At 37.0% G+C, this 144179-nt stretch overlaps 1 protein-coding gene across 2 annotated transcripts; it reads right to left on the bottom strand.

The window, feature by feature from the left end:
- Positions 1-18699: 18699 nt before the first annotated feature.
- GLRA3 (glycine receptor alpha 3) lies at positions 18700-106863 on the bottom strand (the record flags this gene model as incomplete). 2 transcript variants are annotated; one of them, XM_081999286.1, is made up of 9 exons in its annotated part: positions 18700-18969; positions 27614-27760; positions 29593-29807; positions 42221-42358; positions 55271-55353; positions 58249-58472; positions 79528-79595; positions 85960-86087; positions 106745-106863. In XM_081999286.1, 9 exons carry the CDS (start codon positions 106861-106863, stop codon positions 18700-18702), a joined length of 1392 nt encoding a protein of 463 aa, XP_081855412.1. The 2 variants fall into 2 exon arrangements, with proteins under 2 accessions (XP_081855412.1, XP_081855413.1); XM_081999287.1 differs by lacking the exon at positions 106745-106863 and having other exon boundaries at positions 27608-27760; positions 85960-86038.
- Between the last annotated feature and the right edge of the window lie 37316 nt (positions 106864-144179).

Genomic DNA, 144179 nt, shown 5'->3' on the forward strand with positions numbered 1-144179 from the left:
GAAATCCCATTCTGCCACAGGCAATCACATTATGTTCCATAAAAAGAGTTCTCTTTTTGAAGGCTTTTAACCCTATTGTTTTAATTGGAATTCTATTCCGAATCTTGAATGCTCTGTAGGTTAGAACTCTTTCTTCTGCAAGAAGAAAGCCTATAATACTGATGGCTAATTTTATTCTTCCTTTTTCTGACATCTTTCTTAGCTCTTTTTTTGTTCTTGGTGTTTATCCCTCTTCAGGATTATATGGATATGCTCAGTTTCCAGAGATCAGGCAAATATCCTTGCTATTTCTATTACCAGATTAAAAAAATAAAGCTCTTTGAGCCTTCTCATGTGAAAGACAAATTTCATATTATTCTTGTAATCCAAGCAGTCCTCCTCTGGATCTGTTTTAGGTTTTTTAACATATGCATTCAGAACACTCCCAGGACTGTTGAATGGGACCTATGCCTAATAAAAGTGTATCTGCTGACGTTCCCTGGGATTCCTTTTGCCTTTTTCTCACCTGCAACACATGACAGTTTACTATTATTCTATAATTATTTTTATGTCCTTCTTCTTGGGCATTTACAGCTGATCAGCTTCCAGTTTATGGCAGAATTTTAAGACTTTCTGTGTTATATTATTGAATGGAAATCAGTTCCTCCCTCCTTCAGTAAACAAGATCATGGAGAAGTTTATAGAAACTGTTTTATATATTTCCAAACAGCTGTGTTTAGAAGTTGTGAAACAGAATTTTAAGCCACACACTAATGGAGAGTTACAGAAGTTGTTGTGATAGACCACGTGTACTGGTAATGCTGATCTGGCGTTGCCTTGTGCTTCTAAAGTAGTCAAGGGATTGACTGTGCAGTTGCTGTTAAATGTAGCTTAATCAACTGCATCTACTCTTGAAAAGAATTTTTGCTACCAGGAATATGTACACATATGATTTGATAATGGATCTGGCAGGACAGGAGCCCAGAACCACCCAGGGAATTTCCATGTTTAGTGTAACATGTTTTATTGAGGCTTCACCCTTATATGGGAAATTCAGCCAGTTATGCCTTTTTCTCTTTTCACTGTCTCCTTTTATGTATGGTTTTAAAAAAAAAAATCAAAACAACTTTACATTTACATTTTAACTTTACATTTCTGTGAAGTTACAATTAATTTCCAAGTAGTTATTTTGTTTCTCATCCTCAGAGAGGTTTCCTCAGAGCAACACCCTCACTGTTGGTTGGCTAAAGAATTTCTGCCAGACTTGCCCCTGGTCACAAGAAGCCCTTCTTCTCTACTATCTTGTATTTTTGTAGTCATTTCCACCTTTGCAAGCATGTAAAAGAGAAAAGCCAAAATAACCTCTTGGATAAGGTATAAGTAAATACAATAATGCCAGACCCCTTCAGGAAAAAAAAAAAAAAGGACAAAAGTAAAAAGACAGAGGAGTGCTTTCTACTATGGTTCGTAATGTATCTGCATTCCTTTTTCAACAGAACAAGTCTCTTTCTGCACTGCAGGTATAGCATTACTGAAATAGTATGCTGTCACATAATTCAATATATCTAGTAAACCATGAGAGTCATGAAGCATGAACGACAGTACAAGACAAGAACCTTATTAGTAAAATAAATTCAGGTGAAGAGAACAAATGACTTTACTTGAAACCTTGAAATTCTCAAAATATTATTCATTGCTAGTTACTGTACTTCCCAGAGGGTACACAACCTGGTATTCTGTCTCTCACTTAGCAATCAGAGATCCAACTGATATGGAAGAGGGAAGTAAAAGGACAACTCACTGACACCAATTAATAGTTAATGTCTTTTCTTTAGCAAGTGCTTAAGAGAATATATATCCCACAGCATGGTTCAGTCAACCTGAGCCAGCTAATATCACATCAGCCTCCAACTTACACCAAAGAGCTTGATTTTGATAAATGAAATACTTCACTGCCCTCCCTCTCATATTTTACACAGCTAATAACTATATGAGGTAAAAGACAGTGAGAATCAGGTCTATTATCTTCTTTGTGTCTTTAATGATTTAAGAGGAATCCTTAGCATTGGGTTAATAATATTTTTCAGATGTTTGAAATTACATTAAAGGAAGCACTTGGATTTGCTGACACTTCAGGATTTTGGAAGACCATCTAGGTCTATTTTTCCCATGTGCTCTCTGAAATAACTGGCAATCCCATTTAATAATTCTTTACATGCTGAGAAGTTTGGCAAGTTCAGAGAAAAAGGTCACATTAAAAGTAAGTATTGATTCTGACCATATTGTCCTTAGCAACAGGAAGGTGGGAAAAGGGGTGTGCTCTTAGAAGTATTGTAAACCCAGCTGTAAGGATATTCAATTTTTGTGCCATATCTTACTACATTTTAGATTACTACAATTATACAAAACCTCAAAAAATTCAACTACATCTTCTTCAACAGCAGTGAAAAATAACTTTAAACACAGCTGTCCATAGCAGTACTACAGCGTTCCTGAATCCACCTCCTGCAAAGGCTTTTCTTCTCACCAGATTCAGTTGTCTTTCCATAAATGACACTACCTTTTGGGGATAGCATCAATATAAGTGTTGGAACTATGGTTAAAGAATGCTAGAAATTTATATTTTCTTTCCTTACTAGCTAATGGCTTGAAACTCATTTAAAGGAAATGTTAAGGGTCTGCAGTAAGGAAATGCAAAATGTCTTTGGAATAAACCAGTGCTATGCAGTGACATATGACATTTAAAAAAGCTGTGCTTGACTTATTCTCCACCCTCCCCAGATAAAGCTTCAGGGAGATAGGAACCACTTTGATCAACAAAAGGGTGGGGAGATAGATGCTGGGCAATGTAGGCTGCAAGACCGGTTTATATTCTGATCATCAACACCCCCAAAGGAATGAAAGCTATCCCAAAAATCTGTAATACCTTTATTGCCAGTTTGCAGTAGGTCGTACCACTTGAGTTAATTAGGTTCATTTGTAGTGAGTTCTCCTGGAGGCTGGGTCTACATATTCACATGAAGGTGGGCTAGAACATCTCAGTTGCTTACTGGAAATGGGTGTTTTCTGTTCTTTCCCTTATGAGATGTGATGATGCCAAAGTTATGAGATGTGATGATGCCAATGTTACCTTTATCCAGTGATGGCAAGTTTCCTAGCATTCTGAAACCCTAACATTCCATTTCTTTATATGAATATCTCTCATGATTACTAGTCAGAAATAGTTATAATTTTTATAGATTGTCACTGAAGTCTTTTATTGGGGCAGTAAATTCTCTCTTCCTGTTAAGTGCTTGTAAGGTAACAAACTGCTAAATGAATGCTGATCATCTAGCCTCTGTAAGAGAGCAAATTTCCCTGAGTTTGCTAACTGTGGCCTCAGAAATGCATAAAATAACCTTAAGCAGTGCCATATTCTTAGGAGAAATGCCTGATACAATGATAGCTTAACTTTTACTGGGGAACTGCCTCCAACAGAAGTTATCCAAAGGTATGAATGGGTAAAAAAACTTACATTGAGAATTGTCGGTGTAAATCAATTTGATATTAAAAGGTTTCAAAATATTTATGCCAATAGAGGAAAATCTAATGTATAAATAACTTGTTTATCATTTAATGTTTGGAAGGCATTCTTCAGGAACTGTTTTTATTTCTTTATTAGTTGTAATATTAATAACCAGAGATGCAAAGCTGTAAGTTTAGCTGTTGAGCCAGCAAAAAGTCAAAGGACATGTTCAGAGAAAGTTGCATATGCTTTGAGCAACACAATGTTGCTCTCAGTTTTTGTATAATGTCAGTTGCAATGGTACTGTTTCCACAAGTCTGTTAGTTTGGTTTTACCTTGACCTTGAGCTGTCATTCCTGAGAAATTACATAATTGATTTGGCAGTAACAGAACATAGAAACTAACAATTATTTCACAGGAGTAATTATTTTCCTTAATAACTTTTTTTTATCTGCTTACTCAGTATTTCTCATGTAGTCCGCAAAAGTTATTGGTCATAAAAAATAAACCAAGATAGTTCACTTAAAACAAATCTCTAACTTTTATTTGAAATTCTTGAATATTGCAATTATTTTCAAAATTTGTAATAGAGTAATTATTTATTTGTTTATATGTATATATTATATATATACTTATATATATAATATATATTATATATTATTATATTTATTTGTTTCTTTGGACTCTGACCCTTCATTTGCACTCTGACCCTCTGTGTCTCACTTAAAATCAAGTGTTTTTTGCATAAGTCCCTTGCTTTAACACTAAAACATAAATGTATCTGTGCTTTAATCAGCAATTGCAGATTTTTTTTTCTTTTTTTCTTTTTTTTTTTCCCCTCTAAAATTACGTTATCATGTAGCTGATGATGAAATACTTTGGGGAATTATACCTAAAGTTTCCATTCAACAACAAAAAGTCCTCTTCTCTAGGCACTGGTTGTAAGCTGAAAATATTCTAACAGCTTTCTAACAGTGACAGAATCCTGCATCCTCCATGACAAATTAATTTGTCCCTGTGAGTGTACATGTGTGAAAAGGGAAGGATGGAAAAATCTGTTTTTCATTTTTCTGAAAGCAAGAAATAACATCAAATGAATATTTACTCAAAATCTTCATGCTTTCTTCCTTAAAAGCTCTGTTATTACAACCTATGAATAATATGTAGCTTGGCTGTGACAGGGATACTTTATCATTACTGAGTGATGGGGACAGCTCTACCAACACAGTCTTAAAACATTTTGAAAGGTCTTGTGAAGTTGGGAAAGGAATTTTTAAACGGGGCCTCTTTTTCCTTGGAAAAGGTTCAAATTACATTGTTTTCATGTAACTTCACGCTAGAAGCGAGCAAAATGTTTTGCTCAATAAGCAAAACAAAAGGCTAACTAGTATTTCTGCACAAAAGAGAATCCGTGGATTAGTATGGATCATGTGCTGAACACGAACCAACAGAGGCACACTGCTCTGAAAAGGAAAACATATAAACAGTACTCTAGATCCAAAACATGCAAAGTAATCCCTTTGCTCTGCACAGCGATAGTAGGGCTTCAGTTAGAATACTTTGTTCAGTTCTGTGTTTTGCTCTCCACCATAGGCAGAGGACTGCCTGAAAAGTACATATGGGAGAGCAGAAACAGTGATTTCAAGTCTGGAAACCATGATCTGTGAGGAAAGAATAAGTGAATTGGAATCTTTTGTCTTAAAGAAGAGAAGACTTAAGGAATATAGCATGGAGAAGGGATGTGGTAAATAAGCTATTAGCAAGGAGAAAGGGAATAATGTGTTTTCCTTGTGTCTTCTCCTTAGTCTTAAATAGCAAAAAGAAGGAGTTATATTACATATTTTAAAAAAAAGTCTAGAAGTAAGAAAAGTGAAGTCATGGAATAAAGCCTTGGGGAACTATGAAGCTGAAATTATTTAAGTTGTTTAAAAACAGGTTTTACAAGTGTCTGTCCAGAAATACATAGTTGATTCTGTCTTGAAGTGGAAGTCCATATTACCCCTGTGATTCTATGTTTACTTAAAATGCAGATTTCAGGCACAGTGAATGAAAATATGAATTTGCATCAGATAAATGGTATTAGACTTTTTTTTTAAACTGAAACATTTAGTAAGGAACATTTTAGATGTAGAATGTAAAAATAATAATAAGTTGAATTTTAATTTAGAGTTTTTCTCAATTTAATTAAAAATATATTATTTTTGTTTCCAATGAAACTGTTCATTTGATATAAAACTGAATTTTAACTTGATTAAAAATAAACAACTATCAGGGTGAGCTTTTGTTCAAATTTTGTTTTGCACAGCTATAGGCAGACCAATTATTCAAACAGATCTATTTCACACTCTCCACACGTTCTTTAGTTAACTAGGCAACTAAGCCAGCTAGTGTCTGTATGTGTGTGTGACGAGCAGGATGAGCTTTATAAAATTTTATTGTGAGAGAGTGGTCAGAGGATTTGGGTTATCACAGTATTGTTGTATGTTACAGCAGTGTTCTACGCCTTTGCCTGTGCAGTGCAGCCTGGCTCATTGTAGACCTACTATTTATTGTTCATGTCACTGTATTCCTGCTTCCTCCTGCTGGTTCTTTTTCCAGAATGTCAGGCAGAATTTTGTGTATGGCCAGTCCACTCCAGTAGTTGTGGGAAGAACCCTCCATCAGCTTGATAAGGTTATTCCCTCTTGTCAGCAAAGCATGTGGGGGACTTGGGTTTCTGGGAAGGAACATTTGACAGAGCGCTGAGCTGGGGTAGAAAATCAATACCCCATGGAATGGGAAGAAAGAAGGAGGTCTCAGTTCTGTCTTGTACTGAAGGCTACTCAGATTGTGAAAGTCCTGCAAGAGATAGGTCTTAGCCTGACAGAGGAGGTCAAGGAGTGGATGGCTACTGTGAGAAAGACAGACTCCTACTTTCAGCTTCCCAAAATAGTTCTGTCCTTTTGTCCTCTGAAATAAGGTTGTAACTATTGATATCGTGGCAAGCCTTGTGAAGAATGAGTCTGTACCTACCATCACTAGTATGCAGCTAATATGCAAGAGTCATGAATTCATGGAGGGAAGGTAAACAATGAGGGCAAGACTTGAAGCCACTTGATATGTTTGTTTAGTATGTAAATTCTGGAGGTGGCCCTGAGTCTAACAAATAGCAATAAAGTTATTTTTGAGATGGGAATAGGCTCAAGTTACCCTCTCTTACGCTTCTACAGTTCCAGTTATTTCATGGGAGTCACCCTGGAGAGACAGGAAAGATAATTTGGTTCTTTCTCTTTTGTGGCTAACTGACATCTGTAATACACACTGAAGTTTCATAGAACTAATGTCATGGGTGTTATATGAAGAGATTCAGTTCATAGCTTTTTGATTATTCTGTAAATAATACTAATCATTACATCTTAGATTGTTCTTCTCCACAAGTGAGATGTGAATCTTATTACATGATTTCAGAATCAAGTTAATTACATGTTCTTGTTGAATAAACACTTTTGTTTGTTTTGATTCTGCTGCCTTCAGAGCTACATAGATGCAGCCATGGAGTCTGACTAGTTGGATTAGGTTTCAAATTAACTGCTCACGAATAATTAACTGCTCATGAATAATTACCTTCTATGGACTTATTTGTATGGACAAAAGGACTGGAAATGCATCTATATATTTTTCTACCCATTTTCCCTTCTGTTTCAACTGATCTCCGAAGAGAAGCACAGCAAGAGTCTGCCTTATTTCCACATCCATCTATGGAGTGGTAAATCTGCCAAATTCCTCTTTTTTCCAGACAAGATAATCTTAGGAATAGTATAGTAATGCAGTTAAATGGCTGGAATTCTCATACGTATCAAGTAGAAACAGACTATAGAAGAGCTGATGAAAAAGGAGGTCTTCAAGGTTTTGCATTTTTTTCCAGAAAAGTGCAACAACACCCAAGAGTGATTATTCTTCAAGTAAAATATGGGTAAAATCTGCTTAATCACTTCTGCAAGTATTTTTCTATGAGCTCTGGAGAGATCTGATCAAAGATAAATTCCTATCAGGACAGAAACTCCAGGGAGAAAGATTATGTGTTTGGACTTAGAGCAGTGCTAAAGACTGCTCTATTCCTTGGTGTGTCTGTTTGGAGGAGACATCCAGATTCTGAAGGAGTCCACTTCCTTCCACAAGGGATTTAATAAAGATTTCTTTTAATGAAGATCAATCTCCAAGGATCCATGAAAAGGCAAGCGCTTTTGTCCTCCACTGGATTTAAAATTTTGATAGAGAAAATTTCAATTCAGACCTTCAAGTGGAAATGGAACAAAAATAATAAACCATTGGGAATACTTATAGAGCCTCTCTAAAAGAAGTTAAATAAAAAGTGATCTTTTTTTTGATCTCAATTCAAGTAAGTTGCCTAAAACTAGGGGATTTAAGTGTTTCTTCCTTGTTCTGACTTCTATGCTAACTATTTACTGTCTGGATATAAACAGCACAAACAAAAATATATAGTCTGTTTCCATAGGCTTTTATCCTGAGAATTTTGAAAGGAGGATAAAAGAAGGGTTAAAAAGTTGAATGAAAGGTGTTTTTTTTTTTTAGTTTGTTTGGATGTTGCATGATTACAATCTTACCATCTATGAGACTATTTTCCATGTTTATTTTACTATTTAAAATATTAGAATGTAATTGAAACTATTGAATTTACACATGTATGAGTCAAGTAAGTCTTAAAAATCCTCTCCCAGACACTGCTGAGGTGAGTAGAAGTATTTCCGTTTCAGAGAGAGCAAGACTGGATTGCAGCAAAATTGAGAGGCAAGATGGCAAGCATATTTTACAGATGTTCAAGTTTGATTTAAATGTTCAAGTTCAGTTTATGTTCTGCTGCACTTTATGAAGAGAATATTTTTTTAAATAGCCAATTAACTTGCAGGCACACAATAATTAAACATTGGAGAGGACTTATAATTTGCTTAAGTCCTTGAGCTCAGAACATTTGTTTAAGGTCCGAAGCAAACTGAATTTTTTCAGAATGATTATGTCAAAGGTGGTGATTCAATTTCCTTTGGAAAAGTAATAATTAAAGTTCCAGCTGCAATGAGATATATAACGAATGTCTTTTGTAAGCAGGTAGGCCAGTCTGATCCAATTTCCTTAGACATTTTTCCATTGAATTCAGACCCATAGGCCAGGACCATTGGGAACTACCCAAGCAGGCTTGACAGCAAATACTTGTTCAAACCAGATTCACAGAAACTTTAGACACTAAAACTGTATCAGGCATAGTAAATTCAGAAAATTGCAACATCAGAATGAACTCTGTCATTTGCTGATCTTAAACTATTAACTGGACAATTTGGAAAACTGATTATATCTTTTGTCATGGGAGACATATAGGTTAAGATGGACAAGATGCATAGTGTGTAACATTCGTAAGGTTTTTAGTATCCTCCATGATTTTCCCACTCAGAGGTGGCATTAGGAGGTTTTTCTCCCAGGAAGGCTGCTCAGATTGATGTTAAATAGAGGGGAGCAGGGGTACCAAGCCAGTTCAATACACTTAACTCTATGTCAAATGGTGGTGTTGAAATGTACCACCTCTCAAATCAAGGCAGAATTCTCAAGGTGTCATAAAGGAATACAATAATTAATGCAGGAGTGAAATTAGCTCAGGTCAGTATGCAAGGAGCTCTCGGAAAGGGGCCGTCTTACACCTTGAGGACTTTACCTGAACACTGAAGTCTTTGTGCCACAACCAGTAGCCCTGGTGGGACTTGAATCAATGCTATCTTGCAGTGCAACTATTGAGCAAAGTCCTCCAAGAATGTCCTAGTCTCCCAGATGGATCAGATTTGCTGTGAGATACAAAAGCATTGGGAAGAAAAGACAGAGAAAGGTTGAGAGAGGAATGACATATTACCTTTTCCCTGTTCCCTCACCTAGAAGCTGCTTTGGTACTGCTTCAAAACTCTTCACAAAATTACTTGGTCTCAGATACTTGCAATAACAAAATTCAAGGTTTTTTTTCGGCACGTAGAAACCTTAAGTAAATCTGAGGCTCCTGAAAAGTGGATAGGACACTTCTGAAAGTGCTTTTGAATTTATTTTTTCAAAACTAGAGGGAGGAGGGGAGACCTTATTGGTCTTGACAACTACCTGAAAGGGGGTTGTGGCGAGGTGGGTGTTGGTCTCTTCTCCCAAGTAACTAGCGATAGGATGAGAGGAAATGGCCTCAAGTTGCACCAGGGAAGGTTTAGACTAGATATTAGGAAAAATTTCTTTACGGAGAGAGTGGTCAAACATTGGAACAGGCTGCCCAGGGAGGTGGTGGAGTCAGCATCACTGGAAGTGTTCAAAAAACATGTGGACATGGCACTTCAGGACATGGTTTAGTGGGCATGGTGGTGTTGGGTTGATGGTTGGACTTGATGATCTTAAGAGTCTTTTCCAACCTTAATGATTCTGTGAACTGTGTGTTGGTATAAAATTGTTTCTGTGTTACCTCTGACCACATTTGTATAAAATTGCAATGTTTCCTCTTGAACTGGGATATGCTCTTCTTGTTTTATTTTTACCGAGCTTCTTTTATTGGCAATGCAGTTAAATATAAAACTGTTGGTTTTTACATCAAAGTAATTCAGTTGAATCATCATTCAGGAGAGCCTGCAAAGCCTGGGGAAAAAGCAATACAACAAACATAATACTGATTGATTTTTAAGTTGTAAATACTGCTATGAACCTTAACTGTATAATTCTTTTACATTTGGCAGACAATTTATTAACCATTATTAGATTCAAAGTTTATATTCTTCATCGTGGTCCCATTTAACTACATCTACATCATGAAGGGGAACGTATGTTGTACTCTCTTGAGAAATTAAGGGCAAAGACTAAATGGATATTAGTGCTACACTGTAGTATCTATTCTACTCTGCAACTATTCTGTAGTTTCTATCTATAATAGTATCCTTAGTATCATTCCAGATTAAAGTTCAGGGTGCTCTTACTGTTGTTTCCATATTTGTTCAGGGAATGTGTAACGGGGTGAAGTCTGCTAGGAAAGTGAGAGGGTGGTGACACAAGGTATCACATGGTAAACTGTTACAGATTTACATTGTTTACATTGCTGCAGTGTATGTGCTCATCTCATCGTAGTTATGAGATAATATGAAGTTATATATTCCTAAGTGAAAGCTATATCTGCCTCCTTCTTTGCATTTATTACAGCATAACAGTCTGTTATTAATAAGTGGAATAGCTGTCGTGTGTAACTGATAAGTGATGTATTTGTACCTGTAGCTATGCTCTGACAGCATCCTTAATATGAGAAATCTGCTCCAAAGACCATATAACTTTAGCAAGTTTGGGGGCAGAGTGTAAATGATTGCTTTCCTCTTTGATTTTTTAAAGACTGCTTTAAAAAGTGGTTAGCCATTCATTTTCTGTTGAACAAAACCGTATCTGTAGCAGTAAGTAGTTGACAATCAACAGATAGTTAAAAAAAGTAAATTGTTGGTTTCTGTTTTAAAATGCCATTTTTATTTAATAAAATATTCAAATACACAAACCTTTAAGTTTTCATATGTGTATTTAGACATAAACCTTTGGGGTTTGTCCTTAATAAATTAACAAACATCTCAGCTATTTTTGATTCTAAGAGAGCATTGTCTCAAAATATTTGCATCACTTTCAAAATGAAGTGTGATTTGTAGTATGGATAGCAGTTATAAATTTCTTTCTCCAAAATGAATGTCAGTGCTTGGAGCTTCTACATGAAGAATGCATTTTGCTAAAGTTTATCTCCTTGAGCAAAATGCAAACATCCATGACATCCTTCAATTCGTATGAGAGGGAGCCATCTTGTGGTGTAATTTACACTTTCCTGAGAAATGACGATGCTATTGCTACAATGAAGCCAGAAATGGATGGGGAGGGAAACCTGTTTGCATATGATGCAATCAAGTATAGTTGCAATTTGTAAGAATTTCCAATATCCTCTCACTTTAAATAAGTTCAGACAAATTCTTATAAACCAAGCTACAGTATGATGTGCTTTTAAAAGCAACTGTTTGAATACCATCTGTACATACTGAACAAGCCTAATGAGAATAACTCTGTATAGTGCTAACATGCTGGTTTTCAAGGCAGGTCGGATGTGTTATTTGGCTTGTTAAGAGAGGAATTAAAACATGACGTAAGTGGGTTTCAGGCTGAGCTCATTACCTCAGTAGAGGTTTTAAATGCAGATTACTTAAATAGAGGCTAACATTACAAGAAAAGTTTTTTCAGTATTGTGAGGGAAAGTGCAAGGACCTGCACCTGGAGAGCAACGACCCTGTGCACCAGTGTATGCTGGGGGACAACCAGCTGGAAAGCAAGTGTGAAGGAAAGAACCTGAGGGTCCCGTGGGCACCAGGTTAAACATGAGCCGACAATGTGCCCTTGCAGCAAAGCAGACTAATGGTATCCTTGGCTGCATTAAGTGTTGCCAGCAGGTTGAGGGAGGTGATCCTTCCCCTCTACTCAGCACTGGTAGCACCATACCTGGACTACTGTGTTCAATTCTGTGGGAACTCCTCAATTTGTGTAAAAAATTGGATGGAGGGTCTAAAGAAGATGGAGCCAGGCTCTTTTCAGTGGTTCCCGTGACAGGACAAGAGGCAATGGGCACAAACTGAAACACAGGAGGTTCCCTCTGAATATCAGGAAACAGTTTTTTACTCTCAGGGTGACTAAGCACTGGCACAGGTTGTCCACAGTGGCTGTGGAACTTCCATCCTTGGAGATATTCAAAAGCCAACTGAACATGGTCCTGGCCAACTGGCTCTAGATGGCTTTGCTTGAGCAGGGGGGTTGGACAAGATGGCCTCCAGAGGTCCCTGCCAGCATCGACCATTCTGTGACTATGAAGTAAATGTTGAAATATCTAATTTTTATCAATGACAAAATATTATATATAATTTATATATATTTGTTTATTAAAGGTTTGGAAGTATATTATTCGAAATTTTAAAAAGTTTATTTTATTTGCAATATGCAATTTTCCCTGTAATTCTAGTTTTGTGACTTTGGTGGATTGTTTTCCAGGGTTTTAAATTCATGTGCTTGTGTCTCATTTAGAAAAAAAGTTCTCAGATCCTGCTAGTGTATAGAAAGTAGGATACTAGAAATAAAATCCACTGCATGGACCACATGGAATTAAATCTTTATTTCATTAGACAAAGAAAATTGGGTAGCTGTATATGCAAACATGAAAAAGAGGATATTTGATATCTGTTTTTCCAGAATTCCCTGTTGAAAGGGCTGCACAGTTTATGCAACAGAACCACATACCGACCTCTTTAAGATCTGTTGTTTCTTCTTTCTATGACTTTTGGGTTACATTACCTGGCTGTTACTTTCTTCTTTAATTGCTTATTGCACACCTGGTACTGTATATTTGCAGTTTTCATGCTCTGGGAACTGTGCACTTCAGCATGAAAACATTTGCTACTGCAGTAGTTTCATGATACTGTTGCTTGTGAACATACCTGAACAAGGCCAGAGGTACCACCTATGCTTAGCTCTTGGGAAGACAAGATGGTTTAGATCTGCTGGAGCAACAGCTGTCATAATAGCGGGGGTCTGATCACGCAGTTCTGCGGGGTCCATGAAGGCATGCCTAGGATTTCTGCTCAAATTCCACTGGTGCTCTTTTTTTATTTGGCTGTTCTTTTGAGAATTTCCATTTCATAAAGCTCCAAGCCATATGCTGCTGAACGGCATTATTAGCAACAGATAATGGAAATACTTCATGAGCGAGTATGGCAAAGTTCTTGTATTGGTACCCCATCAACATGAAAAGCAAGTTGAAAGGAGTGAACTGATGTTGCTATTTGTCATATGGGGTCAGGGAGCTCAAAACATCTGAGCTGAGACTGCTAAAGATTTGACATGTGGCTGTTACTGAGATGACCATTCTGGATGCTCTTTATAAGCGTATTAACACTACTGTAATCAGATTAGCAGAACTCAGACTGTTCTTAAAGGGCTACTTATGTCTTAAGTTCAGTTTTCTTGAAATTATTTTTTTATTAAGGAGTACTTCAGAGGGCCCACAGATCTATAAAGTTTCCATAAGGTTATTTTACTACAAGTGAAATTCTTTGCCTTTTTGATAATAAGATCAGCAGGACTATTTTGGAGTGGTTGTACTTATTTCAATGGGCATTTATCAAGATATCTTTCCCTGAGTTTTCAGGATGAGCTTTTTTTAGAACTGGAGCCCATCCTGTGCCTGTCCTCTGGAGAGATCTCTTTCTGTCCACTTGCTGTAAAGGAAGCCTTGGAAGATCAAACTTCTAATTCAGTGCCTGCCATCCCCCATCATCCTCCCTGAAAACACCTCCTTTTATAATTCATTAATGCAGTTGAAGTATTTTGAAGCTTAATCTGAATAATATAACAACTTAAGGCACTCTATTCCTTCTCCCTCAGGTTTTCACTCCTGAAATATTTAATGGTAATGCACCTTAACTACTGCTGAGGGTTTCATCCTTTTTTCCAATGGTGTTGGTAGTCCCTCCTGTGACTTTAAACCCATTGCCTAAAATACCATAAAAATAATTGCACTGTTTCTGAAAAAAATTAAGTTTATTTTTTTGAACAAAATATCTACAATGACATGGGTGACACCATAAATTTCACATATTTTAACACTTCTCTCTGCAGAGAATGTCAGTTTAAGTGCAATAGGATACTGTAATACAATAAAAAGGAATTTAATCAAATCCATGCACAACATATTTATAGAGTTTTACCAAAAAAGAAGTACTTTGAAATGAAATTGCCATCAGACAGAATTCACATGAGAATATTTTGAAAACTCACAGACAGTTTATTAACACACTATCATATTATTTTTTTTCTTTTTTCTTGCTGTAGGCTTTAAAAAGCCAGGATCACTAACACACAGGATACTGTTTATTATGCGGAACCTTTATGTCAAAAGCTTATGGCACAATTTCTTTTTATACAGCTCACAATTACACATTCATGGAACATCAGTAGCTACTTTAGTCCATTTCATCTGTTAGGATCACTCAGTCATACATTAAAATACAAACATAAGAAATGTTTCTTGCATATTTCACAAAGATGAAAGTGAAGAAGTGCAGTAATATTCAAGAATGTCAAGAATACAGGATAAGCCAACATTTTTCTGGCTTTTAACCCACTGCTGTTAGCAATCTAACCTGCTTCCACAAGCCTTCCAAACTGATAGTATTTCAGTAACTACTACAGGTGACGTGTGCTGCCTGAAGGCACCTTTTCCATAACCACTCCAAAATGGAACACCCATTTTATTATTAACAAGTAGTTTGGTTTGTGATTTATATTTTTCTTCTTAGTTGTCTCAAAAAGGAAAAAAACCTGTGATGATCTGATATTGTTCTCATCTAAATAACCATATGATTGTATAGTAAGATGTGGATAAAGTTATTTTACTACATCACAGGGGTACTGTAAGAATTAATAGCTCATTCAGAAGTTTCACAGTTTAAGGCCAAATTCTGCTCTGTTGGATTACATTAATTCTTATGATAGCTCAAATGAGAGCAGAAGCTGCACATAAAGTATATCTATCTCTTGTAACCAACCATCTCATCTTGGGCTGGGAATTGTATAAATAAATTAATTTCTATCTAATAGAAAATTATTGCTAAAAATAATACTCTTTTAAGGTTGAGGAAGACACTTTATCTTTCCCTACTGTTAAAAATATAAGGTTTTGTACAATTTATTATATTCTTTTTTTATCTACATTATCAATCTACAGTTCTGTAATGGGTTATAGTACAAAATGGAAGCAACACCTTACTCCTTAAATGTAAAATGCACATCTAAATCACCTAAATATAAGTCTTGCCAGTCAGTAAACAGAATCCTCTCTCCCACATCACAAAGGTTTCTTTGTAAAGCAGCCTATAAAAAGGTTTTGGAACAAACTCTAATAAAGAGAATCCAAGGAAAACCAATATATGATTGACCTGAAAAAATAATTAAATCCCATGTCCTTCCTGAATTCCACTAACCTGCTTAAATAATAGTGCTGGCTGTCAAAGCTGCTTTAAAGTAGAATGTGCTTTATTTTGGTGTTAAAGTAGCTAAATTCTAAATAGTAAAACACTAGTATCCCTTCTTCCCTTTCTCCTTCAAGCCTCCTCTCGTTTACCAGCATTACAGAGAAAAAAACCAGCCCTCTAACAATGCAAGCCCATTTTGTTGATATTTGAATATAGTTTAAAAAATGCATTAAAGTATTCAGAATTTAAGCAGGAGTTTGGTACTGTGGTAGTTGAGTATATCTACTGCACCTCTAAGGGACCTTTCTTATCTTCTCTCAAGGTCCTGAAGTTTTGGGCCTTACAAGGGTTGACATGGATTTGGCCACATAACTCTCTCTCATGCAGGAAGACAGACATACACGTGAGAGGTTCCAGGCACTGCTTTGGGCTTTCTCTCTCCCTGCGGTTTCTCGTATGCTATGTACAGCTCATGCTTTTCATCCTGTACCTGCCTGCTCTGCTTCTCTTTCCGTTAAGAAAGCGAATGGTGTGGAAATCGATTCTCTGCCTGCACAGATAGAAACTACTGTCCCAAGAGAATATATACTTTACAGCAGTGGACAGAAATTGTTTCATTTATACATACATTTATGTATGTAATTTTTCCTTAGATTAGCTGTAATTTTTCCTTAGATTAGCATACTCTAGTCAAAGAGAAGTGTGGCACAAATATTACCGCTCCTCACTGAGGTAATAGGTTCATATATGAATGACAGATCTTGTACTTCTTGCCTAACCTTTTACATTCCTTTTGACTCCCTGTTACTTTTTGCTAGTGTTGTAATCCAATCTCTTTCATCACTTTCAAGATTTTCTGTCTGATTTCTCTGTTTGAGAGCATAGATCTTTCTGCCTTAAAGAGTGAAGAAAGAAATCAGGGCTAAATTTGTTTAGCACGGCGTTACTCAAATTTGTTAATGTTGTCAAAACAAGGTAGTGCTACATGTGCAACAGACTATTGAAAGATTGGGAAAGAGGCAATGTGAACCAGGTACTCAAGTGTTATAAACTAGAATAACTAGGAGTTATTCTGATCTGACCATCATGTTTTTTATGCACTTACCTCTTCAATTAAGAATTCTTTATTGAATGTAATTCAGCTATTTTAGAAGGAAAGAAGATGGATGAACCCAAAAGATAACGTAATATTTTATGATTGCCTCTTGATTATGGATCCAGTACTTCAAACAGTCCTTAAGCAAAATGCTGTTGACTTTGCTGATAGCAGGAGCAAGTTAACATCCTTTTTCATAAGATACAGCTAATGATAAGTTTAAGAGATGAATATATCCCAACTCAAATGTCAGCCATTAGTTCATGATTCCCCATCACACAGATGAGCACCTTTGTAAATGAACAAGATTTTTTGGAACATGCATGTAAAGAAATCAACAAAGCCAAGACACAACCTCAGCAAAGAATAATTGTTTAAAGTTAATTGAATTAATTTCAGATCATAAATGAAGCAAAACTATAAAAAAAAATTACTGTTTTAACATAAAGGAGGATTATAAAGCTTCTTTCTGACACAGCTGAACAAAATATGAGAGCTACTATTTTAGAATCTCTCTGACTAGTTCTTGGAGGAAAACAACAACAAACCCAACCAAACCTAAGGTTGGGATGTTATAATCTTCAATGCAGAGTTACATTGTTTCTGCCACTTCATATGCACCATGCTTTTGGCAGTGCACCAGATGTTTGCCTCCAGCTGATTTTGCTTTTGTATACATATTCTGAGCAAAAACAAACAAAAAATTTAAAACATGTTCAAAATAAAAATATTTTGCAATAAGAAACAGCCTGAGCTACTGGACTTAAAGTATCTAGTAATTCTAAATGTCAGATTTCCATATCTTAGCATGTTTTGGTTGTTCAATAGATAAGATTGGCAAAAGTAAACACTCTTGCCTACAAGCTATGCCATAAATGTGATCAATTCTGTTACAATTCAAAGAAGCAACTAATACAACTTATTTAATCTTAAACAGGGAAAATTTCTCCAAGAGTTTTAACAGTTGTTCTCCTCTCTATTAATGTGAAGTACAATAAATGTAAAAGACCATCCAGATCCTTTTTCATGTTTTAGAAGTTGCATGTTTTTCCAAAGTTGTGAAGTGCTTCTTAATATGCTACAAAAAATGAGATGGAAAACTTGATATATTCATAACATAAACTTCCTGTATTTATGTAACATGTAGGAGGTAAATGTGCATAAACGCAGCTGTACTCATCCTCCAAATGTTTCAATGAAACTGTTGACTATTTGCTTTTAGTTTTGGTCCAAGATCCTATTTCATTGAATCAAAATGAAACATTACAAAATTTTTATGTCATTTGTATGAGTTTTATCAATTGAGAAAAAACCCCCTTCAAAAATATAAAAAGGATTAAAAAATATTATAAGTTTCAATTATCAAAGTATAGGTAATTAAAAAAAAAATCTGGCAGGAATCAATACTTTACAAATTTTAATATATTTCCCATGTGATAGGCAGACTATTAAGCTATAGATAACTTGTGCTCTCTGAGATTATGTCAACATACACCTTCCAGGGGAATGGTAAGATGAAGTATATCGAATAAATTATATAACCTAAATGTGTCAAATGTGCTCATTGCAAAACCATAGGTACTGTCCTTAAGACAAGAAAAAGTCCTTAAAACTCTAGTTTCAAATCAGTAATTTGTCATTATCTTGTAAAATTGAAATAAAGGCTACAAATACTAATCTATTCTGTAACACTGTGGGATTTACCTAGGGTGTTCTGGATCCATTTTTTAAATTAAAAATACACCAGAATTAAAAAAAAAAAAATAAGGAACATCAGAGTACTGTACAATTATACCACTGTATAAATACTTGGCAGTAAAGCTTCAGTAGAGAGTGATTTACAATGAAAAAGTTATTAATACTTAGTTTGATACAGAAAGTTTGCAATAGCAGATGTATCTTCTCTGGGTGTCATTCTTCCATTCCACTGTGACTGGACATTGCAGGCCATGCAGAATCTTTTTTTTTGCCCCCTCAATGCTTTTAACTGTCCCAATCACTCCTCCGATGTGCATTTCTAACAGAAAGCCTCCCGTTGAACATGGCAGCCAGATCTGTATGTACTGCAAGCCTTAATCTTGTTATTGATGAATGTCCTCATGCCTGATGATTTTGTAAATTACCCAGTAAAAAATATTGAAAATCAGAAAGGCTAATGGGAAACAAGCTCTGGATATTGTGTCTATCTTCTTTGCCCGGTCAATGAATACCTTTCTCATCTCATCAGGGCTTTTTGGTGCAGCTTGAACAGGATTATTTGGCCCCTTTTGTGTCACTCCATCTTTTGCTTGCAGACATGGGCCCATTCCATATGCTGTAAAGCTAAACTGACTTTCTCTTACGTCATCATCCTGTTAAAAAGAAAAGAAAAGAAAAAAAGAAAGAAGAAAAGCAAGAAGTTTTTTTATTTACGGAAATCTTACCAGCTGCTAAATAGCAAGTACGCACCATTTCCTCAGTGACTTCTTTAATCCACAGTTTATCTTAACTGATTGAAATTTCAGCCCTATCAGTGTCTGTCAAAAATATCGCACCACCTTTAACAAGCACAGGATTTCCCTATTTGTTATAGATTCTGTAATCTTTTTGGAGAAAAGAGAAAGCTTAGTTTTGATTTTCCCCATTTACAGTAAGTATCTGCAGTCTCAACTGGGCAAACTTCACACTGGTCTTTTAGACAACAGCCATTAACTCTGTACATTGCTTAACAAAATGGGATCCTGGCTTCTAAAGATACTCATCATACAAGCACTAGTGATATTCCCATTAATTGTATCACTGAGAATTCTGCCTATTTGGTCAATGTATACCTAGCTAAGCTTACCTGTAAGCCTTATTTCTGCTGTTCTCTGTGAATACATCAGATAAAGAGAATAGTATGTAAAGTGTCTTAGTTTAAAATGAATGGAAGATGAAGGCCAGATTTTTCTTCTGACTTATTCTATCAGTTCAGGGGAAAACTGGCAAAGACGTTCTGAATTCAGGGAGCTATAAGAGAAAGTGGTTTTTAATCACATGCCACAGAAACAAAAGTAGATGGTCTGAAAGTATAAATATTTTCACAGCATGCATTTCAATAATGTGGCTTCTGTCTGGAGACACATTTTGTACATCTCTTTAACTGGTTATGGGTATTCTCAAGTAATGAAGGAGGTACAAATGCAGGCAAATAAATGATATATAGACTGTGAAGCCAGGGCCAAATTTGGTTCTGAAATATATTCAGGTGTATTCCTTCACTATGTGTGCTACTCAAGGATAGTCATGTGATTTTGATGGCATTCACAATTGTTTTAATACTGATTTTAAATTAGGGATTTCTTATTTTTTGTGTCTAATTTAGCCTAGTTGCTTTTGGATTTTAGACTTTTATGAACTATGACAAAGTATTATCTGTATGTTATTTCTTAAATAAGTATTTTGGAAAAGAATTTCCGTAAGTATTAAAAAAAAAATCGAGCAGCAGTCAATTTTCCTTTTGTGAGAGAATTTTTGATATTTTAAAGCTTTTCCTAGCTTAAATTAAAACAAAAGTGTAAAACATTTATTTACCAAAGCAAGTAAAATAATTAGTGTTTCAGTTCAGTGATTCTGAAGTATTTTTGTTTTATTTAAACCTCTTATTTTATACATATAAAATTTCTCAATGAACACAGCTTAAATACAAACTTCCAAATTTTTCATTTTGAAAATGCCTGTGACATTTGGAAAATCTGAAATTGTTTTGGAATGGAGAATTAATTCTTAACATATTTGAAGTTTTGATTAAGTAGTACTTGATAGAAGAACCATTGTTAACTACTTTGTTTAAAAAAATTCCAGTGATGTTAATTATCAAGATTAGTTGAGTAAGTTAAAAGAATGTGGATCAATTACTAAGTTTGAAGTGGCAATCAGCACGAGCATCTAGCAGAGCTGTAGTTATCACTCAACTGCAATACTTTTTCATATATGTAAATTGAATAAACTGATAGACTAATACAGTTCACTGAAACTGCTACACTTCAAATCTGTATTAGAATGCTCCTATGAAAACAAAAAAATAAAGAAAAATTAACATGAAAGAAAAGAAGGAAAAATCACTGGCTGACTTCAATATGGAAATGAATAACAGAAATACAAAATGATAGGATCATTATTTGATGACGTGATAAAACACAGATCTAATTACTTACAATAGTGTTCCTCTCCCATCATAAAAGACTGGAAAATAACATCTTTATAGTAGTTGTATTCCAGAAGAGTTGTAGTGACGTATTCCCGTTAACAGAAGTTACAAATACATGGGCTGAGAATTTACACTAAACTTGCCATTTAAACACCTTCGTACATACAATTCAGGGTTTAAATCTTTTCATGCTTCTACAGCAAATAATATTTATGATTGCACGGGCTCTAAAAGATAATTAATTCTTCTGAGCAGTAGCTTTCAGTTGGGTATGTTTTCAAGATGAGGCACTATGTACTAAGACTTTACTGTCTCTGTTCTACGCTTACTGACTTGAATGATCACCTAGAATGATTTTAAAGGCCAGGTCTCTGCTTATTTTTTTGCATGCAGACATCTTGAATTTAGTCTGTGAACAGCCTGCTTGGAAATGCTCCCTGTTGTTGAGGAAGTGATGTGAAGGTCCTTCTAGGATCTAACATTTCTGCCCAGTGTCTGTTGGATGGTGTCTCCATGAGGGCAGGCAGGATGGTTGGAGTCTGCCAAGTCAGACCAAAGTGTTAGGGCTAATGGATATGCAGGAGAGGACATTTTTGGAGTATTGTACCATGCCAGGTACCACCATACTTTTTTTTCTGGGGTACCAGCTGGAATATCCAAAATGGTGTTCTGCAAGTTTTCCGGCAGGTTCATAATGCAGAAAAATCATTAATTTGTCCTCAGGTTCATATCTGAGGGTGCTTATGCACAGAAGGAAAGATGCAGTTACTATTATTATTGATATTAACTTTTGAGTGCTTTTTTGAAAACATTCTTATAAAATGTCAGTGACACCCCATTTGTTTTTATCAGTTGACTTGGCTACAGTACCTCGTTTTGATTACAAATATTTCTCATGATGCATGTGTCAGAGCCCACAGCTGTTGAAATCATCTAATGGACGTACCCTGTATGTTCCAGTTGAGAATCTGGATAGTGAATCTTCCTCAAAAAGGCCTGTATTTTGGTTGAAAATTAAAAAAAAAGATATAATAAGGAAGGTGGTTTTTTTGTCTTTTATGTATTTGTTTAGTTATCATCACTAAAGAAAATAAAATGAATGATTTCTGATTGATTTTTTATAAAGCTTTAAAATCTTACTATGAACGAACTTTAATAAAGATTCAATATGAATCCTTTTTTCAGACATCCGGCTTTGGAATTAACAATTGATAGTTATCCTGCATACAGCTACATATAAATATTTTATCATCCCTGTTACTGTAATTAAAGATAGGAAATAAATTTAGATAATAAGATTTATGTAGAAAGTTGCAATTCTTTGGAGGCCTGAAGGAAATAATTTCAATTAGTTTATTTTTGTGTCATCATTGTTCTACAAAATACTTAGCTATAAGATATTAGAAAGCTGTCACTTTCTGTGGCTCTGTGATTATGCTGTTTTCTGTCCCTGTATTTAATAATATATTTCTCTTGAGGAATCATGTGCATAAGGACTGAAAATATCTCAATAGCTTTTTGACTTCATGTTGTGGTAACACCTTAAAGACAATTTGAAACCTCGGCTTTGATAACTGAACAGTATATTTTTTTTACTGTTAATTTTTGAGAAGAAAAATGTTATTGAATTGTTTTGCACTATAAAGAGCTTGGTTTTAAATGCTGGTCTGGTAGCAACTGATTTCTCCTTGAACTGATGTCACCATTCCTTTGAAGCAGAAAGTAAAATTTTAAGACTATGTTTTAATCCAGATTTAAACAGATCAAAATGGATTACGAAATTAACAAGACAGGTACCTTTCTTAACAGTTCACGTCATCACATACAGGTATCAATGGAGGTATATGGAGTTCACAGGGGAAGACATTATTTCAGACAAAGGACAGGGCCTCTGTTAATGATTGGATATCACATTATGACAAATGGGACATCTTCTTCATAGTTTACCCTTAAATTTGTACTGTAGATTTGAGGCAAAGTCCCGTCTATAGGTCCTGCACATCTCAAGCCATTGCTATGCTGCAATGATTCACTGATTTCATTTCCATCAAGAACTCCCTCAAAACACTTTCATCAAAACGGATGGGTTGACCAAAAAGAAAACAAAAGAAAAGAAGTGTGATTACCATTAAAGACAACCTAGCTTGCATGTCTATTTTCCTCACTAAAGATACGGTGATCTTTAGATTTTTGAAAATAGAATTAAAAGATTTACTATTCCTGAAGACTAAGTATATTAAAAGCTAATCTCAAATCAAAATGTTATTCAGTATATGTACACAGTTAATGTTTTGCCCCGTACAGTGTAAACACAACTAAGAAAAATCACTGATCATAGGTATGTTTCAGTATCCCTGTATGTACTTCTAATTCTACCATTTTTTTCCTTTTGTCTTTCAAAAACAAAAGAAGTGTAACTGTAAATGTATAATTAATATTAATTCATACTGCAGGAATGTTTCCATCACAGTAGTAATATAATATTTGTGAAATACCTGTGTTCATTCTCCAGTTTTCTTTCTCTGGCAGAGGCAAAGCACTATGGATCATATGCTGACTATCAAAAGAAGTCTCAAATTGGGAACCAAAATTCCCCTGTCCTCAGGATTCATTATGCCATTTGTGTAATCACAAAGAAATAAGACTCTTTGTGAAAAATCTCCTATACCTATTGTGATGTCTGCTGGAAAACAGCAATGAGTGAGTTGCATATTATGTTGCAATAACAGTTTTTATTTATAAATGCATTTACAACACAATCCTAGACACTTCAAAATTTTTGCTAATTCTGTGCAAATTGGAATGGGCCTCTGAAAAGGAATTTGCCTTTCAGTTATTTGGAATCATTGACTGAGGTCCATACTTACAACCATAAAAACGGTAGCCAGAGGGTGCAGCTATACCTAAGAATTGCCTTTGATGCTGCTGTTACTGTTGTCTGGGAAAGGAGATTGCAAATGATGGTGTAAGAAAGTATCGGTGACTGTAGATGGAAAAAGCATAAGGAAAATGGCAAGTATAGATGGGCTTTGCATGCCAGAATGTCTTGATACAGCTCTGTACATAATTACATTTTGTATAACTGTATAAATTTCCATAAAACTCAGCAGCTTCTATTTAGTTTGCTACACTTGTTTACTGCAGGGGTTTTATTTGAGTTCAATGATACACTTTCTAAGAGAGAGGTTTCAGTTCTCCTGTGTTTTTAATCAGCATTGAGAAGGAATAACCCATAGTTTTGATTAAATTTACGAAAGACTCCAACCTGGGAAAACCTGCAAATTTTTTTGAGTATGTGTTTAGAGTTAAAATTGAATTCAATGATCTGGACGAAGAGTCTAAAAAATACAGGAGAGTTGGTAGGTACAAATACAAGGTACCACATTTATCCAGCAATAATCAACTTCACAAACATAAGATGGAAAGTGAATGGCTCTGCAGTAGTTCTGGGAAAAGACCTGGGAGTTATGGAAGATCACAAGCTTGATATGGGTCAGTATCATGCTGCTGTTAAAAAGGCAGATGGCAAGCTAGTTTGGATAAACAACTGCATAACTTGCATGACGTGATCCTTCAGCTGCTTTCAACTGTTACTGGCTAGCCATCATGTTGCAAACACAGTTTTGAGGAATTGTATAGACTTATTAGGAGAATTTCCAGGGAAAGAGAATGAGAACAAGCCAAAAAAAGACTGTACCAATGGGGAATATTTAAAGAAAAGAAGACTAAATGGAAATGTGCAAATGGCTACAAAAAGGAATGAAGTAGTCCGTTTTCTGTACCCTTTCTTGAAAAACCATGAGAGGTCAAAAAAGGCACGAGTAAAAAAGTTTCTAAACCGTTGGAATAGATTGCAGGGGAGCTTGTGGAATTTTTATGACTGGGATGAATTAGGTATAACTGATCCTGAATTAGGTCAGGAAAATTGATTAATTGACATCCCAAGAGCATTCCAGCACTGAAATTTAATCATTTGACCATTGCTGGGGTTACTTGGTAAAAGTAAATATTTCTTGCAATAAGCATGTCTTTTTAATTACAAAGAAAATAGACTTTGGAAATTCTTCAGCTGCCCTACTGCAATTGAATATTAATCATATATGTTCTCTTCTGTCAAGACATACCTGAAATGAAACATTTCCAAACTCATCTATTTTTGGACTTTTGCGACACAGTCGAATCACTAGGAATTTTGCTGTACCTTTGCAGATAAAATGTCAGTGACAAAAATTTCTGTATTCAGTGGTTGAAATTCACCTGATAGAAAAACCTAATCCACGTAAAATGTCCCAAGATGGTAAGCAGATAGGATGAAAGGGTCTAATAAGTTATCCTAACTGCTCTATTTCTCTGATCTCTTTGGACATAAATACTGAATGAAATAACAGTTTTCACTTTGAAAAGAAAAAGGATTTAATGTTCAAGTATGCCCCTAAAGTTTATTTTAAATGCAGCCTTTATAACCTAACTTCTTTTCATGTCTTTTGAACTTGTGGTCAAATGAACATTTCTTTATACATAGTAGTTTCAAAAGTCAATACAATCTAATTTGAGAGCCAGTGGCTGTTTGACCTAGTCCAAAGGTAGAACAAACACATACAAAACTTTTTAATCATGAGCTCTAGTAACTGATTTTGAAAAAGACAAAAGAGGAAGGAAACACAAGTTACTTTGTTTTATGATCCTAAACATACCCCTGAATATAGTCAATACCCTCACCTGAGTATGTTATGAAGAAAAGCGTTGAAATGCATGTCTTCATCCTTCAGAATCTAAAGGGAGTAGTTGATAATTTACTATAGACCCCACAGTCTTTAAGTCTAATCCTCTAATTTTATGAGAACCTAGCAGGCAACTTACCTGAAGCTAGAAGACAGTCTAATGAAGTGTAAAATTAGAATAATTAGACTTTTAAATGTGAATTCAAAAATACCATGATGTCAAGCACTGATTCAGCAAAACACTTAAGTCAATGAGACTATTCATGTGCTTATTTTTTTTGTTAAGTGGTCTTCTAGAAGTGCTTTGTATGTTGTGGACCCTTCCTCACATACCTCTAAGGTAAAATTTGATTGATTATGATTGCTGAAGAAGTGTCTTTGGTGAGCTTGAAGTATTGCTAAGGGGGGCTAGAAAGAGATCTGGTTTGATTCTGAGGCAGAAAGGTAATATTACCTGCCAGTTTCTAACCCTGTGGTTATAATAATTGATGTGTGAAGGAAAGTGAAAAGATACCACTGAAGTTGAATATGGTAAATTTGCCTGAGATCCGGAAGACACTGTAATACATGGTGAAAAAAAGAATGGACTAGAAGTATAGTCACATAATATATCACTCACCACAGCTGTTTATTTGATACATGATGCAGTTGTTGTGGCTCACCTGCCCCGTCTGGTAATCCATCTCTGCCCATTCTATTTCCCCCATTCCAAACTTTTAAGCAGCTTTCAGAGAGCTGCCATATTTAAAAAAAAAGCACACCCTATCACAAAAATGTGGCTTTCCTCCTGTGTGTCTCAGAAAGTGTTTTTTTCTGCTACTGTCAACAAAAAGGAAAAAGCACATTTTTCACAGGGACAAATGTTGAAAGCAGATGCATGCAGTGTGAATCACCCTCTGGGCTACAGTACCTGAGTTTCTCCCTGCATCTGAAGAAGTCTGGGACTCGACACCCAGGAACAGACAAATATATGAAAATGTCATTTTCATTTGACTGTCCAGCCTGCCTTTTAACATGGATTCTTGCTAGTAGAGACTGTTTAGGTAGGCTTTGCAACATTGCAGATTTTCAATATCTACTAAATAAAAGGGAAACAACCTGTAAAATATCTTCTCCTTACGATGTAAGCAGTAAATTTGAAGTCAGTCTTCAGGAATGAAAGACGGCTGAACTGAGTCATATTGCTATGGACAGACTTTCATCCACAGTAATATTCTAGATAGTGACTGAAAGTCAGTGGAAAGGCTCTGCATGCCATCAGTAGTGGGTACTAAGTTAATGAGTAGGTGGAGAAATATTTACTCTTTGAAAAATCAGAAGTAGGTGTTACATATTGTTGTAAGAAATTTTGTTTATTGCTTTATTTAACTGCAGACTTTAGAATTCAAACCTGTAGCCTTAGCTGTTGGACTTGATGATCTTAGAGGTCTTTTCCAACCTTAATGATTCTATGCATCTATGGTTCTGTTTGACTTTGAACATTGGTAGTGACTTATTTTACTGTATTTTAGATAGCTTCAGCTATAAAACAAATATTAATGACCATTGATATATTCAAATTTCTTACTAATCATATGAACAATTGACATTAAACCAACCTGATAGAAGGAAAAGAAAAAGCTTCTCAGCCTTTTAAAGTAAAATATTTGTTCCACCAATAACATTAATTGAAAAAGTATTTTTTATATTAAAACATATTTACATGAAACACAGCTGTTAAGGCTTTGAACTGAATTCTAGAATGAAATTGAGAAATATTATTTGTTGAATCTCAATGCAGTACAAACTGCTGCAAGTACCAGTAACATTCATCCACTGAAGTACAAGACACTTCTAACAGAGTGAAATTCATTCTTGTGCAGATGGCTCCCACATGGCACATGCCTCATTTAAATCCCTCTTAATCCCTCTTTCGAGAATTCAAATTGGATTTATGCAGTACATAGTCCTTGTAGTGACCCTCTGCCTATAGTGAATTCCATTCTGTGCTGCCATTTTATTTATAGTGCCACTTTACACTGCAGTATGTTTACCAAATTAATCCTATATCCTGGCATAAATCAATCTCAGACTCTCTTTGAAAGTTGTGAATACTGTTACTTTTACCTTGTTCTTCTTCCTCTTGCGACGGAGTCGCAGAAGTTCTTTATGCTGCCTTGACACAAAGTTTACAGCTGCGTACTCCAGAAGTGCAGAAAATACAAAGAGCAGACACACAGCCATCCAGATGTCAATCGCTTTGACATATGACACCTATTGAGAGAATAGAGCAGAAGACAAAAAATGTTAAAAACACAGACGTGAAGTTTAGTATTTCGTGTCAGGAGGAAGTGCATTAATATCTCCACATCCCAATGCTACTTTTATCAAACAAAACTTAACATAAAAGCAAGATAATAAAAGGGACAACAATTCAATCTATAAGCATTAAATATTATTTTAAGAATGTAGTCTTTCACAAAATGTGTTTAGTGTTTACATCATTAACAGTTCCTCATAGTGTACTGTGTATTTTATCACAAATCAACTAATCCACAAGAAGCACATGGTCTTTCATTTGTCCCACTGAGATCTGTGGATGATACTAAGGAACCAGAGGATAGCTTATAGTGGGACCAGTGGGAACTCCTGTACTGTAATGGATCTGATTTAAAGTTCCTGTAATAGAATCTGGTAGAAGAGCTATAGATAGAGAACTCTGATCAAAGTTCATTCTCTGCTAATGTAGGCATGGTAAATCAAAGGTTCAGATTAGTCCTGTAATTTTGACACAGTGGAAGTACTGAAAATCAATTACAGAGTAGATGGACTAACTGCAGTCCTTTATTGCCACGCTCAGCTGCAGGACATAATCTAAGCTAGGAAAGTAGGGCCTGTTCCCTCTGTGTGCAGATTTACAAGAACTTTTTCATATAAGCAAACATAGCTAGCTTCAGGCCTCAAAAATGTGGCAAAAAATATCTGTAACTCTCTTTAGTTACCTCTTACATTCTTGCTTTTCTGAGTTTTTATAGCATCCCATTTTCTTATCTGTTGATGTTACATTTGGATGCATTCAGATCCATATATTTGAGGTGCAAAGTACCCTCTGTTAGGGTACTTTACTTAGAAAAAAATGTAATTAGCTAACTTAAAAATACCATGTTAAAACTAATACAGAAGTGGACTTTTTGTATTTTTATTGTATACATTTTATTTCTATTAACTGCAATGACACGTAAAGATGGTCAAGGAACCCTTAAAATGAAAAATCAAATCTTTAAAGCAATGACAAGTCAGAAAACTTAAATAGTTAATCATAGATATATACTTCAACTATTTACATTGTGCAATGAACCATTCTTTATACAGTTGTTTGGAGCTATTTAGCTTCCTATTTTTCTACATTTTAATGTAATCAAGTTGCACCAGGGGAGGTTTAGACTTGATATTAGAAAAATTTCTTTACTGAGAGGGTGATCAAACACTGGAATAGGCTGCCCAGGGCGGTGGTGGAGTCACCATCACTGGAAGTGTTCAAAAAATGTGTAGACGTGGCACTTCAGGACGTGGTTTAGGGGACACGGTGATGTTGGGTTGATGGTTGGACCTGATGATCTTAAAGATCTTTTCCAGCCTTAACGATTCTCTGATTCTGTAAATGTGTTTGTAACTAGTGAGTTAATTCATAATGTAGGCAGGTTTTGGGAAAGGAATATCATTGAGAACAGGTTGGAATCCATGACCTTTAGAAATTCAGTCATATCTGCTAGGATGTCATCAGATACCGGGATCTGGAAAAGGATGAGCTAGTCAATTGCTAAGCAGAATTTATGTAGTACTGAATAACATTGCTTTTGTCACTAGCTGAGGTTTATGGAATTTAGTAGATGTGTGGTTGACAAAATAGTTGAGACAAGAGAGAAATAGAATATATTTGATTGGTGACTCAAAAAAACCCTAAACCTTTCCAAGTTACTTATCTCCTTTAGAAGATGCTTAAATGCTAATAATTTAAACACATAAGATTGACTGAAGATGTTTATTTGTCACATGGCATTATGACTTTGTACTAATGCAATACAAACAAAGGAAATTCTGCCTACCTTTGGAAGAGATGCTCGTGAACCTGAGCTTTGTGTTGTCATGGTCAGCACAGTTGTTATGCCTAAAGCCACTCTGGCTGGAGCCGCATCCATATTGATCCAAAATGACACCCAGGAGAGAATGACTATCAAGAGACTTGGTATGTACATCTGGATGAGATAGTAACCCATCTGTCTCTCAAGGTGAAATCGGACTTCAATACATGTAAACTTTCCTTTTTATAACAAAGAAGAAACATTCAATAGAAATAGCATGTTCTTTCCCGTCAACATTTAGAACACCCTCTGAAGAATTCACACACTGTCAAATATATTTGTTATCTAATGAAAGATGAATGTTTTGATTTCTCTTCAGTGATTTTTAATATGTACAGTCCCCATTATAATAGGAGTATGTACTGTAAAGAAAGCAGACAGAAAACCTGAAAATTTAAGAATTTGATAAGCTCTGGAACTCTTCTTTTCTTAAAAAAAAAAAGAGATGACCAAAACACAAATCATTACGACATAGGAAAGTTCCTCTGTGTGATCACATCTGTTATCCCACTTATTGTTCAGAAGTGTTGCTCTATGCAAATAAAAGGCTTGCTCTCCCATTGTATAAAATCTCCTTTATCTTTCGGTTCAATTTTAAGCATAAATTGATTTTTTTTTAAATCCAATGAATTTGGGAAAAATATAGTAAGATCAGTGTGGGTTATCAATAGGAGATTCTGCTGAATCTCTCCCTTTATCCCCATTCATACTGTTCCAAGTCAAAAGTACAATGACCGAGATTCAAACAGAAATGAAGGATTTGAGATTAGGCAACTTCAGGAAGCTGATTAAATGGCCTAATTTTTCTAGATACTGAACATCAAGCAACTTCTACTAGTTTAACCAAACCAGAACAAAAAAATCTGTTGTTTCCTCATAGAAATGCCATAAACCCTTTTTTCCCCTTATCCAGATTGTTTTTATTACCCTGTAAACTCTAGATTATTTCACAGATCTTGATCTGGTCACATTAGATTTTCTAATTCTTATCAATGCTCATATTAGTCACGTATGAATGGTGCTGAAGGCAATGCTGTTACTATAAATAGTGTATATGTGAAATAGTTTCTCACAGCAAGAAATACATGGATTTATTCCTTATTTGAATGAACTTATTTCCTAATTCTAAATTGAACATGGAAAGCTATGGAGTTATTTATTTCTTAAATGGTATGATGTTTTTTGGTTATGTTTTCCAGCAGTTTTTGATAGATATTTTTCTAATCCATTTTTATTTGCCAAAATGCTGTTTTATAGTAGATCATTTCACATTAATAGTGCTTTAATATTTATCATATTAACAAAATTTATGTAATGGACTTATTTATGATCTTATTCTATACTAATTTAATATGTTGCGTATTATGCTGGGACAATACTGTTAGGCATACAGAAATGAGTTTCAGATAAAGTCAAACTATAATGTTTTTATTTTAGGCATATTAAGTGCTTGGAAATATATTCTGAACTTCATTATTTTCATAATAGTTCTCTTAGCAGGCTGTTAGGTCTTTCTATGATATTGTAGTAAATGTGATTGTATGAAATTTTTATTTTATTGAGAAACTAAAAAAAAAACATATAGAGAAAGACAGTAGTTATGATGTTCAGTTTTAAAAGGACAGGATATAACTCATGAGTTTTATATCTGCTGGCTCAGTTATTGGTTCCATTCCTAATCGCTGGTGTTTTCTGAATTCTGTCTGCACTCCTGAAATCTGTGTCCCAAATCCTGGCTCAACCATCTGCTGCCCCAGCTTCAAAACTGATTTCTGCTTCAATCAAGGAATTAAGTCCTCGTTAACAAAGTGAATGGGAATTTTGGTATTTACTTCAGAAAAGGCCAGGATTTTCCCCCATGTTTCTCTTTCAGGATCTTCAAAATGATATTGACAGGATACATTCTTTTACTTTGCAGTTCAGCACACCCCACATAACTGGAAGTTCTGCTCTGACTATCCTTCAGTCAGAGAATCACATTCTTACTTCAAGATGGTCCTTACCCCGAGGATGTCTTTTTTGTGACATTTGTTCTGTTAATTCAGCAGCCTTGGAAAGCAGTAGTCCCTCTCTCATACATCACAATAAATCATGGTGGCAAGGAGTGACAGAAACGTCAAATCTAGGTCTCTTGCAAAGCCATTTTATTTGTCATTACCTCAGCAAGAATGAGAGTTCAATATGCAACATTTTCTTCCTATATGGTCCTACGTTCTTCCTTCAAACAAATTAGGATGAAAACCTAAGGGGCATCAGAATGGGTAATATATGCATAACAAGATTGTCAATTAACATTGGCTATTGCTTGTACATTGTTTTTTTCTCCAAAGAAAGGTGGGATAAGAGATCTGAGTCTCTTTCCTGAGTACTCAAGTGGGCTTGAATTATTACAGAGATCTCAGCACAAAAATACCATGGTCCTAAACAAGGAGCAATAAATAATATATTAGCTCTGATGTGGGTTATTTTTATGTAGTTGCAAGTTTGCCAGGTTTGTTTGAACTAAGAAGAAAGAGAGGAATAGCTGTGGACAACAGAACCCTAATAAAATGAAAGAGATTCTGAATGAAAGGAGTGCAAATGGAATATATGGTAACCACGGAAAAGAGATGGGATTATGGAGAGGCCAGAACTAGGACTGAGTGATGTGTCAGAGGAATTATACTGAAGGATTTTTTTGCTTTGTTTTGTATTTTTGTAAACATCATTGGCCAAAGTAAAAAAACCAACAAAACAAAAAACGAACACCAAAAACATGAAAAAAAGAAAGTGAAGTGTTGTCCCAAAGTGGAAAAAGATCTTCGCTTAACTCCACAGAATGTGTGACTTGGACTCCTGCCTTCATCTTAGGCCCATTAAGTTTATGGACATGCCAGTCATACGTCCACTGCTTCCCAGTCAAGACCATCTGCTCTGTTCCAGTGTAGCACTGAAAAATTAACTTAATACGTGGTAGTTCCCCAGGGAGAGTGGTGCCTCAAAGGTAGACAATTCTCTCTTACTCCTCTGCTGACTATTGGCTTTCTTACCAGTGGAAGACAGCAGAGGAGGAAGACAGCAGGTGGAAGTCAGTCTCAGTACTGCAGTTGCAGCAGTTGCTGTTCTGAGTGTGGAAGGGTCAATGTTAGTTTTTGCCCTTCCTGACTGAGATCAGAACCACCTGCTTAAACTTGGCTAATGAAGCAGAATGGTAAAAAAACCCATTTGCACCAGCAGATGTGATCTTCAGCCAGGAGGCAGCCAGCAGAGGCTGTGCTGTTCTTTCCCAGCTGAAGCCAGCAATCCAGCTGTTGGCCTCCTTTCTCTTCCATTTCAAATTCAAAGCCAGGTTAGCTGTGGTTTGATCTATTTGACTGGATGCTTGAATGGATCAGAAGAACCACACCCCTGAAGTCATCTCAGCTACGGAAGGAGACAGACAAGCAGCTAAGAGCATTGCTCTAATAATTCATTTGCAGTACCTAAAAGGTAAACTCTCGTTCATTCTGATATGCACTGTGAATGTCACGGAGAGTGGTTAGGAGGAGTAAATGAAACCTTTGTGGTATTGTGGTTTTGCTGAGGCTGAATAACAAATTAAGGCATGATGTTAGTTTCAGATCAGAGCTAAATATGAAGTGAATGTACTGGTACATATGCACATGATGGTGCATTTTTCTCTCTTACACATGTTCTTTGGTAACAATGTCAGATTTGCTGGGCTGACATGATTTCCTTGCAATATCCACACTGAAACTAATATTGTAGTGGAAAAATGTATATTCCAGTCAGCCTATATGATTTTTCTTTCCCCCAGAAAGTATAAGTGGCTTTTCTTGGGAGTCAGTTTCTAGGTCACATATTCTATTTTTGGTTGTTGCTGCTATGGCCAACTGTGAGTTGCTCAAAAAGAGCAATTTTCTACCTTAGCACACCTTCACACTGCACAGCCTCCTTGGACCATGGCAGGTCCTGTTTAAGCAGTGAGTTATGCAGGCAGCAGTATGCCTATGCGATTAAAAGGCACTGCTAGCACTGTGGGATGTACAGGGGAAATCAAGCGTAAGTAGTAGCTTTCAGGCTATAAGGGGTCCTTCTTTTCAGTTTCATCTGCCTCAAACTTCTCCCGAGGCAGTAGTTGGTAGAACTTAAATATATTTGTCCCCTTTTAGCAACCCTTAAGATATCCCTTGGGGGAAGCTCTTCTTACTGTACCCTTACAATGTCATGGTCATGTTTGCAATTCCCAGGAAGGCTGAGTAGCTGTTTCTGAAGCTACATAGGAAGTTTTTGTAATGGCATTTCACCTTAGGAAACTGAGCCTAGGAAATAGTGTGCCTGAGAAAGAATTAAGGTAAGAATAATAATTATTAAATCCCTATGAAATTAAAAATTACTACACAAAATATAAAATGAATAAGTATAAACAAAAAAAGGGAACTAAACATGCAGAGATTCAACTGTTAATCCATGCAAAATGGAGAGATATCTGCTGAAGGTGCTAGTTTAGATACTAGGAAGTCATAGTCTGGTTTTCCTTATAAGAAAAAACATTTATAACATAAATATCTGATATACTGTGAAATATTTTATGGATGTAGAGAGGTCTGTGGCCTAAAGATTATACAGCTTAATGAAATTACATTGAACTATTTACTTTACAATAAGAATTTTATACTTGCTGAATAGAGAATGGCTCAAAGCTTAGCAAAATAGAACTAAACTAAGTTAAGCAAATCTGAATAAATCTTTATGCAGCCCTGCAGAGTATGAGTCTGGGAAACAGCCATTTTATATTCTGATCTGAACACACCTGTCAATATGGATGTAGACTACACAATTCTGTTTTTACCAGTGACTGATGACCAACAAACAGCCAGCCCAAGGGCCAGAATATTGCTAGCTATGGAGATTTGCTAACAGAGGCCTGGGGCAGTTGAACTGTGGTGACAGTCCTCTCCTCTAGCACTGCATTTTCCTGCTTGAAAAACAGCTAGAGACACAGGTTTAACATGAGATTAAGTACTGAGAGACAGCAGGAAAGGAGAAAAAGAGCGAGACTTCTTCAGTGGCTAGGATATTGCCAGCCTAAATGGCTGACTTAGATTTAGATCCCTTAATATAATATAGAGCTTCTACCCTTTGTCTGTCTTCTGGAAATCCCTTTCTTAAGCAGTTCGCTTCCTCTACTCCCCATAAAGATCCTAAGCATTCAAACTCAATCTGAGCTTGAAAGTTGTGTTAGACAGAGTGTTTACTTCAAGGTGCTATTCTGAACCTCAGCAGTGTTTACCGTTTTCAGACTTGTAAAAATCACAGCTCCACATTTTATGTGGAAAAGATAACAAATTGCAAAAGCTGGCTGACAGACTTTTCTCTAGAGAGAGAAAAAATAAAGACACTTCTGTCTTCTAAAAGCAAAAGTTAAAGACTCATCTTCTAAGATAAAACAATAGGTGGATTCAAGAAACAGGGAGATGGGAGAAAGGCACAGAAAAAGCAGTACAGATGACTGTGGTGAACATATTCACACCAATTGCCTAATTAATATTTGCTATTTCATAAGTGTCACTGAAAACATTAATTAAAGTAGATAGACAAAAAGCTAGTTTTATTGAGATATCTAGATAAAATTGTGTTTTGTCTAGATAAGCTAGATAAAATCATAGTTACCCACTGTTAGTGTGAGAGTCTGGGTATACAGTTTTTGTACCATAGTCTTTGCACAGAAGTTGCTCTGCAGAGCAATTTTGTAGACAGGGAACCTGAAAGGACTTTATATGGGTAAAGTAGAATGTCTAGATAATGTTTATTTAAAAAAAAAAGAAAATCTTAGGGGAAAAAAACCTCATACCCTGCAAGATCTAGCTGGGCCTCTATTTCTAGCTTCAAAGGAAAACCAGTACAAATTAAATTGCATTTCTTATGTACTGTGTTCGTAGTCCTAGAAGGAGGATCAAAACAAATGGTAGCCGAGTAACTGCAATTCTTAAGAAGCTGTTTGACTGAAGAATCCGAGTTTGTATGGATTGATTCAACGTGGCTACTGCACTTTATGACTTCCACTGTTTTCTAATGGTTGATACCTTGGAGTCCCAGGTTCTCACTAAATAGTTGCCATTGCAATGCTTTGAATATTCTTATCTACTCTCTGTACTTTTATATGGAGGAAAAAAGGGCCATTGTTTACTCAAAACAAATGTCTCTCACAGGACAACACACACTGACAATAATTTGTGAGAGACTTTTAGATTGCTGTTCAGCTGCACCTTAATATGATCTAACTGCAGGACATCATAGACTGCTCTTTTGCTGTATTTTTCCAGTCCTTCCTTAACGCTGGTTCTGGCACTCATCTCATCCTGAGTTGGGACACTTCAGTGTGCTAGGTAGTAGAAAGCTAGTCCTTTATGTATGTGTGTGTTACAGCCCCATATAGATGAAGTTTTGATCAGTACTGTCCTGAAATGAAATTGTTCATAATGTAATTAATCAAGGCTTTTTTTTAAAGCACCCTGCATATGTAAACCTTAAAGTTTTAGGTTATCCAGTACACAGGACGGAATCACCCTGGCAAGGGTTGCTATTGTCTTTAATGAGAGTGAGGGTATTGGCTCCAAGTGTCCTCAGGCAAACTGGGCTAATGAAAAAAAAAACAACCCAAAAGAGAAAACTTTTTAATGTTAAAGATATTAACATAGAAAGAAAGCTTCTGAGGACAATTTTATGTTCTAACTGAAATAACTGTTAGGCTGAAAACAAGACATAGTCTTAGAATGAAATAAAACTGTACTGCCATAAGAGGGATGACGCAGACCACCAGCACTTTCCTTCTGCCTTTTGTTATGTGCTTTTTTCTGCTCTGCATCTGCTAAAATAAGACCACAATTAACCTCTCTTGGTGACAAAGTACAATAAGTTATGTATCATACTGCAATCATAATGGCCGATGATTTTCACAGAGATCATGAAGAAGGAGAATGAAATATATAAAATTACTTGTCCATGAGGCAGTATTGCTCCTTTTACTTTCTCTCCTGTTTGAGTCATTATCAGAATCATCACTAGGCAAGCAGTCAAGCTGAGTTTACTTTGTTCAGCAGAAAGACTTCCTTTTGATTCCTCCTAGAACGTTACACCATCATTTGAGAGGCATTCTGCTTATTACTGAAATACAGTTAAATACTTCCTGTCCTTTTGATTCTCATTATAAAATTTTTTAAATAAACAAGACTGCATAAATTATGTGTGTGTGCAAAGCTGGTTATTTCAAGAGACTGTGTCTATAAAATTGATTATATATAAGTAAAGTTAGCTGAAATTATTTTCATACTTCTCTAAGAAGGAGACAGGGTAATTAAAAAACATTTGGTAAGTGCTATCTTCAGCCAGTTTTTGCAATTTGCACTGAAATATAAATTGTAATTTCAGTATATTTTGCTGATAAAAACTGCTTATAAAAGTCCTTGCCTTTTCCTCATCGTAAAACATTCAAGCTGTATCTATGATCATGCAACCTGACTATAAATCATGATCTTTGAGTGTCTGGCATGTAGAACCAGGTGAGTTCTCAAAGATATGGCTGATATCTATGTATCTAAAGCCAAGATTCACAAAATGACTGTAGGAATGTACTACCATTCAGTTTTTCTTTCAAGTCACTGTCTGTGGATATCAGTGGTATATTGGGGGATATCAGTGCTGGTGCTGTCACCTGCCATTGACTACATAAGTTCTTGGTCAGGAAGGAACGGACTTTACATAGCTTGTTTGGGAAAAAATACTAGGGCAGGCAGTAAACTTAACATTGGTTTAAGAGTGATAATGACTGCCGTAAAAGAAAGTTGCAAATAAATGTGGAAAAGAACAACTAATTGCTTTCCAGCTTCATGAATTTGCACTTGCAATTCCCATCTCTCTCAGAATGGAGGACCAAGCTGCCATTCAGAGGGACCTCTGTAAGCTGGAGGAACAGAGCCACTGCAACATCACGACAGACAGCAAAGACAAACGTGCAGTTCTGCACTGAGGATGGGGTAACCCCATGCACTGGTACAGTCTGGGGATGGACTGGGTAGGTAGCAGTTCTGAAGGAAAGGCCTGAGAGCCTGGCAGATATTGAGTTGAACAGAAGTCACCAGGACAGATATCAAGTTGTAATGTGAAAGGCTAATCATGTGCCGCACTGCGTTAGCAGGGGCAGAGAGGGGAGAGGTAGAAACTAAGGAGAATCTGATAGCAACGTAAATAGCAAGGACATCTAAAAGTAATGTCTCTACTTCCAGGACAGCTGATGAATTTTTATTCAATTAATCTTTAAGGTAGAATGTTTACATTTTGGTAAATGCAGGAGTCACTATTGAGGTCTATTCTGCAGAGAAAAATTCCCAGTTGGAGTCAGGCAGTACTGTTTTCTGTGACTAGGGATGGTCATGTCCTCAGCCTGTCATAGACTCTGCTTTTCAAAATGTTTATAATTTCTCCTTTTTTCATTAAAGTAATGGACAGCTTCAGAGATTTCATGCCCACAGAATACCTCCTGGATAGAAAATACAATATTTCTTTTCTGAGATGTGGCCTATGAAAAAACCCTGAGGGGTTAAAAATCCATGGCTTAAAAATCACTGCTATAGTCTCAAAAAGAGTGGTTTAGGTGTTTGCCAAAACAAGTAGGGCTCTGAGGTCTTCTCAGCAGAGTAAAACATCAAAGATATGTCTCCTTTAACTGCTCTCATGTTCGCAGCAAAATGGCCAAATATAAGGCATTGTCAGTTGAAGACAGGACCTAGAAAGGGCACAATCTACAGGTTGTTAAGCAACTTGTTTAACCTTAAGGGGGAACCAAAGGGATCATGAGAAAAGACTGTGTTTGTGATGTATGTGTTAGGAGGTAGAAAGGGGAAGATAGAGTTAAGGAAGTGGGCTGTTCATCGAGATTGCAGATTTAAGGATACAGTGTTATCAAGAATGATCACATACAGAACCCATCAGTTCTGGTGGTGAGTGTAGCAACCATAGCTCCACTGTTCCCAGGACCACCACATCCAATACTTTAAGCCAAAACCCATCAATAGACATAAGACAGTTCTGAGCAGCATCATTCAAGTGCAGTTGTAGTGCTTTATCCATGGTGCAGGAGTAAAACCAAGATTCAGAGTATTTCTGTTTGTGCCTCTTAGCCAATGCTACTATGTATAAATCCATGCTATCATATATTTGGCTTTTTGCAGCTGTGATTGAAATCACCTGTGATTGAAATTAAAATTGGGTGTTGCATAAAAACCCAGGGGAGCAATGCATGTGACATAGGAAGTGAATGACGTGGTAAAGCAAGACCATCCTTGTAATGTGAATGGTTCGCCTGTGATTTTTCTGGCTGTTATGTTAATTCACTTCCCAAATTTGTCATTGCGGATATGCCAGTGGATGCTGAAGCATGAAAATGATTAGAAATGTTGCTGCGTCACTTCAGAACACAAGACTTGATGAGCCATTATGCTGTACTGTGGCTGAAACTGTTATGTCCCTATATTTAGAAGCAGTTTGTTTTTCAAGCTGTGGTTAGTGATCCATTTTCAATTGGGCATGAAACACTGATGAGACATGCACTGGTGAGTTTCCACATAGTGTCCTGAAGCTTCATGTTAATTTGTTTCACAAGGGAGACTTTTGGGGTTTTTTTTCTGTCTTATGGGATGTCTCAGAAGAGCTTTCCGTCCTCTGTTGTGACTAAATTTAAATTGAAAACTCTTCTTTGGTCGCTTATTGCATACCAGCTACAGTTGTTTAGCAATCTTTTAAGAATTCATTTTATCTGATCTGTCATAGGCCAGAGAATTATGTTTTATTTCTTCTTTTGAAAATATTTTTTTTTGTTTCTTGTGGAGTATCCCAAAGAGGTATCTGTCTACAGTATCTCATTGCAGGAACCTTGAGAAAGGACTTTACTGGTCACATATCCAAGTGACATAATGGAGGAAAAGAAACTTAGTTGTTTTTGTCTTTTAATATAGTGTTTAGGGTTTTTTAGCATAAATGCTGTAGTTAATAATACTGGTTGTAACAAAGAAATGAAAGGCACTCACACCCTCCTAGAAACCAAACCAACCCTCTCTAATTTGATTAAATTAACTTCATACTGAAGACTTGAATAAAAAAATAAATACTCTGGAGAAAATAATGTTATCTTGAAGAGGAGAATGTCACCATAAACATAGTCGTGCATGAGTAAGACTATCTTTTCATTCTGGTTTGCCTTGCCACAGTTCTTCCAGATTTGCACCTGTGATTTTGGTGCTGTAAGTCAGAGCAGGCCACTCTGCTGCTTCTTCTGGTGAGGACATACCTTTCTGCCTGCAACATTACATTTTTTTCCCCTTGCCCATCTTAGTCAGGTCCCACAGCTTTGCAATTGTCTTCTCATTTGCTGAACTCCTTTAAAGTCTGAAGCATATGGTGGGTACCTGCACCCAGGCTTCCAAGTTTTCTGTATTAGTAAATGGCTTGACTTTTTATGGACAAATTAAATGGCCCCATTATATTTGAAGTAGAGGCAGAAACTTCAGCTATCTTTTCAGGGTTGTGGACTGCACTCACATTTTAGAGCACCTATTTGGCAACAGAAATACAGTTTGACCAAAGCAATACAGAAACATAACAGACTTATGGTTGGCCATGCTGTCCTCTAATTATGACGGTAAACCCTTTCTCCCACCTAAACGTGACAGCAGTTCACAAGGATAAGTGCACTTGTCTTGCAGGCACATTTTGAGAGTCATAAGACATCACATGCAGTTAACAACATCGATTCCTCCCCCTTCTCAGCTCAGTTTAGGGCCACAGTGAAAGAGACAGTAGATATAAGTTGATCCCATGTACCTAGCATGTTTTCCTACATCTGCTTAGAAGAAAATCAATACCAACTTAAATAGGCTTGAAACATAGGGTATGAAGAAAAGAGTAGTAGCTCAAAAATACTGAAAAACTGAAGTTGCATTCAAATTCAAAAGGTTTAAACTATGATGATTTTTATGAAAGCTCTCAAACAAAAGAGTAAAATTATGATTCATCTTTGGATGAGATGTTTGGAGAGATATTTGGAAGTCACCAGAAATTCTGACATTTTAAAACAGGTTTCATTCAATATCAGATTAAGTACCACAGTAATGTTTTATTTCCTCAGTTAGAGATTTTTGATGCATCTTTCTTTCCAAATGAACTTTGGATAAATGAAAGTACTTTCTACCATGAATTCTCATTTGTTAATATCACTGTACAGGATATAAGAAGTACAGTTACAGGCATCTGTTAAAATGGCACAGAAGCAGGAGAGTCCTAAAAAGGAAGAAGAGGTTGCCTATATATCTCAAAGGAGACAGAGGAAAATAACAAAATTTTCTTGTTTGTGGTAGGGATTATGGTAAAAAGGAATAACATTAATTTCATTATTATGATTAACAAAGGGATGTTTGAGTAAAAAAATTACCTTTCTACATGATATGTATCTCCATTTATGGAAGGTTTTTAAGGATTATCCAGATATTAGTATTGGTACAGTAAAAGTGCATGTTATATATTTCCAATTTATTTTGAGAAACACTTCAAAATGTCTCTATCAATATCTCCCCACTCTAAATGGAAATTTTAGAGAAGCTTTCCCTCCCTCAGGGCACCATGGCAGCTGTGATAAAACTCAGTGTTGAAAAACGTTCTTCCTTAATTTTGATTGTAACAGGACATTCTTTACGAATGTCACCTATTGAATTTTATCCATTCTGCCATTTCAGCAGAATCCACATAATCAATTCTAAACTTAGATTTCAAGATACATTTAATCTATTAACAATCATTTTGCAGAGCAGAAATGAAGAGAGGTATAGAATAGAAAGAGAGAGTTCTGGCTTTTTCCTCCCATGAGAAGATGGAAGCTATGCATTCTTAGCCTTTGCTACATGTTTTTTTGAGCATTATTATGCTTGTGATTGTCCAGTTATTGAGATAATCTTTTACAATTAAAAATAAAACAACTATATTAGTAACATTAAAATCCCCCTTTTTCAAATAATCCCAGGGATGATGAGCTAAACATCGTAGTTCTGGAAAGGCTTCAACTCAGAAAGGCCACGTCTAGTTTGGACACCTGGCCATTGTACAATAAGGATGCTTTCAGCTTGTTTGCATTGCCCCCTTGCTGTATGAACTGGGGCAGGGGTAGATGGCTAGGCAACCCTGTGTCCCTTCTCCGGACTGATCCAGGCTGTGCTTAGTCCACAGCATATAGATCTTTGGATTTTAGCAGTGTTTCAGATCCCACAGTGTAGATGCGGTCATGGCACCTGCTGCAAAAATTAAACTCCTGACTGAATTGCTTCTGAATTATTTCAACTATGTATTTTCTTAAGTTGACTGTAATAGAAGTTTGATCAGCCGTCAGGTAGTTTTGTTTCGTGGTATCGGTTATTTAAGACTGCATTATCCTGCACAATGCACATGTACGTTTTAACCTTCCTGTGAGTTCAGTGAGAATATTAAAAAAAACAGTCACACCAACTCTCCAAAATAACAATAAATGTTAAATGTATTTCCAGTTTTAATCACTAATATGCTTTCCTACCTGTATTGTAATGCTTGGTGCAGTAACATAAATCCTTTTCTTCTTTCAACAGAAACTGTGGCAGAGTGAGACCTTCTGCTACTTGAACTGCTCCCTTTTCTTGCCATTCAAAAATGAGATCATTCATTGTGTATCCAACTAAAAAAACAAAACAGAAAAACCAAACCACAAAAAAACTCTAAGTCAGCTGCAAACTTTGAAAAGCACGGACATACCAAATAGTGACGACTTAAGTAAATGTCATAAAAAGGAGATAACAGAGGGTTTCTGCTTGTACCTGTTAATCAAAAAGTGTTATCTGCCATTCTATGCCATACTGAACTAGAAAAAAAGCGCCAGTCTTACGCATCCTTTGTGAAATCTTAATAGTCAGGTAGTTTATTAATGGAATTAACAAAAACATCAAAATGAGCTAAACATCCAGTTCTCTTGGGAAAATCTTACCCTCCGCTAGCCCAAGAAAGATAAAATAGGCCCTTTATTCTCAATCTCTTTCTCCTTTTATGTGAGGTGAAAAGGTGAATTGTCAAAACTATGTTTATGGATTTATGTCAATTTGAATTTTTAGGTGCAAATTCTTCAAAAAGAACAATGAATGAAAATTTCTGCAGGAGTAAGGTATTAGTTGAATTGAAAAAATACTTTTCTTTGAAACTGGTACAAAACAAGGGAACGTAATTGATTGTAATCTTCTCATATTAGTGGACTGTGATGTATTATGACATTAAAAGGCATTCAATTTTAATATTCAGATTCCTGCACTTATCTGTACCTCATGCATGTGTGTATAAGATTAAATAAAACAGCAAAAGCCATAGTAAAAGTACTAATCGAGGGCCAGGCTTTGTAAAAAGCAACTACTTTTTCCCTCTATTTCCCTCTGTCAGCTGAATATTTGCATGTGATATCACTGGGGAAAAATTGCTCTACTTCCTCTGAATATGTGATATATTAACTTTCAAGTATATCCCTGGTATTTTATTTTAAATTTTTTTTTGAATAAATTTTATCTGGTTATGACAACTGAAAAAAAAAGGTCTTCCTATTCTAATTTAGGTTTTATTAAGATTTTCTCAGCATCTAATAGATTTGGACAAAGTGAGATTTTAAAATTAAAATATAAAACTAGATAGCTTTTATCATTGTAATAGTTTGAATGACAAGGGTACACTTAAGGCACATATAATAGCTTGAACCAGAAGGAAAAGGGAGTAGTTTTAACATCTAAACTATGTAGCTTTCATTCATTTATTTTGCTTCTTTGCAATGTTTCCTTTCTGCTTTAGTCCAATGTTAATGAGCTGTTGAAGATAACCTATTGGTAACTGGAAATATCATTTAACCTTTCAGTAACAAATTACAGTTCAAAGTATATTCTTCAGAACTTTCTAAAAGTAACTGTAATATTCCTGCAAATACTGAAATTTCAAGTTCCAGTGAAGGAAATAATCTCTTCGGTGTGTGGGCATAAATCTTTCCCCTGTTATATTCAGCAACTGCATTACTCTCTGAATACATCTATAAATGCTACTCAGTCATAATGCCCTGATATGCTGACCTCAAATCTGAGACACGCTTCATCCTTTCTGATCTATGTTGAATGCACCTGTAAGTTAAGAATCGGTGTTTATAAATGTAAAACTTTTCAACATCTCTCCTTGCTTCTAGATTCTTAATGTTTCTTTTGTGGAGCACCTTTATACCAGGCATTGACAGGCACTCAGGCTGACTGTTAATTTACTTTGGTATTTTATTGGAGCTGGATGAACATGCTAAAAATGAGACCATATGCTTTTAAATAGGTATTTAATTAAGATCAGACATTACTCAAGTAATTACAAGCATATATTAACTGTTCAAGGAAACCCTTATTTTTCTATGTCATTGAATGCATGACATTCTATAAACACAGCCTTAAAATTCACTATTAAATGCCATTAACTATGAAAAATCAGAAATATAGCTCTTATCAAACTTTGCATGAATTCAGACAAAAAACAGTTGTGTGTAAAGCAGATTATCATTTGAAGCATGTAGATTATGGCCAGAAGTGATATCCCCTGAGTAAAACTCATTGAACTGACAAGAAACAACTATTGTGTCAAAATGTATTTCACTAAATCAGATTCATTCATCTCTAATGCAAGCTTTTAATTTTGATTATCTACCATGCCCACTAAGTTTTCTACAGTGCAATCTATTAAAAATAATAGCAGTGTATGCAAAATGCTGAGGTAGTAATTAATTTTTATCATGTTTACATTTTAAATACACAAATATAGCTTTGACTTTCAATACTGTAACTTCACTTTTGTAAAAGTCAAGATCATAGTTATAAAGTAAATGTGTCTTAAAATATATGAGAGCTTAATGGAGGTGTGACTTTATGTTAACCAAAGAAATTTAAAATAGAATAATATATGTATTTCCACTAGGTACATTAAATTAAATCAACTTAAATTAAATCTGTATTAAATGTACTAATGTGAAATACATGATCCAATCAAATGTGCCCATTGAAGTAGGGAAATGTAAAATCTTATAATAGTCCTGTAATTGGGGAAGTGAGAAAGCATAAACTATTTAAGCATGTTGACCTATTTGATAACACAAATTTGTCTTTAAATTTTCTTTTGTGAGCAGTGTTAACAAGGATAGGTATTCTTGATTTTCCAACTGAAAGTTGTACAGTTCCAAATCAACTGATGATATCTCTCTTTCTTCCAACTGCTGCATCATTCTTTGTTCTTGGCATGGAGAAAAGGAAGAAAGACTGCAGTGGAAGATATCTAATCTAGTCATTTGCAGAAATAAAGCAGAGTCAGAGAATTTACAAGAACAAACTGCAGCTCACGTCCTAGGCCTACCCCAGGATAGTCTATGTACAAAAGGGCTAAACCCCACATTTTCTGTGTTAGAAAATTTTCAGGAGGAACAGCAATACTAGTAGAGCTAACTGAGTTTCCTTAATATCTCAAAAAAAGGAAAATATTTTTGTTTTTTAATTAATTTTATAAGGAAGACCTGCTGAGTAGCATGGTGCTTAATACTCAGAATGCTCATGGTATTTTGTGCACTGTGCATAAGGGGAAAAAAACATTTCTACAGAAAGGGCACTTTAAAACATGTAGTAGTTACCATAGTGTAGTATACATACCATTACAGTTTAGGTGTACGGTGTTATATATGCAATGAGCCTAAAAATGAGTCCTCCAGCACACTAATTTTGACAGCTCTGCTGATTAATATAATTAATGTCCCTTACTGATGTGGCTGGGCTCCCAGCGGCACAAGACAGCATGGCAGAATTTTGAAATTACCTTAAAGTTCAGTCTCAGCAACAAAGTAGAGACTTATGATTCTGATATGGATAAGGCACCAAATTGCTTAGTGCCATCAACAGGAGGTGGAGGAGTTAAGCGCACAGCAAGTAGCAGAAGTGTAGAGAGCTTTAGTAATGAAACTTTTAAAGCCTCAAGGGCAGAGTGTTAACTTTTATGTTTAGGGTCCTAGAATTGCCAACCATAAAAGTTTGCAGTATTAGAATTATGTGGATAACTTTAAAATTCAGATGCTACTGCTTGAGTTCAATGGGACTATACAGATTTTTCATGCATGTGTATCTGCAGTACTGAGGCCTATATTTGCAAAATGGAAATAATTAGACAGTGCAACAAAGGAGGTCTTTACTAAAATGCATTTACCTTACTCATCTAGATGAAAAAAGTAAACTTGTCCATCCACTGCTAAAATGAGTTTTATAGGAATAAAAATGAAAACAATGAAGACAATTTCATTGTCTGTATAAGATTAGCAACTGATTAGCTGAGAAAAGGCAGATAAGAGAAGTGAGTAACAGTGCGCGCTCTGTTCCAGGTTTATGCAGCACCAGTTAATCTAACTGATCAAGCTCATAATTAAAGTTGAGTGTTCCTGAGACACAATTGCAATTAAAAATAATTGATCTGAATGCAATAGTACCCAAATAGTAAAATTCAATAAGACAGATAACTTTGTGTGGTCTCTCAAATTTTGCTTTGATATTCTTGAATAACGTCACTGCTAGTAGTTAATTTGTTGGATAGATACATGCAGAAACAGTTCAAACAGAATATCTTAGCAATGGATTATTCTTCCAATGATTGATAAAAATACTACAGGTTCAATCCATTGCATTAATTTTTCTTGAAATAATCAGAAGACATGATAAATAAAATAAAGAAAAACATCTTAAACTAAATTCTAGAAAACCTGAAGTCCACCTGAGCTTTTGGTTTGAATGCTGACTTCTTGGGATAAAACTTGAGTGTAAGATGTTTTCTCTCTATGCATTGCTTTCATTGTATTCTGCATTCCATGGGAAATGTGGTGTGCATGCCTGAAGGAAGTCCCAGTCTATGTGTCTGGAAGAAAAAACTGTGAATCTATTTATGAGAACACATGTCTTTCAGGGTAAAATTTTGCTATGTAACGATTATTCCTATTCCTTGTAAATTCTTGCTGCTCATCTTACTATATTATCTCTCTTGCTGCTGCTTTGTGAGCAGAACATAAATACCTCTTATGTGCATTTGCTGCAGCCCAACATAATATTCAGCCTCTCACTAAAAATGAATTTTTCTTTTTTGACTATGAGGTGGTTTTGGTGACTATTATAAATTGGTACCAGATATTTTTATTACTGGTGGTTGGGAATTACAGTGGTATGGAGGAAAGTCCTACTGGCTACATTTTAGTGTTGGAAAAAGGACAGTCAGTCACTGGCCTAAATGGTATACAGGGGCACAGCTCGTTTTTTTCATTGATGGTGGAAAAAGTGACCCTTTTATACTACAGAAATAGCTGAAAGCAATGGAGGCTGTTATCTAATATAGTGGCCTGCAGGATCAGGCCAACCTAAACTAGATCAGGTGGGTTTGTAAGGATTTCTATCACTGAAATGCAGTGTGCTAGGGTTTGGGTTTGCAGGATGTAAATGCATGAAGGTTGAGAAAGGAAGTAGAGATGCCAAATTTTGTGTGTTATGGGACACAAACCAGCTACTGTGGCTGAAGTACAGTGTGTCTGGCTACTGTCCAGGTGTATGCTCTTACCTAATTCTATAAAGATATTACTAATCACACAAAATCTGAGTGGTGTCATCATAGAACTGGAAAGAAAGGACATAAAAACCACATTGTTATGTTGAACAGCAGTGTTCAGAAGTTACAGGACTGGTTAGGTTACATTAATACTGTCTCTATTAACCCAAAGTCTGAGGTCTTGCACATCTGTAATGCAAAATCAGACAGTAAATTGTTCGTAATTATATGACAAGGCTATCATCCCAGGAGCAGAAGGTTGCCAGAGGGAGTATTTCTCAGGAAAATTCAAGAACTGTGTGTATGCATGGCACCATAGCCTCTCAGCAAGCAGCTCTCTAAAGAGACAACTTGTTATTTAGGAGACTGAAGTCATTCCAGGTAATTAACTAGTGAAGCATGTACTGGCAGACTGAGTCCTTCGCCTGAGATGAATATGAAGGACTGGCAAACTAAGTAGAATTTAGGATTAGCTGGCAGAGCAGAGGGCCTGAAAAAATTGTGAAAGTTAGATTTGGCCTGCAGAAGATTTTCTGTAGAAAATGGTCTATCACAGATCTGGTGATAAACGTGAAAGTAAAACTCTGTGTGGTCACACTTATGGAGGGAGGAGGTAGGAAAGATAAGGCATTAGATGAGGAATGGTTATCAGGATGTGTGCCTGGAATAGTTGATTCAGGGTTTTGAATATCTGGACTTCAAATAAAATGAAACTACAGTGATAGTCTGTTTAATCAATCTAATCTATACAAAACTCTTTGGCAGAATGTGAACAAGACAGACATACTAACTCTAGCCTTTAGACAGCACTGAAAATTGTCTAGCTAGAGTGAAAATTTTCAGCATGTTCAATTACAGGTTTCAAGAAAAATTGCAGGGAAAAAGAATGTGATCCTGCTGAAATATTTCTAAATAGCAAGGGCAACTGTAGTGTCTGCAAAAGAGAAAACAAAACTTTTCCCTTGGTCTTGGTCATCTTTCCCAGAAAATCCTATCTTTTCAAAACCAATGTTGGCAACTTGTTATCAACACCCATGTCCCTGAAAGAAAAAAGTAGATTGTAGTTTTCACAACAGGCCCTGCTAAAAGGTCTGTCCTCATCTTTCTCACAAGCCCCCTTTAAGTAGTGAAAGCTGCAATAAGGTGTCCCCAGTCCATTATCTTCTCTGGGCTGAACAACCCCAACTCTCTCAGCCTGTCCTCACAGGAGAGGTGTTCTATTCCTCAGATCATTTTTGTGGCCCTCCTCTGGACCCAATCCAAAAGGTCCATGTCTTTCCTGTGCTGAGGTCTCCAGAGCTGGACACAGGACTCCAGGTGGGGTCTCACCAGAGTGGAGTAGAGAGGCAGAGTCACCTCCCTCAACCTCCTGGCCATGCTGCTTCGGATGCAGCGCAGGATACAGCTGTCCACCTGGGCTGTGAGTGCATGTTGCTGGCTCATGTCCAGCTTGTCACCCACCAGTACCCCCAAGTCCTTCTCAGCAGGGCCGCTCTCAATCCCTTCATCCCCAGTCTGTATTGATACCAGAATAGATATCCACAGGGTTCCATTCAACCCACCATCAATCCACATGACTCTCTAGAATTTATTGGAACCAAGCTATTTATACCAGTTTTATACATGCACATTAAGAGTATGAAGAATTTATTTTAGTTAATTCAATATCAGCTATTGACATTAATAGCCCATAATCTCATAGGAAAGGCAGGGGATATCCAACAAGTTTGTCTTGAAGAATTATTGAAGCATCTTGAAAGTATTAACATCTCTTCTCCAGGCTGTCCAATGACTACACCATTACAGAAAAGCAAGGGTTTTTATTCAGGGTAAGTAATTCCCCTGTACCTTCCTTTGGATACTCCACATCTTTGAACCACAGTTGTCTTGGCAATTCTAAGATACCCCCTTTTTTAATTCTGCTGACACAGTCTTATTTGCTAAGTTCTTTCATTTTAACCACCCTTAGAGTACCATTCCAAGCCATGAAGAATAAAATTTTTGAGCAAACTTGAGATCCATGTGAATACCAATATATTTTGTAAATTTCTACTCATTCTGTTTTGTTTCAGGAAGGCCATGTTCCTTTGCTTCATTTTACAATACCTACAGGCATATTAAACCCTAACTCTTTTCCTCTTTGTCAATAAACAAACACATGAATGGCATGAAACAACTGATCTGAATATATGACATTTTTGTACAAGAGAGTTGGTTTTGACTACAGAATTTATTTTACAGCTATTTTAATCCCAGTGATTTATCTAAATTCCATTCTCATTTCTTTAATGTTTAGTAAGGTACAGGTCTGAGAGTAACATTGGATTTATTCAGCAAACTGAGCAGTTCTTTAGGTATCCAGCTGAGGCAAGGACTACAGTCATGTTGACTACAGTTATTTTACTACTCTTCTGTTAGGCAGCCCAACAGTGTGCCTCCAGGATAGGCTGCCTGCACTTTGCTGTTCCTAAGAACACGGCAGAGCTTTGAATTGTGCCCTAAATTCCAAGCAACATAGCAGGGAGAAGATCTGACAGAGCTAACAAATCTGGTTTTGGCTTGAGGTTAGAATAAATTCTTCTAATATACATTGCTCACTAAAAATATTAGCCTCAGAAAATGGTTGTGATGCATTTCAAGGCTAAATTTATGCTGGAGCTCCAAGAAACCAGGATTTTATTCTATGTACTTCTGAGCCGCTTTGCAAAGGGTCTGCCCCTTGCACTCTCCTCTAAGTTGTTCTGATGGAATCTCTTGTTTGGGAGTTATAGGTTTATCCGTCTTATCTTGAATTGCAGAGAAGAATAACATTTCAGGCCCAGCCCTCTACCACATCTCTCAAACCTAATATTCCTTGCCGAAGCCTATAGATTTTCAGCTGTCACTTTTATATTAGTTTCTGTGGGTTCAGCAGCAATTGTAGTTACTACTGCCTTTCATTCTGTGTTGATCGGAAACTGAAGACTCTTTGTGGCTCTGTGTCAGGTCTCACTGCAGATACGCACAGTGGGCTGAGTCACCCACCTGCAGAGCAGAAACCACAGGATGAGTTGTTGACAACGTTTGTGCCACTGAAATGGAAAGGGGAGAAGAGGTACGGTTTCCACACGTTAAGGCACAGGCAGACATTGGCCCAGTGTGTCCAAAATTACTGTCACTCAGGCAGACACCTGAGGTTCCCTGGCAGGTAAAAAATACACTCCAGTTCTATTATCTTTCTTATGGTGCCTTTGTGCTGTTGTGGGAAAGGAACAATGTGCAAATCATTTTCTGTAATGCAGAAGCCTGTATGCTGTAGCCTGCTTACAGATCCTTCCATTTGCAAAATCTCCAATTTAGACACTAGGAGGGAAGAAATTGTACTATTCAGGTAATAACATCATGTAGTACAGAGTGAATTTTCTCTAAAAATCCAAAAGGCAAGAGGATGATTTCTTAGAAAGACTAAAACCCCTCCATAAATCAAAAAGGTGTTTTCTCCCCTACATATGTCGCTTCTCATAGTATATTTCTTCTTCTGTAGCTGAGCTAATCTTTTCAGTATTTGAAAATTAAGGAATATTGAGTATCACATAAAGTTATAATTGTAACATATGAAAAAAGGAATGCTGTGAGATAAAAGTGAAACTTGAAAAAGAGGGAGACAACAAGCTCTAGTACATGAAAGAAAATCATTTCTTTCCTGGGAGACAGGCCACAGAGATAAATATGTATCTAGCTGACATTTCTTTGTACCTTATTCAAGCAGAATAAAACTAAAATTATCGCACATGCCTATAGGCTGCCCTGGTCTAAAGCACAGAAATGTAGAAAGAATTATTTCATATGTGCATTTTCATTTGCTTCCTTTCCAAGATACAAAAGCAGCTCATTCTAGTTGCTGAGAAATCACTCGGTAAAATAAATCTTTTAAAAATAGAAGACATTTCCATTTAAATATTTTTCAGACACTTCATGATATAAATGAAGTACTTTAACCAGGGGAAATGCAACTGCTGATACTGACCCTGGAAAAAACATTACATGAAATGGCTAAAAATTAATATATGATTTGGAAACAAAAGCCATACATGAATTTTCCTCTTTGAGCTTTCTGTGCTAGAGCAACAGTATCAATATTGAAGGAAAGTAGCTAGTACTAAAAAAAATTACAGTTTTATAGCAGAGGTAAAACCTACAATCTGTCCTTTATAAGTAACTGTGAGTCTTTCTTTGCAACCTGGTGATAAGATGACTAAGAAAAAGATGAGTGTTTTGTTAGAAACAGTCTCATTTGATCAGTGACACATGCAGGAGCAAGGACTGCAAGATCAGATACTGTTTAAAGAAACTGTGAGATAAATGGGCCTTGTAAATTCATAATTGTACAATGTCCTACCCAAATTGGCACTCAGTGGAAAAAAAGCAATGATGATCACTTTAAAAAGAAACATCTGGAAGCATGGCTGCTGCTGTTCTGCTTCTGCAACCACTTCGGTTTTTATAACACAGCCTGATGATCAGATCATTTACTCAGGACATGAGAGGACTGTGTTCTCAGTTTTGCAACCCCATGTCTTGCACTTCCCCGGACAGTGCACTAACCACCGGGGTTAGTGCTTTGGTCCCCCCTGTTTAAGTTGCCTCACTCTTTACCAAAAAATGTAAGCCAGCCAGCCACAGGAGAGTGTGCTACAGTGGCCTAGATATTAGAGATTCTTGGATGGATTCAGGCTCTCGGGGTTACGTCAGTTCTTACCTCAGGAGGTTTGATATGAAGCCTGGGAAAATGCTAAATACAAATATCCTCCTTTTTTCTTGTATAATTTTAAAGAGAAATGGATGCCTGCTCTTAGCCAAAGTATTCTGGAATTTGAATGTTTCTGCTCACCTTTTTCTAAGTTTTGGAAATTCATCAGAGTTCAGACCCATATAAAACTTTTTTTAACCTAGTTACTCTCCTGTCCAGCATGTAGATATTTTTTGTAACTCCTCCAAGGTTTCTATTTCCCTTCCTGCACTTCCTGTACAGAGAAGTGGGTTTTGGGCAGGTGAATTCCTGCTCTTGAAGATCTAAAAGCTTGAAAATTATGTCACTGTGCCTATCTTCTTTGGAACTGTCCCAAAGTATTTTCTCTCAGTTTCAGGGAACCGTTGTCTTGTTCTTGCAAAACTAACTGCTTATTCTGCTATTAGACATGTAGGTATAGCCAGAGCTCCCACATGCTGCAAAATTTTCTGCCTCAGGCCAGCTACTTTGCCCATAGTCTCTGTTTTTCAATGTCTGAAGCTACAGGTAAAATAGAATTAGACAAGGTGATATGGGGAAATCTTTATTACTTTCCTCCCTTATGAAGTATCTCCCTTATGAAATCAAATTTGATCTTTCTCTGTAACTAGAAGATTTTGAAGCAGTCATTTGTATTTTGTTCAGCTCTTCTTTTGTGAATGTTGCCTCTCTCTACCATGTGAATATGCAGCAGGGAATTTACTCCCACTGAACTGAATGATTAAAAACAACACTTATTGAAAAATGCTCTGCTGGAAAATACAGTGGAACATCTACAGTGCTCTTCAACTAATAAGTATTGGTTCCCTATAGTGAAGTCTGTGGGAATTGTGAGCTCCTGCAAGGTTTCTATAAAGCAAAACAGATGCCTGTTTGTTCAAGAATACTCAGTTGTTGTATGACCTGTCCTCACAAGGGCTGAAAGAGAGGAAAAAGAGATCTGAGTTTTATGAAGCTGTTAAAGCAACTATTTAATAACTTTTTAAACTTTTTTTTTTAAACATTCGGTCAAACACTATGACACTTTCTGTTTGAACCATAATTGTATATAGTGAATATACCTGCCATCTGTATGTACTCAGATACAATTGCCTGATATTAACCTTTTATTTAGTCAAATTAATTATAAAGGTGACTTAGGTTTTTAGTAGGATTATCTGCTTGGGTTGACTATGGAGTTTTGCTTAAATGCTGAATATATAATATTGCCCTAAATTCCTTGACATTTGCAGCAAAAAACTATCTCTATTTTAGTCAAGAAAATTTCTGTTGTCAGATTCAGCCATTGCTCTCATATTGAAAACCTGCTTTATAATATTACCATCTCTCCACTGTAATGAAAGATAGATCTGGCTTTCATACTCACCCTGCAATTTTTTTGTAAAAGCATACCATTATTGCTACAACAAACAGTTCTGACATACTGACTGATATATAATTACCTCTCCCATTTCTTAGATTTTATTTGGTTCTAGTAAAAGAAGAAAAAACCCCAAGAAATACTTTAATCAAATTATGTATGTTCTGTTTCTGATCTATAATATATTTAAAATAATCCAGTACGTTCAATCTATATGCAGAAAATTATGTTCTGAAATATTTTACTTATTGATCCTAAAACTGTAAATCTAGATCTGACATTAAGATGGGTAATTATTATTTATCTGTTTTTACCCTGTCATTAATTTTCACAAACTTCAGATTGCTGGAATCTTTCAAAGAATGCTTTATTTTATCTTATTTTGTTCTTCACATCATTAGGAGGATAAAGTCCTCTCATTTTAATGGGAAAAGGCAGTTCCCAAATACTTCTTATAACAAGGAAAATGAGAATTTAATGCATATTTGTGCCTTCCTCCCCACACATCCTGTGTTAGCTCAAATTCTAGCATCCGACAGAACCTTTGGTTTTCACTTTTTGTATGTGTGTGGGACTTGAAATGGCATAGCTGCTGTACACTTTCCATCATCTTTTATGTTCTAAGCCAGATATCAAGGGAGACGATAAGTACAATATATGATGGGTCGAGTTAACAAATGCTGATTTTATTTCACATAAAAGTGTTGCTGTTAATGAAGAGATAATTTTGCAAAGCCTGTCTTGTCTAAGCTGGTTTTATCTTCTCCTCTGCTCTCCTCAGGGTATTTGTGTATAATGCAAGCAGGGCTTTATGAAGAGATTATTTAAAACACATGGGGTTGTAATTTTGCTTTTTCCGTTGAAATTCTAGTGTAACACCAGGTCTGGTCAAACTGTCGGACCTTCTCTGTGCTCAAAATCTATCAAGTCTTCTTCTTTCTGTGTTTTGCTGGGTGTTTTCAATGTCAAGTTGTCTGTGCTACTACAAATTTCTTTAAGCCCAGAGTCTTTGGAAGATGCTAGAAATTTTTCCAGTGTTACGGTTGATGGTCACATCATACTCACATTTCATCCCTAGCTAGATGATACCTTGTAAGGATTTGTCCCCGTAACACAAGGACTCTACAGCCCTTCCCAAGATTTTCTGGGGGGTGTTCGGCTAACCCAAGGTGCTGCCCCAGTTGATTGAGTGAGAGCTGTGTAAGTGACATACCCTATCTAGGTACATGGGCATATACATATATGTATACGTATATATGCTGTGCAATTTCTACAGTTCTCCCTGGTAGTTAAACCCTTTCCCTAATCCCTTCTAGGATGATTAGGTAAAAACCACAGATATGTAGCTCTAACCTGTAGGCATGTTGAAGAACTAGAGCAGGGACTCGGTATATAACATCTTGTTTCCAGCTTTTAAGGACACCGAGTTATGACCGATTTCAGGATATTCACATAAATCACATAAATGACTCCCTTAAGTTATTGTCATGTTTCCTTTATGCTCTCCCATATTACCGTCTCTCTGCTATGTGTGAGCACAGAGAAGACTTTATGGTGAATCCCCATATGCATAAATTTTGCACAAAGGTAAAGTAGCACGGAGTACTTCAGTTTAGTAGTGACTTTATATTTATACAAAACTGTGGATTTTCAGTACAAGTACGGATGAAAGCATCTCTTCCTTTGAAAATCATGTATGTTTCACAGATTCTTTTGGTAAAATAGAGGATTCTTTTCTGAAAATTTGTTCTTGTACCACTACAAGGGGTCTTTCTACCTCCTGCATAGCTGTTGTAAGCCCTACAAAAGTATTTATAGGATAATACATTACTCAAACTTACAGCTTTCCAGCTGCATTATACATGTTTGCACATCCATTGGAAAATTTTTGAGATCCATTGGACAGGACAGTATTAAAGTCAATCTGAAAGAACAAAAAAATATTAAAAATATACCACAAAAATGCCATAGAACTGCACAGGAAGAATGCATGACAACACTGGAAGTCATTAGAAATAGAAGAAAATATATTTTTTCATTAGAAAGCTCTCCAAAGGGATGTATACTAGCTGAACCCATTTCATTCACTCAGCCTAATATGTCAATGTGAAAAAAAAAAAAATTACAAACTTCAGAAAAGCACATTTTTCAGTAGGATTGCCTAACTATATGCAAAGTTTAAAGGAATGCAACAACAATATGCTTTTTTGTGCTACAGCAGAATTATTGTACTGTTACAATATTTCAAATCCTTGACATAAAATTTACCCAGATTTGAAAGAATTTCATAACGGATGTCAGCTGCAAATCATGGTGGCAAAGTAATTTATGTGTTATTGTCCTGAAATAAGGTGCTTAAATTGTCAACACAAGGGTTTAAGATAATTTATGATATTGATGGTAGACTGAAATATGCCTGTAATTTTGAACTGCAGCTGTGTTTCATGGTAGTCCTAATACTTCCTGTGAAATACTTTCCAACCTACAGGAAGAAGAAGTATTTTTACATTTTATACCAATTCAATAACTTATCTTTAGACTGATACTTCTCAGAGGAATGAGAAAGAATATAAGAGGTGAAGGCACATGTTTTCCCTCACTGGCCATAGTTAGGTATCTATTCATCATTCAGCATCATGACTACACCTTTCTTCTTGCTAGAAAATATCTTGGATGAAAATGTCCTGTATCATTTACCTGTTCAGTTGATAGAATGTTCTCAAAAAACCTGAGGGGCTTGAGTTCACAAGACTTTTCTAGAATGGCAGTGCTCTAATCCCCCTCTCTTAAACACATTCCCCTGTTTTTGGCACTGGGCCTAAAGGGAAGCGGGCAGTAGGCAGCAAGCATGGCTGTATATTACTTTTTCCCTCTCCAAAGCTTCTTGATTCTCTGTTGCTGTAACTTCTGCTTAGCCTTCCAGTGACAGAGATGCAGGGGGAGAGTCCAAGGAGGGAACTGAGACCCAGGCTCTGTTCCCCTGCTATTAATGATGGTTCCAAATGCAAAATCTGACTAGTAGGCTAGTAACGTGACAAGTCATTTCAGAGAAGAGGCCTGGACTTGACTTTGTGCTTCAGTAAATATTTTAGTGTTTTATATTAAGTATTCATTGAATCAGGAACTGGAACCTTCTCATTATTTTCTTGTCTGAATTGTTCCAATGCAATTAGGGGAGGAGGAGATATTAGGTAATGAAAGGAAAAAGCAAATTTAGAAATCTTTTTTTTTTTCTTTAATATCAACATGTTAGCAATTAGCATGTCTCTCCTCATCAAAAGCTTAACTGACTTAAATTCACATAACAACTCAACTAGATGCCAATTGTATGATTTTAAATCTGTTTCAGAAATTGTAATAGTTCTTAAATAAATCATGGCAACATAAAGTTTCTGGGTCCATAAGAAACAGGAGTGCTATCTGGTGTTTGCTTTCATTACAGTCAATGTTTTCTCTGATAATTTAATATTATAATATTTCTCATGTTTGTTTTTTTTCCCCCATTTTATGTGACCATGAACTTGGTCTGAATTCTATTGAAGGTACAATCTAAAGTTGCTTTAGTTGAGTAGTGGTGTCTATACTTTGCATTGTATGTATCTGGACGGAGTAGGGCAAGGGGGAGAAGTTATTAATTAGAGTGGAACAACTGCCAGTACCTCTCAGGGTGACTCAGACTGTCTGGAGATAATTGATTTAGCTCTGCTTTCTACTTGGGTCCAGAGAGGAATCCTTTTTACTTGCTTTCCATCTGTTTCTAGTGACAGAATATGTGTTTTGACACTGAAGAATGATTATGTTCCCAGCCTGGCAGACTAACCTCCTTTTGGATATGAAATGCTCATAGGAATTTTAACCCAACACTTTCTTCCTGTGTAAGCTTGACAAGACACTGCCCACTTGCACTGGAAGGAGGGAGGAAGGAGACTCCCTTGCCACTGATACCTCCATGCAAGTCACAAATGTTTTCTTTTTCTCTTAGTATACACAGTTTTACAGATTCCTGATGTCTCTTCAGAAAGTCCAATTACCCAGTAATGCAGTATTGTAAAAGTATGCAAAGCAAAACACTAAGTGGACAAGAAGTATATTTGTTTTGAAAAGTATAACATTTTGCACAAGCATGTCACTGTATTAATACCAAATCTATGTCATGTCTAATGGGGCATTAGTATTCCTATATCCAATGTGTCTCTCATTAGATCAGGTTTTAAGACAGTGGTAAAATGCCTACTAATGTCTGTATTAATAATAGGAAAGTGAGGAGAAAAGAAGTAGAATTACTAGATTTTGTCAACACTTATATGTGATTGCTTCTTACAGCTGCTTAAATCTTTTCAAAAGTATACTTTCCACTTTTCTCTCCACCTCCAGCAGTAAGTGAACTATTCTTTAAATTATATGCTTCCTCAAACAGGTCATGTTTCCATGTTGAAGTGTAACTGCAATATCCAAAAAGGTGAAAAAGAAATAACATTGGATTGACATGACATTGGAGGCTACAGCAGGTGAAACTCATGCATAGGCCAGCTCAGACTATAACACTCCAGGATTATTTGCTCTGTACAAGTGTCCTACCTCTTCTAGACTCAATATCTTTAAATGGGAAGAATACTTTTCTTATTATTTTTACTATGTGCATGCTTAATGAGGGATTATTTTGTATTTTAGTATTAACAAGGAACAGTAATGATGATAAAGTTCTGTATTCAAAACTCACAACAGTTGTGCATGACTAGCAACTGAAGATATCTGTTAGTAATTCTTAGGTACACTTTTAAGCTTCTATCTGGAAAAAATAAGTTGATTGGAGACTCACCTGATGGAATAAAGTACATTTCCATTTTTGAAAATCCTCAACAACTTATTATCTGTTGTAACTTCATGAAAGTTGGCACCCTTTTCATTAGCAAAGAACAAGTCAGGTTTCCAAATTGAATCCAGCATGGAAGGATCTAAGTCTAAAGAGTCATCTGGATATTCACTGTATGCAAGGCGTGGATCATTCCAATTCTGACGGAGAAAGATGTTCACTCGGTAATCCTGAATGAAAGAGAAAACAAGCAAAGCTTTATCAAGCATAGGGATTTAGCTTTTATTTCATTTCTTAGCCATGTAATCCCATGTCCATCTGTGGATGACAAAAGAATTACTTAGCAGAATGCCAGCATGATACCTATTTGTATTAGTGGGAACACAATGGATAAGAATAAAGATACATTTCAGGGCAATTGAAAAAATCCCAGGGTAAGGAAATCCAGCCTCCATGTGCAATTCATATAACTCCATGTAACTCTGCCCCTACTATAGTGGTTTCATCTTGAAATCAAAATGAGGGAAGTGTAAAAAGATTTGTATGAAGTCACCTTTTTCTGCCCAGCTCCTGGCAGGGCCATTCCCACTTCCCTCTCCTAGGCAGTGAGAATCTGTCCCACTGTAAGGGAACCTCAATTAATTTCTTTTTTTCTTTCTCTAATCCTTACATATTTTAGACCCACCACTTAGACTTTCTTTGCCTCAGTTGTCTATTGAAAATTGTGTGAGCTGTAACTTGCCGTACAGCTGTCTGAGGAGGACACACGTTCCGCCCTTGTTCAAATATGGTGGAGATCATATAAGTTCTTATGATAAATTAGCTTACATACAAGCAGAGTCACCTTAATTCCTACAGAGAGTCCTGTCTTAATCAAGGGTGCTTTTATAGAAAAGACGAGTGGAGTGCTTCAAATTTCTGGAAGTAATTTAGGAGTTGTATATACTTTCTGTCAGAGACAATGTTGTATTTATGGCTGCACACTTTCTTAAAACTCTACCACTCTGAAAGATGAAAATATTTTATTTTAAATAAAAGTGAATATTGGTATCTCATTAGAGTATATCAGGAACTGAGAGCATTGAGACACTGAGCATAAGGACATAGGGACTATAATATATTTGTCATAATACGATTTTCCTCATTATTTGCACTACTGCATTAATGAAAGAAGATAAAAATAAAACAGAAACAAAGACATGGTAGGTGCAGAGGGGAAATGGGAGCTGGTTGTCAGAGCTTACGTGACACTTCTGAATGTAATAGAAGTAAATACCATCAGTTGTTTATTGTTAAAAAAGACAATGAAAATTAATTTTGAAAAGAAAACTTTTCGAATCAGAATGGGAAATGAAGTGTTCAAGGCTGAGCAATACAATTTGCCCAGTAACTATAAGCAGTGCATATTAGTGGTTAGAATAACTAGTTAAAACCCCACTGGTGTAGAAATTGTGGGTACTGTTGAAATTCCAGTGTCATATCAATATTTGGTCTTGGGAAACATGTAACCATATAGTCGTGAGAATCATGCCAACAGACATAATAAAGGACAACAGGAACCTTAATATGCAACATTTACTCATGAGTAATTGTTTTTTATATCATCAGCATCCTGCTGTTTTGGTCAATTTAATTACTGAGCTTGAATAAGGGTAACCAAATATACAAAAGACATGCTTACCAAGCATTTGTTGGTTGATAATCAGAAAATACTGCATATCATACAGAGAAAATCCCAGTAGAGGATTTTATATTCATATAACCATAAATTTTCAAGAAAACTACACCTGGAGAATGAAATTAAGATTGAATGAAATTCAGATTATTGTTTTAAGCAGACATGAAAAAGGCTCTCTAGCCAAATGGAAGCATACAACGTTAAATGCCAGGTGAAAAAAGCATAGTATTTGTTAACCAACTGCTTTATAAAAAAATGTTAATTAATTTGTTAGCTCCCCTTTCAGAAAAGGACTGAAAGAAATTTCCCTTCTTTTTCATCATGGCTAGTAACACCCTCAAGAGCCATAAAAAGTTCTGAAGAGAAGCTGTCAGTATTTTTCGTAATTAGCACCATGGCATGATGAAACCGGAGCCAGGGATTTGTACTGTACAGATATAGAAACAAGCCTAATTTTTTTTTTCCTAAAGTAAGCTAAAACCCTTAGACAAGCTTGTGCCTCAGTGTTTGTAGAACCAAGCTTTTGGTGTCTTCCATGCAGCAAGAGGACATAATACCCCCTGAAATACCCTTATTTCTTTGCATGATACCCCAAATACCATGTAGTACTGGTTACCCTTACAAACTCCTGTATAAAATCAAAAGGCCAGGAAGAAGCAGGATGTGGGAGCAGTGATGGCTCTACTGCCTGTCCCAACATGTGAAATTGTTGCACTGAAGGAAACGTTAGCTCTAAACCTTGGGCAGTGGATGTGAGCACTGCAGCTCTCCAGACTTCATCTGCACTTCAGCCAAACCCAAGCCTTACCTTTTAATTTGTATTACCTGAAGTATGTCTATTTATTTTACTTTTCTCTGTAAAATATGATGAGTTTATGAATGGGATTACTTACAGAGTAAGGGATGTCTCATATGTATAAGACAGAACAGGTGAATAATGCACAAAAGAAAGTTGAAATGAAAATGGAAAATGGAGGAAGACAAATGGAGGAATCTGTTCTAGGTTATATTAAGCTATTCTGTATGTCAGTTTGCCTAAAGTTTATTGGTTTAAATTGTTTCCAGGTTTTAAGTAAAAAAAAATAACCTAGTTAAATTTTTCATTGAAGCAATTGCAGCTATTTTTCATTGTTCCACCCCTTGAAAAGTCTGACTTAAATTGGTTCTCATGATTCATTAAAAAATTCCTAATCTATCAAAAGGAAAGAGATACATTTGACTGCTATTGTACTAAGGACAAGTATTCATTGTCACAATTTATAATTACACATTGTGAGTATAGGGCTTAACTGATTTAAGCAAGTAGGGTTGTTTGATGCAAACACAGAGACCAGAATTAAACTGCCAGAATTTATTTGTTTTCCTACAAGAGGATTACTATACTCACATGCTACTTGTCTGGAGGGGTGACTCCTAACTCAAAATAACTGTGTGCTGGCAAGGTTCCTTGAGGGGAGAGAAAAATCATCATTTAAGTTGTGGTGACTTCCACAGCCACTTCTATAACCTCAAGGCTGCCATCATCTGAACAGCTGCTGTGTCCTGGTACTATAAAATGAGTCTTATTTATGGGTCTGCACTTGCCCCACTGTCCTTTAAAACCATTAGCCACGGGGTGAATTTTCTTAGAGAGTCAGCATACTGTTCATCTGCTTCATAGAGCTCAATAAAATAAAAATTGGGAGATCAAGTAGTTGCTCTTTGCTGTCCATGCTGAGGCTGAGGCCACTATGGGCTCTAGTACTAACAATTTGATTAGCATTTTTGAGCACACAGTGAAATATAAAATACAGAATATGTTGTTTTCTTCTTCAGTATACTGATACAGATACAAGATATTCCCATAGCATACAGAATATAGCTACTTTTGCATAAATCCTCAAGATGTTAGTTGCCTGACTCACTGTTTTTTTTAAATGCATTTTTAATACGCACTGTATGTGGAATCCTTCTAGATCTGAGAAAGAGATATATAAAAGCAAATTTCCCTTCATTTGAACATTACCTATCACCTGCTCTCATAATTTTTGAATGCTGTCATTTGAACCAATTCATTAAATTTCCATGCATAAATGAATATAGAATCATAGAATCATTAAGGTTGGAAACGACCTCTAAGATTATCAAGTCTAACCGCCAACCCAATATCACCATGCCCGCTAAACCATGTCCCGAAGTGTCACATCTACACCTTTTTTGAACACCTCCAGTGATGGCGACTCCACCACCACCTCCCTGGGCAGCCTGTTCCAATGCTTTACTCCTCTTTCGGTAAAGAAATTTTCCTAATATCTAATCTAAACCTCCCCTGGCGCAACTTGAGGCCTCTTGTCCTGTTGCTGGTTACTTGGGAGAAGAGACCAACACCTGCCTCACCACAACCCCCTTTCAGGTAGTTGTAGAGAGCGATAAGGTCTCCCCTCAGCCTCCTCTTCCCCAGACTGAACAAGCCCAGTTCCCTCAGCCGCTCCTCATAAGACTTGTGCTCCAGACCCCTCACCAGCTTTGTTGCTTTTCTCTGGACATGCTCCAGCAACTCAATGTTCTTCTCGTAAATATATTCCAGAGCTCTACCTATTGCAATTCCAAATACTATTATAATTTTGACTAATATATCCATCTAAGTGAAATCTAGATTTGTCTTTTGCATAATGTACTCAAATGATTCTTGCTTTATTTTCTCTAGCTCACTGTAGAATTTTAACATGGAAATCCTACGGACTTTCCAAGAACACTGCTAACAGTAAATGTAAAGGCACTATGAGATTTTTCTTGTGAAGAATTTTTTTTTAAACTATGGCACTTTGTTGTAATGAAAGCTGGATATGATCCTCTGTTCCTAAGAAGGTATCACAGATGCACTGAAAAGAGCTGCTCGATGAAGGCTGAAGTGAGGAGTGAAAATTAGCAGGGTGACCTGAAGTAAAAGTCAAGCAGAACTAGAGATAACTACTAGAGTCATGGGGGGAATAGGGAATGATTTAAATTGTGTAAGTAGATGTTACAAAGGGAGAGGAATATGTATCAGGAAGAATAAGACCCAAGAGAATCCTGGCCTAAAAAATTAATCAACACCTTGAAGAGCCACTGCAAAGTAAATATGTTTTTGTGACTATCGTGGGCTATTTGTTTTATTGAATTTGTTTATCACCCCATAGGGAATGAGACTATTTGGTCATACAGTTGTGTGTGTTACCATTCTTCTCCTTCTCTCCACCTGCCTCCCCCCGCAAAAGTTATGAGGTGCTGAGTTATCAGGTGTTCAGTCACTAGTGAAATAGTATTAGTAGTTTCATATTTCAGCACAACATCCTTGGTACACCAACCTAAAGAGGAATGTTGTAGAGCATATGTCACTTCATTTTCTATTTTGTTTCTTGGATAAATGAAAAACATATTTGGCCTTTTTTCTACAAATTATTATGGTTGCCTTATGTATTTTATTTTTAATATACTTTGACTTCTTAATCTTGATGTAATTTGTTAAATAGGGTGCTTGCAACTGACTAAAAGCCCTTAACAATTTTACCTTTAATATTTTAATTTTGATGTAATACCGTGGAAAAAAAATGTTAGACTTAAGACTAACTCCACAACTGGAAGATAAAATAGAAAACTAAGCAGAAAATGGTTATTTTCTGAACCACATGAGAGCTGCACAAGCCAGTATAGTAGTAAACTTGTTACTGCTATGGAACAGCAATAAAAACATAATACTAACTTTTTTATTTTGCAATTTCTAAGATGAGTTTTCCTGTTGTAGCATATGCTTTCCTGGTTTACTATAGCTAGAATTACTTAACTTTTTTTTACTTTGGAAAACCTTCAGAGAAAATTTCCCAAAAAGTGAAGGATGATTTTGGTTTTAGTTAAACTAATACAAAGATAGTACCAGGTGGGGACTTGATGGATATGGGTTGTCATAGTTGTCTTCTATCTCAGGTTTGCTTTCTTGTTCTCACTGCTGTACATGAAAAGATACTATGTTACAGAACACATTAATAGTTTTAATTTTTACTGGTGCAATTTTCTAAAATGGCTATCTCAGTCTCTGAAAAACATGCAACTTGACATGTTTTTTATTGCCGCCTTCATTAGTACAATTAGACAGGATGCCCTGTGGCATATTGGTACTTTGTGGTAATAACATCTTTCCATTTTAAATTTGTTCACTGGTCCTAAGAACTATGGCTGCACTTTAGGTAACCTAATTACTTTGGGTAAATTGAGTTTCCCTAGTTTTCCTTTACATATCTGAAAATTTCAACTGGACCAAAAGCTATTCAGCTAATGATTTCCATATGCCTTTGATGAAATTTCCCTAGTATAGAAACTCAAGTATTTATAATTTCTGTAATTTGAAGGATTCCCCTGTATTTTCTCATGCTTAATTGTTGGAATTCCATGATTACTGAGATTATTTAAAGTGAGGCCTCATGTGTAGATGTGCATGTTCAGAAAAATTGTATATAGAAAAAGGTACAGAAAAGGATAACACTGGACAGGGTAGCTGGTTCTGTGAGAGTACACAGGAAAAGTTTGACTTCTTTAAACCAGTAATACAAAGGACATGTATTATGACTTGATTGATGACTTGATTGCCATCCATAAATATACCGAAGGGTAAATACTAGAGGGAGAAAACATTTTAAATCTAAGGACAAGAACATCCTTAATTATCAATAAATTTAGACTGGACTGAAATGGCTCATCCTTTTGCTTATCATGCTAATAAACATTGGTGATCTTTTCACTGGCATGATTTATTATTGCAAATAAGGGAACTCTATTTTTTATTACATCTGTGCATTATTACAGGTCTGAACTGCAGCAAGGATAGTACATATATCTGTGCGGTATGGCAGTTCAATTAATGAGTGAAAAAAAATTGCAACAGAGTCCATGCTCCACCATTAACTGTAATTCATTAATCTGTCCGAGATTTACCATAGCAGCTAAAGAGAAATTAACTGTGATTTAAATTGATTACTGCGTACTTAACTTTAATTGACATGTCGAATTTGTGTCAGAGTAACAAGATTTGACTAACATCACCAAACATCCCTAAGAACATGCTTTTTTGTTCATGAACATGAACATAGCTGTAGGGCATTCATTACAAGAAGCAATATAGATAAGCGGTTGATTATGATAAAGTGTTTGTTTGACTCACAGAATCCTTCCTGATAATCTGTCCCTGGATATTTCCATTGGTGGAAGCTCTCTTTCCAGAACTGATTTTGTCAGTGGGTAAAACTAAGGGTGACCTTATTGTCCTCACGCTGGAGTTACAGAACCCATAGAGAGGCTGGGAGCAACTGGGGTACCGCACCACTCCCTGCTGAGTGAATGTCCCAGAACCACAGGATTCCTCCCTCAGAAAGGAATGGCTTCATCGATGGGTCTTAGGAGAAAGCTTTCCTCTTGCAATTTTTATTTCTAATCCTGTGACCCTTGCAATTTTGCTGTATAAGGGCAAGTATGCAGTTCCATACACGAAGACATGGAAAACTTTCCTGTCTAGCCCTGCCACAAGTTCGTTGGCTAAACACTTTGTTAGTGATTAGGATCTCTAAATTTGAGCCCTTGCAGGCTGAGGATGAGCAGTAAGGCTTATTTGTTCCTGGATAAAAGCTCTAATCTTAGACTAGTTTGAAAATGGTGGGTGCTCTTACCCCCTCTATTAAGACAGACAGACCAGATGGTTTGGGGATTTAGGTGAGGGCTAACTTGCCTCTGATCTCGGAAGCTTTGGGAAATTATTTGAGCTATTCAGAAAAGATCGATGATGGATTTTGGATGAAGAGCTGCCTTTTTCTTTGTCCATAGTTGTATAAAAGCAGATTTTAAGGTGTTCATTAATATTTTTAATCTTTCTGGAATTTTTTTTGTTTGATTTGTTTTTTTATTTGTTTTTGTTTGCTTTTCTTATGCTTCTGAACTACTAGGTGTCTGGTAGGTGTCCTGTGAATAGTTTTGTTAAAGTTTTATTTAATTTTTGTCTAATATCTTTGCAGAGTTTGGCTCCAATAACTGACCACCAATATTCATATTGAAGTAAATAGAATTATAATTACTTGGCAAAGAACTGGCTAAAATTAGGATTTCACAATTACTGTTTGTAATATCAGATGTCTCAGATTCCCTTAAAAAATAAAAATTCAGAGTTCAGCAAATAAGTATATATATACTACTGGTGCACCAAGTGCTCTTCCTAGGTGTGTCACCTGCTTTCATAGCTTTGGATTCTGAAGTGGTATGGCATCTGTTAATGTTCTGCCTGGGACAGATGAATGTTGCTTTTAGGATGTTTATTAGTACAGAGCTTTCAGTCTTTGCCGTTCAACCCATAGCCAAAAGAAGACTATAGGCAGTATTTCTGTGAGGACTCCTTGATTTTTAGGTTCTGACTCCCTTGTCTTTATTACAAAACATTCAAAATCTGTTGAATTCAACAATGTGCCCCTGTACTCGGCACTGGTGAGGCCGCACCTTGAATACTGTGTTCAGTTTTGGGCCCCTCACTACAAGAAGCATGTTGAGGTGCTGGAGCGTGTCCAGAGAAGGGCAACGAAGCTGGTGAGGGGTCTGGAGCACAAGTCTTATGAGGAGTGGCTGAGGGAACTGGGGTTGTTTAGTCTGGAGAAGAGGAGGCTGAGAGGAGACCTTATCGCTCTCTACAACTACCTGAAAGGGGGTTGTGGCGACGAGGGTGTTGGTCTCTTCTCCCAAGTAACTAGTGATAGGACAAGAGGAAATGGCCTCAAGTTGCACCAGGGGAGGTTTATATTGGGTATTAGGAAAAATTTCTTCACTGAGAGGGTGGTCAGGCGTTGGAACAGGCTGCCCAGGGAGGTGGTGGAGTCGCCATCTCTGGAAGTATTCAAAAAATGTGTGGATGTGGCGCTTCAGGACATGGTTTAGGGGACATGGTGGTGCTGGATTAATGGTTGGACTTGATGATCTTAAAGGTCCTTTCCCACCTAGTGATTCTGTGATTCTGTGAAAAACTACTTATTTTCCATAGGTTTTAGGATGGAAAGATTGCAAAATGGACAGTTTTTTTAGTGGTTTTTTTTTTTCCTAGTTTATTATCAGCAGCAATGCCTGGATTTTAGCTTCTGTACTCACAAGTAATCGTCATATCAAAAGTCAAAACTAGTTAATATCTAGGATGTTTACTCTTAATAAAATTAAACACAGTACTGACATACTGTATATTATCATTTGTCACAGGTCTTACTGCATGTCCTAGAATATTTAATTGCAGATTCACTATACAACTTCCATTCTTAATGGAAGTTGTGTGTTCCCAACTCCTAATGCATTACACTACAACCACATTTTCTAACTCGTTCAATGTAATTTCTTTTTTAAGCTTTAGCTCAGGGGCTTTTAAAATGTTTGCACTTTCAAACAGTAGTATAAGGGATTAGATGAGAATGGACATGACAATTACATGAACAAACATCATGTGCTAAGCTTCTGTCTTTGTTGATCTTTGCCATGTTCTCAGCTGACAAAAGATTCTGGGATTTTTCTGCAGATAATGTGTCCCTGAAGATGCTTCTGCTCTAACACCAGAAGGTATTTCTTGCTAAGTGAAAAGCTGAGTTTTTCTGAGATTATTCATTTATTCACAGGAATTTTTGGTTGTTATTAATGTTATTAATACATTTTGTGCATTAGCACTTAAAATCTGACTGGTTTCAGTGAGTCACTGAACGGGCTAATAGCAGAAATCTTTATTGAAAACATGTATTTGAAATTATCCTCTGCTTCATCTCCTCAGGGAAATATAACCTAATTAGATCAACTAGGAATTTGAGAATTCCATACTAACTTTCCCTGCAGCCTTTCTTCTGTTGGTGGGTAAATATGACGTTGTCTAGAATAGGGTAAATAGAGTAAAATAAAATGTAAAAGGGAACTAGCTCAAGTCCAGGAGAAGGGCCTGCTAACACCAGCAACTTAACAGCTGCTAGAATGGGCTGTGGGAAGGGATATATCTCTAGCTTTAAACAAACTTGATTGGCTATGAGTCATCTTTAAATTTATTGATAGGTGTGAAACGCACCAAGAAGTCTGTCAGAAAAATCATGTTTTAGAGGTGCTACACTGATGCCATGGCAGCATATTAATGTGGAATTGAACTTTACTGGTACTGGAGAGAAAGGAAGCAATTTGTTGGTCTACACAAAGACATCTAGTAGCATTTGAAAAGCCCTAAGATATTCTGCCTTTCGGCTGCTGGTTCAAAAATGTGCCCATCTCCTGCAATCCTATATGTCTACCAGCCTACATATTCCAGGGATGTTTAGGGATTATTAAGGCCATACCTAAAAACACTAAATGTACTTAGACAGCTAAATAAAACTTGAACGGGCACAAACTGCATTCAGCATCCATTTGCTAACCTGCTGCTTTCGTGAAGAAACCAACTTTGTGAACCAGTGCATGTGGGTCTAGATGACTAGCAAGGGAGAAAGAGAAGAAACGTTAAATTCATGGGCTTCCACTAGGTCCATGACGAAGGGAGTGCCATGATGAAGAGGTTACCCATCGAAAAGCCAGTCCTAACCTTATTTTGATAGATCTCAAATGCTGCGGTTTGTAATACTACAGTCATACCAGAACAGTAGTCACAGGCACAAATCTGAAACATTTTCCCTAGATTTTGCTAAGCTGGGTAACAGTCTTGTTACACTGTAAGGCCTAGTATAAATATTTAAAAATTGCAGTTGAATTATCCAAAATGAATGAAAGTCTTAACCTCTATAAAGTATAAACATATACTTCGAAAAGTGTTGCTTTATATATGTATTATACATTATATATATTATACATTATATATAATATGCATTATATCAAGGCACGCAAATTATGTATTTTATATATTCAGTTTTCTGAAACTGTAGAGTAGCCAGTTTAATAACATTCACAAAGATAAGGAAAAATATATTGGAAAACAGGGAACTAATAAAGACTGACTAGAAACATCAAATTTTCAGCATTCTATCCCTTCAGTCCTTCTAGGAGTCAAGTAGCTAAACCCTCATTCAATTTAAATTATAAAAGAAGACACAGCAACTCAAAAGAAGATTGTGAGAGATCTCACATGTTGTAGCACACAATGTCTGTAAATGGAAAGCAGACTAGAAATCTTCTTTAACTAATCCTGTTATGCCAAAAAATTAACTTTCATAAGTTTACATTTTGAAAATCTATTAAATGAAAAAGAAATCTACTGGCTGAAAGATCAGGCAATGTAAATATGACTTATTTTTTAAAGCAAGGGAATAAATTAAGATTCCCTGGAACTGTTTTTGAAGATTATTGTTTTGTCATCAAAAACAGGTAAAGAAGAGTTAGTGAATGCATACTTTTTCTAAGTTACATTTATTCAATATATTTGTTTTTAATTGATCTTAATGATTGTGATAAAGTGTTTGATCAATATCTGTTCACATGGGCTCACAGTCTCTGACAAGAAATACCTTGAGGAGGTAGCTGGCTGTTTTTTTCTGGGAAAGAAAGATATGGGATTAAATTTGCTCGTAGGGCTTGATAATGTTTTGTAGATGCTTGCCGGTTGGGACCTTTCCAGACTGTGACTATCTGGCACCATCGTTGTAATGCCAGTAATGACATAGGGAAGGGCAGGTCAGTAAAAAATGCGTATCAGCACACATTTGCTGTGTTCATACTGACTTTTAAGGTATATTAAAGCCTGAATCACAGTCTCGTAAGACCTCTTGTTCTACCAGCTGTTAATGACTATATTTGATAGAGAGCTGTGTATTCTCTTTGGCAAAGGAAAAAGGCTATGTAGAAAACACATTCTTACAAGTTCTTCTAATAAATTGTATACTTTTATTGTTTAATTTTAAAGTATTATAAAATTATTTCAACTTTTTTGGATATGATTTAGGATATGTCTTTGCAGTGTGGATATGATGTATAAAAAATCTGAGTGCACAGCTCTTTCATGCTGAGTGATTACTTTGGCTATTGTAATTAAAAATGCACACCCAGAGTGCATGAAGTACCAAGTATTCAGAATGGAATGAAGACATGAGAGCCGAACTGAATTTTTAATTGATGCCAAAATAACTCAAACTTATTCAAGGAAAGAATTTCAAGGTTATTGCTTCATGTAATGTGTACCGGAGATCTTTTCCAGCACATATTTACTAGATTGAAGAACAGAAATTAGGAACAAAGGTAACAGTCTGAAAATCCTTTATTTTCTTAATTCAGGTTCATTTAACAGTTATTCTAAAGTTGATTGTAGCTTTTGTTTCTGTAATGAAGTATTAGTAAATTGCAGATTCGTGCAAAAATGAGGGAGAAAGGCTATATTCTTACAGTGAAAAATGGGGATTTATGGACTTAACTCATGTTAGCATTAATGGGAGTTAAGGACAAAATCCCCATATATCATGATGCGATTAATTTCCATTGCTTAAATACACATCATGGGGCAGCTACACTAGAGATATTTGAAAAATTATTTGTTTTGGCCTAGTATTTTGATTTTTTTGTTTCACAATGTCTTTACATTGATATCTATATCCTTATAAATTAAAAAAATATCGAGTGTTACATAATCATAACCTCAGTGGAATTAAACTTCTTGTATGATTGCAACAAAATATGAAGCTTTACAGACAGCATACTTCATACAATGTGAACAGAGATATGTAGTGATGCCACAATCTTATTTTCACAGATCCTCAGATTTTCTGCAATTGTGACTGAATAGATCTCAGCTGGCAAATTAGTTATCTTCACAGCTTTTTCTGGGTAATGCTGTAATTGCTATAGCAGGATATAGACTTTTAGCAACAGCTAACCTGATAGCTGGTATTCAAAGAGATTGAAAAGACTCATATAAAAAAGTAAAAGTAAGAAAGAAAATGCTGGAGGGGATGGGAGTAATGCCATTGGCTTTCACAGTGCAGTATAAGTCATGGCTTTTCCTTTAAGTATAAAAAAGCAGTTAGAGAAAGAAAAATCAATGGAAGCAAGCACAGGTAAGAGGTGTGAGCTTTTCCCTGCCTTTTCTAGAACATGATCAGATGGGTGTAGGTAAACATAGGATGTAAAAATTTGGCTAAAGGCTAAGCCTCTCTTGGAACGAGGAGATAAAGATTCTGGAAGAACCTTTCATAAGGACTGGCACATAAAGAAACCATTTGGGTTTTAGTCAGCATTAGAACAGGTCATGAATAGGATTATAAAGCCAAATTGTCCGCAGTAGCAAGCGCTTGCACTCATGATGTAGGAGGTCCCTTCAGTCTTCTGTTCCTAATAATTGTAATATATGTCTATGGGGAAATGGAAATTTTGATGTCTTTAAATCGAGCTGTTCAGCTCTCTGTATTGCACAAAGTGTTTTGTAAAACCTTTAAGACTGTTTGTTAAAATGCACCAGAGAGAATGAGAAAATTATTTCCTATAATATGTCTGGAAGAGTTGATTATAACACCTATCCTGCTAAACAGTTACCTACTTTAGATAAAGCAGAAGAATTACTCTTAAACTTAGACTACTAAGGCAACTGGGACTATAAACTAGTTGCTTTTCATGAAGAATCTTAGAGATTTTATTCAACACTTAACATTTTGTTGTTGTTGTTGTTCATTAAGGAGAACATTTGTTTGTGGATTTATGTATTCACAAAGAGTATCAAAGTGTTTAAGCATCACGTTTTAGTCTTTTGTTAAACTGAATGACAAAAACTTTATAAAATTTAGGAAGCAAAGACTATCACTTTTTGCTTTTAAAAAACCTGTATGCAGTTTTCTTCAATTAAATTAATTTCTAGGCGTCAAACTATTTCTTCAGGCACCACAAAAACTAGAATCAGCAAAGAGCAATCTGCTTTGAAATTAGAAAACCTGTTGTCAGTGTCCACCTGCAGCTTTTCTACATGAGCTCAGAGTGCCTGTTTTCTGCATGTGCCATAGTCTAGAAACACTGTTCGTGCATGTTGGGAAACTTGAGAGATTACATCTTGTCTGTTGACAATAAGTAATAAAAGTTATGCCTGGAAACCTTCACAGCACCATGCAGGTCTGAAATTAATCATAAGTTACCCTTATAGATGTAACTTATTAGTCATAAGTTACCCAGATGATCTGCTTATATCAGTAGGAAAAGTTAAATGGAACCAGCAATCTTTATTTCTGACTTATTTATTCTGCATATTGCATAAAGATCCCACTGAATTTCAGCTCCAAGTTCCGGAAAACATTACAGAACTTGGCTGTGACTCAGCCACGCAGCCTTACTGGGATAAATATAAAAACTATTCCAATTCATCTTCTTCCAAAAAATCTTGAAATAAATTATGTGTCACAACCACAAATATGAATCCAGTTTACAAACCAGAAAAACTGAAATGGGAATTTTAATATTGCAATGTGGAAACCTTCTGGTATGTTATGTTTCTAGATTCTGCTTAAAAAGCATTTGTTTTTACAAAGGAGTGTTTGCTTTACTGTAGATACCTGTTATATTTTCAGACCTATGACTTGTTCATGCACAGAATATAGTCCTTTTCAGTTCTTGCATCACTTTTAAATTTCCATTAATACTGCAAATGCAAGCTAACAACTGAGTTGGATCCTCTATGACAATATGTAAAGCTATTGAAAATGTCTGAAAGTTTTTCAAGCAACTTTCCATCATTACAGTATCACTTATTTTAGACTATGACTTCACAGTCAATCCAGAGATGTTGACAGCAAGAAATAATTTCCTTTCATAAATGAGGTTTCAATTCTTCATAAATCATTGAAAGGATATCTAGAAATGGCAGATTTTCAGACCTGAAAACAAGACCTTGCTGTTTCTTCCAGTATTTTTTCGGACAAATGCACTCTATTATTAGGTAAGATTGCAGTATATCTCTAGACCTTTCAGCAGAATTTGGCCTCATGATGCTATCTAAAATAAACCTGAGACTTGGTCTTGAGCTGATTTGTTGGTGTTTTACATTGACAAACAAGAAAGATTAACATCATGTTTAATAATACAAAATTATAACTTCGTTTTTTACTGACAAGTCTCTGTTCATAGTTTATATTTCTGTTTTTCTGTATATCCATGTTGAATATACTGGCTTTCAAACATATGAAATATATGGAAACCATCCCTGTAACTGAGCCTCTTTTCCAAATAACATAATCACACTCTATTAACCAAGGAATGAACACTACTACTCCCTAATAACTCACTGGAGAGTTGCCTCTGAAAACAGTTTAAAAACCCTTGGCTTGAGGGGCCAGGGAAAGAAGCTTGCCACCAGCTTCTACAAAGGCCAAGCTTTAAAAATCAAATTAATCCTCCAGTTTTGCAAGTCCAAAGCTAAACCAAACATAATAATTAAACCTATTTTCTTCAGCTCAAAGCCCATTTGCTGCTCAGATTCCTGGAATTTAATTCTGTAATGATCCAGTCCAAACACTGTCTATTCTTTTTTTTCTGAATTGTTTATAAATCATCAAAGGAATCAAAAATGAAATATTGAAATTTCCTTTGCTTCTTCAGAGTCATAAAAGGAGCCCAAAAGGCTGGAATTATGTCCTGAGAAAAAAATCCAGTATAGATGCCAGGAAAGAATACAGAAATATTCTCATAACACAGAAACAGAAGGTTAGGAAAAGGAACAAGAATAGTACAATCATCTCATAAGATTCCCAGGGGCCAGGAGATAAACACAGTGAGATTATTTCTCCTCGTTTCCAATTTGATGTGTAAGGATGATTTACAGTGTTAGTAGGGAAACCAGATTTTCCCAGATTTGGAAATTCAGCCATTGGTACCTGATAACCATTATGTGCAGCATCATCTGTACTAGCCTCGTCTGTGCACAGTGTCACCCAACCTATCCATCTGCTGCACCATCTATTACAGTTTATCAACAAATCAGATACTTGACTGTCATGTTTCTATGCATAGCTCCAGCTGGTCTTGTTCTTAATAGGCATCTGAAAACACCTCTTCTCCTTAACACCCGTTAGTGATACGCACTCACTCTTGATCAGCTGTTGCAAGCACTTGGTACCATGCCATGCTTTGTAACTTGGTGAGACGGATGGGAGTTGGCTGTGCTACCTTTGTCTAACATTTCCTTATCCCTCTCTGCTTCATCATGCTATTGTGCTGTTGTAATACCAGCCAGCATCTTACCTGATATCTTCCACCACACAGTATCTGAATTCCAAGATTGCATTCTGAAAAAAGTTATCCTAGACTAAAAGTTTGCGAGCAGAACTGCCCAAAACAATACTTTCCATTGCTGCTTATGAAACGAACTGATATAGGTCTCTTTTGTTTCAAATTAAAAAAAATGATGCTATTTGTTTGCTAATTCATAGGCTGTATGCATCACAATGTGCTTTTTCAAGCACACATTGCTTGCATCCTATAGAATTTCTGTACAATATGGAAAATAGATGCTGTATCTGGGGAGGGTGATATGATGCTGTCTGCTCAGAAGGCAGGTTCAGTAGAGGGGTTTGCATAGCTTAATCTCATCCTGTAACAAAGTGGACAGCTGCAGGCCCTCTAGAATTTGAAAAACCTCTGTCTAATCCTGACTCCATGACCCAGGCTCAGGGTGACAAAGGCAAGTTTATAAGATAAAAGATGTTAAATAATCCACCTTCCAACCTCATACAAGAACAATCTGTTAATTTCTCTGTGCCTTGATAGAAAGGAGTTAATTGTCAAGCAGGGAAAAAAATTGAATCTTTTTGTAATTTTGAAACTGTGAAGTGGCCCTTATTGCATGTTCACTCATATGAGATAAAAATTATGCAATGTAGATATTTCTGCCCATCACTTCAGTATTAACACATTGTTATATTCATTACACAGAATTTTTCAGCATATTTTCACGAAAGGCAGGCATATATTTCCTTGTATTTGAGACAATCAACTAAAAGATTAATTTAGGAAAAATATTTGGTGAAACACTTCAGCGGTAAGCTTTGTAATATATACAAGTGGACACTCCTTTTAAGTACTCAAGACAACCTAGAATGGGTAGAATAGAACATAAAAAGAAATGCTCACTTGAAGAAAGATGAAGCTAATGAATTAAAGAGCCATGACTCGTGAAAGGAGAATAATTATGATGGCTCAAAAATGGGTTAATGTAGATTAAAAGGGCATTTTATTTGTAAGTGTAAGGTAATCTCATTAGTGCTGGGAGCACAGAAAGATCTATCACCTGCTTCCTAACAACATTCAGGATAACACAGTTCTTTTCAGACCGAGTCAAGAAATACCCATCAGCAAAACTGTGGCCAGAACAAATAAGAGACATAGGCTTTTTAATGTGTTAATTGTCTGCACTCTTGTTATTTGCCATTAGGTCTCTCAGTGTGTCCCTTTCAACGCACTTTTAGCACATGCATTATGCTAAACATATTAATACATACTAAATATTTATGTAAATCTGCATTAAGATCAAAGTGTTTTTCCGGACCTTTAAAACTCAGAAAACCTTTGGGAAGTTGGTCAGTCATATTTACTAGAATAAAAGGAGGCTTTTTCGTATGGCTTACTATCTGCCCTGTAGTCTAACTATTCTGTAGCCTTTGCTTCATATATTCAGTATTTTGTCTCTGAACATTTGTACCTGAAAATGTTGGCATTGATGTTATTCTCACCCTTTAAGACTGAATAATATTTTCTTTTTCTTTGTTGGTAACTGCCAACAATATCTATGACACTGCTCTTAGCAATCGGGAAATCTCTTGGCATTAGGAGATACAGTGCAAATACAAGCTGAGCACAACTTGAGCTGCAAAGAAACTCTGTAAGGAACTTTTGAGGATGTTGTGATAAAACCTGAAATTTAAGTTCCAGTGTTACCAGTAAGAAAATTATTTGATTTTCTGCAGGGTATGGTTCCCATATTGCCAATATACTTTTAACTTTACATGAACAAGCATTGATTTCTTAGATTTTTAATGTTAAGTGTGCTTTGGTACATCACTATTTATCTTAAATAAAAAACTTCAGATGTTAATTTATGTTCATTATGTTATGTTACTTTCATATAATGAAATAGTAATTTTTTTCTGGGCTTTGACTTTTTTTAATCTCCTGCTATTCTTTAAGATTTCTAAATCCTTCTGTGAAAAAAAAAATAATAACAATGTGTAAAAAAAAAAAAAAAAGACTGGACCTAGGTTTTCCTTTATACGTGTGAAGCAATAAGAGTTTTACTTGGCTAGAGGATGCACATAAAATCCTCACTTTGTGAATATCGTTGAGACATATATAGAGATTTGGTACTACCATTTGGCTCAATAACATAGAAAGATTGACAGGGCTGGACCCTAAATGGTGCTGATGATGAAATTTTGCTTAAGGGAGTTTTAAATTGTGAGATTTACTTTTTTTCTGCCTCCTCAGAGCATACATGACACAAACTAAGTTCCTCATATGATCACTTAAAATTACCTAGGTTCAACTAGTATCACAGCTTCCTAGCAAAGTGGCATGCCTTTTGCCCACCATGAACCATCTAATTTGTCTTTTGAGACAAAGAAAGGGAAGATGAAATAACTGTAACCCGTATTCTAAAGAAGTTGAAAGAAATGTAAACAACAAGAAGAAAGAACCAATTTACAGAGTTAACAAGCTGTAAGACAGATTAAGATACTTCTTTTGGCTCGTCTGTCTCTCCTGATCTGTTAGAACCCACTGTAAAACCACAGACAGAGATTTAAGAGAATCCTTTTGCCCGAAAGCTGATTCCTGCTGCACGCTGTAAGTTCCCATTGCACACTGACAAACTCCTCTTCTTTATTGAGAACTATCAAGTCTGGTCATGTAAAGTTGGTACCGGGCTGTTTTGCAGCCGATCTTGCATTTTTTTAACCCATTGTTTTTCTGTAACTCTTTATTATACAATAAACTGTATATATTTGTTGCATATATTTGTATAGTAAACTGTATGTATACTGTTTACTATGTTGTACATAACCGAGGCAGCAGAGGGAGCTCAAAGATTTTGGTCATCAGTGAGAGCACTAGAGAACCGGAGAGACAGGGAGAGAGACAGTGCCAAGAGCAACTACGACAATGGAGGACGTGGCTTGATGTACTCAGACTTCTTTAAAGCTAATAGGGTATATGCATACCCCATTATTCAGCCGGTAGTTTCAAATACCAGCGAGACTTCAAGCTACCACGTAGTGAGGAGGTTTTATTTTGCACTTGTTTCTTACTTAAGCTCTTTTGTTTACAGTTTGGAAAAAAAAGTATTTATCAAGAACATAAAAGTCCTTTTTGAGTCGATCTATGCATAAAGATTTAGAATAAATATTAAGGCAGAGGTACCTGAATTTTAAGGACTACAGTAAATAAAATTGGTAAAATAGCGACAACTGGTAAAATACTGAACTGCAGTGATTTGAGTTGTGTTCAACAATGCAGAAATTAATTTTGTAAAATAATGCAAGATGGTTTTGATTTTAATTTTAAGAGAGAATGATTTTAATGTTTTTCAGAAGATGTTCATCTTCAGTGTTTTGAAGAAGTAAGGTTAATAAAATACACAATTGAAAGTCCTATCTACACGAAAGCATTTTTTCTTCCATAAAGGAAAATTTGAGTCTCTGAGAGGTCAACAGCTCCTGACCATAAGCAAAAGTCTGTTTTGAACTGTACCGGTGAATACATTAGAAACGGAATACCAGCATCATGAAGGCAGCATTTGTCCTAAGGTCAAGGTTGTGCTGTCCAGTTGTTGAATACATATAATCGATAGAATGAAAACCCCCATGGTTCTGACCGTGTTTGGTATTTTCTATAACATACTACCTGGAACTATTTGTTACAGATCACGTTGTAGTCTCTCTCAACTGTTTTAATTGGCTTTCAAGGCAGCACAGAACAGAATGTAATTTCATTGTAAGGTAGAAGTATTGTACTAACTTGTACTGAAAGGAAACGTTTATAATTCTCTTTTTTTTTTTCTTGAGAGAGAAAATACACTTGAGATATGAATTCAGGCAACCTCTTGCAAATTCAGGACAATTTTTTTTAAGTGATATCAACTTCAGTTTTCCAAATACCCTTTTTATTGTGATCTAATTGCTGCATCTTTGCATTTTACTGACCCTGTGGTCTGTCCCCTGTTTTGCAGCAGATTGACCCATACAGGCATTAAAAAGAATCTGTGGAGAACTATTCTAATCATGTGGGCATTGCTTAATCCTCTGATCGAACCTGAATAAATCTCCTTAGATGCCATGTCAATCTGTTTGGGATTTGCAATTTGGCAAGGCACCCAAATACAAATTAAAGTAATTTTCTACCTGAAAAAAAATCATCTGCCTCTGTCAGTAACATCTACCACTGTGTTCCAAGGTGAGTAAAGATCAGGCAGCTGTGAATATTGCTTTGGAGAGAGGGGGCATAAATACTTGACTTTAAGAATTTATATTCTTGATTTCCTAACTACAGGTCCTTGGCTACATTCAAAGGTCTCATTTTTGCTCTTACTGGTAATTCAGAAGGACGGCTTTTGATTAGTATTATTCCTTTATCTTCTTTTTTTGTCTATACCGTTTGTTTTCAGTCTGTTTTCTGTCATTCCAAGTACGTATCCTGACCCCACATAGTTGGGATTTCAGAGTATTTACTGTATTTGGATCTTACAAACTCCCACAGTTTTTCCTTCATCTCTCTGTATTTTAATCCTCTCTGTCCCACAAATTACTATGTATCTCTTTTCTAAGGTGTTTATTTGCCTTTCTTCAAAATATGTGAGGCACTTGTATGGAGAAAGAATGCCCATGTCTTCTCTCACCAGATTTTAATGAATAAATCTGTGCTCCAAGTTATTAGTGTATATTTTCACTTGTTAAATAAGATTATCCAAGTTACTTTTGTCAAGCCACTGTTCAATATCTAGTTTTACTATCTTTAGACTTGATCTCTTTCTCCTTATTTCTGTAAAATCACCGGTCTTTTTGTACTCTATCTTCTGCCTTTCTTTAATAGACAAATTATATGTTTATGTACAAAAAGTGTGCAGTCCACTTATATTTACCCCTCTCTTAGAATTCATAGTGAAATCTTATATACCATATTACTTTTTTAGTTATTCTATTATCTCTGTGCAATAGCTGTATGGAATAAGGACTTTTTAAATACAGTATAAATCCCCATATGCACTGTGTATAATGAAATTATAAAATATTATTAACAAAGCAACTTAATGAATTGACATTTTTGAGGTTAGAAAGGTAGAACACTATAGAAACTAATACCTATCTAATTAAAAATAATGAGTTCATTACAACTGCCAAATAAAACTTACGGAGAAATGCCCTCTGCACCCCCATCCCCCCTCCCCGAACCCTGGGTTTTATTTTACTTGCATGATTGATGGTATAATGATGGATTTTCTGTTAGAAAAAATCAATTGCCAAATTAAATGTTCTCACTTTCTGTTCCCAGAAGTGGATTTCCTTCTTCCTTTAGTTCCAAGTGAAGAAAAGCCCTAGCTAGCTTTTGAGCTTATTGAACATATTTAACTTGAACTTTAGATATTGTTTGAGGTAAAATCTTACCATGGTTGTCTCTGCAATGGATCCAAAGCTGTTTATAAATATGTTGCATGTGACATTAACTGGAGGTCCTGCAAAAGAAAAAAAACACCAGTCCCTGTTCCAGAATCATTGCTTATTGAGTGACTGTAAAATATAAACCATTATGAAGCAGTGTTTATTGATTTAGGAGGAAATAATGTTACATTCACAACTCATTTAATACAAAATTAAATTGAATGGTTTCTAATAATTTTCCTTGTGATTTTTCTTAAAGGTACACTACTTGACTTGTTAGTTCTAGGAATAAAAAAAGAGAGAAAGTTCATTATAAACTTGCACAGATGACTCTGCAAATAAATCAACATCTCATTTGAAAGATATATTAAAAAAATATTTTTATGAGCATTTCAGTGAGCAATGTGTGTCACTTACAATAATTAGGGGAAAAAGTGACCTTTTTCACTCAAGGCAGCTGTTACCTTTAATGTTATCTGTCATCACTGGTAACAGAAATACATTATAGCTGCTCTTATCTCTGTTGCTTACAGGAACAAATGTGGATAAGAAAGAACGACTTAGATTCTATTCTCATTTCTCTTAAATGGTTAAGAATCCATTTAAACTGAATTTTCTGTTACCATGGGTCTTCAGTCAACTGTTCTGTCTTATCTTGCATTTGTGAAGCATCAGTAGTGGCAGAGCAGTCATTATGATAACTGAACAATGAATGGTGTCTTCATGGAAAAGGCTTTAACTTATTTCTCTAAAAGTGTCTGTAAAAATGGCATGTAAAGCATGCTAATTTCTCAATTTTCTCTTATCGGTCTGTGTACAGTGGAAACAAGATTTTTCTGTCACCCGCCTGCACCTTGATATTCTTATATCAATAATACAGTTCAGCATTGGAAATTTTGGTTTCTTTTTGCAGGTGTAAACAGTCACTAATAATGAAAGATCTATATCTGGAACTTAAGGACTGGTCTTACAAACCCTTATGTAATATTTCCTTTCTAGGGCTCCTGAAGAAGCTGCTTTACCACTGCTGGTTGTTTGCAGCTACCAAAATCTAATGTGACCAATGATATTAAATACTTGAAGAATCAGAATGTCCATTAAAAATTGTGCCAGCAGGACAGAACTTGGAACATCCAGCTTTCTTTCCTCAAGGCAATAATTGTTTTGACGTACTATATGGCAATTGCAACAAAAGATCACTAGGTCTACTTCAGTCATTATAATACACAAGACTACACCTATGGAGCAGAATTCTCAGGTAAGGAGGTATTATTCTGCAGCCACTTTGACACTATTTTCACTTTGATATTTGGTTAATTATTTAGAGCTGTTGAGCATATCCAATACTTCTTAGAATTCAGTAAAAGCTTGACATTGACAACTCCTGAAAAAGATCAAGGGAAAAACAAAAAGTAGGGGAGATGAACAAAGGCAGAGTCACTAAAAAGTGTCAGGGAGAAAATTGTACTTCCTGGCTATGTTAGATAATTTGATTGCAAGGCAGCTTTCTTTTCAAACATTTTCATGTTGTAGTACTTGTCATAATTTCAAATTTGTTATACTATCTTCTTTAGAATAGTACTATGCTTTAAAGTGTAAATTCATTATACCAACAAACATAGTCACTTTTATAAAGAAAAAACTCTAAATCACTACAATGCTGGTGCTTCATTTCAAAAGCAACATTACAGAAATATAGTTAACAGCTAGTTAAAAAAAGCATAAAAGGAGAAGCAAAAAGCAGCTTGCAAATAGTTTAGAGATTACTTAAAGATTCTGTGCTAAGAGTAAAAATTGACTTCCCAAAACATTGTCAAAAAGCACAAATGAAGCTGTTAAAACTGGAAGTCATATTCAAACACAGGACCTCAGGCAAACAGAACACAGATTAAAGAGAAAGAGAAAAAAAGAGAGCTGAAACTCACTAGAAACAGAAAAGCTAACAATGATAACTATCTGCAATCCTGCTACGATCTGGAAGGTGACATCAAAAGAAGATGATTAAGATATAAAAGTATCCATGAAAGTGAAGAAGGTCAGAGCAGAAAAACTAAATGGAGTCTTTGTAACCGCAGCTGTCTCCAGTTGCTAGCCGTGTCACATACTGGAGCCATTCTGATGAAAGATTTGTATAAGGACTATAGAAGACGTTTCAGACTAAGTGAACAGGAATAAACTGACAGGCTGAGGCAATATCAAGCCAGACATTATAAAAATTTTTGCAAAATTGTGGAAATATGAATCACTGTGAGTCAGCTATCACCTGTGTCAGTCAGTGGAAATGTGTACTATGTCCAGCTAGTATAACTTGAACTAAAAAAGAAAAACAGACTTCAGGTATGATGGTGGATAACATTGACAATTATCCCTGTAAGCCTTACGTGTTCCACCCAAACTGGTAGAAATGATGAGAACTATTACAATTAAGAGATATGGATTAATACTATTTTTGCTGAAATAACATCTCTCAGATCTACTGAAGCTCTCTGAAAAAGCTGATAAGCATGTGGACAAAGGTAATCTAATTAACTTAAATTTAAATTGTAATTGTAATATTTAATTACATTAATTAAATATTTTATTTGGAGTTTCAAAAACTTTTCAACATGACATTTTGTCAAAGGCTTTGTAAGGATATTAGTCTTGATGAGGTGAGAGACAGTCCTCTTATAGACTTTTTGCTTTCAAGTTATTTAATGTTAGCTAATGGCTATTTAATAGCCATTTTTCAAATTGCAAGGTGACTGCTGGTGAGTTCCCTCATGGATCTGCATTGAATCTTTGCAGTTCAGTATTAATGACCTAGAAAAGAAGATACAGCAATATAATTTTGCCTCTGGTATAAGATTATTTAGGATTGTTGTATATAAAGCTGACTGCAAGGAGGTAGGTGCAGAAAAATCACAAAATACTGAGCTCTTAAGCAATAAAATATCTGAAATTCAGTCTCAGTCAAATGCCAAATAATCCTACTGATGGGCTCCAAATTATTGATTTCCACGCAGGCAAGAGAGACTAGATTAATTATGGATGGTTCTCTGGAAGCATGTTCTGTAATTAATAAATATAGGAGAATGTGAAGAAATACGTTTAAAAAATGGACAATCATACAAGTAGGCCATGAACTTCCATCTTGAACACTTAAAAATTTCTCTCCTGTCACCTCACAAGGATATATCAGGGAGAAAAGAGATGTCAAGAAGTCAATCAAGGATCACAAATTCTATGAAATGCTGCCACACAAAAACACCTTACGTAGAACAGGACTCTTCACAGTGGAAAAGGCATACGGTAGGGAGTGATATACAAATATATAGATCTGTAAAAATTAAAAGGAAGAAATCCTTTTCCTCTATTTCCCAATATGTCACATGGTAATAAAATCAGTAAAATAGTCACCAAATTCAAAGCAAACAAAAATTTATACTTCTCACTATTACAAAACATGAAGATTTTATTGCCATAAAACACTGGAAAGGACAAAAGTATAAAGAAATTCCAGAAGTGATCAGAAGAACATATTTATCTAAATTATTTTTTTTCAGTTAAGTCCTGGCTGAAGAAGTTCCTAAACTAATGATTGTTGAACACTGTTTGGTAATACCAGGGCAAGAATCACTTTATGCTGTCCTATGTAAATCCCCAAATTCCCACCTGACTAGGTTGTTATCAGTGGTGCAATTTGGGCTGTACCTCTTCCGTATCAGGTTAATTCTGAACATCTTGAGGCCATGACAATTTTCATACATGGATTACATAATTGTGTCCAAATTTGAAAGACAGTTAAGTATTTCCCATATCTGCAGGAACAGATACAGTCTGGGAGGTGGAACAACTAAGAGAAGCACCTTGCTATAGTTTTCAGGTACTGGAAATAAGAATGTTTTGAAACTAGAACAAAGATTTTACAAGAGTTCTTATTTTCTGTTTTATTCCATAGCTAAATAAATACCAACAGTCTTCTCTACTATTTCTGTTGAACAAGAACAGATATGCAGAATTCCTTGTCCAAATGCAGAGCACTCAGACAAAATATGTGTTATTGACCAAGATTAATTATGACTAAAAGATGGTAGTTAAAAATCTTGTCTACACAGGAATTTTATTGGAAAAACAAATGATTTAAAATGATTGTGTGAGTTCTGTTATTAGTATTTGCTCTGTTTCTTTAAAACTGTTGTCAGAGTAAAAAATAAAAAAGGCTTTAAGCCCCAGTGCTTGTTCTAAGACTAATAAAACTAACCAGAAAGTGGAAAAGTCACTTAAGGAGATACTTATTCTTAGTGATAGATCTGAATCATTCTGAGCAGATTTGTTCAAACTGCATAGCTGTCTAGAAGATTTAGAATGTGCACTTTTTGAAAAAGAACAATGTCAAATTAGGTTTTGTCTCTTTAAATTTCAATAGTTACAAAACAAGGCTCTAAGTCTTCTGAATTATACTTTCAAGAAGTACTGTGTTGAATTTGTTAATCTCTAAACCATCTGCCTATTCTCCAGTGTAGCTCCATCAGAAAATTGTGATTACATGGTGTCCATGACAAACTCCAAAATCCAATCCCCAAATCAATTGCTATGCTGTAAGCTCCTAATTTTTAAAAACTCGTTTTTAGGACTTCAGGAGACTCAGAGAAGAAAGAAGAAAAAAAGCAATGCTTAGACTTTGCCGGAGGTCTTATTTTGCCCAACAGAGCTTTACCTTAGGTTGAACCTGCAGTTTGCAAGCTAAAAAGTATACTGTGGCAACAAGTCATGGTAACTTTAATAAGGAGCAAAAATAATTTAAGAGATACCATTCATATAATAAAGTCATTTTAGAAATACAGTGTTTTGCATTACTTTACAAATATTGTTTGATACATTAACCTTTCACGAAGTCAGTAGCTAGAACATTCTTCAAGGTAGTTCTGGCAAGGAAAATCCAAAGAACTTGTTCTGTATGGTCATCGGGGATATTGATCGCTGTTGTAAATCTTTAAGCGATGTGTTTGAATTTCCAGTGCATGTTTATAATTTTTCTGAGAAATATCAGCACCACTAACTTATAAAAGCAAAGCATTTCCAGCTACAGTAAATCCTGGGTAATAAGTTTATATATACACCACCAACTGTTTGTCTTACTGGTGAGGAAATAATTTGACAAACTACTTGGTCCTTATGAATCAGTCTGGACAAATTCTGGCAAAACCAGCAAATAGCAATGGCTTTAGAGTCATAATCACTTAAGTTCTGGGACTTGGAGATGTCAAAAATTTATAAAAGTTAGTGCTGAATAAGAATTAAGATGGAAAGGCTGTGACAGATGACTTAGAGGAGGAAGGCCTGTCTGATTGAAGGACAATTTTTGTATTAAACATGGAGTAAAACTTGCTTTATAGTGAAATGTTAGAGTTAACAGGATCTCTTGGACTAAAGAAGATAGACATAGGAGGAGGCATCTAAGGCAAAGTAAGAATAATATCATTTTTTATCACAATAGGTTTATTCTTTAAAAAATATTTATATTCTGGAGAATTTAAAGACTAATAACTTGATTTAAGGATTTAGAAATAGAGTTAAATGTAGTTCCACTATATTATTTGAACACTTTGCATTCTGAAAAAGAATAGTCAAATTTGCCTAAACTTTTCAGACTGCAAAAGTTGGAATGGGTGGTATTTCTCTGTATAATAGTTTGTATATTTGTATAATAATATAGTTTGTGTAATCCTTCATTAAATACTCTACTCTAGTATGCCTGAGTCTGGATAATATGTTTTGCACTAAGACCCTCAGAAGATGTAATCATTGCTTTTGCAAACTTTGGACTTACAATCTTCTTTGAATCTCTTCTGTGGTAAATGCAAAAAAGGCACACTCCAAGAGACAATTCCAGGTATTGAGAACCTGAAGTTTCAACGGAGAACTAAGAACAGGGAAGGGAACAAGAGGAAGGATGGTCCCTTTTGCCGCTTGAAAGCACAACTGGGGCACAGGAGCAAGGAATCTAATTTGGTGGTAGATTTGGTAACTAAGGTAAGCTCTCTTGAGTTTGAGACCGATGGTCATATCATTAACACACTCTTACTTTTAGTTAGGATCAGGCAGGTATGAGGATTTGGCCTCTCTTTCACAGAATTCACTTTCTGGATTGCTTCAGGCTATGGTAGTCCAAGGTGAGAATTTGAATCAATTGAAACAAGCATTTTAGAAAAGAAAAAAACCCTATTAGACAATTCAAATCTAGTGACAAGCTAAATTTTCAAAAGGTCTGCATTTGGGTGGCTGTGAAAGTGACAGGAATAGATTATATTGTTACGGAAAACAACTGCCTTAGCAAAGAAAGGCAAAAGAAGGCACTTTTTTTTCAGTGTACTTCTTTGTTTTCATATTTGTTCCAGAAACTGTGTTTGTGTGAGAAGAAATGCTGAAATCCTGAAAGTTTAGGTTTGAAATTACCTTTGAAATTTGGTCTGATCCTTGCATCGTAGCCTGACATCCTACCCATTAGCTTATCCAGGAAATCAGATGGCGACATTGGCATGCTACGAGATCTTGCACTGTCTGTTTCCTTTGTGGCTACCAAGCTAACAGCAAGGAAAAACAAACAAACAAAAAAGAACAAAACATTTTGTTAGAGATTTTGTTAGGGAAACTAATTTTACACAGTCATCACTTAGTTTATTCTTCTATGGACAGGAAAATAGGAAAGCTAAGATTACCTTTCAAGCTAGTTTATGCCTCAAAAAATAATAGTAGCAATAAAATAGAAACAGTAAGTTCTTTTTATACCTGTTCTTTTATATGCAAATTTTATTTTGCTAAGCTGCATAATTGTAGGTTTCTGTTACCTCTTCCTCAGGACTTCTGGAGATTAATAACACTTCCAGTCAACAGTAATCAATCTATTATCACAGAGTTAAACTATGTTATCTACACAAATGGCTGTGCATGTGGAATGTCATAATTTGGGGTCTACTCTAAGATTGGTCTGTTTAACTGGGTGCATTGTAATTGAAGCCTAGATCAGAAAAAAAATAGTGGGGTTCTTTCATAGAATATTACTACTACCACCACCAATTTTTGTTCAGCCAATGTTTTATGTTGATATTTAAACATAATACAACACATCAAACAATCTCTTGGCAAATGGTATCCTTTAACATTGTCTTAGAGGTGCGTTTTCTGTTAAAAACAAAGGTGACTGCTGAAGTGGTAAAAAACCACCAACTTACTGAAAGAACTATCTTAGGGCAAAATTTTCATCTCAGGGCCACATGACAAATGTCATCTCCTATAGCCTCCTCTCTATACGCATGCAGAACTCCCACTGACATTCTGAAGTGTGCTCTGCACATGCCAAGAGAGAAGAGTATCGGCACTGCAATCAGGCATGTGGACCTCTTACTCAAGTCCTGGCCAACACACTGAAAAAACAACGCAGTCAGTAAATATATACATATATAAGTAAAATTATGAGTAACATTGTGATACAACAGTACAACTAAAACCATTGGTGGCTTTTGGAGTCAAAAATGATAAAAAAGTTTTTCCTGTTTGTGCTGACTTCTAGTCAAAAATCTATTGCAGAAGGATGTGAATCTCTTTTACTTACCCACTTCATTGTCTCCTGTTAATGCCAATTCACTCTTTTAGAAGTGCTTAAATACAGAATCATAGAAGAGTTTGGGTTGGAAGGGACCTTTAAAAGTCATCTAGTCTAACCCCCTGCAGTTAGCAGGGACATATTTAACTAGATCAGGTTGCTCAGAGCCCTTTGTTTAGAAGTAAACACAGGAAATAATGTAAAACCCTTAGGAATTTTCTAACTCATAAAAAACCTAGGCTGAACTTTGCGTTTTAACAATGAATAGAGTTCTAAAACGGAAAAATTCCATACAAGTATGTGTGTATGCAGGTGTCATAGTAAGTGCAGACTGGGAATGTAATTTTTTTCCTCCCAAGATTGTGTTACTCAGGACTCAGGAGAAGTTAGTTTTATGGCAGCTTTCATTTAGAAGGTCTACTAAAAAAATCTGTCTTTAAATTTGAAATTTTGATTTAATATCTTAAATATTTTTTTCATAGTAAGTGTTGAGTGTTAATTTTGAGTGTTACAAATTTGGACATGCGCAGAATATGAACATTGAAACCTCTAGAATGCTGTGCTTTACTCATATTTTAATTAAACCCAGCAATTAAGTTTAATTAAATACAATTTTAATTGTAATAGTAACTGAAATCAGTTAAAATTTAATCCTTCTGTTTATTTGCTTATCTAGTGTTTATTCCATTCTATGTGTAAGTTGATTTGCATATTGCTAGATTGTTCGTAAATTTCTAAATTGTTGGGTATTTCTAAATAGTTCTAAATACTTTGGTATCTCTTTCAGTAAAAATGTTTCTTTAGTCTCCTTCAGTAGCTAATCTAGTTCTTTATTTCTTCCTGTAGCTGCAGAAAGTATTTCCTTTTCTGAGAAAATAAGTACTTAACATATTCTTGTTCTATATCAATTTGAAATTATCCTATTGGCCTCTGATATCACCTTCATTATTAATCATTCTGAATGTATCTGATTCATCACACTATTGCAACCTGTAGTCATTTACATTTCTATAAAACTTTCTATATGTAGTTACAAAGCAAATAAAATATGAGAGTCCAATTACATTTTGCTGGATTTTATCTATTTGCAGGGCAGAAGAATAAAGTTACTGTGTATATACGTACATATATATATATATATAAAAAACCCTTAGATTTCTTTCTTATGCTTTTCTATTAGAAAGTTACATTTTTATTCTATAGGGTATATAGAATTCCTACACTGTGCAATTGATACATGTTCTATATTTTTATTCTGGATATTAATAAATTCTCCAGAACACAAATATAGAAAGGCCCACTGTTATCTTCAATATCAATCACTTTCTCTGAATGGAGAATGTTTATTTGTCCTTTTTTTCACTTCTCTGAACTTTTTCTAAATCTTTCTTTGTTGTATTCATAGTTGTTGCTTTTAAAGGCTGCCATGGAATAGAGTACTTTGAAATTAAGGTAACTAATGCTGAACAGGAAAAATAGTAATTGTTGTGACTAGGGATTTTCTTAAAGTGGCATTTACCTTTCTGTATGATAGCATCATCAATATTTTCTTTCATTAGTCAGTTAAAATTCTCAGAATATCTTGAATAATTTTATTGCCTGCTTCCGAAAACAATATATTTAGCATAATTAATACATTCTGTATAAGCAAGTTTTATTTTAGAAATCAGATGTAATTTGTAACTAAATATTTCTTCCAGGAATGTTTTCCCTTTTTCTCAGCTTGGTGTGTTACTGAATAAATGCTGGTTGAACATTGCAGAATTCTGCCTTTTCAAATTACCTTTAATCAAAAACATGTATTTCAAGAATACTGTTGGACAAATATATGGTCATCTATCTGAGCAGACTTGCGGAATAGTCTTCAAGTTAAAAAGGAGCAAGACTTGGTAATATAGTAAAACCTGAGTAATGCAGTGGATTTTAGGAAGGCCTACCTGGCAAAGTATGGGTTTTCCGTTTACAAGTTAACATAAAAACTAATTCTGCATGGTAAGAATTCTTCAGTTTTATTGTACATCACCTCTGACAAATAAGCCTCTGGCTAAGTGGTTAGGGAAAGTTACACTCCTTTCATGAAGTATGAATGTAGCTCCTTTTAGTGTTAATGCACATAACTTCCTTCTTCATACTTAACTATTGCATAATTCCAGGAATGGCTTTGTGCATCTCTAGAGGGAATTTACTCTGACCTGTTGCATTTTTTTTCAAAATAATTTGTGCATATATTTTCTAACAGGCAAAACTACAAGAATGTAATACCAGTAAAACTTTTATACTGTGGTGCATTCAGAAGTAAGCTGCAACAGACTTGCGGTTAAAGTCATCATGCAACTTTAAATTACCGAGAATGAAAGCTGTACAGTTTTGTTCACAGGCAGAGGCCACAAAGGGTTCCTGTCGCTGAATTCTTTTACTGGAGAGACATTATAACCTCCTAGTCATCTGGCCTCCTTGTATTTTACCAGGAAAAGTTACCAGCAAGAATGCTAGCCCTGGTAGTGATTCTGTGTTTTTCCTGTGAGCTCTTGGTAAATATTGCTAACAGTTGCAAGGATTTAAAACATCTTCAAATTTCAGACTTAAAGCAGTACTTTACTTCACTTTCCCGAATGGGTCTTGAACATCTTTACAATGTCAATTAAGCCTTGTCAAACAATTAGAAAGAAATTTGTAAACTAAAGTAGTGGACAAAAATAATGAAAAAAATGCAAAATGTTGTTAAACAATTTAAAAAAATAATTTGTGACTGGCTGAATTTACACCATCAAAATTTAGGGTAAGAATTTTTGTTCCAAATAAACTGTTATACGAAACCACGCATGAACAGAAAATTATAATCACCAGAACTATAATTACTCTTGTCTTTGGTCTATTCTGTTTGCTAAATCAACATTTACCTAAAATCTGAGGAGAGATCAGTTTTGCATCATGCCTTGAAGACTGTCAAATTGGAATTTCATGGACTGTTAGGGGAAAACATCATCAATCACAGGTCTGTGACAGTGTATGACCTACTAAAAGTCATATTTAAGTCAGAAACAGTTAGGTCAAGCTGAGGACGTTTACAGGGGGATATAAATCTTGAAGCAGCCTGGCACAGCCAAGATGCAGTTTCACTATATCAGCACCCCCATCCTAAATTCTAGACAAAAAGCAACTTTAGGGAGTTGTAGTAAGAATGGTGTTCAGCGCTGCCATCTGTGATCTGGAAAGAAAATACAAGATCATTGATGGTTTAAAACTAGGAATTGCAAAATTTGACAAAGGTGTAAATACTGATGAGGGCAAGAAAATAACCCAACTTCTCAAGTTCAGTCCATTTAAGTAGAACAGTATAAAACAGGCAGAGAAAGGATATTAAGAGATGTATGAATGGGGAATGTGGGCAGAGTTGGAGAAATCAGTGAGTCTGAAAAAGGAATAAGAATTCATGTTGAACAACTCAGCACCGTTGTGGTAAATTTCACACCGCACTGCTGTGTTATCCATCGGTGTGGAAAGAGTGAAAGAGCGAGTAGGAGCATGAAGGTCACTTATTCTATATGATATTAATGGAGACCAGTTCTGGGACATTGCATCAAATTCCATGTCCAAGTTTTAAAAGGACATTAAAGCATTAGGAAAGGTACTGAACAAAGCCACTAAACCATGATCTGAGATTTAGAGAAATTTCCTTACAGCAGAAACTTTTAAGAGCTCAATCTGCTTAGTTTATCAAAAGGAAAACTGAAAAATAACATGATTGAAGTGTGTAAATACCTCAAAGGGGCAGAAAATGCTGGACACATCTAAGAACAGCAGAAGAAAAATCAGTGAGAGGCAGACAAATTCAAATGGGAATTCATGCACATGGTTTTAATAATAAAGGTAACTTAACGGAAAATCAAACTGTACCAGCCAAGACAGTACAGCTTTCTGGAAGAAACAATTTAGCAAAATATAAGGTATTGTGTTTCATATATGGGTAGCTTGGTGAAAAGAAATGCCCTACGATATATAGAAAAGCAGACTAAATTCAGACTAGACATTACAAATCTCATGCAGAAATCTTCAGACTACCAAAAGATACATTATGGACTTGAAGAGGTTAAGGAAGGGAAGGAATGGGCATAGTCCAAGGTGGAAAATGATGTATTCTCAGGAGCCTTCTATGCTGGGGTGGGGTTGCAGGCTTGCAGGTGCCTAGACCGTAACCTGTAATCTAGGTTGCAGGTTACACGTGGTAATGTTGGCACATTTTGCTAAATTCCTATCACAGTTTGTTATTTGACTTGCCAAGCAGTTGTATGAGCATCAGCCCCCTGCACAGTATGGAATTAAGCTCCAGAATGCGAACTGCACTTGAGCTGCCCATAAACTACAGGCATCTTAAAAGTCAGAGATTGACCACTACTAGGAAAAAATGAGCTAATGTTCTATCTCAGACATGCACCTGCAAAGAGTAAAGAATTTTAAGTTAAATGATAACATTGTCATGAAAGCAAATGGATGTGAAGAGGGCAGGAATAAATTTAGATCATAAATTAAAAAGCTTTCAACCATTGAAACACTTCAGTCTGGGACTAGTTTAGCACTTTGAATAGAAATAAAAAGGCCCTGTGTGTGTTTCAAGATGGAGGTAGATAAAGATATTAGGATGCTGCAGCATGTATCACTGTGATTGCAGATTGCAGGTGGTGGGACTCGGTTTTTTTCTAACCCCTCTGCTGAGCATATGTTTACATTATTATTGATCCTTCTCTGCTTTTAAAATAATTACTACTACAGAACTCTGAAAAATATAGTTAACATAGCTGTGCAGCCAGAGCATCAACATCTACAGAATTTAAACAGGAGATCTCATCTAGCAGCTGGCAATTTAGCTAGCAAGAGAAAGCACAGGTCATGAATCTGTGTTCCTGAAATATCTATTTAGGCATGTTTGTGAGAGAAAACCTTACTCTTTTCCCTTCCTCCAAAAGAAAATGATTGAGAAAAACAAAGGGAATTTCACAATCTCCACAAATGTTTACTTCTCTAAAATATTTGAAGCTACAAAAATCAGATTACTTTCCCACGTTTTTTGGAGAACCACTTTATTCCTACTCATAAGATGCCTCCTTTCTGTCTACCCAAACTTCTGCACAAATAAAAGTAAGGAACTTTACAACTGAAAGTGCTTTATATATTCTTTATTTTAAAAGGTGTATTTTCGAAAGGAATTTCAATCATACTGCCTTTAAGACTTCTGTATCATTTGTGTGCTACAGAAAGTACTGTTTTTTACCGATTTCTGATCTCATTTTCACCTTCAAGATGGGTTCTTAAAAATCACTTTAAGTGTGTTGTTTCAGCCTTAGTACCTATTTATTTAAAAAAACTGAAGAAAAGAAGTAGCAGGTTACTGTCAGCATTTGTATAAGAAAGGTTGTAGCCCTCTAGAAGAGCTTAGTAAGAATACTGTAGACAAAAGGTGGAGGAAGAAATTACATCTTACACCATTCGCTGACTCTTCCCAGGTTGTTGCTGCAACAGGTGGATGATAGAGTTAAATGATGATAGAATATAAGATGATAGAAGAAAGTACGGTGTGCTGTCATGACACCTACCACTGGAAACTTCCCAGAGAGAAGTTTCAAAGTCCAGGTTAGAGCACTCCCATAAATTATCCAAGTTATCCCAGAATCTCACTAACTTACTTCCAAATAGAATTGATGGTATGTTCATTTGCTTCCTTCTGTAGTTAAACTACCTACATATTTTATCTTGAAAATCTTGTATTAACACCAAGTCACTGTTGTATTTGTCTTGCTCATTTTCTTATCTGATCATCAATTATTTCTTTCATGTCAAATACAATCCATCTTAGCCATTCAGAGAGGCAGAAGTTTTGTACTCATCTTACTACAGAGTAATTTGTATTTCATCACACTACAGAGGTGTTACATGATGCTTTGTATGCATTATGATGGTCCAATAGCTCTTTCACTTCGTTACTCAGTTTATTCTCTGAGACAGCAAGTGTGGCCAAACCCCTAGAGCAATTGGATCTTGTATTTGTGGTCCATTCTCTCCAGCTGATATTTGAATGTTTTTAATGCACTTTACATTAAAAAGCTTTGCAGCAAAGCACAAGGAAATTAATTACACACTCATAAGGAAAGCAAAAACTGCAGCAAGCCAATATGCACTCAGTTGCATCTCACAAGCAGCAATACACAAAACCATTTCAGAAAATTAATCTGAATTGGTACTTGTTCACTGGTTAACCAATAATGGTTAAGTGAATTAATCTCATGACTACTTCCCTTGATTTTGTAGCTGTAATGGTGATAGAATTAATCAATTTTAAAACAAAAGTTATTCAGTATAACCATTTAATTGACAAGGTCTGTGAAAATGAAATGATCCTCAAATAAGTGGTGTCTAATAATTGCATTTTGAAAATTGTGGCAGTAAGATTTTATGGTATGAAGACAGTGTTTAAACTGTCTTCTGTGAAATATAGATCTCTTGATGTGTTTGGTACAATTAATGGGAAAAATGAACATCATGTTTGAAGAGGTCAGAAGCATAGGATTTTTTTGTAAAGGGAGCATCTCTAATTATCTGATCTGCTAATTAAAGTAGGAAAAGAACTAAAAAGATCAGAGTTTATAGTATGTAGAATTTGCACAAGTTATTCCAAGAGTGAATGTAAACCTGACAAAAATACCTTTTTGACAGAAGAATATTCCAGAATGTGACAGTTTAAAACAAAAAAACAACAAATGTTAAAAAGAATGACCACCAAAGACCTCAAGCCCATTCAAATGAAAGTGTTTTCTATGTTTGAACAAAAATAAATCCTGTTCTTTCCGAAAGACAAAAACAGCTTTTAATTTTAGAGGGGGGAAAAAAAGTCAATGTAAGGCATAAACATTACTAACTAATTTGATTTTTGTGGATAAAGCTGTTTCCTAAAGTTTTTCCAAATTTTTTCACAGTTTGTCATTAAAATGCATTTGTTCAGTCGAGTAACATGACATAGATGTTGTTCTGAGGTGTGATCTGTTTAAACTGCCTACCTGAGATAGCTGTGTCAGAAGAGAGATGCAATTCTCTGTCTTTTATTTCAATTTCAATTAAGTATTTTAACTTTTGAAAGCCTTGCAGAGGAGGCGAATATTGTGGACTGGGAGCTCAAAAGGGGGGACAAATATGTTTAAAGGAAATATTTTTTAAAATTGCAATAAAAGTTTAAGGTGATTTCTTCAGTCTTAAAGAAATTATTTTTCTTTAATTAAGAAAATTAAAAACCTTCACAGAAAACAGAAGATAAATAAACTTCTTTTATTGGAGGCCATTTATCAGCGGTATTGATTCACAAAAAGTCAGGGACGCTCTGAAAAGCCAGGAGCTGTGTCAGAGGGTCCCAGCTGCATGGATCCAGTCCTGAAAGTGACATACAGCATCGGCTGTCACTGCTGTCCCACTCTAGCTCACACAGAAAGAGTTTCTTCTGAGGAGCAGAACAAGACTAAAAATTCAACTCCTTCTCCAAATTATTTTTTGGAAGACTCAACCTCTTTACATTATCTACATCGTGAACCCAGGGTAACTGAACTCCTAATTTAGATGCCTGAATTAGGTAACATCACCTTTTTCTACAGTTCAAGGTTAATGCAAGGAGATAATTTCCTTCCAACTCCTTTCTATTCCAGCATGAAAATAATTCTACTTGAGCTTTATTGGTGAATAAATTAATTTCCTTCTGAGGGACCAAAAAAAAAAAAAAAAAAAAAAAGTGAGTTTCCAATGGTGAAAGCATAGTAGAAGATTTTAATTCCTAATGCAATGAAAATGCAAATTTTCATATCCTGCAATGTTTTAGAAAATAATTTTATCAAATCAAAGAGAATCACAGAACTCAACACATGTGCCAGAGAAGCATAGTATCACCAAGATTTTAAAGAGGTATTTTCTAAGAAAAATCCTCAGGAGAATTTTAAATCTGTTCTGTGACAGGCTAGATTTTCTACTGCTTTTTCACAGTTTTAGATTCTTCTAGTTTCCCTTTTATCCTCTTATTTTGAATAAGTTCAAATGGTTAGATTAATTTTTTGATATCATGCTACAGAGATAAGTAGAGTTACATCAGGACACATTTTCAGCCAAAGTAATAATTTTTATGTTCAACAAACAATAAGTTTCAAAGTGAAGATAATTAATCATCCGTTCTTTCTTATTTCAGTAGTTAGAAATGAAAACTACATGAAAAATATATGTGATTACATTTCAATGCAACTATTAAAAATGTCTTTTCCTTCAAATTTGGGAAAATTTCATTTTTCTGTTTCAGTGACTGAAGTAACATTGCATTTTAGTGTTTTTTGTAGGTTAGGCAATGTTTACAAGCCTTTTGTTATTATGTTCCTAATACCTTTATGGTGTCATATTTGTGTCCTTAATATCAGTTGAGAATTCCTCCAGCTCTACAGTTTTCCTCCAGACTGTTTTGTCATGGAAATAAAATGGTATAATGTTTATAGCTTATTTACTTTATGTATTATAGTTTAAAAATGCTTTAGATTGCTGTGGAGTGTTTCAGCTTGTCTTAACAGAGAGAAAATATAGAAAATAATGGGGTTTTAAGTCTTCTGATTAAGTCATTCTGACCTGATCACCATTCTACAGGTCAAAGGGCTTTATAGTCTTGATGAGGCTAAATTTGTATATACTTGTTTTTGTTTGTAACTCTCTACATATATATAAGCACAATACTATCCTCCCTTTGGAGAAAAAAAAATATCTCTTAGGGTAAAGGAAGAAAAATAATTTGTTGACATTCTTCATAATCTTATAGACATTGCTTTCTAGCTTAAGACATGGATTCAATAAACTACAGGTTGTGCCTCTAATTTTGCTTTCTTATTTAAGACAAGTTTATTGTTGCCAATTTCGGTCATGCAGCATGTGAATTTTCTTAAGTCCTTTTATGAATTATGACTCTAACCTGAATATTTGTTCATTCTTTCCCCAGAAGTACCTACTTCGTTAGTAGTCTTTTGTACACCTTATTTTTATAAATGTTCTAAACTCAGGTTTTAGTTTCTTGCTGTTTCTTAATTTATTCAACCTACATTTTTGGGGAAAAAGCTGACTCAAACAGCTATACAAGGAGCAGAGAATGTTTCAAATATTCAAATTCTGACAAATCTCTTGCTATTCCAAAGACCTACTGCATGGGTTAAGTTTTTGACAACTTTAATTTTTAATTAAAGATAGTTAGATCTTCCCAAAATACAATTGTTTTGTTTGTGGGTTTGTTTGGTTTTGGTTTTTTTCAGACAGATAACATTTGGCTAAAATGAACAGAATATCTTTGAAAATAAACTGTAAATCACTAATTTATAGTAGTCTGAACTTGCATTACTATCTCACTATAAAGACTAATTTGTGTACTAATTGAATAATGGAGAAAAGTTACTGGAGTAATGGATAGATTGCAAAATGACTAAGTAAAATAATTTCAGAATTATCTTTTATACCACTAGATATCCTCCTATAAAAGCATGTCAGTGTTGAACAACTGCATTTATTTTTGTGATTAATGAATGATTCCTCTAACTAACTGAACTTGTGTGGGAACTGGCTGGTGTCTTTCACCACCATAATGAATAGTAATTCAACTGATGTCAGTGAGGCAACACTAGATTGAAAGGAGAATTAATTAAAATGAGACTTTTGCCTGGCTAAAAACTGTAAAATATTGTTTCCCAAGGCAAACTCTTCCCCAATCTAGAAGGCACCTGTGAATACTGAAAACAGAATTCTAGAGATTATAGCTGCTTGACTGATCCTGTGTTTTGAACACATCCCAAAACGTCCTTTAAATTGTAGAGCTGCATATTACCAAGTTTTCTAGTTCTAATTCACTGCCTAGGTTTTTTACTATCGTTGTGGTATTGCCCCATTACTTTCCTTTGCATCCTCTAGGTTGCTATACTCTCACTCAATATAAACAGGAACAATGTCCACTGAAGTGTGCATCTGTAGAAAAGAGATATTTATCATAATCATAATTAATGACCTTTTAGAATGTCATGTCTTCTATTCCTCCTTTGCCTTGTTTTGCTTTAAAAGTTCACTTCTATGAGTTGAAAACCATAAGTGAAACTGAAAATTTGGATTCTTTGACATGTTTCTTCTCAAACAATTCTTTTACTATTCATAAAAATCTTCACAGAAAAACTTACAATAGAATGAAATGGTTGGGGTTTATCAAAACTAAATAAAAATTTGATTTTGAATTAAAACCACAGGGTTTGTGAAGACTGAAGCACAATTCAATTAAACACTGTTCCATTTGCCTTAGGAAAACTCTGCCTGTATCAGTACAACAGTGTTGTCCTGTATCTTCAAGCAAATGTGTCAGATGGCTGTTTAGAAGATGAAATTTTTCTCCAAAATAAATTTGGTAAGATATAAATTCAGTTAGAGAAAAGATGAATATGTCCTGAAGAGTCATTCACCTTAAAATAAAGTATTTCAACAAGCAGGACTACTGCCCAGACAAGTCAAAATTTATCAGTAAATAGAACTCAGTGTTATATAAAGTTCTTTCCCAAAACACTTTTCATGAAATGGTTTATTTTGATTAGTCAACTAATTATAGTGTAGACACTGTATCACTATTGATTACGAATTTTCAATTAAGACAAAATAGTTCTGGTTGAAAAAATACTGATTTCTTGAGATAGATTTTTGTATATTTTATATCTGTTTCAATGTTGTTTTAATGAAATACTGGCAGGCTTGCATGGAATATTGTCCAGGGTCCTTTCTATTCTGCTGGCCACAATCAGTTTTCTAATGCCAATAGGAACTGAAGGTGGGGTCTTGGGTTCTGGTTTTCAAAAAATTCTCTGAACATCTCCCCCACAGAATTGACAGAGATTTTTTTCCTATTTTCTGCAACTTAAATGTCCTTTTATGCATTGAAAAACAATCAAATCTTTTTCAGAGCTTTGAAATTTTCTGTGAGGCAGGAATGGTGATGTTCAACCAGCTGTGTTAATTTACATGAGATAAATGGGTTAGGTAATTTTCACCTTTTTATTAATTCTACCTAGAATCAACACTATAATAATTCAGTATAAGACTTTCTTTAAGGAACAACAGTGTTGACCTTCAGGGTGATGATGAGAGTGGCAGAATTCATGCCACATAATGACAGAACCCCATTTTTCTAATGCATGCACTGAAGCATATTCCTTACTGAATAAGTCAGAGAAAATAATGTGAAGATTAAAAAACAGTGCTGCTAGCCTTTCATGTTTCCACCAAAATTATCCTGGTCCACTACACATGCACACATTCTCTTTCACACACAGAAAGTGATGTTTAAACTTGCCGTCAAATACATGCTTTGTCTTTGCTATAGTACTGCTTGTGCCACATATCCAGCTCCCCTTAATTATCATCTGAGTCTTCTAAGCTTTGTATAAACAAATGGAAATATGCTGGGTGAAGGAAAGTCCATGACCAAATTTGTTCCAGTCTTTATTATGTGCAAGACACTTCATGTCCTGAAGGAGTCATCACTGTTAAAATGGAGGAAGAGGGCCATTTTGTTAACAATTACTTAGAGAATCTGAACAAGTGCATTTGTGCTCACATTTTGATTACAGATGAAAATTTGAGTACTCTTACATCCAAAGATCTGTGTACGGGAACAACAAAAATAGTTAAAGACATAGATATGTTCTTAGAGTTCATTTGCATAGTGTTAGAATTTTGGGATAAGTTTTGGAGGTAAAATTTAATATATATATATATGGAGAAACTGGTTGCAAATAGCTCTTTTAATTCTAGTACTCTATTGTACTTTTTGTAATCATGTATTAATGTCTCAGGTGGATGCATTTCATATTAATTTTGTGCAGTAAAAAATTGCAGTACCATGTTCAAAATAATTGAGTATCCAATCTTCAGTCTGCAAGAACTGAAGGAAAAGAGAAGATAGTTTATTTTACTTTAACTCTTGCAAATTAAGATTTAAAGCAACTGATAAATCTTGCAAACTCTGATAAATCTTCTTCCTTTTTTTACCCCCCAAAAAAGAAACTTTACATAAAATGTTCTTTCTGATAGGTAAAGCAATGAAAAAATACACTATGATTTCAAAAAAAGTCTTTTATGGGATGTAGTCCAGATGTGATGTTGAAATGTGCCTACTTTGATTTTAGTTCTAATACTGAGTCAGAGGTAATCGATCTGACCCAATAGCATCAGAGAAAACATCACTCAGGATGTGCATCCCTTCATGGATGTGTTACATAGGTGCTTAGGCAGAGAATTAACATTTACCTTAGAATACTGTATTTCACAGGATTAACATTTACCTTAGAATACTGTATTTGGTCACAATTTATCTGTGTGAAGTCAGTGCTTTATTCATGATTGATTTAAAAATTTGTATTTTTCCCTTCAAAAAATTAAAAGTTTTACCCTACTTTTGCAGCAAGTTACCACTTTGTGACATTTATTTTATTTATCTAGTAGGGCACCCTTAGCCCGCAGATATGTTGCTCACAAAACTGGAAGTTTAGTTGGTCCCTGCAGATGAATATGTCTTAGCCTACATATGCTCAGAGCGTGGACGCCCCTGTGCATTACTGAATCTAACAGATGACAGTGCAGTTTTGAAAGCTTTATGAAATTAAAAGCCTTAGTAGGACAAAAACTCAGGATCTTTTTATTAATCGAGTTTCACTATATGCCAGAACATTATAAACCAAATTTTCACAATAAAATCCCTAAGCTCTGAGGTCACCCACTAAGATGTATAGCAATAATAATTTTAAAAAAAAGTCCTTCTGAGGAACGCTGCTGGTATAACTGTATTTACTAGGGATTTCTGCTGAGTAGTTAGTTGTGAAATTAAAGTTAAAGTTAATTGTTTTTTACAAATTTGTATAATTTTTACCAGCCAATTTTATAGAAAGCCATCTTGGAAATTATATATTCTGGTACTTGTGGATCCTCAGAGATGCTCTTTAGGATTACATTAGGCACATATTTTATCTTTCAAAATTCTGAAAGGGAGAAAAATGTATGTTACAAGAAACTTTAGATAAATTATAGACATAGTGGAGTTTTATGTAAACTGTACATAGTATGTGAAGCCTTGGGCAATGGTGAGATAGGTAGCATATTCCAGCATTATTTGTTTTTATATCAAGGGTATTTTTATATATCTTTTATATCAAAGATGGAATGCAACAAAGGGCAAAATATTAGGGCAATAGGTTATGTAGTTATGACTGCAGCTTGAATTTTAAACAGGAAGAGGAAAAAAGTTAGTTTGCTTTTTTAAATGTCATAGCTGTACTAATTTTGCTTATGATACCCTTCTTAAACTAGTTTTAGCTGTAAGAATCACATACAGGTTAACAACAATTAACTCAACCTCACAGGTTGAGATAATTTAGTACTCCTGTGTTTGCTTTATTGTTTCACTGAAACGGTCTCCAGGCAATCTGCTGGCTTTTCCTATAGTTATCGATTTGTATTAGACAGTTTTCCCACTACTTGCGCAGCTCTGCTATTTCAACAGCCCCATCGGTGACCACATGATTATCTCAGGCCAGAGGCTTCTTGAACGTTTCTACATTTTCTATGGTCTCAAACTATTTCCCTTGGAAACTGCATTTCGCTAATGTTTCATGTGACCAAATAGAAACCTCAGTAATCACAATATTGAAGAGGACTGATCTTCCTTAGGGAATTTCCTACCTGGAAATAGCCCTGACTCTCCCTGCTGTCCCTGCTCATTTTGTACATTTGTGGTAGGGCTAGAGGAATAACAGGGTGGTATGTGCTATAGGAAAATCATATAAGAACTGTTTGTTATGTAGAAAGTCGACTGCGATTTACACCAAGTATTATTACCCTGTTTGCTGTTGAATAATGTTGGAGCAATTTATTAGAGAGCTGACTGGAAGAGTAATAACAAAATGCATTCTTTTATATTTTTATAACCACATGCGGTCTCTTTTTGTACTTTATTCCTTCATTCTTTCTTTTTATTCTCACTACTTAGCATTTGTAGTGACACAGCATCTAAAGACATCAGTCAGGAAGGATCATATTGCTTTAGAAGCCATAAAAAATAATGGATTATAGTTTGCACTAGAAAAAAAGTACATTCTCAAAGATTATCTCCTTTTCTCTTTACTGTGCAGACTGTTCTGCTTCCTGATGCTTTTCTCATTCTTCTGCTTTGGTCCTGCATTCTTGTAACACAGAGTTTCTAGCTGTGTCTTTTCCTGCTCTCTAAGATGTTCCCTTTCTGCTGGTAGCTGATATCCTCAAAAAGGTGCCCTTATCAGTGAAAGTAAAGCTACTCCTTTTTAGTTCCTATCTCCTTTTACTGATTCTTCCAATAAACATCATGAAGATCAGTAGGAAAAACAATAAAAAGGAGAAGATGCAACACCACACAGAAGGATTCTTCATTGTTCATTACTTGAGAAAAGCTGATTTGCAGGAATAATTCCCTATAGATATTAGTACATAATACTCAGTAAAGTCATTTGAAGCTTGTGTTCTAAGTCTGTTAAAACAAGAAGCCCTACTCTTATAAAAATTTTCATTTTCTCTAATTATTGTGATTCCTGGGATATCTGGACAAGACTAATCTGATAGAGGAGCTATTACATTTTTAATCATACAGAGGCATAGCACTTATCTCACAATAGTCCTTGCTTTCAGTTTTTAGCATCAATTGGCTAGGAATGAATTAGGAGAGTTTGAAAAGTCAGAAAAAGTCACTATCACAGTAAAAATTGAGAGATTCATGTTTTTAATTGAAATGTTTGTTATTTAATTCTCTTACAGTTTATAATATTATAAACTGAAAAATCTACACAATTCTTTCTCAAAATTACAAACATGGTAGTCACAAAAATAATTGGTTTTTTATTGAAATGGAAAACGGATAGTAAAAGTTCTGATCAAATTTGTACTCATGAGAAAACTCACATTTGGTTTAAAGAGATTTCAGTGTTTTCGCTGGTATAGTGGAAATAAAAGAGAATTTGAATTACATATTCTTGGTCACAAAAAAAAATTTTAAAAAGATTCCTTTTTGTCTGAGTTTTGGAAAGTACAATGCCTGCCTATGGGTATATCTTGCAAGGGAACATTGATGCTCTCCTCCCAACATTTTATAAAGACCCTGAGCACATTTCCTTCATCCCAGGGGTTTGGCTACCCGGGCTTAGTGCCAGCTCTGATAAGGCAGCAGCCCAGCTTTGAAGCAGAGGTGTTTGATAAAAAGCTGTAAAAGCCTCAGCAGGGGTTCACCCCTCTTGTCTCAGGAGTTGTGTGGGTTTTTAGGTTTGTTTGGTTTTTGTTTTGTTTTTTTTTTTTTACTTCTCTTCCTCAGGAGTGCTGGGGAGATGCTCTTGGTCTCTGCACGAGCTCCTGTGCGAGTGTACCTTCACCCAGCCTTGTACCTTCCTAATTCTGACCTTAATCCTGTTGTGCTGAACTGACTTTTTGACTTGACCTTGGACCTGCCTCATCACTACCAACTTTGCCCGTCAGTCCGAACTGTTGTTTGGACTGGATCTGCTCTTCTCCTGCACAGGTGCTGTGGGACTGCAAACTTTGTTGGTAGGATCCTGCTCCTGCCTCCCTTGCTGTGAGTCTGAAGTTCCAGCTCACCTTTCCTTCCCTTGTTGCTCCCTGAGACATATCAAATATTTTTCATTAGGACCTGGGATCTGTTGACTGATTTATCCCACAGAAACTATCTTTTCAAACTGAGTCTGGGCTGCCAAGGAAAGGTACTGTGCCTCAGTGCTCTCTTCTGGAATTACTAAATTTTTTTTTCACACAGTATTTTATCCACATCCTGATTTTAACAGACACTTTTATTTCTTGAAAAGTATTGTAGGTGTAATTCTTAATGTATTAAGAAGCTACTGAAGTCTCATTAGAACATCTGAAAATCTTTGTTTTCAAAGATATTTGTGGTGATATGTCAGGTTCAGTATTTTTTAGCTGTTGTTTTTTTCTCTTTCGTTATTTGGAAACGATGTCTTAAAGCTATTAATCTGAAATCAATTTGCAATGCAGTGCCAGATAATTTCAAAATCTGTTAACTGTGAGCTCAGACATGCCCCAGAGTTAGGTTGCATGGAGGTTTTTCCACAAGAATCTGGTCTCTAAGTGCAATTAGTTGTCTCTCTGATACCGTTTCCTTCAATACAAGGCCAATGGAGCACTGAATAGAAGAAGGAAGAGGCAATAACCTAATTTTAGCATGATTCTTGCTCTATGCTAATATGGATAACTAAAGAAATACAGGAGAATCTATTTTGCATTTCCACAGTGCCACTTACCTTTTCATCTTGTGCTTTTCCAATACACCCGTCTACATATAAAATACCTGTACTATACTCTTTAAGGAGAAAGCAGAGTCCCTGGCAAGTCCCTGACAGTGTAGTTCTAATAGACTTGTGCTGGTGCCTACGCAAGTTCTAGAGCTGTCATGAAACTGTTTACCTCTACAAATATAATCTTGCTTTCAGCATGACCTCTTGGAATCCAGGGAAATCTAAAGGAATTCTTGTTAACGCTATTACTTTAATGAAAACTCAGAGGAATACTCAGTCTTAGAGATTATTATAATTTAGAACCATATCTTAGAATTTTTATTTTTCTTCTTTGGTAATGAATTGCAGTTATTTTTCGGTTCCATCAAATTATTTTCCCTAGCTTTTACCCTCAATTTTACATCTCTACTCTCTTCTTAATATCACACTGGGGCTTGGCCTGGCAGACATTGATAAATAATATTTTTTTTTATTTTGGGTCTAATTATAGCTTTTCTCCCAGTCCTCAAATATACCACTGAAAACATAATAGAGGGCTATGTGCTTAAACCTTTTGTTCTCATGTCTAAAATCTATTAATATATTATCAATAAGTATGTAATTCAGCTGAGGCATACTAGTACAAATATGCACAGTATTATGAAAGGCTATTAACAATGTTTTATTCTCTCTACAATGTCTTTCAGAAATCGAATGAATAATTAGAACCTACAGTGACCAATATACATCTTGTTTCAGTCATTTCATTTTGAAAAGCCTTTAGATGTGCGATGAAAAATTAATTATTAAAAAAAAAAATCAGGTGTGGTTTACTCTTGTGAAGCATGCCAATCCCAAGACTTTGCTCATTAAAGTAGCAAACGTGTAACTTTATACTGAAAAAAACCCCTTTTTGTTTTCAGTTCACCTGTAATGAAAATAAAATGAAACATCTACCTTCACAGGCATATCATTTAAACAATCACTTTAAACAGCCTTGGGACTGTTGGACAAGAATTGAATGTTCATTCAGTCTTCTCACACAGCCTTGAGTCCTTGCTAATGAAGAGTGGAAAAGTTTTAATGTTGCACAGTGTAGGAGAAGATACATTATTTTTTCCATAATGTCTGAGCAAGTAAAACACGTAAGGTTTGATTGTTCCTAGAAATTCACAGCACATCCATCTTCTCACTAAGGGTGTTATATAGGTGCTAGGGCTGGAGTCTGTGTGTCTTACAGGTAGTGGAAGCAGCATCCCAATGTTCCCTGTCCCCTTTGCTCTAATATAAATAATTTCAGAAGGCTTAAGTTGGAAAAAACCTAGAATTAATGGCTCCAGGAAGCTTGTGAATTTTACAGGTTTTACTCTTTTAACCTTTTCTTTTTTTTTTACACTTTTTTTCCATTTTAAAGCATGGGGAGGACTCCTGTGTGTCTCAAACTGACTCAGGTTTCTCAGGTATTATTGCTAGACCTAAAGTCACCAGCAGTCTCTACATATATGAGATATATATCAAAGGTATAGACACGTTCTGAGTAGTTTTCTGAAGTCTTTCTCAGACTATATAGTCCTTGTGCACAGTAGCCATGTTCACTGTGATAAAATGACAATTAAGAGCAGAAGGCTATTGCAGTAAAACAGTTATTTGGACATTGAACAGAATAATTAGAATTTATTCAAAAAAGATGCCTGTATACTTTTGAAAACAATTAGATGTTAGTCTAGAATTATTTGATGTAAAATACATGTATACTTTCCAAAATTGACTTTTCAACTTTTTTCCCCCCTGGAATATGATATGTATTTTTAAATCATTAAAAGATGAATCATTCAACAGTAAAATGGCATTTAAATAATATGCAGAGGAAAAATAAGTTCTATAAGTAATTTGAAATAGAATAGCAATAGCACAGTAGTGCTTGTATTGCCTACACTACACAGGGGTTTGGCCATCTAATCTGATCATTAAATACTCAATGTAACTGGAAAATTTAAACTGTAATATACATGCATTTACTCTTTCCTCCCAGTGTCAATTAATTCCATACCATGTGACCCAGTTTCTTAAAATCTCGTTCTTGGGATACAATTACAATAAAACCACATTATAAATTATTTACATTATGTATGTTGATACAAAACAGGTCTTTAAACTAACTTCAGAAAGGAAAGATTTGCCATGAACCTGTGAGCACCTGTGAAGTGTGCCATCACTGTGGGGCACTACCTGCTCCAGTTTTAACTTTGTGGTTGTAAATCCCTCACATATATAATCCCTGAACTCTCTCTGGAGAACCACATTTCAAATTTAAGTTTCCTTTTTTATTTTTTCAAGTAATAATGAGATCCTTAAAATAATCTGGCATTGGCATGTTATATGCCACAGTCTGTTCATTGTGAAACAGAGCTGGAATGTTTGTTGATAACAAGCATGCCTAACTCTGCATCAGCAGTGAATACATGATGACATTGAAGTCTGCTTCTTTACAGGTCTGTTTTTTCTTTTTAAGTTTTCCCCTCACCTTTAAACAGAGGATTCGGGTTTATTTTAGCCTGCTATCTCCACACTTCTAGAGCTGTGTATTAAAAGCATGCTTGCATTGATATCTTAATGTTACTTTGTCTAGAAAAAGTGCGCTGGGCAGGAAGTAGAAAAAACCGTATGAACCTCAGTTTTCTACTCAGGTCACAATTTGTGGACATGTTGCTATCTTTCATAATACAAATCCTAGACTGACAGTGGTACAGCAAATGCTTTCCCTCTTGAGGGAAATTCTGTAGACTATATCCTCTGTTCACTCAGATTTCTTTTTTCTGTTTCTGCATAAGGGTCTCCGACCTAATGCAATTCCTGATTTTCCTTTAACCGGGAAGAACTGATAGCAATAAATAGGTCTATATATTCCCAACTCAGATTATCTTCTGTAACTTTTACATATAGACACTGTGCACCTGAAGAATTTTCAAGATCACTAACGTTACATTTCTTGCTAAAAACTGTGATAAAATTCACAGATCAAATAGGGAAAGCCTAACTGTGAACAGGTGAAGGAAACGCACAGCCTTCGGCCGGCAAAACGCAAAATCAGATCGGAGGCTGTGCGGTGTTACAAAGTCACTCGCGAAGCACGGACCCCACGCATTCAGTTTCCGCGCCCGCTGTCGAGGGTGGCCGGGCGCTGGCGGTGCGGAAAGGCAACGGCCGCGCTTTGCGCGAGTCCCGGGCATTTCAGCCGCCAGAGAAAGGCGGCGGGGGCACCTTTGCTTCCCCAGAGAAAACAACTCACCTGAGCAGTACCGCGGCTTCCCATAGATAAAACCCCGAGACAGCCGCGCGGAGGTACCTCATCCGGGCCATGCTGCTCGGAGGCGCCGCGGAGCCCTGGAGCGGTCGTGGCCGCGGCATCGGCGGGGCTCCGCGGCGCGGCGGGGGGCGAGGGCGGTGGCGCGGCTCCCCGCGGGCGGGCGGCGCCCCAGCACCTTGGAGAGCTCCGTCGGCTCCGAGCCCGCCGCCCCGCCTAGCGCCCGGCGGCGCCCCGAGCCCTCCCGCTGGGCCCCGCCGCCCCGGCCACGCCGCTCCGCATCGCCGCCGAGCGGGAGCCTAAGCCCAGCCGCGGCGGCGGCGGGAGCCCACCTCCCTGCTCGCCTGCCCCCCGCTCCTGCCAGCAGCCGGCACCCCGCCGCCGGCCGCAGCCCGGGCGCGGTGGGCGCCGCGGCCCCGGCGGCGGGGCGGGGGGGCGGGCGGGGAGGCAGGGCCGGCCCCGGCTCCCCCCCCCGGTCCCCTCCCCGGAGAGCGATGCCGCCGCCGCGGAGGCCGGCGGGGCGGGACTGGAGCGGGGACGACGGCGGGAGGGAGCCCTGAAGGGGCTGCCCCTGGAGCGGAGGTGGCCCCGCCGCCGGCGCGGGGGAGGGCTCAGCTGGGCGCCTGGTCGGTGCTTGTGCTGAGAACGGCCCCTGCCCGAGCGGCTTTCCCTCCTCTGGGGAGCGGGGAGGCGGAGGCGATGCCTGGACAGGCAGATACCGTTCAGCAGCCGGGGTGAATGCGCTGAACCTCGGGTCCCGGCAAGGGCTGGGGAAAGCGGGGTGGGAGTTATTCTGCTTTGCCTACAGGGCTGCTGGTATGCTTTTTCTTAGGAAAGGGGCGGGGGTTGGGGGGGAACCCACCTCTGTATTTCAGTCTCTTCTTCTTTGAAAGTACAGTGGTGATGGACACAGGAAAAGCATATCCTATTCTATTCCACTTTTTAGAAAAGAGAGATGGTCTAGTGCCCTAAGGTGGACTAATAGCGAAATCCATGGAGTGTGAAAGTTTGGCTGGGGAGAAGAGTGGAAGGGCTTATGGGAAGGAACAAGGGAAAGAACATTATAACAGAGAACCAGCAAAGTTATTCATGAGAAGAGGGAGTAATGAGAATGAGTTTACAAGTACAGGTGACAGTAGGAAAGTGAAATGATTACAGTTATTGTTAGAGAAACGAAACAACATTTCATGCAAGCCAGGAGCTGCTTGCATTAGAAAAGAGTGAGGATTTATGAGTTGATATTGAGAAATGTTGTCTGAGAAATTCTTGTGGGAGTCTCTATGATTTGTACATGAAGTAAAATGAAATATATGTGAGGAAGGGCTGTATCTGGAGAGGCACAGAAGGGGAAAATATGTCTGAGATTGTAGCGTCGGGATAGTATTTGTGAGCCTAAAAGGCAATGGCCTTTGAACACCTACACCATGTCTGGGAAAGCCAATGGAAGGAGAAATCTGGGAGCAGTTCAGGGACAGATCTCTGCATGTGTGAAATGTCTCTGGCTGGGCATATCGCCCGCCCCTGGTTTGTGTTAGACAGCAGCCCCACGACTTGTGCAGCTCCACTAGTTGCACAGCCCACATGATTATCTCGGGCCAGAGTCTTATTTAAACTATTAAAAAGCTATAGAAAGCTCAAGCTCTGAAGAAGGAAGCAGATGTGGAAAAAGGCAAATGTTCAGCAAGATTAGGCATATGAAGCAGAGTAAAAGAAACTGAAATTTGAGGGAAGTATAATAAACTTATTACAGAAAAAGGAAGATGGAAAGACAGAGAGTGTAATATAGAACAATGTTTTACACAGAATAGAAAAAATAATAGATTAAAAGATCATCATAATAGGAAAAATAATAAAGGATCATGGAGTAGAGGAGATGCAAGAAAGAAATAAGAAACAGGGATTTGATGCATTCCTTATACCCAAGGATAGAGTGTATGTTAGAAATAGGGTATGTCATCAGAAACCTTTAGAGGCAATCACATATTCCACCTCCAGGTATATTGACTTTTTTGTTTCAAAAATATCCCACATGTAGCTTTTACCCCCGTTCTTAACTTACTTTTTCCATCTTTGCCATATCCTTATTCTTTTTTAGGTCTCCTTCAAGGTTGTTCCAGCAGGTATTGCTAAATAATAACACCTACCACACTTTTAGATCCAGTTTGGATTTCTTTGTTGATACCTATCAAGTGTATGGCTGAAGAATGTACCAGAATATCACTAACTTATTTCCTCCATCCCTGAACTTTTTGTACTAGTAGTGGTTACATAAATTCAGGGTCTCTTTGTATTCAGCACTCTAAGTTTCTAGGTCCACTTTGCAAAAAGTTTATCCTTTTGTTCTTGTTCTCTCCATCGCCCTGGGTGGCAACAATGATGACGAAAAGAACCTGTTTAAACCCTTAACTGAAAACATAATAGCAAATAAGCTAAACAATCCCTCTATTTGCTCAAGGACAGTCTGTCAATGCAGGTGCTCTACAGAATCAGTGTAGAGTACTTCCTTTGTATATTCAGAACAGTCGATTCTTATCTTTCCCCTTGAAATATTTAGTGAGGCTGCTTCTCCAGGTGCTGTTTATCTTTGTGCATTATATACTTCAACAGTGAATTAGTCTAACATTTCATTTATTTGCACTGAGGCAAGTGCATTTTTCTTATAAGGCTATTAGTTAAAACTACCAGCACGAACTCTCCAGTTCTCCAATAGGAACAGTTCTATTAATTTTCAATATAGGCTATAATTTAGATATGCAGAGTTCAATCTTCTCAAAATCCCTGTGGGAAAAACATAGACTTGCTTGTGCTTTAAGTAGCAACTTTGCTGTTGCATCATTTTGTTCTGCTAAATACCAATCTTGTTTTCAAGCTTTTGAAAATTTTCATATGGGTAGTGTTGAATATTAAAATACTCTCTTCTGCCTGCATTCAAAGAACTCGCCTTGATTTATGAAAAGTTCCAGTTCAACAAAGCACTCAAACACATACTGTTGACTTCAATGAGATTAGATACATAGAAGCATACTTAGTTTTTAATCACAAGCTTTGATACAATATTCCTTACTTGTTTTAAGTGTTTTAATTAATTATTGTTTTAATTATCATACTTTTATTCTTTCCATATTACTACTGGTATACTTACCTGCTATTATAAAAAGCTGAAGACATGAGTATATTCAATCTTTAGAAGATCTTTATGGTGTCTCTTGATACTTCTGGTAGATAGAGTAAATTGAAAAGTTAAACTTGTTCAAACATCCATTTAAAAAATGAAATCCATAAAGTGCCACCGTGGTATGAATCTGCCTCAAATATTAATGTTGTTCATTTATATATGCCTCATATACCTGGATAACAACATCATAAAATATTGCTCATCATTCAAGACATGATAGCTGGTATGTGTATACCATATGTGTACAAAGCTGAGCTGTGTAATTTACTTTCAGTAGTATTGGAGGTTAATTGAAGCATATTCTTTATAAATGGAAAACACCAGTATGTTAAAATGAAAAGTTTTCACCAAAATATTTTAATACCAGTCTCCAATTCTCCTCATAATCAGCAGGCTGTATAGCTACTCCTTCTCTGGTCCAATCATTATTTAGGTATATTTGAAAGTAAACCACTTGTATTTACGAGCTTGAGAGATGTTCACCAGGAGTAGCCTGTGAGTCAAAAATGCTTTAAGGTTACTGGAAGAGGATGACCCTAGTGTGGATCATAATAGTAGATTACTTCTTTTTGTCCTGAAAATGGGGATGCTTGAAAAACTTTGTGTATTTGCACTCAGCAAGAGATGGGCATAGGTCAATTTCACAGCATAGCTCACTTTAATAACACACAATTTATACAACTGAATGCAAGGTCATGCAGCTACTCAACAGTATTCACAGAGTAAAGCCACTGTGCAGATATGGATTGAAGGATTACTGCATTTTTTTTTTTTTGGTGTGACAGAGTCCTTGCAGGGTATTAAGACAAAAAAATCATAGTGATAGTTGTGAGAAGTTGTTATTATCATTTTAGTGTGCCCAATTCTGGAACACGTTATGGCTCAATATATTTAAATAATCATTCTGTAAGAAAGCTGCTGACAAATTTGAAAGGTTTCTGAAAAGAGCTACAAGAACATTACTGTTTGGAATACTTTTCTAATATAAGGTTAAAGCAGTTAACTTGTAAAAAACAGAAAGGTTTAGAGGAGTCTTTAAACATCTTCATAATGGAAAAAAGACAGTGAAGGTAATTTTTTTAGTAAGTAAAGGTACTAAATTAGCAAGACTGGAACCTAATAAAAGATGAATTCAGACTAAAAAAAATATCCTACTTTGAAGTAATTAAAAGATTGAAACAACTAAAGAGGGAGCAGAACTCATCACCATTTAAAGTCTCTAACTCTAGGTCAGCTGTATGTTCTGGGTTTGATCCAGAAGCCGCTGGGTAAAATTTGATGAGCCTTGAGATTCAGAAGTTCAAATCAATGATGGCTCCAGTGTTAAAACATGTGAATCTATAAACCTACAATGTTTTGCTATGATATATTCAGCTACAAAGTTAAAGTTATTTACTCTCTTAGAGAAGCAATAAATTGACCTCACAAACACTAGATTGGCTTCCAAGGTAACAGAGTTGAAAACCACGTATATCATAATGGGAAGGAATAAAGATGTCACGTACGTAGTTTTTACCACACTTGTACTGCCAGCGTGAACGTTCCAGCATTTTAAGAGGGTGTTGTGGTGGCATATGACATCACTGTAGTTTTAGATCTTGGTTTTACTGAGACATGTTTGATTATGTTAATTAATCTGGCTTTCTCAGTACACAGGATTCCCCAGGATGTAATTCATTCAAGTGTGAAAGCCCAGAGGCTTTGACCTATTACTAACCACAAAACTACAAATAGACTAGATGTTTTTCAATAAACACAATCCTAAAATAGAAAGGCCAACTTGAAAATATGGGAGTAAAGTCACTAAAAATAAAAATGTATTTGTTCAGTATACCTCAATAAGCAACAAAAAACTTAGCAACATATTTCAGCCTCTGAAAAGAAAGTGGTGAGTCTGTATAAGACCATTTACCAGTGTTCTCTGTAATACATTCTTCAAAACGTATTACCTCAAAAGCAAGTCTTGGGGTAACTAAAATAGACTTTTTAGTCTGGTTTACTTAACTGTTGGGTGTTGCATTTAATTTCTGGATGCATACAAAGAAATTGTTTCCACTTTGTGGTTAATTAATTTGTCAGTCTTTTAACAAACTGAAATGGGACCAACAGATTGCATGCATTTTTCTTCAAATAATTTTTTTTCTCAAGCATCTTCTATCTTAAGACTTAATTATCTTAATTCAGATGGAGTTCCCCAGTGTCAACTGGTGTTCTTCAGTCCATCATGTTTTTCAGGTCTGTGCTAAACTATATGAGAAGCTAATCTCTGGGGGCTTCTCTCTGGGTTATCGTAGTAGCAGAAATTAAAATGCAGATAGATGGTCTATATTTTACTCTCAGTGCTAGAGCTCATCCAATGTTAATGAGTGGTGTATTTCCAAGTAATAACATATCACATGTACATATCAAGTGTATATACAGCAGAATTTGAAAATATATTGATACAGGGCGAACAGATTGGAAATCTCAATGAAAAACCCTGCAGTCTTGTAAATAACAGGTATATACATAAAAATACCACTCTAAAATTGTCTAATATCTAAATATAGCATTATTATTAAATATTGGCTATTATGTTTACAAAATGTGTGTGCATGCATTCACTTTATATGAAGACAACTAAGCAAGGATGTAAATACAGTGTAAGTTTGTACTCCATAAGTAGCCATCACTGTAGAGAAGTGCTGAGGTGTAACTGATATGTTTATAGTCACTATAGTGTCTTGACTACCTTGGAGCAAAATCTTGTCTTTTCTTTAAATGCTTATAAACAGAATTTCTGCTAGATAATGAGAGTCAATGGGAAGTTAGTTTTTTCTCTATGTCTTACAAAAAAGAACAGAACAAACAGTGGTTTAAAAAAGGGTCAGAAATGCCTGTGAACTGTTGTGCACAGAGTCCAATCAAAAGCAGAAGGATTTTCAAACTAATTTCAAACTTTGTTATTAGCTCCATTTATTAATTAAGGCTTCAATGCATTAAACACTGTTTAGCTCAAAACAAGTGAGCTCTTCTGCTGCAGTCAGCTGCCCTGTGAATGTTTTGCTGGCTCGAGCCTCAAGGGAGACAGTTCCTGTTAGTTAGTGAGTGGTCCTCTTTTTTTATTTAATTACTCCTTGTAATCATAGCAGAGCAATGCTTAAATATCCAAAGTAACCTACCATTTTCCCAATGCGAAACTTTAAGTTTCTTCCATTTTTTTGAGTAGTGTTTTTTTTTTATTATTTGCCCATGGGATAGTGTTGCATACAAAAAATGAACTTTGAGAAGAAAATTATACCTGTATAAATTAACTCCCATAGATTTTGATGCTAGAAATATGGTTGCTTGCATGTGTAAAACATAGTATGGGCTGATATAATTTTAATGATACAGGTGAAAATGTGTGGGTCTTATAATGAGTGGAATTATTGTAAGGACACCTCAGTGTTTTATATTTTAAGCTGTATTAATGTTTGTGCTTAGAGGCAGGGGTTGAGATATGACAATTTCAAAATCTGCTGGTGTTGGACTACCTTTCTTTCTATCGGAGTATTTTACATTAAAATTGAAAAGAAAACTTTTTAAATAAGCACTTCTCAGTGCCCCTAAACAGATGCAGCAAAGTCATAGTGCCAGCAGGTGTATGTGAAATGGAAGAAGTCAAACCTGGGAGCTCAGATTTTCTCATCCTGCCATACTTTACAATGCTTTCCTCATTCCTCTTGGAGAGTATACAGATTTTGCATCATGTTCTGAAAGCTAACACACACAGATACGAATTTAGGGAGAGAGTGAATCCTAAAGATGTAGACCAAAGTGGAAAATCTCCCACTAACTGTTCCATCTTTGCTGTGCTCTGTGCTAGCTCAAGTGGTTGTACTGACTGTACATGCTATATCTAGCATAAGGACCGAGAAAGGACATAAATCTAATAGGAGGATTATGAGCTATATAAACTGTCAATGACTCTCTGAATTCCTATATGACATCAATAATTTGCAGGGGGATTTTTTATAATGATCTGGGAAGTGTTCCCAAAATGTAAGACCTGGGGTAGCTTAGTTTGGTAGTTGGCTGTTACTTTATAAACACTGTTACTCGAAACTGGTTTTCAGAGTTGTGACTGAAAACCAAACTATTTTTGTCCACTTTTTCCTGAATAGCTCCTCTTAAACACATCTTGACATCTATAGATCTATTTCTGCTAATTAATTTGCTGAAAAATGTGGGGGGTTTTGTGATCATTACATAAAATTGTTCATATATATATTACTTTTTCTATGGAATGAATGGTTGACAACATATTTTGACTTTTTTTATATGGGCTTGGACAATTTGATCATTCACATTGTGGTGTAATTATCCATCTCTCTGACCTTCCTTGTTCACCAGCCTGCTCAAGAATCTTGCACTGGGAATCTCTTTCAAGACATACAGCAAATAAATATCATACCTGAAACTAAACAGCAGATCAAAGTGACATCATCCTTTACTGTTCTCTGCAGCAACTGACCTATTAGGCATTTCCATATGGGGAGACTGTAAGTTATAGTAATTTGGAAAAATGGACGTGTTATGTAAAGTGATACTTTATCAGCAGAAATGTATTGCTATAACACACCCTAATGTACATTCCTTTTACAGCAAGTGACTTAATACTTTAGGATTTTTGAAAATGTGCTCGTGTGAGCAATCCTACTCAGGTAAATTGTGAACTATATGTTCATTAGAAGTGTTGACATGTTTTCACAGAGGAACTTGGGAGTACCAGTGAGATCTTCCTCAAGGGAAGGTGAATGCATCTCCCTCAGACTTAGTTTAGAGAAAAAAGCCTGAAATAAGTAAAACTTGGGCTTAATTCCCAGTTTCAGCTTGTCTTCCCAGTTAGTTGTGCATGATACTTCAAAATTACATATGTAATAGCAAGCAACTTCACATTTTCATCATTGGCATCAGGTCTTGAAGATAAAGGATTTCAACAGCATTAGCAAAAGATTGAAAAATTTTCATTACAGAGTACATGTTCTACATTTAGCACCCTTCCTTTCAGTTTTTACTCCAGTATAGACTTATAGTGGCATAGTTTCCTGGTGGAATTGATTATTATTAATTATTATTATTATTATATATTATTTTCACTATTGCTAAATGTGATCGATGCATTAAAACCTGGAAAAGTAACACAGCATTCCAATGTCAATGATTAGTCATGGTTATGGTTGTTTTGTCTTATTTTCACTTTATGTTTATCCTAGTTTCCACTTAACTGTTTTCACACAGAGCACTTTCAGTAGGCCTGACTGTGAATGGAAAGCCACTTTCTCTGACAGAGAGGAGGACTACCCTACGAAGTCTGCTGTCAAAATGGTCTGAGCAGCAATATACTGAAAAAAGTGTTTGATATTACTTATGATTCTACCTGACTCAGTGTTGTAATTTATAAAGATACTCAAGCCACCTTGAAATAATTTGGCAATAAAGATAACCATGTAATGGCGGTGCTCTGCCTTGGCCTAATTAGTCATGTTGGCAAGGTGGTGGGAAGGGAACAGGGTATACACCTGCTTGCATAGCACTAATTCCTCTACTTAAGGAGATCCTTTGATTCTTCCGCTCAGTGGTATTTCTGTGTGTACTGTAAAGCTGAACATAGGTCTGGAGGTTGACTCCTGAGACATTAGGTTTAGTCCACAGCTATTTTGGGTAATCACACCATGTGAAGTCATCCACAGTTTGACAATTGTAAGTTACATTGTAAAAATATCTAACGCTTCTGCTGCTGCTGCTCCCAGAGGGGTAGTATCTCACTGTTTTGATGATTAGAAACTGCTTTCTAATTTCAAATCCTGATTTATTCCTGACAAATTTAAATTCACATAAAGTTTTCTATTTGGTTGGTTGGGTTTTGTGTTTTGTTTTTTAGGGGTTTTTTTTGGACAGTATTGTTCTTTTCCTTCCTTTGTGTTTACTGTGGGAAATGCATTTACCAAATGAACCCAAGCTCTTGCAGTCTCCTGAGTAGCTTTCCTCATCTTTTTTTCCAGTTTGAATTTCTTTTCCTCAGCACTAAATGATGAGAATAAAATGCAATATTCTGCCTAAGGTCAGTTCAGTATTTTATAGAATGGTCCTAGTACTTTCCTGAAAAAATAACTTCTCCAATATTCTGGACATACGCGGTATTTATTTGGAACAAAATCAAGGAAAATAAACAAAAATATCCCTGTTCATAGGTTTTGGACTATCTTGTTAGATTTTATTTTAGGTGTCTTGCTTATCTTGGTCCTTCATTTATGTTCTTCAGAGCTCATGAAAACTGCTGGATCAATGGCTTCTGAGTTAAAACAATTTATCAATAACTTAATCACATGCTGGAATGTACTGGTTAGTAACTGATCATGACTTAAGTCTACATATAAAACTTTAGGGCTAGATTTCTTAGTGCAGTGTAACTGTTCTGTTCAGTCTGACGCCAGTTTTAGTGTCTGTGTAACTGCTCTATTGAGCTTCCAGGTGGTAAAGCAAGCCAGCCAAGGTTCTCTTGTCTGTCCCTGCTCTACCTGCAGTCATATCAGGAAAAACATACCAAACTTTTAGAACTGGGAGACACACTCTTTCATTGATTTAGCCATTAGTTGCTGTTCTGGTCTACAGAAAGCATCATCCTGAGCATGAGGAGATACACCGATGCTGCTGCGGTTCGATAAGGTTGACAGCAGACTGAAAAGGGGGTCAACATGCAAAAAAAAGGGAGTCTGTTTCTTTCATGTATATTCCAAATAGCAGCAAGGGCAGTTCAGCTGTGTAACAGCCTTCGACCCGTAGTGTTCCTGTTACTTAAAGATTCATTAACTGACCTTAATTTATTTGATGTGTTTCAAATGACTGGGAATTCTAAGTAGGCAAGGAGTAAAATTTCAGGCCTTTTAATGATTGCCCTGAACAGTGTGATCCTGTACACTCATGTCAGGGTCCTAAGTGCACCTGTAGACATTAATGACCTGTACAGAGCCTCGTCTGAGGCCTCCAGCCACACTCAGCAGCATGAGGGATGTGAGATCACTATCACTTTTTCCATTATTTCCACCTTTTACTTAACAAACTCATTAACCAGCTTTAAGTGTCGGTGCCTTTCTTACTGAGATCCCAAAAGAACCAGCACCTCCTTGATGCAGAGCAACCCTGCATGTGGGCCCAGGAACCCCATTTAAGCTCAAGACTAAGCTTTCAGTCCCAGCCTAAGCTACCTTGTAGGAGTGCTGGTCTCTAGTCGTGTCTCTTGCTGCTCCTGGCTGCACCTGTCTTGTAGCCTTTCCTTCAGTCCCCTCGTTGGCTCATCTCCTGCTGCTCCTTGATGGATCTCTCCCCATCTCCCCTGACCTCGTTCACACTTTGCCATGTCTGACACTGTCAATGGACCCTGTTACTAGCACGTGGCTGTGCCCGCCCTGCTTGGGTGCTGTGGGTCTGTCCCCCATCAGAGAGGGCATGGCTTGCACTGGGTGCCCTTCCCTCCAGGGTCAGCGAGCCCTCGCAGCTCCCTGACACTTTGCTGGACGTGTTGCCAGAAACTAATAAGCTTCTAGTAAACTGAAAAGTCTCTGTGAAAACACATCAAAAAGTCGGTATGAAAAGCTTCTGTTCTCACGTGTTAGTGCTTTACACCTACTTTGATCCTACAAAAGGCCAGGCTGTGAAGACTCAGCAACACTGTACGCAGCTCATTGTACTGATATCCATGCTTTGATGATTTAAAAAAATATGCTAGTGATGGCAACTCTCAGAGAATATATTCTCCACTGGCTTTTTCCTCTCATGTCAGCTTCAATAGTATAGAACCATGTCTCGTTTTCAAACTAGAAGTGTTAAACAACTTGATATGCCTGACTGAAATAAATTCTTTTTTTTAGTACTAATACATATTTATTAATGCAGAAGTGTGTAGTACAAACATATGTGAGTTTATGTATGTTATTTTTCTTTGTTGAATGTTGATGTACATTATTCTTCTTCTGTTTTGAATGCTAACATGCAGCTCATACAGGCACCATACACAACCACAATCTATTGGTGATGGATACTAATTTTAAAACTTTAATAAACATCATGTCAAAGTATAAACAAAAGTTAAGATGTTTATACAAACCATGCTTAAAGTTCATAAACATCCTAAAGCAAAAACTTATTTATCTCCAGTAAATGAAGAGAAATACTTCTGACAATAAATTATTGCAACCCCTCCCCATCTCGGGGCGGGGGGGCAGGGAGGGGACAGGTGAAAAAAGTGTCCCTAGGTTAATTCTTCCCACCCACAGTCCCCACCACTCTGCTGTAATTCACACTCCAGGTGGAGGGTAGTGCAAGGACAGGCAGAATCAAACATTCAGCAGGTGAATTAAATTATTCAATGAAGCTCTTAACAAGGTAAGTAGAAAACTTGGACCCAGCTACTGCTCCTTTCTTCAGGAGGAACAGCTCAGACAGGTTTTTCTGATGCTCTATTATGCTGAAGAGGTACACCTACCCAGAAAGGTACAAAACAGGAAGTTTTATGGTGGGGGCTTTTTTTAAAGTTTTTTTTTTTTAATGAAATGTGTTCTGTTATCGGCCTTCTGGTTTTTCTTTGGAGTTTCTTTAGAATGAGGTAGCTTTCTTTGTATATTTTGTTTTTGTCTTACTTCTTGAATAGCTAATTTGTTGAGTACTTCTTGAGTATGGGGAGCCAATATATGTAGCAATGATTTTTAAGGTAGGGAAGCTTAATAATAAGGTTGATATCTTGCTGTTTCTCTGTAATATGCTTTTCTGACAAATTCTAGGGATGGCTTGAAATCTTGAAAAATCCCATTCTGGTTTTGGATGCTAGGGGATGGCTGGTTCAGCTGTTTTATAGCTGCATCTATGTATTTCTGAAGTATAAAGAGTTTGAAGAAAGTCTATGCTTTCCTGTCATCTTTTCTTTCTATTCCAGTTTTCAGGGTGGAGCTTATAGTGCAGAGGCAAAGAGGCAATACTGGGAGGGGAGGCTGTGCTGACAAGATTTAGGTGACTACTAGTATGAAAAAGGCACAAGTGATTATTGGAATTCCCACACTGCTATTATTTCCCTGCTTGCTTGTTTAATTTCATTAATATTCAAATTGCTCTACCTCCTAACTTAAGCTTTCACTGTCTTATACCTTACATGTTTGCAGTACCTGTAATTCACATCTGTGAAAAGGGTTGTATTTAATTCTCTGATTTATTGGTTTTTTTTCTGAAACAAGTTGATAGTCTGTTTTTTCTCTTATTTAATGCTGTCTACCTAAACATTTTCAGGTAGTGCTGTTCATCACTAAAATACAGATGTGGTGAGAGGAGATATATATTGAAAAGGGCTTGTAATATGACTGTTAGTGTTACTGTAGCATTTATTAAGTCAGTATTACCTTTCTTCCTATATTTTGGAATTATTTCTAGGAGTTGATTGGCATTGCTTGCCTTTCTTGTTTTATCCTAAACAGAAACTGTTTAGACTACTCCACTTCCAACCTGAGAGAATTGGTATGGAAGTGGAAGCATAGGTTCAAGAAGCACTGCTCACAGAACTGATGTGAACAAACAGGAAAGTGGTACCAGAGTGCAAGAACTTTCCTATGACCAGGCATAATGTGGTCTGAAATCCAGCTGTGTAACCAAAACAGTGGGCTACGTGTACATGTGTATTTCTGTCTACTAGTAGCTTGATAGTGGGGGAAGACTGTTTCAATATTTGACCGCAGGGCTTCTTCAGAAGCTGTGCTCCTCTTTCCCTTACCATCCAGCTTCTCTTTGTGTGTGGCAATATGCTTTATACAGGGAGGGGTCTAGGAAAGCTTTGAGAAATGTAGTATAGAGAATATATATATAGTGTATATGTAGTATAGAGCATATATAGAGAGAAACTATAGAGTTTCTCCTGCTTTTTTGATTCACTTAATGCAGCTATTTGTTAGTTCTCTTAAGGAGTTTTTCTTCTAGCCTCATCATTCTAGGAGGGAGGTCAGTGCATCATGTATTTGTATCTTAAAGGGACATAGTTTGAAACCATCACATAAGTCTTGAGAGATTAAATGTTCAGTGATGTTAAAGCTATGTAAGGGGCTTTTTGCACAGGGAGTTCTTTAATATTAGAAAATGGGGACAAATGAGATTCACCTGCTCCTTCAGGTGACTTGTTTCACTTGTATTACAGAACAAGTCGGTCCACGTTCTGAGGCTCACTCCTCTAAGACTGGCTCATGCAGGCTGCAGCACAGTTTTTCAGCACGTGTGCTTAAAATAGAAACGCATATAGGACACAGTTTTGAGAACATTGAATGCTTAGATTGTAAATAGGTAAAGTTTTAAATTGGTTCAGCAGGTATGTTAAAATAGTCATACAAAAATGTAGTTTTGAAGTTCAATTTGGTGCCTGAGTGATCATTTACATGCACTTAGTGAATTCAAAATCCTCATATCTACCTATAAGGAACTATATAGCTGGATATAATTCCAAGTTAACAGCTGTCCTTGTAGAGGTGTGATGCTTATCATTCTGACCTGATCTGTGATTCTGATATCCATGCAATGCTGTCTCCAAGCATCCATATCCAATAAATAATCTTTGGCTCAGTCAGATATACACTTCATTGTAATCCTTTAAGAGGAAGGGCAGAGGAAAGCTCTTGTATTTGCCACTTCAATGCCTTACTGTTGTGCCTTGCAATATAACGGCTACGTGTTTCCAAAGCTGGAATTTTTTTTTTTGACAAAATAGATTAGTGTCACAGTGAAGGTGTTTATTTGGTAGTGGTGCTCTATCAGATATTTACTACAAAGTAGCTTTAAATATTTTATTCCATTCTTTAAGATGTGACTTTGTAGATATTCTTTCTGGTAGGAGTTTTATGGGTTACAGATTAGGTTATTAACAAGATGAAGTCATTATCAAAAAAGACAATGAAACAATTTTTTTTTTTTTGTCTTAAACACAGATTTAAAGGATAACTGCTGCTTCTACAACTTGTTTATGCTTGTATAGAAGGTGTTAGAGAAATGAAACAATTTTTCCCCTCCAAATGCACTGTAGCTAAAAGCTTTTGCCTCAGAGGTACTCATCATTTCCAGGCTATCGTTCACTATTATATGAAATGGATAATTTTACTGTTTATTGTTTTTTATAGTATCTTTTTAAAGTCCCTCTTCAGCAGTCAGTATTTCCTACGTGTATGTGCTGATCACGCATGTTATGCATCTTGCCTTTAAAGCATCTAGAAACAATTGAATCTCATTAAATTGACATTTAGGATTCTGTAAGTGAATAAAAATTTTGCTTTCATTTTGGCTTATCTTCAGTACCTCTCTTCTGATCCACTATTGCAATTATCTTGCTCCTGGAAAATCCAATTACAGAAAATCTGAACTTTATGCTCTAGATGCTTCAACAGCAGGAGGTTAGATTGAGGCCCAGACAGTTAACACTAGGGGACTGGAGTGACTACCCGGCTCTAGACTGTAGTCAAAGTGTAGGTGGAGGAGAGTTGTGACAGCTTGTACTACTTAGCTGTAGATATTTTTTGTTTCTTTTCCATTTTATTAATGGTTACACAGCCTGAATCAGGTGTATTTGTGATTTGAATGCATATGTAGAAACACACATAGGGCATATATGTTCTGTTGAAAATACAGTTTTAAAATAATGAAGACCTCAACTTGAATTAATGATTGATCATATTTATAACTTGGTTTCAAATATTTATTTTCTATTGTCTCTGTTATGTGATACCACTGAGTGGAGACAATTTTAGAATTTGCAACATTAATTCAAAGGCTCTTTAGAAATAGAAAATGACAGTGAACCATAAAAACATGGGTGGTTTTTTTTTTAGTAAAGTGTATATTTCATACTTCAAAGTTAACATTCTTGGCTGTATCTTCAGTTCAGCATAATGTGAATTTTACTTCACCTGAAGATGTAAAGTTGATGTGGAACTTAAGCCTTTATTTCATTTATTAATAAAGTAAGCATACAAACTAACAAAGAATTTCAGAAAATAGCAGACACTGCATGGAAATTTTACGGAAGTACATTCCTTCAGTTGTAGTAAACTCACTAAATAGTATAAAATCACAGCAGAATTGAGATTTTTATTTCGAGGTTTTATTTAAACAAATGTTTTCCTAAACTGAAGAACTGCAGTGCCTTCATGAATGTTTTACACTAACAGATAAAACTAAATTGGGGACTTCTTCATGTAACCACTTCAAGAGGATAGCTGCTGGGAAATGGAGGAGGACCCTTACTCCCAGACTCCCACTCACTTGGGTCATGCATGTGTTTCTGTACTCATAAAATATCTGTTTTGTTGTTGAGTAGATGCTTGCAAAGCACCGGCATGTGAGACACCCCGTCTTGTGCGGAGGAGGAAGCATGCCCTGCTATAAGCAGCCTGGTGTATGGTCATTCATGGTGGTATCTTCGAGGATGTTTTTGCATGGCATGGTTACAAAAGTGAGACTCCATAGGTTGCAATTTACTGTGACTTTAGTACTTCAGATAATGAACAGGAAGCTAACATTTTATTAAAATTTCTAATTTTTGTAAGTTTGTGGACTACAATGTCCTTGAGGATGCTCTGGAACACGAAGATAAGGGGGTTGGTGGAAGGTTGTACCTTTATGTGCTCATGTTGGATTTTTTTGTAGCATCAAAATGCCTACTTACTTTAGGGTGAAGAATCTTCTTTTTACATCTACAAAACAGAATGTATGAAGGGGAGCTCCATGCATGTTGGTAGGATGGCAAGCTCCTGTCTATCTCATAGTTTTAGCCTTATTGGAGTTTGGAAATTATAAAAGCAAGCTTTAACTGAGGTGCCTGAGGAATGGGTAATCATGACTTATTTGTATACCTTGCATATATCTGTGAAGGCCACTCAAGAGTATATTCTGAAAGCATGGAAATCTCTCTTGTGATTATCAGCCCCCTTTGTGCAGATCAGAGAGAGGAATAGTTATTGTTTCCATTTAGGAAGTATGTTGGAGTAGGGAATGCATTTTACTGCAAATGGAATTTACTGTGAGGTTAAAACAAACAAAACCAAAAACTCCAAATGCCAAAAAAAAACCAAACCGCAAACCAAACCCAACTAACTGAAAAAATCAACCAAACCATAAAACCCAGACAAGCCAGTTTGTCACCTTGTGCTACTATAGGTATGATTATAGAATAGAGGATTTACATCAATAAAGACAACTAACTTATATGTGCAAGCTCTAGCTGGCAACTATTTCTAAGGTTTTTTGTTTGGTTGTTTTTTTTTTTGGCAAAACATTATTTGGTTGACTTATAGAAGAGAAGGATGTATATTTTTTATATATATATACACACACACCCCCACCTCAAAGAATTTCATTTGGAACAGAAGAAGGTGGTGCTTAAGAAGTCACAACTGCTGACTGATGAAGCTGTACTTAGTTTGTTCAAGTCTTCTGAAGGAAAACAGGAAAAGGTCCATTTTATCATCTGACTTGTCTTTTATGTAGTCAGGGTTACTTCAGCCACTTTCCTCTCTGTCTGCAAGAAGACTGACTATATGTCCCTGGGGTAATTCTCAGGGAAAACTTTTTTACGCTTGACCACTTCTTTTAATCAGATTTTTTTCTTTTTTAATAATCTTTATGTGCTATTTGCTTGTCAAGCTAGACTAATTTCTTCCTTTTATGGACTAGAGAAGATTTAATGTCCATCTTCTTGTAAGTACAGTTTGACATCAGACAAAAATTTAGAGTGAGTGTATTTGAACACCTCATTGTTGATGGCATTTATCTAGGTGAGTTGAGCCCATGCGTTGCTTGCTGGTGTGGTCTGCAGCACTGTTCAACAGTCTCTGTTGGTTTATGGTGATGGGAGTCTGGAATAACTCATAGCTTCAGGAGACTGTTGCATTGCTGTGAATGATAGCCAACAGAAGTAAATGGGAAGAGGAAAATAGAGATGAGATTCCGCAGCTCTTCTGCAGTTTATCACTCCATATGTTGACCAAATTTTGTCTCACCTTTTTGGAAGAAATGGGAGATGGAAGATGACTTCTCTCATCCTGACTGTATTGGCTGGGAGGCAGGAAATAAAAGGAATTAATAGTTTTTATATAAACTGCAGCAGAAATAGGAGGCTACCAAAAAAAAAAGTGGTAGAACAGCCACTATATGTGTTTCTTTCAGGGGCAGAAGTGTGTGAGATGGTTTTGCAGACTTAAGCAGCTTGCTTCATTGGACAATACCTTGCTTCTGTTTATATACCAATGACAATCTCATCTGGAGTATCAAGTTTCTTCATTCTGAATGTAGTTCATAGTACATTTTTGCACCTTAGTTTTTTTACTGAGGAGAGGCAGAACATGAAGTGAGTCTATTTCAACCACAGATATAGCTATAAAGGTCCAGATTCAATGGAAATCAACAAAAGCATGGGGGAATCAGGGTCTACTGGTAGTATGTCTCTTAATACTGCAGTTTCAGTTTGAACGCTGCACAATACTAAAGATAGTGGAGGAATTAATGAGCTCAATTTATCATCACTCCTTCAATTATATATAGGTGATATTTCTGTTCTTCATTCTCAGCAAGGGTGCTTTTTGCTGAAAATGTCATCAAAGTACTTTTTTTTTTTTTTTTTGGAAGAAATGATCCTGTATGTTAGCCCAGGAGATGAGAGAAACAAATGAGAAATACGCCTGTAGTTCTACTGTGTGTAAGATCTTGGAACAGATGAGACCCTGATGGATTGAGTTCAAGCCCATTCATAATTGGTGATAGGGAGCTGTGGTCTATATGCAGAAATGATGTTGAAGAGTGATTCATACTCTCAATATGGAGATGTAAATGTGGGGAGCTCAAATAGCCTCTGGCTGGTGAGCAATTCTGTAGTGGATTTTTGTGACCTGTTCCTTAGAATAAAAGAAATTGGATGAAAAACTGCAATACAAATGTAAATAGCCTTGCATTACAAATGTAGCATGTCGGTTCACCAATTAGGATGTCTAGCAATATAAGACCTATTACCAAGGGAACTGGAATGCAGTAATGGCAAAAAGTAAATTAAGCTGCTGTGCGTTTCCTGGGCCCCTCAGTAGGGTAGGAATACAGTCTTCAAGAATACAGATTGAAACTGATGCTGCCAACAGTTCTTTCTTGTCTCTGTGGCACTGCTTCATAGCCCTTCTAGGGAAATAGAATGAAATATGAAAGTCAGCAAAGGAGTTGGTGTTTTTTTTATTACTTGGAAAAACCTAAGTGTCTTCAAATCCTTGGGGGAGATAGTAATGCTCTCTAATCTGGAGAACGTGTATAGCTATTTTCAATATCTGTTTCATTGTATTGTTATCTTATTTATTCTTTCCAAATTCTTAAATGGGAATAAAAATTAATTTCTTATCTGCTTCTTGGTGTAGCTGAATGACTGAATATAGATGTGATATCCATCTAGCTTATTGAATACAACACAATGATGGATATAAAGAAGAAATCATATCTGTGATACCTTAGTAATACATAGAATTTTGAAATAGGCTTGACCTGCTGGAAATGTTACTCATTTTTCATGAATGTCAAGATGCTTCTGGTAGAGGAAGGCCCAAAATGTTTTTGCTGTTGTCATGGTGTCGTGGTTTAGCCCCAGCCGGCAACTAAGCACCACGCAGCCGCTCGCTCACTCTCCCTCCCACAGCGGGACGGGGGAGAGAATTAGGAAAAACCTTGTGGGTTGAGATAAACACGGTTTAATAGGACAGAAAGAAAGAAGGGAACAATAATGATAATACCAACAAAGGAATGTATAAGAACAAGTGATGCCCAATACAGCAATTGCTCACCACCCCGTGATCGACAGCCCGTCCCCGAGCAGCGATTTCCGCCCCCCCGGCCAACTCCAGTTTATGTACTGGGCATGACGTCGTATGGTAGGGAATATCTCTTTGGCCAGTCTGGGTCAGCTGTCCCGGCTGTGTCCCCTCCCAGCTCCCCGTGCACCCCCAGCCTGCTTGCTGGCAGGCCAGCACAAGAAGCTGGACTGTCCTTGACGGCTCAGCAACAACCCAAAACATCAGCACATTATCAACAGTTCCTCATCCCAAATCCAAAACACAGTCTCACACTAGCTTCTGTGAGGAAAACCAGCTCTATCCTGGCTGAAACCAGGACAGTATCCACCCCTTATTCCATACCATTTACGTCATGCTCAGGTCCTATACTTTTCAATACATTCCAATTATTCATTTTTACTCTTCCTGTCCTTTAATATATACACACAGATATCACTCTCTTAGTCCATGGGCCATCACTTAAAATGTCTATGGAGTTCAGTCAGTCCATGACTCTGGGCTTCATCCATCATAGCAGTCTCTCAGGGCAGGGGAGATGGTATGTGGTGTTGGATTGTCATCTGGCACGGTCCATGTCCATGATCTGCAGGTCAAAGATGTCGATCTCGAGGGATTTGTTGGGCGCAAGCTGCTGAAGCCAGTTCTGGTTTCATCACTGCTGCACGTTGCTTGGTTTCAGTGAAGCTCATTCTTCATCAGTCTGGGTGATTCTTACTATAATACCATTGATATGGTAGATAGCAGCCATAGTAGTAATGTCATTCTGAACAATTAACATAATACAATTCAAATCATTAACTGTTTTCACCCAAAATCAAGTCTCCTTGAGGTACACATCGGACTTCCCCATCCTTCCGCATTACCCACCAAGTGCACCCAGGTCCCTGGGCAAAGGCAATCCCACGAATGGGTTTGCCTTTTCCTAATGCAGGAGTAACCCAGACTGTCTTCCCCAGCATGTTTCTCACATGCACCACAGGGACTTTATCCCCTTCTACAGTACGTAGAAGTTTTGATTGGGCAGGGCCGGCTCTATTAGTAGATCCCCTAGTGTTGACTAACCAGGTGGCTTTGGCTAAATGTTTATCCCAATTTTTGAATGTCCCATCACCCATTGCTCTCAGTGTAGTCTTTAACAGTCCGTTGTATCGTTCAATTTTTCCGGAAGCTGGTGCATGATAGGGGATATGATACACCCACTCAATGCCGTGCTCTTTGGCCCAGGCGTCTATGAGGTTGTTTCGGAAATGAGTCCCATTGTCTGACTCAATTCTTTCCGGGGTGCCATGTCGCCATAAGACTTGCTTTTCAAGGCCCAGGATAGTGTTCCGGGCGGTGGCATGGGGCACAGGGTATGTTTCCAGCCATCCGGTGGTTGCTTCCACCATGGTAAGCACATAACGCTTGCCTTGGCGAGTTTGTGGAAGTGTGATATAGTCAATCTGCCAGGCCTCCCCGTATTTATATTTCAACCATCGTCCTTCATACCAGAGAGGCTTTAACCGCTTGGCTTGTTTGATCGCAGCACACGTTTCACATTCATGGATAACCTGGGCAATAGCATCCATGGTCAGGTCCACCCCTCGATCCCGAGCCCATCTATATGTTGCATCTCTTCCCTGATGGCCTGAGGTGTCGTGGGCCCACCGAGCTATAAATAATTCACCCTTATGTTGCCAGTCCAGATCCACCTGAGCCACTTCAATCTTAGCAGCCTGATCCACCTGATGGTTGTTTTGATGTTCTTCGGTGGCCCGACTCTTGGGTACGTGAGCATCTACGTGACGTACTTTTATGACGAGATTCTCTAGTCGAGCAGCAATATCTTGCCACAATTCAGCAGCCCAGATGGGCTTGCCTCTGCGTTGCCAGTTGCTCTGCTTCCATTGCTGCAGCCACCCCCATAGAGCATTTGCTACCATCCATGAGTCAGTATAAAGATAGAGTACTGGCCATTTTTCTCGTTCAGCAATATCTAAAGCCAGCTGGATGGCTTTCACCTCCGCAAACTGACTTGATTCACCTTGTCCTTCAGCCACTTCTGCAACTCGTCGTATAGGGCTCCATACAGCAGCTTTCCACCTTCGATGTTTGCCTACAATACGACAGGACCCATCAGTAAACAGGGCATATTGCCTTTCGTTCTCTGGCAGTTCATTATATGGTGGAGCCTCTTCAGCACGCGCCACCTCCTCTTCCGGTGATATTCCAAAATCTTTGCCTTCTGGCCAGTCCATGATCACTTCCAAGATTCCCGGGCGATTAAGATTTCCTATTCGAGCCCGCTGTGTAATAAGTGCGACCCACTTACTCCACGTAGCATCAGTCGCATGATGCGTAGAGGGGACCCTCCCTTTGAACATCCAGCCCAGCACCGGCAGTCGGGGTGCCAGGAGGAGCTGTGCTTCAGTACCAACCACTTCTGAGGCAGCTCGAACTCCTTCATATGCCGCCAATATCTCCTTTTCAGTTGGAGTATAGCGGGACTCAGATCCCCTATATCCTCGACTCCAAAACCCTAGAGGTCGACCTCGAGTCTCTCCTGGTGCCTTCTGCCAGAGACTCCAGGTAGGGCCATTCTCCCCGGCTGCCGTGTAGAGCACATTTTTAACATCTTGTCCTGCCCGTACTGGCCCGAGGGCTACGGCATGAACTATCTCCTGTTTGATTTGTTCGAAGGCTTGTCGTTGCTCAGGGCCCCATTTAAAATCGTTCTTCTTCCAGGTCACTTGATAAAGAGGGCTTACAATCAGACTGTAATTTGGAATATGCATTCTCCAGAAACCCACAACACCCAGAAATGCTTGTGTTTCTTTTTTGCTAGTTGGTGGAGACATAGCTGTTATTTTGTTGATCACATCCGTTGGGATCTGTCGACGTCCATCTTGCCATTTTATTCCTAAAAACTGGATCTCTTGTGCAGGTCCCTTGACTTTACTTTGCTTTATAGCAAAACCAGCTTTCAGAAGGACTTGAATTATTTTCTTCCCTTTCTCGAAAACTTCTTCTGCTGTGTTGCCCCATACGATGATGTCATCAATGTATTGCAGATGCTCTGGAGCTTCACCCTGTTCCAGTGCAGTTTGTATCAGCCCATGGCAAATGGTAGGGCTGTGTTTCCACCCCTGGGGAAGTCGATTCCAGGTGTATTGGACACCTCTCCAAGTGAAAGCAAACTGTGGCCTGCACTCTGCTGCCAAAGGGATCGAGAAAAACGCGTTAGCAATATCAATGGTGGCGTACCACTTGGCTGCCTTTGACTCCAGTTCATATTGAAGTTCTAGCATGTCCGGCACAGCAGCGCTCAGTGGTGGCGTGACTTCATTCAGGCCACGATAGTCTACTGTCAGTCTCCACTCTCCATTAGACTTTCGCACTGGCCATATGGGGCTGTTGAAGGGTGAGTGAGTCTTGCTGATCACTCCTTGGCTCTCCAGCCGACGAATCAGCTCATGGATGGGGATCAGGGAGTCTCTGTTGGTGCGATATTGCCGCCGGTGCACTGTTGTGGTAGCGATCGGCACCTGTTGTTCTTTGACCCTGAGCAACCCCACCACCGAAGGGTCCTCTGAGAGACCAGGCAAGGTGGACAGCTGTTTAATTTCTTCCGTCTCCAAGGCAGCTATACCAAAAGCCCACCGGTACCCTTTTGGGTCCTTGAAATACCCTCTGCTGAGGTAGTCTATGCCCAGGATGCACGGAGCCTCCGGGCCAGTCACAATGGGGTGCTTCTGCCACTCATTCCCAGTTAGGCTCACTTCAGCCTCCAGTACAGTCAGCTGTTGGGATCCCCCTGTCACTCCGGAAATACAGATGGGCTCTGCCCCTATATGGCTTGATGGCATCAGGGTACATTGTGCACCGGTGTCCACTAAAGCCTTATATTCCTGTGGGTCTGACGTGCCAGGCCATCTAATCCACACAGTCCAATAAACTCGGTTGTCCCTCTCCTCCACCTGGCTGGAGGCAGGGCCCCTCTAATCCTGCTCATAGTACTCGTTACCCACTTCTTGTAAATAGGAGTCAGAAGTCCCTTCAAGAGGATCAGAGGTGAGATCAGCTCTTCTATTCTTTCTGGGAAGCTGCCCACTGGAAAGTGGAGCGACGATTTTCCTCGAGGAACCTGAACCCCCTTTTGTAATTGTTTTTCCTTGCAGCTCGCGTACTCGTGCCTCTAGGGTCGAGGTAGGTTTTCCATCCCACCTCCTCATGTCCTCTCCGTAGTCACGCAATTGAAACCACAGGGTGGCTCGTGGTGTGTATCCTCTATATCTTCTCTCTTGAACAGAAGAGCGCTTACTCCTAATGGCTGAGACACTGGTCCGTATGGGTGGAGGGTAGGGCATATCCTCTTTGAATTGCCGGAACTCTCGGGACAGTTTCTCTATAGCAGAGACGCAGGCCCGTAGGGAGGAAGAGAGACTTTCTTCGTATTGCCGGAGTTGGCCAGCCAATTCATCCACCGTTGGTCTCTCTCCGTCCTTCCAGGCCATTACTGCTAATGAGTTGGCATATGATGATGGTGCACTCTGTACAAACTTCCGCCACATAGGTTGCGTGCAATTGACTTCATCTGGATCTTTGGATGATTGTCCATTGTCCAAGTCACCATAAATCACTTCCAGCACCGCTAGCTCCCTCAGGTACTGGATACCTTTCTCCATGGTGGTCCACTTGCCTGGGTGACATAGAACATCTTCCTTGAAGGGATACCTTTCCTTCACACCCGACAGGAGTCGTCTCCAGAGGCTGAGGACTTGTGCACCTTTTCCAATTGCTTTGTCAATGCCCCCTTCCCTAGAAAGGGATCCCAGCTGCTTGGCTTCCCTACCCTCTAATTCCAGGCTACTGGCCCCATTATCCCAGCATCGGAGCAGCCAGGTGACAATGTGCTCACCTGGACGACGGCTGAAATCCTTTCGCATATCTCGCAATTCACTCAGGGATAGAGATCGGGTAGTTACCGTCTCTTTTATAAGTTCTTCCTCTTCCTCCTCTTCAAGCGATGACTCGCTCTCTTCCCTCTTCCGTGCTTGTGATGGCCCTGCTTCAGAGCACTCTGCCTCCTCACTCTCTTCCTCTGGCTCCTTCTTAGCAGGATCTTCCTCCTCCCTTACTAAACGAGCTGACTTCCGCTTCCAAGATTTCTTCTTTTGTACAGGGGCAACTGATACCGGGATGGGCTGGTCCTCTGGTTCAGCTGCAACAGTCTGAGTAGCTACAGTGCCCGCCGTGGGGGTTGGAGTAGTGGCAGTGCCCGCCGTGGGGGTTGGAGTAGTGACAGTGCCTGCTACAGACGTTGGAGTAGTCACAGTGCCTGCCACATTGCCATCAGACCCAGAGAGCCCCTCTCCCCTTTGCATAGTGTTAAATAGGGTTCGGTAGGCATGGGCCAGGCCCCAGCACATGGCAATGATTTGTGTCTCCTTGGAGCTGCCAGGCTGACAGCATACTTCTTCCAGATATTCTGCTAGTTTATCAGGATTCTGCACTTGTTCGGGAGTGAAGCTCCAAAACACCGGAGGTGCCCACCGCCCCAGGCATTTGCCCATGCTGTTCCACACACCCTGCCATTCATAACTATCCAGCCTTGGGGCAGATCTCCGGGTGATATTCTTAAATTGCTTGCCAACCTTAGACAAAACTGAAACCATGTTCCCCAGAAGTAGCAATAGAGGTATTTTAACCAGCCAAGGGTGTTCAAAATACTGAAAAATTATTGTGATGAAGGAGGAAATGTTATGATAGAGGGTATCAAAGGTACCATTCTGCATTTCCTCCATAAAAAACCTTTCAGAGGCAGAAGTATAATTGCTAATCGTCTCCACAAGACTGTAGCCAAAATACAGTAACGGCTTTAGTACAGAGCTCAGATGATACCACATTAAGCTCAAGGTCAGTGCTCTAAAAACAAAATTCACAGGCGAGACATTACTAATCATTGCAGAGTACAGCAGCCCGCAGAAACCAACACCGATCCTTAACATGTACAGCAAAGACGAGAGCATGATGCAAATCAAACTGATATTGTGACCTGCAACCGTTATTATCTCAAGCCTCGGGCCCCACGTTGGGCGCCAAAAAGGACTGTCGTGGTTTAGCCCCAGCCGGCAACTAAGCACCACGCAGCCGCTCGCTCACTCTCCCTCCCACAGCGGGACGGGGGAGAGAATTAGGAAAAACCTTGTGGGTTGAGATAAACACGGTTTAATAGGACAGAAAGAAAGAAGGGAACAATAATGATAATACCAACAAAGGAATGTATAAGAACAAGTGATGCCCAATACAGCAATTGCTCACCACCCCGTGATCGACAGCCCGTCCCCGAGCAGCGATTTCCGCCCCCCCGGCCAACTCCAGTTTATGTACTGGGCATGACGTCGTATGGTAGGGAATATCTCTTTGGCCAGTCTGGGTCAGCTGTCCCGGCTGTGTCCCCTCCCAGCTCCCCGTGCACCCCCAGCCTGCTCGCTGGCAGGCCAGCACAAGAAGCTGGACTGTCCTTGACGGCTCAGCAACAACCCAAAACATCAGCACATTATCAACAGTTCCTCATCCCAAATCCAAAACACAGTCTCACACTAGCTTCTGTGAGGAAAACCAGCTCTATCCTGGCTGAAACCAGGACACATGGGTTAACCCTAAGCAGCTAAGTTAGGTTAGGTTAACCTAAGTTAACCCATGGGCAACTAAGCACCATGCAGCTGCTCCCTCACTTCTCCCCCTGGTGTAATGGGTAGAGAATCAGAGGGGTAAAAGTGAGAAAGCTTCTGGGTTAAGGTAAAGATACTTTAATAGGTAAAGCAAAAGCTACACATACAAGCAAAGCAAAACAAGGAATTCGTGCACCACTTCCCATTGGCAGTCAGATGTTCAGCCATCTCCAGGAAAGCAGAGCTCCACACATAACAGTTACTTGGGAAGACTAACACCATCACTGCAAATATTCCCCCTTTTCCTTCCTTCCTTCTCCCAATTTTATATGCTGAGCATGACCTCATATGGTATGGAATATCCCTTTGGTCAGTTGGGGTCAGCTGTCCCAGCTGTTTCCCTTCCCAACTTCTTGTGCACCCCCAGCCTACTCTCTGGTGGGGTGGTTTGAGAAGGAAAGGCCCTGACTCTGTGTAAGCACTGCTCAGCAATAACAAAACATCCCTGAATTATCAACACTGTTTTCAGCACAAATCCAAAACATAGTCCCCTACTAGCTACTATGAAGAAAATGAACTCTCTCCCAGCCAAATCCAGCATGCTATATAGAAATCTCTTTGGAAAAATATCTCATTCAACGAAAACTTTTAGGAATGGCTGAACTGTTGAGGCTTTTAAGACCTCCTTGTCAGCAGATAAGGCAACAAAACACACTTAGGAAAAAGACAACTGCTACCTCCACCTAGTTTGAAAAGCATTCAGCAGCAATAGTAAGAGACAAATTTTGACATAGTTAAAGAGCTTTGTTTGCACAAATAAAAAAAAAGCTATGTGCTGTATTCATAAAGAAGTGGTAATACAAATTATGTATAAAATAAATCCAAACTAATTCACACTAGATTCTTGAAAGCATCTCAATTCTTTACTTTCTCAGGCATTAGTAAATTGTTTCCTTGTTTTACAATTTATTTCAGTATCTCACAAATACTAGCAGTGACTAGAATAAACACTGATGTTACTAAAGTGTGTGACTATCACAAAAAAATGTTTAAAAATAAGATTTTTTTTTTCTGTGTTCCAAGTATCTGAGCAATGCCTTTGAAGAATCCAGGCTTCAACTATGATGATTATTTTTCTTTCAAAATTAAAACATCAGGCAAAGTATTTTTGTTATAATGCTGTAGCGGGTGCAGAGGGTGGAGGAAGGCTTTAGAATTGTATTTAGACTTATCCTGGCAGTGATGCTCTTACTGTTATGTTTTATTTAAATGATTGTATTTAAAATTGATGAAAAGTAAGATCAAGCAGTGTGCTTTGAAAAAACCTTCAATTCAATATAACCAGCATCACCCTTTTTTCACAGTGCTCTTTCTTAAAGGTAGTACATTTTGGCTTATTACTTCAGAAAAATGTTTTCTAATTACCATGCATGCCTAGATACTGGTGGGACCTGCTTTGAATAAGTGAAGTGCATTAGGTGAAACATGTAAAATGGAAAAAAGTGTTGGGTTACTAGAATTAATAATGAAGCCACTTGGTGGCTATTGGTAATGGTTAGCCGTAATGTCCTTTATGGGAAGTATGCATATGTGTCACAGGTTAACCCCAGCTGGCAACTAAGCACCACACGGCTGTTTGCTCACTCTTCCTCCCTGGTGGGATGGGGGATGCAACTGGAAGAGTAAAAAGTGAGAAAACTCGTGGGTTGAGATAAAGACACTTTAATAGGTAAAGCAAAAGCTACATGTACAAGCAAAGCAAAACAAGGAATTCGTGCACCACTTCCCATGGGCAGGCAGGGGTTCAGCCATCGCCAGGAAAGCAGGGCTGCATCACACGTAGCCATTACTTAGGAAGACAAAACACCATTACTCTGAATGTTCCCCCCTTCTTCCTTCTTCCCCCAGCTTTATATGCTGAGCGTGATGTCATGTGGTCTGGAATATCCCTTTGGTCAGTTGGTGTCAGCTGTCCTGGCTGTGTCTCCCCCCAGCTTCTTGTGCACCCTCAGCCTACTCACTGGTGGAGTGGTTTGAGAAGCAGTAAAAGGCCTTGACTCTGTGTAAGCACTGCTCAGCAATAAGGAAAACATCCCTGGATTATTAACACTGTTTTCAGCACAAATCCAAAACATAGTCCCTAGCTGCTGTGAAGAAAATTAACTCTATCCCAGCCAAAACCAGCACAGCATGTAAATGACATCCTGAAGATAAAAGTTGTGCAGGTGTCTTGCAAAGTAGAAGGGTGGGGAATACAGTTCCCTTGGAAACCATGAGATATTTGGAGCCTAGCATTACAGTGAGGTATATCTTTCCAGACACAAGAAAGGCAAAAATCAGTTCTTTGAAACATTTTCGCTGAAAATTATTTATTTCTAAGGGAGCTTATCTCAACAGAAGTGAGTACAGTAAGGAAGATGGCTCAGAGTCCCCCAGTTTTCTTTTTTTCAGCATAGCATTCAAAAAGGATTTTAAGACACAGCTATTGTATGTAAATGTGTCAAACTGTGCAAATGTAATTTTTATTTTAGAATAATAAAATAAAATATCTAGAATATCATAGCAGAAAATATGAAGATACTGGGAGCAACCTCCCCAGGGAGGTGGTAGAGTTCCCATCACTGAAGGTTTTCAATATGTGATTGGACAGGGGTTAGATGATATTCCCTAGGCTCCCTTTCCTATGAAAGGATGGACTAGATGATCTATCAAGGTCCTTTCCAACCTGGCTAGTCTATGATTCCTATGAAAACAATTTTTTGTGTACTGGGGCTCATGATGACTATTTTCAGATATTGGTGCTTCTTGTCAGTGACTTCTGGAGGGTTTGTGTTTATTGCTATGCTACTGAAGCTAGAGGAGTTTTTACTTGTCTTAAGAGAATAGTTTCGAATATTTTTTTTTTTTTTCTGGCACCGTGTCAAAGTCAACTGTAATTTATGACCAGTAACAATCGAAATATTTTACCTGAGATCACTTGCTTTCCAGGCAATGAAATAAACTACAAAATGCCTGTTCTGTGTTGGCTCTATTAGTTTGTGGAAAAGCTTGTACTATTTCCCTTAGAGCTAGTCAGCTAAGACAAGACCATTCTGCCAGGGCAATACTGACCTGTTGACCTGAAATAAGGATCTCCTTACCAGTTCATAAAAATAAATGAGACCCAAAAGAACCCTTTACTTGAGATGAGTATAAATCCAGATAAAACATGAGTGACCTTCCAAAGCAGCCTGTGAAATGAAAAACTACTTAACAATGAGGAACTCTGAGACTCATAATTTAGCCTTCAGTGCCAGATGATTTTCCAGATCTTTTTGCATCTCTCACAGCATAAATTAATTTTCATAAAGTATTGTTCTTGTACCAAACTACTAAGGACACTAAACAGGCATGAAACAAGCTTCCCTACATTTGCCAAAATGAGCTGACCAGAGAAATAACTTGCTGCTTCCATAGTTCTTCTCAATAAAGGTCTTACTTTTTCACCAGTAGAAAACAGAAGCTGAAGAAACAATGATTATTCTTTTCAACTTCCTATTCTGGTAAACACATATATTTTTCTTTTTTTATTTGTTAAACATGAAAACAGCCTGTTAAGGAAATTTAAAAGTATTTGTACATGTTTCCAATTAAAACTGCAGAAGGAAAATACATGAATCAACTTTGCATAGATGTAGACTAGTCCCCTACTTAACTCTACCTAGCATTCAGTAGAGGATATGAAAAGTTAACGGAAAGTTTAAACAGCAACTGGAAGCTGCTGAATGTGTTTTATTTAATCTAGGAAAACTGCTTTCTGATGGGTTGAATTTTTTTTTTATATTGCCCTCTCCCAAATAAGACTTGTCACTGTATCAAAAAATCTACTAGTCTCAAAATGTGCTTGCCTGAAGAGTAAACCATGCTGCAATTTTTAATGGCTTAGGAGATCTGTGAAAAATTTCCAATACAGTTACACTGAGTTTTCAACTGAGTCTACTAACAACACTCTAAATGCCTTCACTGATTTTTAATTTTTTTTTTAACCCCACTATAACGTAAATGGCTTTTAATACAATATTTCACCAAGGCCTTGGAGAGACTTCTTCAAAGCCTGTACAAATTCATGTGTTCTGACTCCCTGTGCACTCAGGAGCTTGTACATGTTGGATATAGTAAGCATTTATCTGTTGTTATTGCTAATTCTAACAGAGTTCTGACATATGGTGTTGCACTTGAGATCACTGACACTGTGTTGCCTAACTGCCAATTTCCAAGTAGTATGTTACAGGGAAAGCTGTTAATGTGCTATGAATTTGGAAAAACCCTTTAAAAGGATAAGGTGTTATCTGAAGTGATTTCTCCAATGTGTTCAGCAGGATGAGGGGCCCAGGGTGTTAGCTAAACAACATCTATGCTGTCCAAACAGAAACGGAAGCTTTGTAGCAGTACATGTGGATGAAGTCACAGCTTCCCACCAGCAGGCAAAAGGTTTCAGACTTGAAAATGATGGAATTTGCAAAATGACTGCAAAATGAAGATCTGCGGTCAGATCTTCACCTGTTGCAGGTGTTAACTGCGGTTTCTAGTTCTAAGACTGTACCAGAACTTAAGCAAATTCTCAGATGGAAACCTAGCTAGTTCCCAGGGCTGTGAAGTATAATGAAAATAATTCCGTGGGATTCAGCATTATTGGAAGTGGATCTACTTGTAACAGTTTAATGGCTGTGCAGTGAAGTGCTGGTCTGGTCTGTAACAATGGCCTTTGTTTTCCTGTGTTTATGCTTCCTGTAAGAAGAAATCTCTTTGTGCTCGTTAACATAATACATAAAGGCAGGCTTTTATTGGGCTGAACAGGAAAAAATGGAAACTGGCTGACCACTGCTTCAAGTATTAATACTGACATGTTTGTCACACAGATACGGTTGCATTACAGCTTAGGGTGGATTGTAATGGATCCTCTACCAGTCCAAATAAGAACCAAACCTTGGTGGTGGGTCAAGGGAACCCCAAACAAGTCTGTATGTTTACTGTGAAAAAGCAGCAGAGAAAAAGAATGGAAGTATAAATGCATAAGCTACTACTGAAAGCATACATATATGTATGTATAGTAATTGATTTAAGGAGTGAGTATATCAAAGGTAGATATAACTGAGCTGTGGGTTTGGGAGATTTTTGTTGTGTGGTGGTGTTTTGTTTTTTTTTCTTTTTCCCCACCGGTGTGCTGGGCTGACCCTGGCTGGATGCCAGGTACCCACCAAAGCAGCTCTATTACTCCCCTTCTCAGCTGGGCAGGGGAGAGAAGATATAACAGAAAGCTCGTGGGTCGAGATAAGGACAGGGAGAGATCACTCACCAATTATCATCATGGGCAAAACAGACTTGACTTAGGAAAACTAGTTTAGTTTATTACCAATCAAATCAGAGCAGGACAATGAGAGATAGAACATAAATCTTAAAAATCCTTCCCCCTATGCTGGACTCAGCTTCACTCACTATTTTCTCTACCTTTTCCTCCTTAATACACAAAAGTTCAACTTGTAAAATATTCACTAAAAAGTATTTTTTAAAATCACTATTTGATGTACTTCATGTACTAAATTTTAATGTAATCCACTTATACATGATCAAATAACTGCTGAAAGTATAAAGTTCCTCCTAAGCCCTACTCCTTCCCCTCCTCTGGGAGATACAGAAAAATACATAGTGAAAGTGGATACATCTAAAAAATGAAAAAAAGAATATCAAACAGTTCTAAGGACTGAAATATCTACTTAGAAGTTTGTCCAAAGTAGAGAACTGTCTCCAAGAGATAATTCAAATACATGTAATTTTGGGGGGGAAACTAACAAGTGAGTACTTTCTTTAAATTCATTATTTTTTCTGTTGCAATGAGCAGCTTTCCAAAAAAACTTCTTTATCAAAGTTACTTGGTAACATTTAAACTTGATTCCATGCATTTAAACTTTTTTCATTCTTTTTTTCTTTTAAGAAATCCCATTAGGAAACTGACTTAGAATATAGCATATCTAAGATGCACATTAAAATATTTCCTTTATAGTTTTTTTCTTAAAGCTGAACTTCATATTTTGTTGTATTCACATTTTAATCTTTCTTACACATTCAGGAAAGTAAGACTTGTATACAGTGGTATGAATCTTAAATTTGTGATACAGAGATATTCTGTTTAATAAGAAGCTGCAATGGCTAATGTAGTTGCAAACAACATTCTTTCAATTTTTTTTAATCTTTTCTCTTAATAGAGTAAACAATACAGGATTTTCCCAGGTGTCAGTCCGACACCAATATTGTCTCTCAAATACTTGGCCAGACCTTGAAGTTTTGAGCAAGGTAACTTTAATTTTAGAACAGAAATCTTGAGTTCATGAGCATATCTACATGTTACAAAAACACGTGATTCTGGAGTATAAGGTAAAAATCTTCAACTATGAATGCTTGACATCCTGTGGAAGTGGACAGATTGCTGACTAGGTGTAATAATGATATTGTTGAATTCAAGTCCTGAGGACTGTGCCTGTAATTCCTCCACAGGCAGCTGATGTTTTGAAGATAGAACTGTCATAGCAGGGCATGTGGTAAAATGAACTGTGGGACAGCATGTATATACTTTTGTGCAATAGATGCTCTTCTGGCTGAGCTATATGGCTCCACAGGGCAGCAGGGGGCTTGAGTGATTACAACTATTTACAAATAATTCTAAACTTCTGTGTCAGGTTTTACAGGCTTTTAAGTGTATGTATGCATCATAACAGCATGCACATCTAAAGTGAAACTTCAGTCTTAATTGTCCATGAATATCAGATATACTTTGTAATATCTGTTAGGAGGTTTTCCTCTATCAGTCCTGGTTATTTTTCTCTGTTTTTCCAGTACAAATATTAATGTTAATAAAACTGACATGCATTGCAAGACATTCCCGGGAATGTTGTCTATCTCTGAACATTCATACAAAATTTCTTCTCTGGAATGCAATATTAGTGTGTACTGAACTTCCCACAAAGAGATCACAAGAAAATAAATATTCATGTTTAAATGTGTTATAGAAGCTATCCAGAAGTCTGATAGCTTTATGGTACTCTAAATTAAGACAATAAACGAAGTCTAAAGTTAGAAATACAAAGGTAGAAGAATTTATTAACACTTTGAGTTCTGACAGATTTGTCACTTGTGTTTTCTGAAGTGTACATGTGGTGAGGCTATTACCTCATTATGTGTATTATGTGGTGAGGGGTGTGCGTGTAGGATGTGCTACTCGCAACTCCCCACCCTACTTGGAAGTTCATTTGTGATACAGCGAGCTTTTTCCACGCTTTAGTTCCTTGGCTATTGAAGGCAAACTCTAAACAAAAACTGAGGCAAATATTGTGAGTGCCTTCAGACCTAGGAGGTCTGAAATACAGCCACAGTCGTTCTGGAACTTACTTAATGAATACCTGCAGAGTACTTTTATATTATCATCACATGTTAATACGATCTGTGAACAATTCAGTTAGGAAAAGAAGATAAGAATGTGAATTTTCTGTCTTCAAATATTTGCTAATATGATTCAATAATACTAAGACAAATATTAAAAAGCATCATGGCAGAACAGATGTGAAAGTTCCTGTCTGAGGAGCATTTGAGGCAAAAGAATGACTTGACACCTTTTTCCATTAAACAATCATTGTTTCTTTGTGGTAATTAAGTTTACTGTCGGGCTCTGCAGGTTCTGGGTATAACTCACTCCATGGATCCAGCTGACAAAATGAGCCAGACACTGAATATATAGTGTAGGAACATGTAAACTACCTTGTGTGTACATATGTATTTAACTCTGAGGTAGAAAGCATCCTTGGAAGTTCATATATCCACAGAGTTGTAGAAGACCTAAATGTGCTTGATCCATTTCATAGCAAGAGCTAGTGAAGCTTTAAACCAGTGTCAATTATCCCAGTTTGTGTTTAGGTTTTGGACTGTGATTATATTACTATCTAAATATGACCAACTGTGACGAGCAGGAAGTTGGACACGATGATCCTTATGGGTCCCTTCCAACTCAAGATATTCTGTGAACTGCAGATGTAACTTTTCCTGATTACATAATGAGAAGTCTCAATTTTGGGGGATTTATAATTCTAGACTTGAATCTGGTCTACTTCTGAACTGTAACCTTAAAAATTTCTTGTTATTTGTTCTTAACAAGAGGCAGGCTTTGGTGAATGAAAGTTGAGAGAGGATTCAGTAGTTTTAAGACAGAAATTGAAACTTATGGCAGTTTATTGAAGATAAATATGTCAGTATTGAAGATTAAATTTTGTCAGCAAAACCACTACCGTGGACTTCTGGAGTGCAAACTTTGACCTGCTCAAGATACTGGTTGAGAGAATCCCTTGGGAGACAGTCCTGAAGGGTGAAGGGGTCCAGGAAGGCTGGACATTCCTCAAGAAGGAAATATTAAAGGGGCAGGAGCAGGCGGTCCCCATGTGGTGTAAGATGAGCTGGAGGGGAAGATGACCGGCCTGGCTGAACAGGGAGATTTTGCTGGGAATCAGGGGAAAAAAAGAGGAGATTACCACCTTTGGAAGAAGGGGCAGGCAACTCAAGAAGAGTACAAGGATCTCATTAGGTCAAGCAGGGACAAAATTAGAAAGGCAAAAGCCCAGCTAGAGCTCAGTCTGGCCACAGTGGTAAGGCATAACAAAAAATGTTTTTATAAATATATTAACAACAAAAAGAGAGGCAAGGAGAATCTCCATCCCTTACTGGATACGGCAGGGAACATTGTCACCAAGGATGAGGAAAAGGCTGAGGTACTTAATGCCTCTTTTGCCTCAGTCTTTAATAGCCAGACCAGGTATCCTCAGGGTATTCGGACCTCTGAGCTGGAAGGCAGGGGTGGAGAGCAGAATAAACTCTTCATAATCCAGGATGAAGCAGTTAGCGACCTGCTATGCCACCTGGACACTCACGATCCATGGGGCTGGATGGGATCCACCCAAGAGTACTGAGAGAGCTGGTGGAGGATCTTGCCAAGTCACTCTCCATCATTTATCAGCAGTCCTGGTTAACAGGGGAGGTCCCAGAAGACTGGAGGCTTGCCAGTGTGACACCCATCTATAAGAAGGGCCGGAAGGAGGATCCCGGGAACTACAGGCCTGTCAGCCTGACCTTGGTACCAGGGAAGACTATGGAGAGGTTGATCCTGAGGGTGCTCACAGGGCATGTGCAGGAAAACCAAAGGATCAGGCCCAGCCAGCATGGGTTCATGAAAGGCAGGTCCTGCTTAACCAACCTGATCTCCTCCTATGACCAGATGACCTGCCTAATGGGTGAGGGAAAGGCTGTGGATGTTGTCTACCTGGGCCTGACTTTACCTTAGTAAAGCCTTTGCCACTGTCTCCCACAGCATTCTCCTGGAGAAACTGGCAGCTTGTGGCTTAGACAGGTATATTCTTCGCTGGGTAAAAAACTGGCTGGACAGCCGAGCCCAGAGAGTTGTTGTGAATTGCGTTAAATCCAGTTGGCAGTCGGTCACAAACGGTGTTCCCCAGGGCTCAGTTCTGGGGCCGGTCTTGTTCAATATCTTTATTGATGATCTGGATGAGGGGATCGAGTGCTCCCTCAGTAAGTTTGCAGATGACACGAAGCTGGGTGGGAGTGTTGATCCGCTGGAGGGTGGGAGGGCTCTGCAGAGGGATCTGGACAGGCTGGATTGATGGGCTGAGGCCAACTGTATGAGGTTTAATAAGGCCAAGTGCAGGGTCCTGCACTTTGGCCACAACAACCCCATGCAACGCTACAGGCTTGGGGAAGAGTGGCTGCAAAGCTCCCATGTAGAAAAGGACCTGTGGTGCTGGTTGACAGCCGGCTGAATATGAGCCAGCAGTGTGCCCAGGTGGCCAAGGCGGCCAACAGCGTCCTGGCCTGTATCAGAAATAGTGTGGCCAGCAGGAGTAGGGAAGTGATTGTGCCCCTGTACTCGGCACTGGTGAGGCTGCACCTTGAATCCTGTGTTCAGTTTTGGGCCCCTCGCTGCAAGAAGGATGTTGAGGTGCTGGAGCGTGTCCAGAGAAGGGCAACAAAGCTGGTGAGGGGTCTGGAGAACAAGTCTTCTGAAGAGCAGTTGAGAGAACTCGGGTTGTTCAGTCTGGAGAAGAGGAGGCTGAAATCACTCATCATTCTCTACAACTACCTGAAAGGGGGTTGTGGCAATGTGGGTGTTGCTGTCTTCTCCCAAGTAACTAGCGATAGGACAAGAGGAAATAGCCTCAAGTTGTGCCAGGGGAGGTTTAGAGTGGATATTGGGAAAAATTTCTTCACCGAGAGGGTGGTCAAGCATTGGAACAGGCTGCCCGGGGAGGTGGTGGTGGAGTCACCATCACTGGAAGTGTTCAAAAACTGTATGGATGTGGCACTTCAGGACATGGTCTAGCAGACGTGATGATGTTGGGTTGATGGTTGGTCTTAATGATCTTAGAGGTCTTTTCCAACTTCAATGATTCTGTGAAACATCTTTCAGGAAGTTGCACTCTTAAGTTTTACAAATGAAGCTATTAATGCCTGTCTTTGACAAATCAGTTTTGCAAAATCTCCCGTTCCACAGAAAGGTCTTCTAAAGTGTCATAGAGCATGCTATTGCATCCCTGTAGAGTTGCTGATTTTAAAATAATCAGGCTTAGCTGCTAGTTAGACTCGGATGCAAGACTGGAACTCTTGAAAGACAAGAGACAGCTGAAGGTCTCTAATCCCAACTGTTAGCGGAGTTCTGGAAGAAAGTCCTTTTGATAAAATACCTAGTGTACTCTTTTCCTTTCCCTGAGTGTAAATGTGATGGCTTCTCTGATGTTTGCAAGATCTTAAGAAAATGCTAAATACTTGAATATTCCTATACTTCCTTGTTTTATGCTTTGTTCTTGCCTTTTTTTCTTTAGTATGTTGGTGTTTTCCCTACAAACTTCTGTCTACCCTACAGCACTTCCAGTAACAGATCTGTTTTCATAAATAACTTTGAGAGAAGCCAACACTCATAAAGAAAATATATGTTGATTTCTGCACTGTCCTGACATCTAACAGAAAGTTAAAATAAAGGCCACAGTAGAATTCCCCTGCAATTCATACTGTGCATGTTTTGTGTTCTGTGGAAGTGCAATTTTTCTTTTAGACTAGAACATCATTCTGATTTTAATGGGTTTTTGCTTGTGAAATAAGATGGTAATGAAATGAAACACAACTAGGTTCCAGTCCTGAAATCTGTTCTCACTTTTTCATAAAGGCAAAGCTTTCACTGACATCAATGACAGTTTTGCCTGAGTCAGAATTACAGTATTGGGCTGATAGTGTCTGACTTAATGAGTTTCAAAGAGATTTCATTTAATGACCAGACAGATCATTTTGGAGTGTCTTTCACAGCTAGTGGAAATACTTTTTGTAATCAAGTTTTTGTTTTCATGCTTATTTAAAGCTTTTTTTTTTCCCCTGGGAGATGATACTCTAACAAATGAACAGTGTTTTAATTGAAAGAATAGTAATGAGATTACTGTACGAGCATTTTAAAATCTTACTGAAAGATGTGTGGATTTCTTTTTTGGGTGTTTTTGGTAGTAGAACTGAAAAAGGTTTTGCTGCAACATTCTTTGTAGAATTTTGCATTGCTGCTTGGTAACTCTGAGGCAAGGCTTATTTAATTAAAAAAGAAAAAAAACCCCACACATTTGAATTGTCTTACAATTGATTCACAGTCACAGAAATCG

Source organism: Phaethon aethereus (assembly GCF_964289735.1).
Source record: "Phaethon aethereus genome assembly, chromosome: 4".
Taxonomy (NCBI): Eukaryota; Metazoa; Chordata; class Aves; order Phaethontiformes; family Phaethontidae; genus Phaethon; species Phaethon aethereus.